The sequence below is a fragment of the Canis lupus genome, chromosome 7, assembly GCF_011100685.1.
Source record: "Canis lupus familiaris isolate Mischka breed German Shepherd chromosome 7, alternate assembly UU_Cfam_GSD_1.0, whole genome shotgun sequence".
In the NCBI taxonomy this organism is placed as follows: domain Eukaryota; kingdom Metazoa; phylum Chordata; class Mammalia; order Carnivora; family Canidae; genus Canis; species Canis lupus.
Window position 1 is genome coordinate 35153542 of NC_049228.1, and position 142271 is coordinate 35295812.

A 142271-nucleotide genomic window follows, 5' to 3' on the forward strand; every position below is an offset into this window, starting at 1 on the left:
TGTGATACATCCAGCTTTATTCTTCTTTTTCAAGATTGCTTTGGCTTTTCATACAAATTTTAGGATTATTTGTTCTGGTATGGAAACAAAAGCAAAATGAAAGCATTGGGACTACATCAAAATAAAAAGCTTCTGCACAGTGAAGGAAACTATGAACAAAACAAAAAGGCAACCTACTGAATGGGAAAAGATATTTGCAAGTGATATATATGATAAAGGGCTAATATCCAAAATATGTAAAGAATTTACTCAGCACTAGAAGAAATAATAAAAGAAATAATCCAATTGAAAAATGAATAGAGGACTTGGATGGACGTTTTTCCAAAGAAGACATCCAGATGGTCAACAGATACATGAAAAGATGCTCAACATCACTCTGTTATCAGGGAAATGCAAATCAAAACCACAATGAGATATCACCTTACACCTGTCAGAATGGGTAAAATAAAAAATACAAGAAATAAGTGTTGGCAAGGACATGGAGAAAAAGGAACTCTCATGCATGGTTGGTAGGAATGCAAACTGTACAGCCACGGTGGAAAACAGTATGGGGAGGTCCTCAAAAAATTAAAAATAAAAATACTTTATGATCCAATCATTCTTCTTCTAGGTATTTAACACCCCCTCCCCAATATATAAAGACACCCAATTTGAAAAGATGCATGCACCCTATATTTACTGCAGCACTATTTACAATAGCCAAGGTATATAAGCAACCCAAGTGTCCATCCATAGATGAATGAATAAGAGATGTGGTATATATTTACAATGGAATATTACTCTGCCCTATAGAAGCATGAGATCTTGCCATTTGCAACAACATGGTTGGATCTTGCAGCCTTTTGGAAAAAGGAGAGTGGCTTTGGCTGAGTAAGCTGTGTGTAGAAATGTCCTTCCTGGAGATTAGGAGACTGGCTTCTTAGGAGACTTTCCCCTTTCAGTTTTCTCACCGCTATCAAACACAGTGTTGATCCTTCTGTAATTTTTCTTCAGGATGTCACAAAGAGGAGATCCATTACCTCCACAATGATCTGAAAAATTCCCTAAGGGGTGAAGCCTTCTGAATCTGTAGATTTCAAGATAATCTTTCTGTTTAGCTGAGTACCAAGCTGTATTAAAAAGGCCTGCCTTTCAATGTCTTCTACCCACAAGACCCATCCACATATGGGAAAGGGTTCTCTCTACCTTTTCTCATGCATGTTTCCATGAAGAGTGTTTCTGACTCCTCCTAGGGTTTTATTAAGCAACATATCCTTTCTTGCATTGGTTTTATTTATTTATCTATGTGATTTTATGCCTAGACTATCCTCCTTCATTCCCAACCTTGATACCGTCTCCCATTGCCTATGTTTTAAGGGCTTCTCAAGACAGCCATGCTCATACTGAGGTCAACCTTTCTAATGCCTTTATCATACTTTCTTGGAGAAAATTCAGCTACTATGGTCTTATTTTCCAATGAAACCAAACCACCCTATAGAAGCCTGCCCCTCTTCCTATCTACTATCTTTAAGAGTCATCAAGAAGTTTGTGTTACTACTAAACCATCAGTTAAGCTATTGAATGCTCTTTCTACCATTTTCTTCAAATCCTCTTGAAATCAAATAATGAAAATAAAACCAACAAATAGATTAAGGAAACATAAATTCTTTTAAGCAGCACTATGGCTAAAATGTACTCTCTACTTTCCACAACCCACACAGCCTAATTTTTGTAATATTTCCATTGACTGACTTTTAAATGGTTTTTAAAATTTTGTTTTGTATTGAATTTTGATCCACAATTAGTTCTCCAGTTGAATACTTCTCTCCAAACTGTGTTAATAAAGTGGCTTGACAGGAATGGGCACCTGGGAGATTCAGTCAGTTAAGCAGACTGACTCATAATTTTGGCTCACGTCATGATCTCAGGGTCCTGGGATCAAGCCCCAAGTCAGCCTCCATGCTGGGCATGGAGCCTGCTTGGGATTCTCTCTCCTTCTGTCCCTCCCACCTCCCCTCTCTCTAGTTAAAAAAAAACGTGGCTTGATGGGAAGATGAAAATAAATTTTTGAATTTGATCTTAAAATAATTTTCAACTATTTTAAATAATTTAATACTATTTAAGGCATTAAAAATCACAGTGTAAGGGGTTATAGAAATCTTAAAGGAGGTATAAGTTTTTTAATATGCGCATGGCCACAATGAAACGTGGATGACAAAAACATGGAAACATCTGAACTGAGATGTCCTCAAACTGAGAACATTGATTAATTGAGGACCCAGGTTTAGACCATGAACAGAATCCAGGTGGTTTTAAAATTTCCATGGCTGGGTATTCTTTGGTACTCCTCCCACTGAGAGGTGGAACCCAATTCCCTTTTCCTTGAATGTGGTTTGGCCTTATTGACTAGTTTCGAAAAGAAGCTAGCAGAAGCTGCTTTTCTGACTAGCAGAAAAGAAGCTGAGAGATTTCTGAGTCTTAGTTAGAAGAGCCATCCCTTCTCCCTGGCTCTCTCTTCTGGGTTGCTCTCTCTTGCAACATAGCTGTCATAATGGGAGGAAGTCCAAGCCACATGGTGATGCCACATGTAGATGACCTGGCCAGTGGCTGAGGTCCCAGCTGGTTTTCAAATGGACCCAAGATTTAATTAGATATGGTAAGATTTACAGTCACAAAAATGAGTCATAAAGGACGACATTTTTATATTCACAGATCCCTATAAATGGAAGTCATGACATGGCACGCAGGATAACATGAAGAAGCACCAGGGTCAGTCAGGGGTTGAAGGAGAAAATATGAGCAAGAGCCCTTATTGTAGTTTCCATAAGAAGGAACAGGTGAGGCAGGGCAAGCAAGTTTAGGATTGGCTAACTGGAACTATTTCGGTGGGCTCTAGGATTAGGGGCTTTCCATAATCGTCTGGTACCTGGCCGTGGATGATTAGAGCAGAGGAATAGTGGCCTGGAGTGTGGGAGCCCAAAAAGGAAGTGGTTGGGGTGGGGGCTCTGGAAAGTCATTTGCTATCTCTTGGAATTAGCTAGCTGGGAGGGACAGTCCGGGGTTACCAAGGCCCAGATGTCAAAGTATCAGACTAAAAAGGCATGTTTGGGGTACCTGGGTGGCTCAGTTGGTTGAGCATCTTTTTTTTTTTTTAGAGAGATTTTAAAAATTTATTTATTCATGAGAGACACGGAGAGAGAGAGGCAGAGACACAGGCAGAGGGAGAAGCAGACTCCATGAAGGGAGCCGATGTGGGATTCGATCCCGCGACTCCAGGATCACGCCTTGGGCCGAAGGCAGGCGCTCAACCACAGAGCCATGAAGACCTCCCGGTTGAGCATCTTACTCTTGGTTTCGGTTCTGCTCCTGATCTCGGGGTTGTGGGATTGAGCCCCACATTGGGCTCTGTGCTCAGCACATAGGCTGCTTGGGTTTCTCTCTCTCCCTCTGCCTCTCCCCCATGTGCTCTCTCTAAAGTAAATAAATACTTTTTAAAAGCATGTTTATTTAATATACCAGTTGACAGCCAGCATCAACTACCAGACATGTGTGGAGACCTTTGAGGTGTCTCCCACCCATGTTGCTGTTGTCTGGTTACGGTAGTGTGGGAGACCCTGAGTGAGAGCATCTACCTGAGCCCACTCAGCCCCCTGACACAGGGGACATCATCATCCTCATCATTATCATTGATTGTTGTGGATGTCTTATGTGCCTAATGAGTGTTCAATAACCAGGAGACCCTTTGTTTAAGGAATTGAAACTATTTTGGGGGTTTTTTTTTGTTTTTGTTTTTAAAGATTTATTTATTTATTTATTTATTTATTTATTTATTTATTTATTTATTATAGATAGACAGAGAGGGAGAGAGAGAGAGAGAGGCAGAGGCACAGGAGGAAGGAGAAGCAGGCTCCATGCCAGGAGCCTGACGTGGGACTTGATCCCGGGACTCCAGGATCACGCCCTGGGCCAAAGGCAGGCGCCAAACTGCTGAGCCATCCAGGGATCCCCAAGGAATTGAAACTATTTCTTAAAAGATTTTATTTATTTATTTATTTATTTATTTATTTATTTATTTATGAAAGAGAGCGGGGGGAGGGGCACGTGGAGGGGATAAGCAGACTACTCGCTGAGTGTGGAACCTGACTTGGGCCTCGGTCCCACAACTCTGAGATCACAACCTGAGCAAAAAACCAAGAGTTGGATGCTTTAACTGACTGAGGCACCCAGGTGCCCCTAAGGAATTGACATTATTGCATAAATCACTTTTAGATGCTTAAACATTGAAGAGAATCATATGTACATGGCTAATGTTATACATTCTTGCATGTAAGATGGTCTCTCATATAAGAAATTCTTTGAAAAGCATAATTAGGACATTTCCTGAGCAACTTAAACACATAAATTGTCCTTTCAGTCATAGCTTCTATTTTGAAGCAAATTACTCTCATCAGTTATTATGCATATACAAATAAAGATGTTCATTTTAATTATGTTTATCTTAGCTAAGGACCATTGAACACGAGAACATGTCTGCTTGGAGATGCTAAAATTATGGAGCAGAAGCTTTGCTTGGGCTACTACCTGTAGGGCATTATTTCCCAGGTGCCCAACAGGCTACTCTAGCAACTTTGGGAAAGCAGCCCAGGAGTGCAAAATTTCTCTCTGGGTGTTGCTGAGGGATGAGTGAGGCTGTACTCTATACCTAATCTTATTGATTCACTATCACAAAGAGCAATCTCTGGGGGCTCAGCGACCCATCCAACAATCTGTTTCTGTTACTAGTGAAGCCACAAGCTGGACAAACACCTGAGTCTGGAGACAATATGGCTTGGCTCACTACCCAAGAAGGTTCATTCCTTGGGCTCATGCTCACATGTGCGATGGCTATGACCTAGCAGGTCTTCAGAGGGTATTTACCAGCTCAAAGAATGCTAAAGACGGTCAAATCACCAGAATCAGGAAGGGAAGCCCCCCCCTTGCAAAAAGGGGAGGGGAAACCGGCTGTTTCCTTCTGTCCTCCTCTCTGGATAGGAGGACCTCATGCAGGCTGAAAGCGGAGCTGCAGAGGACCCCAAGCCCCATTCCTCCTGTTCCTCTGTCTCCCTTCTTTCCCAGGTTTCTACCTTCTCACCCCCTGTGCCCCTATCCTAGTCTTGCTGTCTGATAGATTTCTCATTTAAAATGGAACTCCTGATGTCACCTCAGCCTCTGAGACGCAAAGTTGTGATGCTAAAAGATTGGTAAAAAAGACAGGTGAGAGATGGGGCTTTGGAGGGCTAAGGAGCTGTGCCTGGAACCCCTTCAAACCAGATTAGAATGGCTCTTGCCACTTCAGAGTACTTGAGGCCAACCAGCTCTGTGGGATGACCCCATGAGAAGTCCCAATTCCACCTGCAGTAGGTTTCAAAGACAATCTGGGGAAATGAAACACAAAGCATTTCAGGAAACAATTTTGAAATCAGAGAGTAAAACGATGATTTTTTTAAATCCTAGGATTCTGACATTAGCATTTTGAGAAGTTGTTGTGCACACATTTTCAAAACAAAACCTGAAATTATCAGTGAAGCCATAAAAGAAGTATCTCTGGAGGCAAAAAGTAAGATTTCACTTAAGTGCATCTAAATGGCCTTGAACAATGACTTTTTGAGGTTCTGCATCATCTTGTATGCCCAGTTCCTAGCTATATACATGTGGGTGCTCATCGTTGAGGGAGTGAGCTGGAGAGAAAAAGACATGGAATCTTTAGAAAGCAGGGAAGTAAACTTACGCACTCAACCAAACAGACCAAGGATGATTGATACTTCTTTTAACACCAAATACTGGGATGAAGAACTATTTGAGACAAGATCTATACTACTAATTAAATTGATAGCAGCAGCCAATTGTGCCTGAATCTGGCTGCTCTGTGATCAACAACCACCACTCCCATACAGCATCCTGCCAAGTGAATAATCTTCTCCTTAATTCAATTAAGCTGTTTAGAAATTGCTGTTGTTAGATGCAGGGGCTAGTTCTAGAAGGCTTCATGACTCGGTTAGATATACTCTGTGCTGATATAGGTTAGGATTTGGGCAAGCAGAGTTTTGATGACTACTTTGGTTGCTTCTTGTCTTTTAATTTATGATTTCAGCATTTGCTACCTGTACATAAATTTAGAAATTTTTCTTTCGTGCTATTACTGCTATTCATTATGAGTCTATAACTCACCACAGGCTAAAATGCAATCTTTGGAACCATGATTTGCATCTATATTAAATGCAAATATAAGCATATCTAAATGTATTCACAAAGAATTCATTTAAATAGTCAATAGCACTATTGAAAAACCTGGTCTATAAATGCAGGCAAAAATCACTGAATATAAATGTGTCCAGTCAGCTAAATAAATGCATAGTGAAACATGGGTTCAGCATAAGTGTCCTAAAACCCAACACTTTCAAGAAAAGGAAGAAACGGAATGAATAGATACAAAGACCTAAACCATACAGTGTCTCCTGGGCTCATCTATATTAGGATTTGAAATTGCTATTTGATTACTTATATACCATGAACATTTTTAAAAGATGGAAAGGTATTTCTACAACTTTTAATGAAAGCGTAGGTACGATAATGCCCCAAACCATCAACAAAGAATTGAAGGGAAAAAAAAAAACCCACATAATAGTAGTGAGAAGAAGGGGAAGATTAGGTCAAGACATCCCATCAAGAAAAAAATACACCAACCAAGGACAGAGCTTGGCTGTCACTTTCCTGGCAGGTGGGGCATACATGGTCATTTAACGATGTTGAGCTATTTCAAGTGACCAAAAGAAAAATAGCACTGCACCATTCTTTCACCAAGTATTTATCGAGCACCCAAAACTTGCTCACCAAAATGGTGAACAAGTCATTCAAAGTGTTTCTTCTCACTGATGTAGAATTTCAAAGCTTCCATCGGACTTTTCAATCAAGTATCACAGAGTCCTTCCAAGGCAGCTGAAATACACAAATAATGTGACGAAATACTTGATGCGTCCTCAGATGCTAAGAGTTGGTTTTCTACTTTAAGGGTAGAAAATCCACAGCTGGGGACCTTAAGATCTTGTAGGAAAAATAGGTATATTGGGACAGAGGTCACAGATTAAACTTAAAGCTTTGTACATGTCTTTATAATCCCTGAAATAAAATAGTATAGCCATGATTGATAGACATTAGTGATGTTTTGCATTGCTCAGACTAGTAATAATAAAGACTATAAAATTAATTTTTTAGAATATTTTATTTATTTATTTGAGAGAGAGAGAGAGACAGAGAGAGAGAGAATAGGATCAGTGGCAGAGGGAGAGGGAGAAGCAGACTCCCTGCTAAGCAGGGAACCTGAGCAATGGCAGGATCCCAGGACCCTGAGATCATGACCTGAACCTAAGGCAGATGCTTAGCTGATTCAGCCCCCCAGGTGACCCTATGAAATTAATTTTTATCTACAGTGCATTGTTTGCTAGGATTTCCTTTTCAAACATTTTAATCAGATGGTATATAGTCATGTCATAATAATGATACTGTAATTCTGTATCTGATTCTCCATTCAAATACCCAAATATTTTAAATTGTATCATTTTGATTCCCATATTCCAGGTTGTGTGGTGTTCATAGAAATTAGGATTATTAAATTGGAAAAAGCTTTATGCCGCTTGCCACAATGCACCTGGTTGTATAGGTCACAACGCTGGCCATGAAAATCTCACAGCTTCAGGAACACAGCTCTATTCTCTCATTTCCAACAAAAAAAGTCTAATTTTAAGAACCTACTTTCCTTTCCCTCTCTGTCTTTCTTTCCCTAAAATTTTCTTAGAAAAATGTTACTCTTGGATCTTTGTTTTCAATTTCTAAACTTTATTTCCTTATTTTGTAATTACCCCCTAAACAAATGACTCACAATTTTAATGTATTAGACTCGAATTCTTACAATTGTTGAAAAGCTATTCAGAGAAAAAAATATTGTGTGGTAGAACTTTTGAGTAAGAGGAATTTGCTTTGAGCATGGTGGACTCTATTAGCCAATTGTGAGAGCTCCGGAAGTTGGTGGGGATGGAATGAACATGTGTTAATCATGTATCGTGAGCCAGACACTGTCCTGAGCACTGCACCTATGCTATTTCCTATCATGAGTGCAGCTCAAATCTACATGTTATTACATCCACTGCTCAGATCAATACGCAGTAAAGCTGCAATTCGATTCTACTTTTCTCTGGTACCATGCTTCCTTAGCTTTCTTTTGGAATCTTTTTTTCTACTACATATATCACACCAAAATGGGCACACATGACAACAAAATTATTTCCAAATATTTTAATCTTTTCTCAGAGATTTACCTCAATATGTTGTTATATGGAGTATGTTGAATAAGCTGGGTAGTCATTCTAATTTATCTGACCACTTAGAAAATATAAAAGTATGGAATTGATGATTTTTGATAGACATGAAAAATTCAGTATTAGCCACCCGTGTGTTTCATTGGTCATTATTTTAGTCCCCATCCTCAGTCTGAAGGGACAGTGTGGCAGTGAGAAGTATAACTTGCCTCTGTTATTTCATAGTTGTGTGAACTTGGGCAATTTTCTTTCACTTCTCTATGACTCAGTTCTCTCTTTTGTAAAGCCTTGATAATAATGGTAGTTATCTTGGGGCACCCGGATGGCTCAGTCAATTGAGCAGCTGACTCTTGATTTCAGCTCAGGTCATGATCTCTGGGTCCTGGGATGGAGCCCTGAGTCAGACTCCTTGCTCAGCAGGAAATCTGCTTCTCCCTTTCCCTCTCCTCTCACCCCACTCACGCTCTCTCTCTCTCTCTCATAAATAAATAAATAAATAAATAAATAAATAAATAAATCTTTTTTAAAAAGTAACTATCTCAGAGTTAAGAGGATAAATGAAGTAATATGTATAAAATGCTTAGAGCAGAGCCTGGCATGTAGTAAGTTCTGTCTGGGTCTCTTTTAAATAAAAAAAAAAATTTTTTTTTTTTTTGTTCAGTGATAATATAATTCCCACAGTGAGCCTTAGGGGAAAAAATGAATCACAAAATGAAGACAAAAATCTTTTTAAACATGGATACAGGCTGATGTTAAGAAAGAGAAAATGTAGATCATTTTGGTCATGACTTTGTGAATGTGGAATAGGAACTCTTGGCCTCTTGTGAGGTTTTCATTTGACAAAATGGACATTGAAACCCATCTGTATTAGACAATCAGTTTCTTCATTTATTTCAATGCAGTAAATGTTTGTGAAAGTCACCTCCATTACTATGATGCCAATCTTTGACCTATGACAAAATGGGAGGTTGAAATGGCTTAACATAATATGAATGGATGTGAAAGAACAATGTTCATTGGAATCCAAAACAACTTTTCAACTTCCACTTTGCCGAGAATGAATGCATCTGGATGTTTGGGACACTGGGTGACTTAGGGAACGCTGTGAGAATTTCCTCTGTGTTTGCCTTCAGTTGTGAATGATGGGAAACCATCCCTCTAGATTTAACCACAACATTTCCTGGAGTTTCAGACAAAATAGAATTTTTTCCATTATTTTTTACTTTGTAGGCACAAGAATGTCAAACCGCTTAGGAGGTACAGGAATAGACTTCGTAAATGATCACCACAGACACCCCACCAAAAAAAGTGTGACAAACATTTCTTGAATGCCTCCTAAATGCCAAACCTTAAGAATATAAACATCATAAACATGAAATTCAGCATCAGTGTGTACAGGTACTGGTTTGCGAGAATTACATGCCAGTCACTGTGGCCAATACTTTACATACATACCTCTTTCAAACCCCTGGGAAGTAGGGTCCCTGCCCTGACAAGTGACCATAATGCCATGCAATGGATGGTATCCTCTGTAAGGCTCTTCCCGGCACACGTTCTCCCTCCATGGCACATCTGAACTTATGCGCAGCTGCTTCTATAGAGTCCCTGGCTACACCCAGTGCCTCTTCTCCAGAGGAAATCAGCTCCCCTGGAAGACCAAGGGCTGGTGCTTTATTGTGAGTGGGCCACACTGAACCATTGAGAAGGCAGGTGAATTAGCAAGATGGGTAAAGAATGTATAAGAAATAAATCTTTCCTTTTCCTTTTTTTTAATTATTAATTATTAATAATTAAATTAAGGAATTTAAGAAAATTTCCTTTTCCCAACTAGATCTCATTTCCCACTTTAGGCCATAAGATGTCTACAGAAAAGGATATTTAAGAAGTACAAATCTTGGGATTCCTGAGTGGTTCAGTCAACTAAGCTTCTGCCTTGGCTCAGGTCATGATCCCAGGGTCCTGAGACTGAGCCCCGCATCCTGCTCCTTGCTCAGCGGGGAGTCTGCTTCTCCCTCTCCCTCTGCCGCTGCCCCCCTCCCCGTTCATGCTCTCTCTCTCTCTCTCTCTCTCTCAGATAAATAAATAAAATCTTTTAAAAAGAAATATTAATCCTGCACATCTAGCTGCAGTGCTGAGTGAGCACAGTAATAATCCTAATTGGTTATTGTTTATGGAATGCCAGCAATGTGCTAAGAGCTCTGCCCACACCTATGGACTTCGTCGTCACAGCAACGCTCTGATGTAGGCACTACTGTCATTTCCATTTCATTAGTGGAAAAGGACAAGGTGTGGGGCAGTTAAGTCACAGCTGCATGAGACACTGGAACCTAGGTCTGTATCCTGTAAGGCCTGTGATGACCCTTGGACATCGAGCCCCTCTAACCCGGGCACGGCTTTAGTTTCTGCTTCTGTCTTTCTCTGTTTTCCCATCACCATCACTTTAGCCTGTCCTTGGCTGGGATGTCAGCCTGTCTCCGGCAGCCGGGGGCATTGCAATAAGGCCAGCGGTGCCCAAGAATGCAGAAGAAAAATGAGGTTTGTTCAGAAATGGGATGAGGCATGTATGTGGAGGATCTAAGACGACTCCAGGAGGGTTCACGTCCTGGATCTCTCCAAATCCTCTAAGGAGTAGGTGACAGCTCGGCAGGCCTCCTATCCATCAGCTCAATTGCAACATGTCACTAATCTTTATCAGCCGCACGCCTTTCCTCCCCTTTTACAGATGTGGGCACTGCCATAGGAGGAATGGTAAGAGGCCGGCCTAGGGCCACACACAGCACAGCAGGGACGAAATGCCAGAGGCTTTGAATTTCTGGCCTATTGCTTAGCCATCAATCTACCAGGCGTGCCGACACGAATGGACGACCGGGTGCCTCGGTTGGTGGAGCGTGAATATACTCAGTGTGCTGCTGGTCCACCCTTTTTCCTTCCAGAGGCAACAGTGGAGAGAGTGTGGTTTGTGTATTAACCTCCAAGGCAATGGGGAAGCCTCCCAGGAGGACACAGACTCCAGATGCTGAATGTGAGATCAGGAGACACAGCAGGCTGCATGCACTTTCTGTGCTTTGCTGAATTTTCAAAGTATCCACAGACATGCTGATTTCCTCAGGAGAATTAGAGATCCTCTGTAGGGATTCCAGCTGACCACATTCATCTCATCCATAGCCCTGCTCCCCAAATTCTGTGCCCTGCGAACAGGAGCCACACCCACCTCACTGAGGCCAGTGTTCTGACATTTTAAAACCCAACTCCTCTTTAATAGGATATCTAAACAAAGATTCTTTTTTTTTTAAATTTTTATTTATTTATGATAGTCACACAGAGAGAAAGAGAGAGAGGCAGAGACACAGGCAGAGGGAGAAGCAGGCTCCATGCACCGGGAGCCCGATGTGGGATTCGATCCCGGGTCTCCAGGATCACGCCCTGGGCCAAAGGCAGGCGCCAAACCGCTGCGCCACCCAGGGATCCCTAAACAAAGATTCTTGCATGACAGGGAATCCATGGCCTTATCTTTGGAAAGCCCACACTTCTGAGGAAATGGCAAATAGGCCCTTTTCTCCTTTGACTGCTGATGTAGTGGGTGATGGAACATCAAGAATTCTGAGCTCTGTTTGCCTTTCCACCAGGCAGGTGGGTTTGGCCATACCTTTTCATTGGCATCTAGGCCTGGAAAAAGATGTCCTCTGTGTAGAGTACATACAAGCCAGAACTTTCACATTTGGGAGGAGCTTTCCCTGGTCAGCAGTACCCCACCCCCACCACAAAATGGCTCTCATGTGGACAGTTCCAACTGGAATGGGACTAGCACTCAAAAACACCAAATTGAGGGTGACCCTGTGCACCCTGGCGCCTCCTGGTAACTCTCTCGCTTCCTGCTGCTAAAAGGAGGCTCTAAGGGGTGCTGGGTAACTCAGTTGGTTAAGCGTCCGACTCTTGCTATCAGCTCAGGTCAAGCCCCAGGTCAGCCTCCTTGCTGAACACAGAGCCTGCTTGAGATTCTGTCTCTCTCTCTCTCCCTCTTCCCCTCCCCTTGCTCACTCTGTCTCCCTCCCTTTCAAAAATAAATAAATAAAAATTTTAAAATAAATAAAAGGAGGCTCTTGGATACCAGGAGTCTCAAGGTGTGATCTGCAGATGGCTACATGTGGCTCCTGATTTCAGATTCTGATCTGGTCTTAATATCGGTAATAATGTCTGAACATGTTTCACGGAATTTAGTCATTTGCTTATATCTACTTAGTTAAAAAAATATAGCCCCTCATTACTGCCTTATGTGAAGTAATGGTACCATGTCAATAAATTCTGATGAGACCAGTTGCTTTAGAAAACCAGCGATTATTGGCAAAACAGATGTCCCATGGATTCTTTTCTGCAGTCCATAAAATTTTCAGAGGCACAAAAATACTAAAGTACAATATTAATGTGATAGTAAATAAACTTTCAAACATGATTATGATAAAGAAAACAAAACAGAATGTTGCATGGTAACTTTGCCAGTTGCTATAAATCAGAGGGCCATGAAATCTAAATCTGGCAGTAAACTTGAGAGGTCATGTTCAGTCTCAGGTAGGGGTCAGAAGTCTCTGGTGACATCAAACATGTCTACAATTTGCATTTTGAAAAATGTTTATATAAATCAGTTATCTTAAACCTGGCAATAAACTTGAGAGGCTACCTTTCATGTAGGGCTTGGAGTCAGAAATTCCCAGTGATAAAATTTTTTTTCTATAATTGTTTTTTTAAATGTAAAACCCAAAGTAGTTTTATATGCTGGATGCATGTGAAAAATGTTTACATAAGACATCAGGGTTAAATTACTCATAGGTCCTCTGTTATAATATTACTTAAAATGTTTTCCGGTGTGCTATTACTTTTCATCATTTTGTTAATATAATTCATGAAGGAATTCTTTTTCTTTTGATTGTGTTTGAGAGCTGCACACAATGCTCTAAGGGTTGCCTAGGTTCTTGGGTGTAAAGTCTGCCCTCCTCAGTCTCCTTCCTCCTATTTATAGTCCTTAAACTGACAGCCTTGCCTGCATTCTAGAAGAACACATTCTATGTGTTTTTGTATAAGGCAAAATAAAATAGAGGTGAGTACTGAATGGCTGATTTTGGAAGTATTGGCTTTGCTTAAAAATATTTTATATACAATCCTCTACTATTTGAAATAAAACCAAATACCCACACACCATACCATAATCATTCCTATTTTACATATGAGAAAATGGAAGTATTAGGAGGTTAAGTGACTTGTTTGAGATCGCCCAGCATAGGGTAAAGGCATTGGGTATTTGGTTTGTCTGACACAGCCAATGCTTTTAATCACTTTTACACCTGTCTTTCCAAGCTCCATATGTGCCTGAAAAAATCCCCAGAGCACCATTGTAAGGGACATGTTGGATTGTCTTTACAGTCAGGGGCCTGTGTTGTCTATCATTTTCATTAATTAATTAATTATTTCATTCATTCATTCATTCATTCATTCATATAGCCTCTTATTCATTCAACAAATAGTTGTTGAGATGCTGGACATCATGCTAGGGGATTTCTCAGAGAACAAAACAGACAGATACGGTCCCAGTTCTCATCCAGTGGGAGAGACATCATCCAAGCAATCACATCAGTAATTACCTAATTATAAATTTGGAAATATGATTCAAGTAAGACATAAAGAGGGCTGTGAGTGTGTGAAGGAGCACTTTTCTGAGTCCAAGAATAGGGAAGTCCCTCCTGAGAAAGGGACTGTTAAGCTAAAGCATATAAGCTTCAGAAGGAGTGACAATACGCGTCCGGCTCTTGAATGTTTATGACAAAATGACAGCCTGGTCCTCCTACTCAATACAGAAGTCATTCAGAAATTCCTTTTCTCACAAGCACCCACATAGAATAGATACGGACAGATACTTGTTTAAAAATTCAGCCCAAACTCAACTGTTTTGGAAGCTTGCTTAAGACTTCAGGTTTTGGAGAACACGGGCTCCACTTCCTACCCTCCCATCTATCCCCATCTTGCTAATTTTACCTCTTAAATCTGTATATATTTGTCCCCCTCATTTGGATATATTTTGCACTGCCTAATATCGCTCACCAGGATCTTTGCAACCACCTCCCTGCCTTCAGTCTTGTCAGATAAATGATCCCTGTTGGTACCTGTTGGTGTTCTCTCAAACATGGGTTGAACCAAAGTGTTTCCATCCTTGCTTTGCGAGCTCCTATGTATCAGGCTGGGTTAGGTATAGCAGCTCTTCATATTTCTGTCATTGCCTTTATTGTGACATGTTGCTGCCATTAGCATGGCTTTGGTTGTATGCAGAATTGGGCAGGCAAAGACTTGGGAGAAATGTAGGACCCATTAAGATAATATTCACTTTGGCGCTTGGATGGCTCAGTTGGTTAAGTGTCTGCCTTTGGTTCAGGTCATGATCCAAGGATTTTAGGTTTGAGTTCCCGCGAACAGGGAGCCTGCTTCTCCCTCTGCCTGCCACTACCCCTTCTTGTGCTCTCTCTCTCTCTGTCAAATAAATAAGTAAAATCTCTTTAAAAATTTAAATAAATATTTGAAAAAAGATAATACTCACTTATCTCAAAAGAGTCAAAGAAACACAAAGCTAATTGAGGTAGTGAAGAAAATTATTTACATCTTGGTGAGAACTGCAGATTTCAGGGAGTGAAGAAAACTAATGGCAGAATTTCAGTCTTGGGACATGGACAAGAGTACAGTCTCTTTATCAAGTTTAAGAGCACCTTTTATAGTGACAATAAAGGGATCTCATTGTGTTTCATCGTGATGGTGGCAAGAATCAAATTCCATGATCTGATGAGGGGTATCTCTAGGTCTTTAGGAAACCTCAGTGTATTTGCTTGGGTTGGGATGACAGTTTCTTTAGTGAGTAAGTTTTTTATTTGTTTGTTTTCACCCTGGGAAGATACAGAATTAAGTAGTTAAATGTTGAAATAAATCAAACAAATATGTTAAGATTTCAGCTAAATTTGGAAAATATGTGTGTATATTTGCTACATCAAATATTTAGAATATTTAGGAGAAATAGGCACATTTCAATATTTAAAGAATGTCATTCTAATTTCATATTTCAATTTAAATATGACATTAACTAGGTTGACTTAATGATTCTAAGTTAAAAAGTATAAGAGATTATTACCAAGGTTGTAAACAATATGAAAATAGCTCAAAGAACTTAGGATTCATCATGTATGCAAGTTTCCTTTTGTAAGATTCAAAGGAGCAGTGTAGGTACTTGAAAAAAAATTTGTTTATTAAGCAAACAATTGAAGCATTTAATGAGGAAATTGAGTATATTATTTTTATAAATACAGCTTAAATTATTTAAGAGAATTCAATTAAGTAGTGAAAGTTTTCTTAAAAATGATTGTAAAAATGTAGCAAACGTATAAATAGAAGAAAAAGACTTGTGAGTTGAACTTAAAAGCTTAAGGTTCAACCTTAAAATTAGGTTTTTGAACTTGTGAATTTTTAATTTTAACAAATCAACTATTAAACTCCTGAAATCTCAGCAAGGACAAGAGCGTTCAAACTGAGGAAGCAATTATAACTGGTTTATCAACTCTTTCCTTTTTGTGGTGAGTGCCTTGAAGATAAGGGTCAAGTCTCACTGAGATGCTCATTTTTTTATTAATATGACTTTTCTCTCCACCACTTCACCTTTTTATTACTGGATGACCTTTTAGTCTGTGTCTATACAGAACATGATTGGATATTAATGCCAATTATTTTATTTAGCTTTTAAGACACAAATAGTATTAAAGCTAGGTTGTTTTAAAATTTTAGTTAAAAAATTCTGGGAAGATATATTTTTTCCAGCTTTATTGAGATGCAATTAGCATATAACATTGTGTAAATTTTTAAAATTTGAAAATCTAATTGACTTTATTGAACATGAAGTCTAATTGACTTTATTGCTCAAGTGTAAAATGTAACACTTTGATATGTGTATATATTGTGAAGTGATTACTACAATAGGTTAGTCAGCACACCTATCACCTCACATAGTTGGGATTTATTTTTCTTGGTGTGGTGAGAACTTTTAAGATCTATTCTCCTGAGAGAACAACTTTTAAATATACAATGTAGTATTGTTAACTATAGTCACCATGCTGTATATCACAGCTCCAGAACTTATTCATCTTATAACTGAAAGACCCTTTGACTGTCTTCATCCCCACTGTAATCCAACCCAGGTGATACCCACTAATATGCTCTGTTTCTAGGAGTCTGGTTTGTGGTTGTTTTTGTTTTAGATTCTTATTTCAGTTAGCATAATGTCCTCAATTTCACCCCTAGTGTCAGGGATTTCAGGATTTCCTTCTTTTTATGGCTGAATAATAGTCCATTGTGTATATATACCACAATTTATTGATCCATATGCCTTGGCTACTGTAAATAATGCTGCAATGAATACAGGGATGTAGATATCTCTATTTTATTTATTTACTTACTTACTTACCTGCTTACTTATTCATTCATTGAAAGAAAGTGAGTGAGTGATGGGGAGGGACAGAAGGAGAAGGGAAGAAAGAATCTTTAGCAGGCTCCACACTGAATGTGGAGCTTGATCTCATGACCCTGAGATCAGACCTGAGCTGAAAGCAAGAGTTGGACTCTCAACCAACTGAGCCACCCAGGTGCCCCCAGATATCTTTTACAGATGATGATTTTATTTCCTTTGGATATGTCCAGAAATGAAATTATAGAATCATATGGTAGTTCTGTTTTTAACTTTTTGAGGAATCTCCATACTATTTTTCATAGTGGCTGCACCAATCTATAATCTCACCAATAGTTGTACAGGGGCTCCCTTATCTCCACATCCTCACCAACATTGTTATTCCTTGACTTTTGGTAATAGCCATTTTAACAAGTATGAGGTAATATCTCATTATGGTTTTGATTGGCATCTCCCTGATAATTAGTGATGTTGAGCGCCTTTTCATGTACTTGTGGCCATTTGATATCTTCTTTGGAATTATGTCTACTCAGCTTTTAATTTTTAATTGGACTTTTTGTTTTTTTACTATTGAGTTGTATGAGTTCTACGTATATTTTGAATATTAACTATTTACCAGATATGTGGTTTATAAATATTTTCACCCATTCTTTAGGTCACCTTCTCATTTTGTTGATTCTATCTCTTATCTATCTATCTATCTATCTATCTATCTATCTATCTATCATCTATCTATCATCTATTTATTTTACTGTGTAGAAGTTTTTCATTTGGGGTGGTTCCACCTGTTGATTTTTGCTTTTATTGTTTGTGCTTTGGGTGTCATATCCATAAAATCAATGGCAAGACTGATATCAAGGAGATTTTCCCCTATGTTTCTTCTAGAAGTTTTATGGTTTTGTTCTTACATTTAAGTCTTTAAGCTGTTTTGAGTTAATTTTTTGGAGGAGTGTAAGTTAGGAGTCTCACTTCATTCTTCTGCCTGTGACTGTTCAGTTTTTCCAACATCATTTTTTAAAGTTTTATTTGTCTATTCATGATAGACATGGGGGGAGGTGGGCAGAGACACAGGCAGAGGGAGAAGCAGGCTCCATGCTGGGAGTCCAATGCAGGACTTGACCCTGGGACCCCAGGACCACACCCTGGGCTGAAGGCAGGCACCAAACCACTGAGCCATCCAGGGATCCCCTCACTTCTGTTTTTTTTTTTTTTATGCTTATAAAATCTTGATACATAGTGCAATGAGATGGATTATATAGATATCTTTGGACAGTACAGACGTTTCTACAATATTAATTCTTCTGCTCCATGAACACATATCTTTCCATTTATTTGTGTCTTTAATTACTGTCATCAGTCTTATAATTTTCAATGTACAGATCTTTCATCTCTTTTGTTAAATTTATTCCAAAGTATTTTCTTGTTTTCAATACTATAGTGAATGAGATTATTTTCTTCATTTCTTTATCAAGTGTTTTGTGGTTTGTGTAGAAACACAACTGATTTCTGGATGTTGATTTTGCATCCTGCAACTTGATTGAATTCACTGGTTAGTTCTAGCAGTTCTTTGTATTTTTATCTTTTATAAACTCCCTTGGCTTTTGCTTATTTGGGAAAGTCTTTATCTCTCCTTTGCTTCTGAAAGACAGTTTTGCCAGCTATAGTATTCTTGGCTGATGGTGTTTTTCTCTTTCAATATTATGAATATATTTCCCCATTCTGCCTGCAAAATTTCTGTTAAGAAACCTACTAATAGTCTTCTGGGGGCACACTTGCTGATGGAAAGTTGCTTTTCTCTTGCTGCTTTCAAACTACTCTGTGTCTTTGACTTTTGACAATTTAATTACAGTATGTTTCAGTGTAACCCTTTTCGGATTCAACCTATATGAGATCCTTTGGCTTTGTGAATCTGGTTGTCCATTTCTGTCACTGATTTTGGGAAATTATCAGCTATACTTAGACTTTCTGTCCCTTTCCCTTTCTCTTCTCCTTCTGGGATTTCCATAGTGTATATATTGTTTCTCCTGATGATGTCCCATAAGTCCATAGGTTTTTTTCACTTTTTTACATTCTTTTTTACATCTCCACCTGGATTTCAAATGATCTATCCTGTAGTTCACTGATTCTTTCTTCTGTTTAGTTGAGCCTGCTGTTGAAACTCTTCATTTAAGTCTTCAGTTGTATTTTTCAGTTCTAGAATTTCTGTTTGGGATTTTTTTTCTCTTTTCCTTTTTATGATTTCTTTTTTTTTTTTTCTTTTTATGATTTCTGTTACCCGTTGAACTTCTCATTTTGTTCATGGATTGTTTTCCTGTTTTTTTTTTGTTTTGTTTTGTTTTTTTTAGTTGTCTGTCTATGTTCCTGAAGCTTACTGAACTTCCTTAAATGGATTATTCAGAATTCTTTGTCAAACATGTCATGGATCTCATTTCTTTAGGGTCAGTTATTGGAGCTTTATTCATTTCCTTTGGTGTAGTCAAGTTTATGTGATTCTTCATGATAGTTGATTCCTTGTATCAGTATCTGTACATTGTGTAAGTAGTCCCCTCTTTTACAGACTTTACATGTTCACTTTGGTATGAAAAAACCCTCACAGTAAACTCACCTTGGGTTACTGAATGGGTCAGCTAGAAGCATCCATGGGACAGCTGGATTTGCAACTTGTGTCTTTAGTTGAGAGAGGCCACTGCTTGTGATCTGAAGTTGTGTGTGTGTGTGTGTGTGTGTGTGTGTGTGGTGCCACTGAGTGGGCCACCTGTGGTTGTGTGGGCCTGCTAGCTGGGCTCCACATTTAAGCAGGGCCACTGGGTGGGCTGCCTGATTGGGCAGGGTCACTGGCTGTGTTCTGCTCTCATGTGCAATGCATCTCCTCTGGTTGGGTGAGATTGCAAGCTGTGTCTGTTGGAAGGATGGTACCACTGGCTAGACTCTGATGAAGTAGGGTTATGGACTAAGCTCTGCAATCACTCCTGGTTGGACACGGTCTCAGGCTGTGCTCCCAGACTAGTTGGCATCACTGGCTGGATTCTGTGTTCAGGCTGGGCCACAAGCAGGACTTCATCCTGATTTTCTCTGTGATTAGATGGGGCTTCAGGATGTTCCCTACAGTTGGTAGGGCCTCCAGCTGTGTCCTGCAGTTGTGTGAAGCTAGAGACTGCTCCACAGTTGGGTGTTGTCACTGTCTGAGCTCCCTACTTAGATGAGGCCACAGATTTTGTTCGGGAGTCAGAAAGGGATATAGGCTGGGCTCTGTGCTGGGCATTACTATAGGCTGGTCTCTAAGGCTTCCCAGGGTCACTTTTCAGGCACCCTGTTATGTTGGGGCCATACCAAAGACCTTATTAATAGTTGTGCTAGGCTGCTGGCTTGATTCTCTGCCTAAGTGGAGGTAAAGGGTGAGCTCTGCAGCTGCCTGGGTTCTCTGGCAAAGTTTCCTGGTCAGGTGGGACTGGAAGCTATACTCAGCAGTGGGGCTATGAATTTGCTTTGATGACTGCCCTGCCTGGGCAGAGCCATAAAATAGCTTCATAAAACAGTATGGCTCATTGGCTGGGGACCCAAATTAGGCAGAAATGACAACCATGCTCCCTGACCATATGGGGTCACTGGCTCGGCTCTGCAGATGGCCAAAACTACTGGGTGGGCCCTTTGCTAGGGGGGCCACAACAGCAAGAATGTGGTCTGTAAGATCTGAGTGCTGGTTCTGCAAATCTTCCCCTTTCTACATCTCTATCAGATCTCCAGTGGCCAAGTCCTACAGATCCTAGTGATATCCATGAGATGAGTAGGCCCCAAGTAGGCCTCCCAGGAAGCATCCTACAATGTTTAGGGAATTGGGTGTCTACTGTGGGTTTAGTTTCCCACTGGAGAAACTGTAGGCCTATGGGGGCCTATCGGTGCAGTGCTGTGCTGGCCTGAGGGAGGGGTGATAAGGTCAGACTGTAGCTATTGATCTTATTCTTCTAACGTGTTCCTTCTTAGCTTCTGGCAAGGGTATGCTTCAGCCTCACTCCCAGGTTCTAGGGTTTTCATAATGATATGGATATCTATGTCTATGAGGGGGACTAAAGTTGGTAATGACCTATATTTGTCATCTTGACAATGTCACCCTTCTGAGAAAATACCTTCAATTAAATATACTATAAATATGATTCTTAGTCCCTGAGACCATCCTGTAGGAACAGTGTATATCCCTAAAGTCTGTAATGGACATAAAGTCCATGGAGATTATTATTTTTTTAAGATTTTTAAAAATCTATTTATTCATGAGAGTCACACAGAGAGAAAGGCAGAGACATAGGCAGAGGGAGAAGCAGGTTCCATGCAGGGAGCCTGATGTAGGACTTGATCCCAGGACTCCAGGGTCACGCCCTGAGCTGAAGGCAGAGCTCAACCACTGAGCCACCCAGGTATCCCTATTTTTTTTTAAGATTTTTTAAAAATGTATTTATCATGGAGATTATTTTTATCTAATTTATAAGTTCAGCCTATTATTCTGGATTGGGCAAAAACTGAGTTAATTATCCAGTCCTCTTCAATGAAAAGTTCCACATAGCCAGTAATTTACACAAATCATATGAGATTTTTTAAATTTTTAAAATCATTTTTAAGATTTTATTTATTTATTCATGAGAAACACACAGAGAGAGGCAGAGACATAGGCAGAGGGAGAAGCAGGTTCCCTGCAGGGAGCCCGATGTGGGACTCAATCCTAGAACCCCGGGATTATGACCTGAGCCAAAGGCAGATGCTCAACCACTGAGCCACCCAAGTATCCCAAATCAAATGAGTTTTTAAATTACTAATACATTTAGGTGTGCCATCAAAAAGTTTCTAGGAGGCAGGACTTTTAATTAAAATAAGATTGCATTTATTTTTTTAAAAAGATTTTATTTGAGGGAAAGCAAGAGTGAGAGAGATCACAGAGGAAGAGGGAGAAGCAGACTCTCTGTTGAGCAGAGAGCCTGATGAGGGGCTGGATCCCAGGACCCTGAGATCATAACACAAGCCAAAGGCAGACACTTAACTGACTGAGCCACCTGGGTGCCCCAAGACAAGTTTACATTTAAAGACTGGCACCCTTAAATATACTTCTGAAAGTCAATGGTGAGGCAGTAGGGCCAAAGTGCTCCCCAGGAAATAGTGGGGCTCCTCTCACCCCACAGAGAGCAAATTCTGAGTTGTTTTTGCAGAAGGAGACACACATTTCCATCAGATCAACCATGTTTTGACCAGTCTCCCTGGTGATCAGAGACTCACATTCATGAGGTTCCTGACTAGTCGAGCTTTCTGGAGTCACAGGACAATGTGGGCAACTAAGTAGCCCACACAGACATCAGACTCGTGACCTAGGCCCAGCAGTGCTGAACAACTGGCAGAAAGGTAGCCACTGTGTTGGACATACAAGTCGGTTGCTGTAGACAGCAAGGCGTGGCTTCAGCAGCCTCCCAGGACCAAAGGGCACTCACTCGACCCGTGCTGGGCTCTGTGGGCAGGATGTGTGCAGGGGCCCAGCAGCTGCTCTGTGCCAGCACAGGTGGGACAGCTGCAATGAATGGGCCAAAGAACCACCTCAAAGGCACACTGTGCCCATCTTCAAACACATGGCCTTGCTGTGGACAGCTGAGGAACAGCAGCAACAGCGGCAGCAGCATTAGCAACAAAGACCCGCCCATCCCAGGCTGTGCTAGGGAGGGACGGAAGGACTCCCTATTGTGCAAAGCAGGCCAGCAGGCAGTGCCGCCCAAAGCTCTGTCAGCAGCAGCTGCAACCACCAGCCAAAAGTCATCTTTACATGTGAGTCACTTGGATGAGGACTTCCGGTCACACAGGACCTCTTTCTCAGCTCAACCTAGGGAGCATCTCTAAACTCCCATCACAGTGCATCTGTAATGGGTATACAGGCAATTCTGCTACACTCCTCTCCTACCCAGCTCCATTAGAATGTTCTCCACCTCCGCATGGCCCTGTTTCACTGGTAACAACCACCCGGTGGACTTCAGCTGTGGTAGTTGTTAATTTAAATATAGAGGGGCTGGTTGTCTAACCTTGCAGAGCTCCCCCACAGTGTAATTCCACCCAACTGCTTTCCCAGATCTTTCTCCAAAGCCAGCATCTCTGGGACAAGTGGACATTGTGGATAGATTCCCATTCATTGCCCCTGTTCCTATGTTGTGCAGAATGGTGGGGGTTCTCAGAACAGGGTACATGGGCACTCATCATCGAAAACTTTACTTTGGTTGAATTGTATTAGTTTTCCCTAAATGGGTGCCCACCCTACATCTTGGCTGTTGCCATATTGTGTGCATTAACATTTGGAACTGGCAGGTGTTAGCTAGAATGCTCACTATTATTCTCATAGCCCATCAATTTTCTTAGTCCTCCACATTGTGCTCCACCCTGATGCCATCTCCAAGGTCCCCATTGTTTGGCCCTATTTTTCAGACTGAAAAATGGTTTTTCTTTTCCTTTTTTTAAAAAATATTTTATTTATTTATTTAAGAGACAGCAAGCACGAGTGAGGGGAGGGGTAGAGGGAAGGGAGAAGCAGACTCCTCATTGAGCAGGGAGCCTGACACGGGACTTAATCCCATGACCCTGGAATCATGACGTGAGCCAGAGGAATATGCTTAACCACTGAGCCACCCAGGCACTCCTGAAGAATTGTTTTTTAAAGTAATTTCAATTTTGTTCAACCAACATGGTGGTTTTGAGCAGTTCAGTAGCAATGTCTCTCAAGTTTAGAGAGTTCATCTATGACACACTTTCTGGGGAAATGGGTTTGGCTCCCTTTATACATGATCTGAATCACTATAAGTAAATGTTTAAGATAGGCTAATATCCTAAATAGATCTAGGGGTATTTTTTAAAAAAATAGCATCAATGTTTAAAAAGGAAAAAAAATTTCAATCTCTCCCCAGGGGATTAAGAAAAAAAAATGTATGAGCAAGAAGCTTCTAGTACCACCTCTGGAACTTCTAATATTATTCCACAGCTAGTTCCTCATTCATATTTTGTCACTGTTCTCTCACTGCTGGTCCTTTTCTCTTTTAAAATTCTGATATTTTTTGCTGTCTTTATTTTAAACCTTTCCATCCCCTTCTTTTCTTCTTCAACCATAACATACAAGAATTTGAATGTTTCAGAAACATCTTTATCTCTGTGTCTGTACCTTGTTTGGTCTTTAGGAAACCTGATCCCATTTTGTGAGGAATAGCCTAGTGGTATCTTGTTAGAACATAGAGACACAAAGCAAACTTCTGTTCTTCACAGATGCAAAGAACAGGTCCCAAATAGTGAGAACAAAGCAATGCTTTTCTGGCTTGTCAGTATATTTCTCTTGAATTGTAGCAAACTACACATCACATAAAATTGACCATTTTTGCCACTTTTAAGTGTATGATTTGCATCAAGGACTTTCATTAATATGTGGCCATCATGAATATCTATTTCTAGAACGTTTTCATCATCTGAAACAGAGACTCTACAACCACAAAACAACTCCCCTCCTCCCAGTCCTAGTAATCTCTGTTCATTTTATCTATAAATTCACCTACGTTAGGTATTTCGTATCAGTGAAATTACACAATACTTGTCTCCTTGTGATGTGCCTATTTCACTTAGCATAATGTTTTCCAGGTCCATCCAAGTTGTGGCATGTGCCAGAATTTCATCCCTTTTAATGGCTGAATAATATTCTACTATATATTCATATATATATATATATATATATATATATATATATATATACCACATTCTATTTATCTATTTATCTGTTGATGGGTTGATGGACGCATGGGTTATTTCTGCCTTTCAGCTCTTGTGAATAATGCTGCTGTGTCTGGTTGTTTTTATTTTTTTTCTAAGATTTTATTTATCTATTTATTAAGAGAGAAAGAGAATGCGTGTGAGTGGGGGGAGGGGCAAAGGTAGAGGGAGAGAGAGAACGCCACACTGAGCATGGAGCCTGATGCGGGGCTCAATCTCACCACCCTGAGATCATGACTTGAGCTGAAATCAAGAGTCAGACACTCAACTGACTAAGTCACCCAGGTGCCCCTGTCTCATTGCTTTTTGAGGATAATCAGCTTAGATTTAACTGGAAACAGAGATATCTATTTAGGATATTGAAGATTTTCTGAGAAATTTTGAACCTAACTCAAAGCCCTAAGAGTCTTTGGGTGATGCAATAGTCTACTGACTCAGTTCTCTAAGAATTTAAATTTCAAAAGCTAGTAAAAAAAATCAGAGACCATCATAAAGTTTATATCAAGAATTATTAGTTATAATATCATAATCTCATGACCTTTTGATGCTCCTAATATTGTAACAAGTAACACCCGGACACTAACCTAGTGTCCCTGGTGGGTACCAGGGAATCATTGTTTTGGAACAAATCTCCTATTTTTTGCATAAATTACAATTTGTCATACTGTAGTAGTGGTAATGCCCCATCAGAGATGAAATTCATATTCACCTTTGGAAATCATACAAGTAAAAAATAACCAAATTTACCCAATAAAAATTATTCCTCTTTCAATTAGAGTCATTGGATAAGAAAAGTTGATATTTCTGAATTCAGAGATTTCCTTCCCTAAAGCCACATCAGGTCCCACCTGAAATACGCATGCAGGTGATTTTGTCATATTCCTGTCTGTCTTTCTTCCCTGCCTCCTTGCCTGCCTCCCTCCCATCTTGTATATTTGCCAGGATTCCCTTACTTACCTGTCACTCTCCTTGTCTGTGAGATGTAGACACACCTGAGGCTCATTCGTAGTCAGCACTATGATCCAGGGAGCTTTTTGCTGGGCTCCAGCCAAAGAAATGATCCTCTTAGTAAGAAAATGGAGCTTTCTTAGCAGTTTACAAGCTCAGGCCCTTTGGCTCTTGCTAAGAGTACAGCATATTTTGTGCCACAAACATTTGCTGAAAGTGGTGAAATCAGGGTATTTGGTTCTCAGGTATGTACTTCTCTTGTTCCTTTGAGGGGCTGAAGATACAATGTGTTACGGATTGTCTCCAGGGTTGTGACAAGGGCCTGATGCCATTCTGGGAACTCTGGTGCCCTGGGATTAGCAATAAAATGAGTGACTGGTGTGTGCAGAAAGGAGTAAGGGTGGGAAATGAACTAGACCAGGATATCCAGAATAGGTGCCTTATTCCAAAGCTATGCCTAGTTTGGAAGCCACAGCTCTGATGAAAAGTCAGCATCAGAAAGCATGCATTCCCTACTCTGTGCCTAAACCGGGACCATCACCTGTCCACACTCCTGGCTGTGGCCCTGATACTGCTCTCATCATATACTAATAGCTTAGTTCGTTATTGGACTCTGATGTGCCAGGCACTACTTCACATCACTTCACAATAATTCCAGGAGAAAGCGAAACTATTTTCATACCCAAATTTACTGATGAGAAAACTGAGGCTGGACAAGATTGACGTATCTGTGGTCACACGAGTCCTGAGAAGCAAAGGTAAAATCCCAGCCAGGTGCGGATCACTCCAGAGCGAGTAAGCCACTCAACTGGCATGAGTCACTGTGGTTGCACCCTGTCTCTGTGGCTTGTTAGGGTTCCAGGAGTGTTAACAAGGGCTCTGTGGTGTCTTCCAAACTTCAGGTTTCCCTGCACCTTTCCCTGATGTCTTCATCCCTTGTGCAGACACCCCCAAGTCCTGATGAAGCCACTAAGTTACCTGGCCAAGATCGCTAAGTTTTCTTTTACTCCATCACATTTCTGGCCTCAGTTCTTGTCAGATGGCTGTCTGTCTCGGCAAGCTTTCTTGGTCCTAAAGACTTCCTCTCAGGCAGGCAGTCCTAGTGGAATTTATGCTTTGTGGAGCAAGCCTGGTAGGTGCTGTGAAGGGGAGCCACACCGTCAGGCCTCACTCACTTTGGTGCTTGGCATGCAGGTCATGTCTTCAATGAATGAATCCCTCATTCTAGAAGTCACCTAGGGGGAAAAAAATAAAAGAGCCGGATGTGCCACTGAATGGGGCACTTGGAATGAGAGAAACCACACTTCTTAGAGAAGAAAACCCATAAGCCTCCTTGACCCCAGAGTCCTTTTCTTTGGCCCACCCCCAAGACTGCTAAAACCCCAACTGACCGCTTCCTTCCCACCACTGTCTGCCTTCCTGCCAGTCTATCCGGACCACTGAATTGAGAAACCAGTAGGAAGGCCTTGAAAACAAACAGCCTGGCCTCACCACCATCCAGGATGCTCATGCACCAAGGAATAGAGACAAGAACTATTTCCCCATGATCACGCTCCAGAGCATAAATGGCGGGAGCATGTTGCATGCGTGCGTGTGTGTATGTGTACTTGTTCACGTGTGTGTTTCTAAGCAGGGACTGTGAAGTCACGATTATCCAGTATTTGCACTCCACACACTAAAGCAATGATTGGCCTCTTCTTAGAGTTGGAGAAAGAGCCTGGCCTGAGGATACAGGGCAGTCCTTTGACCTGTAGAGCTTTGTGGGTGGCCTGAGAAGGAATGTGACCCAAGTTCTGCCAGAAGACAAGAGAACAAGCAGGAAGGTAGAGGGGCCTGTGCTAAACTTAAGCTCAGAGCCTTCCAAAAAGGGGCCTCTGAAGCATATTTCTTCCTCGGCTAATTAAGCACGGACAGAGAATAGGGGGAAAATTGTGTGGCAACCAAGCACACGTTTCCCACTTTTTCTTACCTATGGCCATGGCACAAGAATGTGGTGGGAGCCAGGATGTCCATAAATAGTCTGGCTCCAGTCTAACAGAGACAATTCTTGTCACAACAACAGCTTTAGCATGTGCTAGAAATGACAATGCCATCCAGTGTCAATAGTTCCAGGGGGACCCTTCATTCTGAGTTACAGCAATGAAACCGCTGGTGGGTGGTCCCTGACGCTGGTTGTCTTCATTATCATTTCATTGTGCTTTGGGGAGCCCAGCGCACTTTGGAACTCTCCGGCATTCTGAAAGCCTTTCATGCATTGGAGTGGCTTGACATTCATATTTATATATCTCGCTTGCATGGCCGCAGAATCTCTATTCGTAGAAGCCTCGTCCTTTGTGCATTCAAGGTCACACCCCATTTAAGTGGGAATTGTAATATACCCTGAGAACATCAAGCCATCATAACTCAACTCTGCAATCCAGATTCCTCTCAGTGCTTCAAGCTCTCTCTGCCTCTTGATTCAAAGTTAAAGGGAAACCTAGAATAAAGTTGTAGAACTAAGATATTTGAATCTACCTCAGAAACTTTGAAATGTTTGCTTTGGAAACTTGCAAAGTTTCAGCTGCTTTAAAAAATATCCCTTCAACATTGTGGCTATAAGCAAAAGTGGGTTTGTCTCAGTCAGAGACCTGGGCATCATTCCCAGCGCCTCTCTTCAGGCAGTGGGGGATCACTTCTGGTCGATTCTATTTATGGAGTATCTTTCAGCTCTGCACCTCCATCCTCCTCCTAAACCTCTAGAGTCCTTCCTATCTGTTCTGTGCCTTTATGGCCACCGGGATAATTTTCTAAAATATAAGCCTGATCACATCAGGTTCCCACAGCTTTCAGAGTAAATGTCGGCATCCTTAGTATAGCCTAGAAGGATCTTTGTTGCTTGGTCCCCGCCTACCTGGCTTCGAGGGTGCCCATAGCCACCCTCCCATCCAGTCAGTCTTGGCAGAAGCCGTGTCCCCTCACACAGTCATGCCTTGGTCCATGGTTCATTTCCATCCCCCTCTTCTCTTGGCTGACTTGTATTTCTCCTTGAACACTCAGCTTGAGCATGTTTATCAGACCCATGACACGTTCTGCACACGTCAGAGACAACATGGCCCTCAGAGTTGTCATGTATTTGCTGGTCTATGTTTCACAGTGACCATAATGAGCTCCTCTGGAACAGGTCCCAAATCCCTTTTCCCTCTGGATCCCCAGGGATTTCTCAAGGCTGACCCATGGAGAATGAGCAGGTGATTATTGAATAAATATCAGATAAATTTTGCTAAATCCCACCTGAAATAATCTTTCAAGGTGATATCATACAGTGAGAGCCTGCATCCATCAAGGTAATAAGAAGCTTTCTGTCATCCCTTGACATTATGTGGGGAACAGTCGACCTTCTAAGCAGGAAGGAAGCTGTGGGAGATGGGCATGGGAGGACCTTGGAAGGCCATTGTGATGTGAGGCAGAGCAGCGTATTGCCGCTTCTCATCTACGGCTCATCAGGCACTGTTTGCCCAGGCACATGTTGGTTTGTTTGCTTACTTTTATAGTTAGTTTGCAGTTTCCTCATAAGGAGATGAGCGATGGCATCAGGATCCCTCTCTCCTCCAAGGCCACCAATGTTACACACAAGAATTTCATACCAAATGGCAGAATGAGTCACAACAAGACCCTCCACGGCCAGGAGGAAATGGGATATTCAGAGTTTATCCTTTAAATAGAACTCCCCAGCATTCACAGAGGTATTTTAGTTGATTACTTTGTGAAAATGAAAAGGGGTTCTTCCCCAGTTTCTCAGAGAGAGTTTGGGATTGGATAAAATATGCTGAGAAAAAGGAACAGAACCGATGGAGTCTATGGAAAGCCCAGACGGGCATCTCCCCCCTGCATGTCCCTCACATCTCCCTAGGGCTTCCTAGATAAACTGCACACCATTCCCTGGCAGCTTCCCTCGTCTTTAGGTGGCCTTTGTTTAAGCATTAGATGGATGTTTGCAAGATTATTTAAGTGATTTCCCACTATTTATTTCAAGCATTTACTGCAAGTGGCTTCAGGAATTTTAAGTATGGAGTAAACTACAGATCACCTCCCTAAATGTACCATATCCAGCATTAGTTTTATACAGTATTCTAAAAAATGGGATAAGGCCCAGTTCTCGAACAGCTTCTAACTCCCCAGAAGGGCCCCGAGTACACCAGAAATGCCTAGCACTTCTCAGAGTGCCGTCCTTCTGAGTGTGGCCCCAGACCTTCCCGAGGCAGATTCTCCTAAAGACCCTCCCCAAGATGCCTTTTCTAGGATTCAACCATGGAACATGAAAAAATCCAAGAATTTGAAGCCCAAGGATATAAACTAAGTGTCTTACAAATATGATTGTTCTTCTCCAGTGCTGTAAGCAAACTCTGACTCACTTCCCCTGCTAGATAGGATTTCCTCCTGTGTGTACTCCCAGTGCAAAGGGATTCTTTGAATGCCTTTGCTATTACCCTGTATCTTTAGTATCTCTTTATATTCTTAGGCCTTGCTGAAGGCATTCTTAGCCATCTCTATGGCTTTTGGCCTTATCCATACTGGCCTGGCCTCTGGGGTGGTTCCTGGAGATTAGTCACCCAGCACTTTCCATTAGTGCTTAGAAGGGTTGTCTTGTACCTAAGGAAGCTCCATGCCAGAACTCCCCTAGTCCTCAGGCAGGCCTGGAACAACCCCAAAATACACCAAAAGTTCTCATGTCTTCAGGAGGTGTCAATTCGATTTAGGGTCAGCCTGAACAAAAGCTACCCTATGGAAAGTGAACAAACCAAACTTACACGAGTTCACAGGAACAGACCTGTCCTAACCTTGTACTCTAAGTATTCTCATGTGACCAATGCTGAACTATAGGCCAAAGCTTCTCAAAGAAGTAGTCACTACTCTCCAAACACCCATTCTTGTCAATTAATCATCATGAAATACAAGATATCAATTATTTTTTTTAAAGATTTTATTTATTTATTTATTTATTCATGAAAGACACAGAGAGAAAGAGAAGCAGAGACATAGGCAGGGGGAGAAGCAGGCTCCATGCAGCAAGCCCAATGTGGGACTTGATCCCGGGACGCTGTGATCATGCCCTGAGCCAAAGGTAGACTCTCAACCACTGACCCACCTAGGTGTCCTAAGATATCAATTATATATCTACAGATATGTCTATGATTATTCACATTTCACCCTGAGCACACTGGGTGGGTTGTTTTTTTGTTTGTGTGTTTGTTTTGATGTTATCATTGGAGTGAGCACTGCTGATGAGAGTGATCACATTAAAAAGATAATGTTCATTTATTAAGCCTTACAACATTTTTCTATGATGGATGGAAAGAAACATAACCATATCTTTCAGTCTGTCAGATATCTTATGTTCTGATTGAGGAAGAAAAGAACTAAAATAAAAGTAAACAAATGTGATTATTTCAGATACTTTCACATGCCCTGAGGTAAAACAGGGAGGCCGGCACACAAGGAGTGCCCAAACTGTCAGGATAACACATTCAATGGTCTTGAGAAGAGAGTGAGGGTGGCCCAAAGGACAGAGAGGCTAGAGTATAGACAGCACCAGGGAAAGGGACTTGAGGTGGAGCTTGAGAGTGAACATGGATCCAGTCATGGTGGCCACTTTCAATTTCATTTTAAACAGAATTGAAAGGCATAAGAGAGCTTTACTTTAGCATGGGGTGACACAGATCTGAATTATGCTTTAGGAAAATTACTGTATCTGCCCTGTGCAAGATAGGCAATAGAGAGCAAGAAGGGAGTCAGGAGGACAATACAGATGGGAGATAATGGGACCTTGGACCATGGCTGTAACCACTGAGACGGTGAGATGTGGTCAGTCTGAAGATATATTTTAGAAGTAGCACCAGTGGGATTTAGTTTATGGAATGGATGTAAAGTTGGAGGGGGCAGAGAAGAAGCAATGACCCCAAGATGTTTATTCTGAGCCACTGGCTGGATGGTGATGCCATACGCTGAAAGAGGGAGAGCTCAGTTGATGAGGTGGAAGTGATCCAAAGAGATAAAAAAAGTCAAGAGTTCAGTGTTGACACTGCTGATTGTGAGGTGCCTGTTAGTCATCGGAGTAAGGATGATGAGTAGGCAGATGAGTATTTGAATCTGGAGCTCAAAGGAAAGTCAAAGCTGGATAAATAATGTAATGGTCAACAGCATAAAGACAGGTCTTAAATCTGTGAGACTGAATAGGGTCACCTTACTTTGACAGAACATAAATTAATTAGAAAGCTAAGAACAGAGTCCTGGGGCTCACCAACCCTGAGAGAGAAGTGAAGAGCAGGAGCCATCAGAGGAACACAACACAGAAGCTGTCAGATAGGAGGTCAAGGCTAATGTGGTGTCCTGGAGGCTCAGAAAAGAAAGTCTTTCCAGAAGGAGGGGTAGTGACCCATAACAAATGCTGCCAGGAGTCTAGCAGGAAGAGAGCAGAGAGTGATACCTGGCTTTGGTGTTGGTAGTCTTAGTCAAAGTGCAGTGGAGGGGACAGAAGTGTGAGTGGACTGGTTTCAGGAGCAATGAGAGGTGAAGGAATGGAAATGATGAGTCATAACCATCATTTCAAAGATTCCCCAATGAAGGAAAGCCCAGAAATGAGGCGGGGCCGAGAATAGGCCCAGGGGTTCAGGGACAGTTTTTAACGTGGATATCATTGGTTCTTATTTGTTTGCTGATGGAAATTAAGGCAAGACTTAGAGAGAAATTAAGGATGATGGAGGGAGAGCGAGTAATGGCAGAAGCAAAATCCCTGAGAAGAGCACAGGGGCTGAGATCCAGATCATAAATGGAGAAGTCAACCTTCGAAAGAAACAGGTGTCCTTCTATTTTGAGGGAGACAAAGTGACTTCAGCTCAGCAACTTTCAGCTTGTGAGTCTCCACAAAGAGTGAGTGGATAGATAGATGAGCAAGTATTGGACTCTTATTAAGCATCCCTGATTGAGGAAGACAGAAGCACTGCATTTGCAAAGGGGCATTGATGCTGTCAGGCCAGGAATCTAAGCTAAGAAGGAAAGTGAGAATATGTGTGTGGGGGTGGTAGTGGTGGTGAATAGTGAAAAAGTGGATGTGGGCTGATGGATTGTCAGTCATGCTACTGCATGCTCAACTGGAGAAAGGGATGCTAGAGATTACCAGGAAAGATAGGAGTCAGCAGTCAAAGAGATGTTTAAACTTGAGATCTTAGAGGTTGTGCAGTTGTCATTGATGACAAGGTCTACAGTAAGCCATGGAAGTGTATAGCTGAGCTCTAGAGGAAAAGATCTTCAGAACAAAAGAGAACTCAAGGAACTGAGAGACAAGGATGTTAGCTGGATCATCAGCATGAAGGATGAGGTCACCACGAATGATGATGTGGGAGAGGGGTCAATGAGCAAGGTGCCAAGTCATCTCTGAATGACTGAGAAACCAGGAGGTCATCAGGTTCAAGAAATGAGTTGTGAAGTCTGATGCTATTTATTCCAAAGAAGGGTTTTAAAGAAGGAAAGGGAAACAGCAAAGGGAACACAGACACTCATTGCACTTCCAGGGCTTGTGGTATGTAGGGTGTAGAATGAAAATAGCTTGCTCGTAAGAGCTTTTGAAGAAAGCAAGGTGCTCAGCACAGCACCAGGTGTTAACAAAGGCTGGATGTTGATGGGAACTTCTGGACAGGGAAAAATGAGAGGGAACTTAACGTTTACTAAGACCATTTCAGCAGGATAGCTAGGATCTATTCTGACCCTCTGCACCTGTCTCATTGGAATGTTTTGCCTGGGAGCCCCCAAATTTCCCAACATTCCGCAGACTGGAGGGGTGATGTGGTGGGGAGATCCAATGGCTCTGAAAGATTTATAATTTCAAACTGAGGAAAAGGCTGCCTACAATGAAGGGAAATGCTGTATGGTGTTGGGGTCCCTGACAGCCACCTCTCCAACCAGACCCTTCTAATCACCTTAACTCAAATATCATGTTTTCAAAGAACTCCATATATATAAGAAGAAACCCAGAAGCTATTGGTTTTGAAGCCCAGAAGGTTGAATGTTCTAGAAAGGTTCTGAGCCATTTAATGAGGATCCATTTGGTCTTTGGGACCATCCTCCCTTTTTAATTTTGTAGGTATTTTTATTAGTATCATGGCTCATGCCTGAATGAGGAACCTCAATGTCATGATGCCTGGATCCTACTGGCTGTGATAATAAAGCTGTGAAATCAGGTACATTTTAAAAGTAAGTTGTAGTAAAGATTTCTTAGTATTTGAAACTGACATAATATTTTATAGTAACAGAAAGCAAGTGGTGGAATTTTGAGGAAGTATTTGCTCTTAGGTGTAGTAGACAGAGTTTTCGTATAGAGGCAAATATTTTGTTCAAAGGTATTAGTAAAAGAAGGGGGCTTCAAATGAAAGTGATTTTAATATTGTGAGTGAGCATATCCACACAATTCGTTCTGTTTTCTTAACTGAATTAACATATATTCAGGCAACTGATCAGTCAATTCAGTCAAATATATGACAAAAAGAAAGCAAGAAATTTCTGATTGTTTGGGTCAGAGGACTTGGTAGAGTCCAAATGGATACATCTCCTTGGAAGTGGCGGGGGGGGCATTGCTTGCTCAATAGAGATAAAAAACTATAGTTTACATTAATTAGATTTGACTTATTTTTCTAAGTAGGCTCCACACCAAGTGTGGAGTCCAACGTGGAGCTTGAATTCACAACCCTGAGATCAAGACCTGAGCTATCAAGAGGTAGACGCTTAATTGATTGAGACACTCAGGCACCTCAGATTTGACTTATTTAGACTAATGGGGGGGGGGGGTTAGTGATGTTTAATATTAAGTTCACGAGAACAAAGTTCTACTATTATAGGAAGTGTAACATGCCAGAAGTGGGAACCAATATAAAAGTAATGGGCAATTGACATTTGTAATGATTAAACAAAGAAGAAAAAGAAAGGGTTGGTGAAGTTAATGAAGTGGTGATGATTCGAGAACAGTGGTTTTTTGGGGGGCAAGGGTACTGTAGATCTGGAATGTGGTAGAGGATTCCACTGCATGGTGCACTAACGAGGCACTGTACACCTGCCCCATTTAGCCAGTTGTGTCTCTGTGGTGGCGATGCTCTTACAGCTTTTTTTGTGGGCTGTATGACAATAGACAAGAGTAAATACAGGCATGCCTCACTTTATCGCGTTTTGCAAATGCTGTGTCTTTTTCCAATTTGAAGGCTCAAGGCTTCAGGGGAGGAAGTCACTGCAGATGTGGTGGAAAGAGCAGGAGAAATAGAACCAGAAGTAGAGCCTGAAAATGGGTCCGAATTGATGAAATCTCATGGCAAAACCTGAACGGATGAGCAACACAAGTGGTTTCTTGAGATAGAATAGACTCCTAGTGAGGGTACCGTGGAGAAAGATCACTGAAATGCCAAGAAAGGATTTAGAATATCCCATCAAATGAGTTGATAAAGCAGCAGCAGGCTTCGAGAGGACAGACTCCAATCTGAAAGTTCTCCTGTGGGTGAAATACTATCAAACAGCATTGCATGCTACAAAGAAATCCTTCATGAAGAAAAGAGTCCATCAATGTCATAAACATCATTGTTGTCTTATTTTAAGAAAGTGTGATGGCTGCCCCAGGCTTCAGCACCCACCACCCTGACAGCCACCAACACAGAGGCAAGACCCTCCAGCAGCAAAAAGAATATGACTCGCTGAAAGCTCAGCGTACGGTCAGCATTTTTTAACAAGATATTTTCTAATTAAAGTATGTATATATTTTTTAGACATAATGCTACTGCACACCTAATAGATGACAGTATTGTGTAAACATAACTTTTATATGCTCCAGGAAGCCAAATGATGGGACTCTCTTTATTGCAATATTCACGTTATTGTGGTGGTTGGTCTGGAACTGAACCTGCCAACTCTGAGGAGTACCTGCACCTGTATTTGCTGACAGAGCCCCTTTCTCCCTCTTGGTGTATTAGAACTTAATTTTCTCAATCTCTCCAGAAGCTTTCAACTCAAGCAAGTAGATGACGCTGGTGGCTGCAAGAGACATGAAGTTACTACCTGATAAATTCTGGGGAAGGGATTCTTTCCCAAGCTCCATGGGCATGCTCAGGGGTGCTCAAGGAGCCACAAGAATTTAGGGGTGAAGGGAAAGCCTGTGTGAGAGGTTCTGGGGAAACCCAGTTTTTCTGTATTTGAAACATTTCATTGACAATTCCTAAATTGCACAAAAAGGTATTCTAAGCCTCGATTAACTGCTCTGTGTGAATTCTTCGTGTTTTCTAAGAGCCATGTAAGGCTTTGATATAGGAGCATATCCTTTTTAACTTCATATTTTATTTGAAGGCATACAGGGAAAAAAATAAAGTAATGGTTTTCTGTTCTGGTTCAGTTTCATAGCATGAGGAGGCAGCATGCCTCCCTGAAATAGACCAGCACAGGTTGAAATCCTATGGGTTTTTTTCACTTATTAAACAGAGAAGGTAACCCCTAAGTCAGGAGTTCTTGTGAGGATCATCTAATACAAAGGATGCCCAGTCCCTAAAACACAGCAAGCACTCAGTAAACGTAGGTATTGTTGGCATTACAATCTGAGACCGTCTGTTTCAACAACCTTCAACTGGCTCACTGCCTAACTCTTACTCTTGTATGGAGTAGCCAGAGTGACTTTTCTTGAACATAAAAATTAGATCCTGTCATTCCCCTACTAAAAACCACTAGCATTTTCCCTATTCTTAGAATAAACTCGCCATGACCCACAGTGATGTAGGCCCCTGTCTACTTCTCCAGTAGAGGCTCACACCACTCTTCTCCCTACTTGCTGACACAACATCCAATGTCTTCCCGCTCCTCAGAGATACCCAGGTTAGCTCCATGGTAGTGCCTCTGCCCCTGCTCCTTCCTCTTCCAGGGGCACTGCTCTCCCATATTGGTTGGCTCCTTTTCATCATTTGGGTCTTTAATGAGACATTGCTTCCTTGAATAACCCATGGCAGTCAGCCTTAAGTAGCACCCCTCTTACCCACCAACACTCTTCACCAAATGACTCGGTTTTGTTTACACCATAGCACTGTCTCTATCTGAAATGTTCTTGCCAATTGATCTGGTACTTACTTCCCATCTTCCTCCCCCCCCCCCCGCCCCATAGAGGGCCAACTCCATGAGAGAAGGACTTCCTGTTAGACAAAGGCTAGGTGCTCAATGCATAGCTGCTAAGAAAGGAATTGATGGGGGAGTGGATGTACTCAAGAAATACCATGATGCTTTTGTAAAAATCATTAAAATAAAAATAAATTATATTTTCATTAAGGTATGGGTGTGTGTGTGTGTGTGTGTGTGTGTGTGCAGGACATGGAATTTTTTAGCAGCTCTGAGTAATCAAAACATAACAAAAGCAAACAATGACAGCATTTCACAATGCTAAGAAAATCGGATCACCTTTCCCCAGGGGCCAGAGTCTCAGGGAACACCAATGGACGTGATCTGGCTCCGATACGTGCACTGAGTCCAGACTGAATGAAGACTTGCTGTTCACCCTTTTCTAGAAGCAGCCAGGGTACAATTCCCTACTCACCCGGGCAATCACATGGAAGAGGAGAGAAGACGAGAGGGCTCCGTTGTGTATTCATTCTCTCGTGGTCTGATCCACTGCAAAAACAAAAGGAAGGGGACATGGCATTGATCAGAGGAAGTCGGAGCTCTCCCCGTGTTTCTGTCCTTCCAGGTAACCACACAGTCTCGTCCTGGGGGGAAGGAAAGATGGCAACACATAAGTGGCCTCTCTCCAAACTCCTTAGAACAGAAGTTGCTAAAAGACATGTGGACACACATAGGCCTACCTTCTGATAGCCAGGCCCCTGTCCAAAGACACCACTGACCTCTGCCTTTTTAAAGGCAAAATTTGATCCGTTAATGTTCTCCAGGGTTGGTTTCGTAAAGCATTTGGATGGGCCCTTCTTCACAAATGAATAAAAATGAGTAAAGTCCTCAGAATCAAAGGAAAGCCAGGACTGGCTTCCAGAAGCACGAGGCAACCCAGAGAGTCCATCTGCAGCCAAACCATGCAACAGACCCAGACACAGCTTAGAGGCTGGCAACAAGTCTACCCGCAGGCTCTGCCAAGGAGCCAGATGCTGTTGCTTCCAAAGCTTGGCATCAGCGCCCCTGACTGCCATCCAACCAAGAGGAAAAATAGGAATGATATAATGTGCTGGGATAAAACACATCCCACCTCAACCTTTTTTATTACTCACTGAAAAAAAAATATGGAAGATATTTATGGGAAAGTACCAATGTTTTTGGAAATATTGTACATACATTAGCTACAACACCATTTTTGCCAAATGGGAAGGATATTTAAAATATGCAGTCTGCGTCTGTCTAAAAATAAATTGTCATCTTTTCTGATCAATGTATATGTCCAGGATATGGAAATGACTCTGCTAATTGAGGATGCTGTCAACCAGCGCACTTGTAAGTTACCAAGAAGTAAACTTGTGAAGAAGTCTGTCTGTGTCTGTGCATAAAATAGCAATTAATGTTGTTGTCATGTGAAGTGAGTTTGAGAAAGATCGGGCTTTGACAAAGGACTATCCAATGAAGGTGGCGTGTTGAATTTCATGGTTATATAAAGTATTAGGAGTTATGCTAGGCTGGATGAGCTAAGATGTTTATGAAAAGTAGAATGTGGTGGAGAATGGTATTGGCAAAGGCTCTGGGGTGGTATTAATAACCCACTATATATGACAAAGTACTGGTATGTAGTGAAAATTCATTGTCATTCCACTTCATCTGGGTTTTAAATTAGCAAATTAATGTCACTTTTGAGAACGCTTGTGAAATTTCTATTGTTTTGAGTGACTCAGAATTCTACATCTAAAAATTAGAAAAATAAGGCAGAGAGGAGACGGTATGTTCTTTGTTGGGTGAGATGAGGGGTGTCACCAACACCAGTGTGCTTCCACTTTTGCCTGGACTCACCACCCCCCCGGAAATCCCGCCCCTGAAGTCAGGGCAGGCTCAGGCCGCTCAGGCAGAGTGGGTTCCAGGAGCCGTCAGCTAAAATGCCTATCACTTCAGCACATTAACACAGGCAAATTTGTCATCTCAGCTCGTTGACAGGCATTTGAAAACAGGGGACGATCTGTGGGGGAGCAAGGACACCATGAGGGGGTCAGGTGAGGCACGCCTGGAGTCCCTCACTCACCGGGGGGAGGGGCCAGTGGTGCTCTAACCCAGGTGGAACCTGGGACAAATTCACCCTCTGCACTGCTTCACTATGTTGGAGCATTATTTCATTTTCGGTCTGAAGAGTGAGAATCTAGGACAAATACCTAAAAAAGGAAAAAGTTTTGAGTCTAAAATGCAGCTGTTTCCTTCCTGAGTTATCCATTTTAAATGTGAATAATTGCACCTCAAATATTAAAATACTATCTCTTGACCCAAGACCCTTGGATTCCTCATATGAATGAAAAAAAGGCAATCAATTCAAATAAAATCTGAGCTATCATTCCAGACAGGAAGGATGAGATTTTCTTTTTTTTCTTTTTTCTTGTTTCCTTTTTTTCATTTCCTACTGCTCCCACACTTCACAGAAAAGAATGCAATCCAAAGAAATATACCATTTTCATGTAGAACTTCCCAAAGACCTTGTTGCAGGTCTCTGAACCCCATCACAGAGAAAACTGCTGCAGGAAAGGACACCCTGAAAAAGCCTGGGTTCAACTGCCTGCCCCACTCGTGGAACCAGTGTATATATACACACAGACACAAACACTTGTCCACAAAAGCCCACACATACTTCAAATAAAGACCCAGGGAGAGATTAGCAGACTCTCCTTGGTTTTTAGATTTTGAAAGATCAAACTGCCAAGGCTCTCTTCTACTCAATAAGGATGCTGATTGCTGGAACAAGGCGGGTCTGTACTGATCTCTTACTCACTACACTATTTATGCAAAAAGAATAACAGGTAAGAAAAAATTGAGAAAATGTTTTTATCTCAGTTTTGACCTTCTCATGATCTGCATCGTTTCTCATTGCCCCCACTTCCACCCCCAGGAAGTGGAAAAGAGGGTCTTATTATAATGCTGGCAAAACCAAAGAGATTTTTCAAAAATTTATGTTCAATACATCTCCAAATTGGAGCAAGAGGTCAGGCTTAGCTCAGGTGAAAAATGTGATGATATAAACATAAATTCATCACTGTTACAGTCAGCAGATCATATGTACATTCCAGAGTGTCAGGCGAGGACCATGATTTGTGTCACTGCAGAGAAAGATAAATCTCCGTAGAAGACATAACAACCAGAATCACAGCCACCAAGTAATAGATCATGATGCACCCCGATCTTTTCCAAACGTTATTTACAGTTATCAGGGCTTGAGGATGGCAAAGCACAAATGGATATTAATCTTTACTCTCCCAGGCCTCGGCCGACTCAGGGTTGCTGTCTCTTCGAGTCGGCCCATGATTTCCAGCAATGTGATAAGCTCTGGCTATGCACAGTCTGTCCAAAAGGGATCAAATATAAATATTTCCAAAAAGAAAGAGTGTTTCCAATCCCATCAATCAAAGCCTTTGAGAACTCTGTCACTGTAGCATTCTGGAAAGGATTGCTATGTGAGAATTTGTTCCAGAAAAGAGCTACTGAAGGAAATGAATGAGGCCACGTTATGGAAAGAAGAGGGGGGTAGAGGTGAGCGTTGGGGGTTGGGCAGAATCAGAGCACAGGACGAGGCAGCAAGGAGGCTTGCCTCAAGCAGAACACTGGCGCCTGAGCTGGAAATCTGTTCTCTAAAGCTAATTGCTATTTTATCTCTATATCCCTTGGCTTCCCAAGTATGCAGATGAAATGGGTCCTTGTCCGCCCGCCATCCACCACAGGACCTCGGATCCAGGCTTTGTTCACACCTTCTTAGCCCCTAGAATTACTTTTGGAAGTCCCAACCCCACTCCACATCACAGGTATTATAATGTACCCACATCCCTGGGGCGCCTGGGTGGCACAGCTGGATGAGCAACTGATTCTTGGTTTTGGCTCAAGTCATGATCTCAGGGTTGTGAGATCGAGCGCTGTGTCAGGCTATGTGCTAGTAGGGAGTCTGCTTGAGATTCTCTTCCTCTCACCCTCCCCCCACCATGACCCTCCACTCACACACACACTCTCTCCCTCAAATAAATAATCTTTTAAAAATAATATACCCACATCTCACATTAGAAGGCATTTTTAACCTTTCTTTCTTTTTCTTTCTTTCTTTCTTTCTTTCTTTCTTTCTTTCTTTCTTTCTTTCTTTCTTTCACTACAAATTTTAAAATTATAATGTTGCTTTTGAAATTATTTGGCTACGTGTAATTTGAATCAGGATAGACGTTGGTTTCCTGGCAGCTCTTGCGTCTATGTAGGAATTCTTGTAAAGACAAAATACACCATCCATACATTGTATTTAAATGCAGTGTTAACACTAAATTTAGCAATGAAAGATGTGCTCATCATGTCATGTTCTGCAAATTAAATATTTATCAATTTTAATTTTATAGCTTTATTTTGGGTTGATATATCTTTCAGTTCTCAGATATTTTCTTGGGGCCCTAGATTCCTTGTCTAAGAGCCTGATGGGTGAAACGAGCTGTCCCAGGTCCTTAAGAGTAAAAGCGTGGTTGAAGTGGATTCCATCCATTAAAGTGTGTTCCTATGACCTAAACTCCTCCCAGCTCTGTGGTTTCTCTAGTTCTTTCCCACGAGAGCACACAAAATTCATTTCAGTGCGGAGAAAGCCGTCCTGTGGTAGAGGGGAGATCAGGGCAGTATACAGTCCACCATGGAGAAATGCCACAAATATGGACCCTAAAACTCAAAGGACAAGACATCCCCTTATGTGCTCCCTATTATTTGGTGTCCTTTTTAATAGACCTTTAACACTTGAGGTAGTGGTTTCTTCTGACAAAGTCTCTGTCCTTTGTCTTTCTAGATACAAGGCATCCCTTTTAAGAAAACTTTTATTTATTTATTCATGAGAGACACACATAGAGAGGCAGAGACATAGGCAGAGGGAAAAGCACACTCCCTATGGGGAGACCGATGTGGGACTCAATCCCAGGACCCCGGGATAACGACCTGAACCAAAGGCAAACACTCAACCACTGAGCCTCTCAGGTGCCCCAAGGCATACTTTTATAATTTACATCTTGTCTGTTGGCTCAGCGTGAGTTTCCTTAGGATTTAGGCCCTGGGCACAATATTTCTAATGTCTAGTCATGGTAGAAACTAAGAGAATGTGTAAACACTTCCTTCTCAGCACAGTTTGGGGGAGTGTACCTGATTTCTCTCCCTGATTTACTCTGCTTGCACTCTCAGTGCAGATAAATGCTGCCTGAGATGCATATTTTACCCAATTTCTATATATTTACTTATTTTATCCATTTACTTCTTAGTAGAAATAGATGGAACTAGGAATTCTTCCTTCTGTCTTTTTCTCGTCTGTGGTCACACGGGTGGCCCCACTCTCCTCTTCTGTACTGTTGTGGCTCCATCTTGGATCAGATCCATCCTTCTTACCCTAGGCTCATCACTTGGGTGGGACTCTGACCATACAGATTCACCTGTCGGATTCTCCAGAGCTTTACAATAAAACCAATTGCCTTTGTGTCACTCCACCCTTGGGATCTCACCACACTGGGCACAGCAGATATAAACATCTCACTTCTCCCACCTGGTCAAGCAGACCTACACACCCAAGATGAGACCTCCTTTCTTAGCTACTAGTCACAAGGTCCAAATAACAACAGCATTCTAACAGTAGCTCATGAATTTGAAGTACTTTAGCTAACATTTTTATGTTTTGCTTTCTCTTGGTTTTTTCCCTACTTCCCTGGTCATCCCAGTAAGTGTCCTCGTCTGTCATATCTCAGGAGCTCCACCTTGACACCCTACCTACAACTGCCACCTTCACCTCTCCCTCACAGTGTTCCTGCCCCTAACCTCATTCTGTTCTTTATTTGTTGAAGCACCTGCCTCTTTTGAACCTACAATGAAATTTACTTGTTTATTTTGATGATCTATTGCTCATTTTTTAAAAAGATTATTTATTTATTTATTTATGAGAGACCCAGAGAGAGAGAGAGAGAGGGAGAGAGGCAGAGACACAGGCAGAGGGAGAAGCAGGCTCCACACAGAGAGCCCAATGTGGGACTTCATCCCGGGTCTCCAGGATCACGCCATAGGCTGAAGGCAGCACTAAACTGCTGAGCCACCCGGGCTGCCCATCTATTGCTCATTTTTAAATCCCCTCCTTGGTTTGTAAGCCTTATAGGGCCAAGGATTGTTGTCTGTTCGTTCTGTGATGTGACATAGACATCTAGAACATTGCCTGGCACATAATAGATACTCAACAAATATTTATTGAATAAATACATAAACAATACTTCCTCCATTCCCCAAAGGGTGGGGGTGGGGAAGCTTTGATAAAAATTTCTCCTAACAGGTGCTGTCATCTCTTGATGATAAGTGCTGACGTCTATAAATATATGTGAGATATCTTATCCAAAAGTCTTATAGGACTGTCCTTTACTTTCTGGTCAAACTAAGAATACAATCATCTCATTAGGTGTGTGAACATTACAGATGGCAGAGAAGCCACCATCTAGGCAGGATTTGGTAACATGTGGTACAGGAACTGGGTTACCTGTGTCTCAGAAGCCTAACATATTGAACAAGCACAACCAAATTTTTCTCTCTCCATTGGAACATGTTTTGTTTATTTATTTAACTGAGAGCTCACTGATAACTGGAATGACCACAGCAAATGTCACAACACATTCACTTTTTCTCTAAGCGCTCTTCTATGGTACGTCTGAAACCACTTACACATATGCTCGTAAGACAGAAGTCAGGTGGAAGAGTTGAAATTCCATCTGATTTGCTTTGCTTCAAAGGGCAGAACTAAACCCAACAGGTAGGTATCATCGGAATGTGTCTGAGTAGAAGAAAGGAGGTTCTAACAATTAGACCTATTTGTAAATGAAATGGATGTCTTGAAAAGGGAGGACTCCAGTCCATGAATTGTGTCAAGGATGCTGTGAAAAGCATCCCTGCAATGAGTGAAGAGCTGGACAGAGCAAACTTCCTGGGCTGAGATTCTGTGAGATCCTGGGTTTTAATGGTCAGTTCCATAACTCATTCTTCTTAAGGGGACAAAGAATGTTACCTTAGCTGGTCGGTAAGTAAATTGAGGTGAAAAAAGCTGAACAGATGACCCACATTTTCAGAGTGAAAATTCATGAAGAGAACACCCATATTTCTGAATTCCATTTTGCCTTCACATCAGATATAATTAGCTTTCAAAGTGAAAAGTATCAATCAAATGTGAAGGGCACGGCAGAAATGTTTCCATATTCTTTCTTCTTGGATAAAAAGGAATCAGCTCCCAGCAATCAAAATTCACTTCACAGAGTCCAAAAGTAAGTTGAGATCACCTAATGGGGATGATCAGCAATTTTTTAAAAGATTTTTTTCTTACAATTATTTGAGAGAAAGAAGGACAATGAGCACTAGCAGTGGAGAGGAGCAGAGAGAGAGAGAGAGGGAGAAGCAGACTCCCCCTGAGCAGGGAGTCCAGTGCAAGGCTCGATCCCAGGACCCTGAGATCATGACCTAAGCCGAAGGCAGATGCTTAACTGAAAAGCCACTCAGGTACCCCAAGATTAGCAATTTCTAACCGCCTATCAGGGTAGTCAAAAGCACCCTGATTGGAGAAGACACGGAGCCAATGAAGTGAGTGTCAGAGAGGTACTCATATGAGTAGTATAGACTCATAGACTTAAAGCCCAAGAGATCACTGACTTTGGGCATAAGAAGAGTTGGTTGAGAATCTTGAAGACATAGCCAATACCACTACATGATCCTTCCCAGGTGCTTGTAATAGTAGTTATCATCTGAACTTCTCCTCTGAGCTCTTGAAGGGGTCATGAAAAATTATTTGTTTTGAACCAATATATAAGCTATACTAGTTTTGCATTAAATGGTGCATCTAAGAGGTCTTATAATCGACTTTAAAATTCCCGATGCCATAGTTGCTGCTGCCACTTGCCTCCCTGGCCAATGGATGTGATGACTAAGGCTGGAAGGTTCAAGGGGATCTGTGTATCTTCCAAGCTGCAAGAACTCTTATTAATTTCCACAATGGAAAACAGGCAGTTGGGAGAGGCTGTAGTTACATACACTTTACTCTCAGAACTGGAAGAGGGCAATAAAATATAGCTCTATGACTCTTTACATTCAAGATATTTTCAAGTTAGCAAATGCCACAGAACGGTGAGCCCCTTTGGAGTCTTTTCTTTGAAAAATCCTGAATCTTAAAAGGTTTGCAAGTCATTCCTCTTATCAAGTGGAGATAATATTGATCTACCAGAAAGATTTAAATTCCAAAGACAAAAAGATGCCATTAAAGAAAGTTATTGCTTTGGATATTTAACCTATAAAGGATCCTAAGATTCCAAGTTTGAAATATAAACCCTTCCCTGCAAAGTCTTAAGGAAAGAAGTTCTCCTATTTAATATAAAACTGCGTAAAGAACTTCTCAACTTTTCACTACTTCTCCCTCCATCTTTGCCCCCTGAATGCTCTCCCTTACCTACATCCCTTTCCTTGGACGTTCTTCCCCACAAGAGCTGAATTATAATATGGCAAGATACCTTCCAGCCATTGAATGAATTTTTTTGAACCCATTTGCCCTTGAGAGTGTAAGAAGAATGGTTCTGGGGGATAATTATCTACCTGTTTTGGTTCTCCAATCAACAATAATCTGAACCCATTCTAACATTAAGAAGATGCTGGCTGGAGGTAAATTGGGAAATTGACATGCATTACCTCTGCCTTATAATTGGACATCACTCCTCATTAGTGATTCTTTTTGAGCTAGAAAGTACTAATTATCAGGGTTGTCTCTCTTCACTCCTTTTTTCCTTCAAATGATCTCTTTTTGTTCAAGTTCACAGAGCTGGCATCCTATTTCTTTTTGCTGTTTTAAGGATGCAGCATAGAGCCTTGGCTTCTTTCAGTGCCCTGAATTTTGGAAGGTGAAGATGTGTCCTCCAAACTACCAATCACTGGCTCTAAACTGTGACCATCTCCTTACTATGGAATTTGAAGAAGGAAAATATCCAGAGCAGGGGTCAGCAAACTATGGCTTGCAACCCTAATCCAGCCTGCCACCTGATTTTTTAAAAATTTATTAGAGAGAGAGAGAGAGAGAGAATGTAAGGGAAAGGGGAGAGAGAAACTCAAGCAGACTCCATGCTGAGTGAGGAAATTGATGCAGGACTCGATTCCACGACCCTGAGATCAGATATGAGCTGAAACCAAGAGTCAGCACTCAACTGACTGTGCCACCCAGGTGTCCCTGCCCCTTGCTTTTTGAAAATAAAGTTTTATTGGAACACGTCTCACCCTTCTATCTACGTGTTGCCAGTGTCTGCTTCAGGGCCATAGCAGCAGTTGAGTAGAAGCCACAGAGGCTGCATGGTTCAGAAAGTCCAAAATATTTACTGATTGGCCCTTTATTGAAAGAGTTTGCTGACCTGTGGTCTAAAGCATGGTACAATAGAAATAGCACATGATAGGGAGTTGAAAAATCGGCAACAGAGACTCAGCTGTATTTCTAACTACTTTCTAATAGGAAAAGTCACTTTACCTTCCAGTTTCTTCTTCTGGAAAATAAGACAGATAGTTTATATAATCTCAAAGCTTCGCTCAAAGACTAAAACTCTGTAATCTGTGAGTGAGGCTTGCCCTGCCATCTCCTTCCCTCCAGGCCAGCTCTAAGCAAAGAATGAAGCTGCTGCTTTCAGCATCATCCTTCACCTTATGTCAGGAACATCCTTTACCCCATTGGGTAACCCAAGCCCTCCCACCTCCCCCTGCTCTAAGCCCTGAGGCCCCTGCTATGGGATGTGCACTCCCCAGCAGACCCCTCCTCTGCCTCATCATCATTCACATGTCCTTTATCAGGTACTTGCTCTGTGACTCATCAGGTAAATCTAATAAACCATCAGGTAAATCTAAAATAATTCCAGCTATAGCTACTAACACAGTTTCAAGTTATTTCCCCCTCCAAGAATGTAGGGCAGAGCACTGGTTCTCTACCCCCTCTCCTTAAATCAATGAACAAAACCCAGAAGCCCCCAAAAAAAACCCAAAAACTCAAAATCATTCTTTCATCAAGAATCACACAGTTCAGGGGTGCCTGGGTGGCTCAGACTGTTAAGTGTTTACCTTCAGCTCAGGTCATGATCCCAGGGTCCTTGGATCGAGCTCCATGTTGGGCTCCCTGCTTGGGGTGAGAGGGTCTGCTTCTCCCTCTCCCTCTGCCCCTGCTAATGCTCTCTCTCTCTCTCTCATGAATAAGTAAAAAATATATATTTTTAAAAGAATCACAGTTCAGCCGACTGATCTCTCCATGGAAATTCTTGGGTCAATCTTTTTGTCCAAGCCTGGGTGGCCCAGTTACACAGTCATCTGTGAAACAACTGACCAGAGCCTTCTATTTGGGGGGAATCCCCACTACATGAGTTCAAACACCTGCTAGGTCCTTATCCAGCCATGAGAGCTGGAATGGGTTATTTAACCTCTTTGGGCTTCAGATTGCTGTGTGTGCAAGTAGAGGTAACAGTGTCCATCTTGCAGCCTTGTTCCAAGATGGCAGACAATAGATATGAAATCCCCAGAATGTAGCAGACACTCACAAAAGCATTCTCCATAATGAGATTTCTTTTTTAAAAATGCTTGCTCCCAGGAATTTGTCCCCACTCCTATACACTGAATTTTTGCCCCCACTGGTGGAAGACCTGGGTATGCTGGCCTTCCTTGTCATGCTCTGTCTGAGGCCCTCAGTGGGCCAGGAAAGCTGGAAAAGCCTCAGGTGGAAGCCACTAGGAAACCAGGGACCTGGAATCCAATCCATTCCCAGGCAACTGCTTCCATCTCTCTGAAGACATGGAGGTATGTATGTCTGAAGTATAAGGTATGGGACATCACAGGACAGCAACCAGGAACAATTTTCTGAGGGACTATTAAATAATTAGAATCAACCCTGCCTTCCTGACTCTATTACAGCGACTCACAGATTCTTGCTTAATTATTCTCTTGCTGAAACCGATTTTTGCTTTTGACTTCCCAGATTAGGTCTAGAAACTCCTCGAGGGAAGCACAGTGTCTTCCTCCTATTTATGCTGCATATATGGTGCCTGGCACAGGGCTCGGCATATAGTCAAGGGCTAGTAAATGATGGAATGATTAATCATGACTGATTAATGGATGAATTAATAAATGAATGAGTTAATTGACTGGATATTGGGGAGGGGGATGCTTGAACATTTAGTCTCATCCTTTGTGTAGGCCCAGGATGGAAACAGAAGGACAGATAAGAGGACCTTGAATGGAGAGGATTCTGAAAAAGAAACATAGCATCCAGCAAAAGCCGGAACTAGTAGCAGCCCAAAGTGGCCCAACTGTGAACAGTCCGATTGTCCAATTCTGCAGCTCTCGGCGCCAACCCCCAGTCTCCGAGCCGCCAGGCCTCCCGGGCCCGGTGTCAGAACCCACGCTGTCGCGGGAGCAGTCATGCGTGTTACCCCAGCAGCCGGGCCTCACGGAGCTGTGCCAATTTACCTTCCGCTACCAGGGCCAAATCACTTCATCCAGTAACTCTCCAGACCCCTGTCCCTCTCTGACATTTGGGGGATGGCAGCTCCCAGCCCACAGTGAGCAATTTCAAAGAAAAATGCAAAAGCCATTCCTTTTCTGTTGGCTAAGGGAGCCCCAACTGTGTCAGGGCTACTAGCTGACTCTTGATGCATCTGAGTTATTAACAGTTTCTGTTTGCATTTCTGTGTTTTCTGCGGCTGTCTCCCAGCCCGAGCACCTGCCCTCACAGTCTGAGGACACCCCGTAATGCCAAGCCACGGTGCACAATTCTGGGGTGCTGCTCCAGCTGCTCCTCACCCTCGAGCACCTCTGATTATCATGGGGCTGAGCAGGGACCACCTGCAATCATTCTCATTATTTTGGTTCAGCTTTAAACACTCTTCTCCTTCCTCTCCTGGGGAGTCCAGGACTTGAGGTCACAGAGGCTTCTGGTATGCGGGGCCAGTTTCTGGATCGGCCCACTCTGCCTCGATGAGGGAGCAGTCCCCCTGCTTTTCGGGGCCAACCTGACTCCCTTACAGAAGCAAGGAGACCCTCCAGGAGGCATGTGGTAAGCGTGGTCACACACATCATCACCTCCTTTTGCAGACGTGTGGTTAGTGGTTAAGATCCAAAGTCAGACCATCTGGATTTAAATCCTGCCTCTGCAACTTACCAGCTGGGTGACCTTAACCAGGTTATTTTCTCCGTATCTCAATTTTCTCATCTGAAAAATGGAATTGGGGATGTGCCCACTTCATAGGGTTGCGGTGACAATCAAGTGAGCTAACTTCGGGCATACCAGTGCTTCAGCAAATGAGCTGTTACAACGATCCCCGGGCCATTACAGGGTTAGGGACCTGGCCCTAATCTTTGCTGTTGGCTGCTTATGTGAAATACTGTATATTCTGATATCGGCTTGGCCTCTTACTGTGTGTGATCTTGCTGTGTGATCTTAGAGAGAACAAGCCTGAGTTGCATCCCATTCTCTTCATATTCCTGAACGCAACAGCGATACCTCTATCTACAAAGTGGTTTTGAAACTCCAGTGAGGTAAGGGAAATTATAATGCTCTATGAAAATGCTCTAGAGGCTACACAATGCTACGTGGCACTTGGTGATTGAGTGACACCATCTAGAACAGATGATCGGTCTGTTTCTTCTTTAAAAGTCCCCCCTGCGAAAGAGATTCCAGAACTTGACTCTGACGTCTGATGCCATGCTACCCGGAAGGAGGATAAGTTCTTTTTTTTAATCGAAGTATAACTGATGTATAGCACTCTCTTAGCTGCAGGCATACAACAAAGATTCAGTGTTTGTGTATATTGTGGAATCATCACAGTGGTACATCTATTTACATTCATCGCCACACAGAGTTACAAATTCTAAGTTCTTCCTTATGTGGTTTTAATTCCTTAAAAACTTTGTAAAGATTTATTTATTAGAGGTGGAAAGGGGCAGAAGGAGAGGAAGAGAAATCCTCAAGCAGATTCCCTGCTAAGCGTGGAGCCTGATGCAGGGCTCAATCACAACCTGAGCTAAAATCAAGAGTCTACGGCTTAACCAACTGAGCCACCCAGGTGCCTCTTTAATTTCTCAAATTTGGTCCAATAAAAGCATGATGTGTCACCACCACTTCATAAGACAAGCAAAGAAGAAAGAGCCCAGTGAGGAGGTACGAGGCCTGACTGAGTTCCAGGTGTCTGGTTAACCACCCCCAGCCCTGGTGCCGGTAGGTGAAATTGTCCTTGACCTAAGTCCCCTAAAGTGAGGACAATAAGCACGTCTTTATTTGTGTTCTCCACACCTGTTTATAGCAGCCTCTCCTACCGTCTGCCCTGCATGAGGCACAGAGTGTGGGAGGAGATGCTCCCAGGGGATGCTCCAGCTGACCCTTGGCAGGGCCTGTCAATGTGACTTACTTGATCTACTTTAGAAGACTCAGTTGCCTTTTCGTGATGCTCCTACAAATTAAATTGTTCAGACAGCACATTTATGAACATCGTAAACTAGCAATTATAGACAGATCCAAACAATATGTGGGTACCAGAGGGTGCCAAGGACCCTTATGATGCCATTTCTATGGAATTTTTGTTGTTATTGTTTTACATTTTATCAGTGACTATTTGTTGGTTAAACCCCAAACTGATCACCTCTGCTCATGAGGGACTGAGCGTATCCCCAGTGGATCTAGAGTCCTGAGAAGTCACCATATTGCAAGAAATCTCTGGTTTGCATGCTTGTTTCAAGGCCCTAATCCTCCCCTCCCCAAGAAGAGGAACAGCCTGTCCGCATTTGTCTCTTGGAAGCAGTGTGCCTACATCTTAGGTGAAGGGGAAGGATAGCCATGTGCAGGGTGATCTGATCACCAGCATCTTTTCTGAGTGGTAAAATCCTTCTGGAAATCCTATCATTCCTGCTCCTTGCCTTCCCATATCCAAAAAGCTGAACCAGGGGCCATGGCCAGTGCCTTACCTCCTGCCCTACCAAGCCACCCACCACGCCCTAAAGGTGAGTTGGGAAAACACCCAAGGTCAGCACAGAGCAGAAGTGAGGAGACCTTCATGCCCAGAAATTCTGCAGCTGGAGGACAAACCTCACAAGTGGCCTAACGGGCCAGCAGCAAGCCCCTCTCTGGGCCAGTCTGTTGGCAGCTGGAGGTCAGGGGAGGTAGGAGGCAGTCGTTTGCCAACTGTACTATGTGCTAGATGCTTCCCTAGGTGACAAATCATGAGGAGAGGAAACAGGATCTGCATGAGGGTGGCTGGAAAAAATGAGCACCAGAGGAAAGGGCAACGAGGGCAAAAGAGACATGGAAGAAGGCCGTCTTCCCAAAAGTAAGTGAAAAATGATAAATATCTGCATTGGCTTTGATGAAAGGAAATTCCCTCACCTGCTGCCGACACTGCCCATCAGGGTTTGGTCTGTGTTCTCGGAGAGCCAAGTGGTAGCAAGCAGTAAGGCTTATGAAAGATTTACATTTTCTGTCCTGGTGGACAAACCTCTAGGAATATAACCCAGAGAAGTGATAGAAAGGGAAAAAAGAGAAAGACTGACCCTATCACAGGAAGAGATTTTTAAAAAATACATAGATAAAAACACGTATGTATATATAAATACATATAGATAAATGTTATCTGGGGAAGAAATTATAGCTACAGATATATAGATGCAGTTATCCAACCCAAACATCCAGAAATAGTGGAATGACCAAGGCCCTAACATATCACTAAAAGCAACCTAGTCAATGGCCACTCAGAGAGAGAAGAAGGGGGTCTGTGCTAATAATACAGGGGAATGTGCATATAAGTCACATTATGTAGATAAAACAGAACACAGCATAGCAGGTGCATAGCAGGTTCACTGATGAGAAAATGTGCCCATGTACAATGTCAAGGCTCAGTGATAAATTCGGAACCATGGTAATGGTTGAAACTTTAGCTTCATTTTTTCCTTTGCTGTCGAATATTTCAGGGGACAATATAAATACTCTTTAAAAAGAGAAACAAAGATGTGGTAACTGAATGAGAACTTGCAGGACCCGGAAAAGGGATGAAGAGGAACAGAATGGAAACTCAGATTGCGATGGAGTAAGGAGGATCTCTATATTCTCACACCATGCCCTTTGCCCTGCCCTGCCTTTTCACCTCTCCGCACACACTAGCAGGCCACCACCCCGACCTCCTCTTCTTTTTAAAGGTTTGTCTTTCGAATTCATGGTTCTTTTTCTCCAAAGTGGGTGAGACTGAACGCCAATGGGGCATTTCTGGCTCCTCTCTGGGTCTGTCCCAGGTCCCCTCTTCGAAGGCCAGTCACCTACCATGGGGGCTCTAGACTTTCCAAGAGGTCGGACCCCATGTTTCACGGCCCAAGCTCTATCAGAGCAAGTGTGCATTGAAAGAGAAGGCACACTCCACTCCAAATTTGCCACTGGCAGCAGGTCTCAGAGCTCCAGATCCAACAATGGACTCCCCTGGTCCAGCCACAAAACATTTATAACCTCTCCAAGCAGTCCTCTGGCAGAGAAAAGCAAACTGTGAGCTCAGGAAGCTAATGACCTTGAAACTATCCATTTATCTTGGCCTTTCCCCTCCGTGTGAGATGCCACAAAAAGTGCCAGTCTCTCTCTTTCTCTCTGAAGAAGAATGGATAGAGCCAGACAGCCATGCATGCTTCACCTTTGCTTTTCCTCCCGGGCCAGGCCCAGGGTTGGAATACCAATGGGAACCAGAAGGGAAAGGAAATCATTCTTGATCATCCAAACCACCTTCCTGAATCCTCCGCGTAGGGGCAAGAGCTCACCTGAGTTCTGCTTCAAAGCCTAATCTTTGTCAGCTTCTCCATAAATCTTCATAAATAGACAATGCAGATTCCTAACAAACCTCCAGCCTGGAGCCAGGGGCTGGTGACACCTCTCCCAACTCGAGCTGTGTTGGCAGCCCGTGGTGGACAGCACGGCTCCCAGCTACCTCCGCCTGCCCTGCCGAGAGGAGGAGGAGGGCAGCCACCCTGAGGAATTTGAGTGTTTGAAATCAATATTCTTCTCAGTTGCCCACTATCTGCTTCGGTGGCTGCCCTCACCCTGGCACAGGGACATCGGCTTCCCGCTGGGCCCAGCTGAAGCCAAGAGCTGGCACAGCGAGACTCCTCTTTGTTTATGGTGTAGCCACTTGGGTGTGAGATGTTTCCTCTTCTCTTCCCTGCGACACTCAATTGGATTTGAGTTAAACAACAAATCCGTGGACTGTGGCTGGGCCGAGAAGGCAACTCACTTGTCTCAAGCCCGGAACGGAGGCAAGCCAACAAGCCAACAAGACCAAAATCAACAAAGACAAATACAATTCCTGTGCATTTGAAAAACGCGAAGCTGGTTTTAGACTCAGAAAGCCCCTTCCCCTAATACCTGCTTCCTTCGTTTTGTGTGATCTCCATTTCCTTGATGACTTTTCTCTTTCTTTTTCGCCTGCCCAAGCTGTGTCTCCTTTAGCTGAATCACGCCAGGGCCAGGTATGCTTTTCCCCGACCACAGCATGCCAAGTCTTCCTCATCAGCCATCTCCTGGGTGCTCATATCCAGAGCCTTCCAGAGGGCCATGGGAAAGAAGGGCATTTGGGGAAAACACCTGGAAGAGGAAAGGAGAGAACTAGGGACCAATGCCATGGTCTCCATTACAGTTGCCAGTTAGAGGCTCGCTCTCTCTCTCAAGTTGCTTTGTTGTGTTTTTTTCCCCCAAAATCTGGCTTTCAGGTTGAAAATATATTATTCTCAGGTAAATCCACAGTTGCTTTTAAAATTCCCAGGCTGCCTTGGATACATGAAAAGGTAGTTTAGTTGGTGTGCTACTGCATTAATGTGTGAAATGGTGAAATTAATCCTTCCATATGATGTCTGAATAGGTTATTATAAGGTGCTTAGAGATTTGGCAAGCTAAGCCCCATCTTTCTTTCAAGATGTTAAGAAAATAAATGTAAATGCAGGAAACACTGCATGCGAGGCATCTGCTGTCCAACTTTGCGATTTGAATGTCAGTGCAATATTTAGGAAAAGTTAACCACAGAGCAAGGTCACAAGATGCCCGCTGGGTTGAATCTTTTGAAGAACCCAAAGGTACTTGAGACCGGACCACCTCCCAGTTGCCCAACCCCGCTGTCTCAGTTAAGACTCTTTTGTCTTCTAACAAAAACCAACTTGACCTAGTTTGAACCAAGATGGGAACATGTTAAAAAGTTACGGGGTGTCTCACAGAATCCAGAGGCAGTGGGCTGTCTCAAGGAGCACAGAAATAGGAACTGGGAGGATATTGGGAATCCAGGCTGTACTATTTATTGCTCGCTCTGTTTTTCTCTGTGTTCACTGTTCACGCTGCTCTTCTGCTCTTCTCTGAAGGTTGCTTCCTCTGTTGCCGCCTTCACGGCAGGGAAGGTAGTCAACCCACCTCCTGAGCTTTGAAATGCCCCCTAATGCCATCCCATACAGAGGAAATGGCCACCTCTGCATCTGAATTTTACTCTGACGACCCCCAGGGGTAGCACACCTGTGCTCACTCTTGTCCCATTTGCAACGCTTGTCTCCTCTCTGTGTTCTTTTCTCAAAGCATCCTGTTCTTGTCATGTGAGTTCCACTCTTTTTGTATCTTACTTAGGATATTAATAAGATGTTTGTATTGTATATTTCTTTGATTTTCAGTCTTGTATTCCCTTAATTATCTTCTTTTTCAGGACCAGCTTATTGTGTTTCTTTCTGTTCTGTCTTGTTTTTATGCTACTTATTTTATGCCAAGATCTAGTTAACTTAGCTTGTCTACTTAGAATTGTGGATAAGAGAGTGACTTGATTTGTTTCTAGGTTGCTAGGTGGGTTTGCTCAGCAATGAATATACACGTCTGTTTCTCTGCTTTTTCATAAACAGAATAATTGGAGCATTTGGAGACACAAGCAAGCCTCTACATGGGCAGGCTTCCCTTTAGAATAAGCAAAGGAGGAGTTGGCAAGGTGGGGTGCTGGGTTTGGGGGCTAAAATGGCCTCCAGATGTAACAGAGAAGTCTTTACCCAGGAGTATGGCATCCTCCTCAGCAGCCCTAATTCTCTTTAGGCAGGGCCTCCTTTCATCTTGCCAGTGAGTAAAGCACAGGGCCACCTTCCTAGGGATAGCGGAGAGGAGAGGGGAGGGAAGCATGGAGAAGCAATTGGCACGGTCATCTAGTAAATAGAATTTTGTACCTATTAACTGGGTTTGGAGTGTTCCTGGGCTTCTGCAGTAGCTGCCTGGGCTATCAGGGTTGATGCTTCCTCACTTCCTCAAAATCTTTGCTTCCAAACCTCCTCCATGCCCCAGACATTTGCTGAAATATCTTGTCTGCTGATGATTCTTCTGCACTTATCCCTGTACATTTTATTGGAGTCTCAGAAGGGAGTAGAAATAAATACTTTGCTCATTCTGTCATCTTGAACTGGAATTACTGAATCTGAATTTCCCATTCCAAAAGAGAAAATCCAATTGGTCCACCTAGATGATGGGTTCAACGCTGTTCCTATAAATGGTCTGGGAAGATCTCACAGTTGCTAAGGGCAACCATGTGGTGGGGTAGAATGACTCCCCTAAGGCAGTCACTACATCCTTAATTTTAAGAATTTAGCTTTTTGTTGTTAAGCTTTTAGGCTCTTTATTCCCTGCCTTATTCCAACAGAGCCCAGTCTCGTGTAACTCCCTTGTCATAGACTTAGGCACTCCTAGGTCTACTGGTAGACCTACTGGAGCTGGTAAGTGTTCAGCAAGTGGATCTCGTGGGAGAAAACTCCTGATTTATAGCATTTTCTGATTTCTGTGGTGGACCTGCTCCCAATATGGCTGATTTCAAGCCTTCTGACATTACTGAACATGGAGAGTTGGGAGAAATGAACAAAACTGACTCTTGAGAGTGTGTGCAAGCCATTTCTGGCATTCCTTTGACTGGGTTAGAATCTGTTGTATTGTCCTAACCAAAGCATGGCCAGCCAGCGAAGTTGGTTGTGTTCATCAAGATACTTTGGTTGCAAGGAACAGAATCCAAACACAGTTAGATGAAGCAAAAAGAGAAATTTATCAGAAAGAGCCCAGAATAAGTCATGGAATCCAAGGAAGAGTTGAATGTCCAGAACTAGGAATAGCCTATGTTGCTTTGATGACCTCAAAAGCAGTTTTGCTGGACTTCTCTCAGAGCTCTGCCATTTTAGGACTTGATTTCTATTCCCACTTTCTGACTGTCATTGAAATTCCTTAGAGAGACCCTGATTTCCCTCAAGTTAGGTGTCCTTACCTGGTAAAATGTAGCTCTAATCTGACTTCAGTGTCATTTACTGAATACATGACTTCTAGGAAGCAGGACTTGCTTACATAATGTGTAGGATTCAGTGCAGAGTGAAAATATGTTCGAAAATTATTAAGAATTTCAAGATGGCACATTAGAGCATTAAACCAAGTGTAGGGCCCTTTTAAACACAGGGACCTGTATGCTTGCCCAGGTCACATGCCCTTGAATCTGGCTCTGTTGAGGGGCTCACCCTGTGATCCGATTATGATGTCTGTCTTGAGTTCTTTTGAATTGCTCACTTGGGAATACTGTAAGGCAAGTCTATGGAGAGGCAATGTGGCAGGAGATTGAGGCTTGCCAGCCACTACATGACTGAACTTGGAAGCAGGTAACACACTTACCCCACCCCTTCCCCCCAACCCAGCAAGGCTTCAGATGACACTGCAGACCTGAATTATACTTTCTACTTCATGAGAGACTTTCAGGCAAAGGCACCTAGTTAATCCATGCTTGGATTTCTAACATATGGAAAGTATGAAATAATAATTGTTTGTTGTTTTAAGCCACCAAGTTTTGTAGGCTACTTTGTTACCCTGCAAAAGATGATGACTATAGTGTTATTCATTACTTTTGACCTATTGAAATGTATTATAATTTACACGTGGGTGGTTGAGTGAGTTTATATATTATGTCATCTAACTTTAACTTGCAAAAAAAAATGGATGAGTGATTTAAAAACAATTCTGCAAAGAAACTGAAGTTTGGAACTAATGCTGATAATGCAAAGAAATTAACCCCAAGGAAATGACTTTTTATCAGACACAGTTTATGGAGAAAAATAACAGGACCAATCAAATCTGTCAGGATCACAACCAAAAAAGTCAACATTCTGAAATGTAGATTTATACCCCCTTGAAATGTTAGCTAATTATGGCAGTACATGTATAAAAATTATAAATAAGTAAATATTCCTATGTTTGTGCATGCTCAAAAAAACTGATGGGTTGCATGATCAAAATAGATGGATGATGGTTGTGTCTGTGCTTGGAATGGGATTAGGAAATAGCACCAGTCTCTCGTTCTGAGGCACCTGATTATGATACCATCAGTGCAAGGGAGGACAGTGGTCAGGTCGCCCAGGTACAGCCTAGGGCAGCAGTTCAGAGTAAAAGATCACTTAAAATAATCAGGAGACTGAAAAGCATTCCGTGATGATAGGGACTAGATTCAGTCATGCTAGATCACATGACACATGGTGGAGACTCATTACTCTTATTTGGATATTAGAGAAAAGAATAATTCCAGAAGACTGGAAATCCATGGGAACATCAAACTACACATGCAATTTAGAAAATAATTTTGGTTGTGATATATAATATTCATTCAGAAAAATATTTTGAACACATATGTAGTTTAACAAATTGAACCTATTGTAACCGCCACCTGGGTCAAGAATTAGAATACTGCCAGCATTCTGGAAGCTCCCCAGGTATCTTCTCCAATTATATCCCTCTCCCTGTATCCCAGAAGCCACTCCTGTTCTGACTTCTGTGATCATTTGTTTTGGCTTTTCTTGATAGTTTTACCACTTTGGCATGTCTCCATAAACAATATGGTTTGATTTTACCTGTCCTTGTGAAGGACAAATGGAAATCATTCTGCATTGTATCCTTTTGCCTTTTATCTTTGGTTCAACACTCTTAGAGAGTCATTTGTGCTGCAGATTGCTACATTTATCTTTATTGTTATATGGTCCTCATTTTATGAATATCCTAATTATTTATCCGTTCTTTGTAGGAGAACATTTGGCTTATTTCCAGTTTATGGTTATCATAATCAATTCTGCCTTAAACATTCTGGTACACATATCCTTGTGTACACATACATGAGTTTCTTTAGAACACATATAGTATGGAAGTACAGAATTATAAGCTGTGTATATCTTCAAATGTAGTGGATAATGCCAAATTGTTTTCTAAAGCAGTTATACGAATTTATACCACTCCACGATGTTTGAGATTTCTCATTATTACATAAACATCTTTGCCAATACTTGGTATTGTCAAACTTCAAATTCTTGCCAAGCTGGTGGGCTTGTAGTGTTTTCTCTTTGTGGCTTTAATTTGCATTTCCCTCATTACCAATAAAATGCTTTTACATTTACATATTGGCCACTTGTATTTCTTCTTTGGTGATTTGTTGAGTTTTGTCCATTTTTCTATTGAGTTGAGTTTCTCTTACTAATATGGAATAGTTTTTAAAATATATTTTCAATTTATTGTCACTCATATATTACAAATTCTGTAATAGATTTACATCTTCCAACTACAGTTTGACCTTTTATTATTTTCATAGAATCCTTTGATGGGGGATGCCTGGGTGGCTCAGGGGTTGAGCTTCTGCCTTCGGTTCAGGGCATGATCCTGGGGTCAGGGATCAAATCCTGCATTGGGCTCCTTGTGGGGAACTTGCTTCTCCCTCTGCTTATGTTTCTGCTTCTCTCTGTGTGTCTCTCATGAATAAATAAATAAAATCTTTTTAAAAATCCTTTGATGAATACAAGCTCTTAATTTTAATGTAGCCAAATTCATGTATCTTTCATTTTTGAATCTTATTTAAGAAGACTTTGTATCTATCTATTTCTTACATGAAAATATTCTGGGGGTACTTGGGTGCTCAGTAGTTGAGCATCTGCCTTTGGCTCAGGCCGTGATCCTGGGGTCCTGGGATCAAGTCCTACATCAGGCTTCCTTAATGGAGCCTGCTACTCCCTCTTCCTCTCTCTCATGAATAAATAAATAAAAATCTTTTAAAAATATTCCATATTATCATCTAAAAGTTTATAGTCTAACCTTTTGCATTTGGATCACTAGTCTACCTGGAATTCATCATTGGAAATGTATTTCTCTGCTCACTGATCTGCCATATACCTCTTTCATATATCAAGTGTTCACATATATGCATATACTTTTTCTCTCTATTCTACTCCATCAGGCCATCTGTCCCTCTCCGTGCCAATACCACACTGCCTCCACTATAATTTTAAACAAACCTAGTGTCTGGGAGAGCAAGTCTTTCTACTTCATTGTTTTCTTCAGGAGGGTCAGATATATTTTTGTGTTGACATCTAAGTTTTAGGATCAACTTCGCAAATTCTACCAAAACCTTGCTAGAATTTTGGCTAGGATTAAGATTACATGGAATCCATTAATCAACTTAGGGAAAATTAGTTTCCTTCCATTATTGGGTCTTGGATACTATCCATGAATATGGTATATTTCATATTTACCATTTGTTTAGGTTTTCTTTAATCTCTCTCAATACAGTTTTAACTTTTGTCTATGCAGGTCTTTCATATGTTAAAAATACATATTAATTGCTTCATATATTTTATATATTTTGTGGTTGATTTATAGGAATACAACTGAGTTTTGTATATTGCTATTGTATCCATTTACCTTGGTAAATTCCCCTATCAATTCTAATGATTTATCTGTAGGGTATTTTAGATTTCCTATGAGCACATTCTTAATTTTTTTTCTTGTCCTTGCCTTAGTGCACTGTCTAGGGTCTCCACTATAACATTCAATATTACAATTTTTATGCATGTATCTTATACCTTTGTGATACTGTGAGTTCAAGGAGGATAGATAATCCATCATCCAGGTGGCTAATCATAGCAGAAACTATAGGTGGTCATGGAGGGCAGGGGACAAGTTGAAAAACTGAGTTCAGAATCAAAATCAGAACCAATAGGACAGAATACTGAGATGAAGGTGCAGAGTGCATGGATTAGCCTAGTCAAGGACCTGAGCTGAATACAGAAAGGACAATAGCTGATTTTCTTAACTTCTAGTACAGTGTTAGGCACTTTTAAACTCATAATTCTCTTCCCTAAACAAATCATGGGTTGCTCCCCCCCCCCTCCCCGGGTGTGTCATTGTGTTTCTACTGCTCTTAACTTAAAACTCAAATTTTATATGATCTTGCTTCTGCCCACCTCTCCAACCCAACCCTGGTCTGACCCTCCCCCTTTCCCCCACCATCCCTTGTTGTGCTCCAATCACTCTGATTTCTTTCTAGTTTCTAGAAAACCCCAAGCTTCTTCTCCTATTTATGCTTTGCCTATCTATTCCTTCTGCCTGGAACACTCTTTCCACCATCCCTCCTCTGGGTGACTGGGCCTGCTTCTTGTCAGGTCTCTGCTCCGATGTAACTTTCTTAAGCAGGCCTATGCTCTATTGCACCATGTAGCTTGGCTCCCCATGAAGTCTATCCTAAAGCCCCTGTACTTTTCCTTAAAGGCTCTCACCAAAATAGCAACTTCATTCCTGTGTTATTATTTGACTAACATCTCCCAATTAGATTGTAAATTCCAAAAGAGAGGCAGCCTGTGTCAAGCTTCCTCAGTGCTGGCTCCCCCAGCACCTGGCTAGTGTCTGACACACACAAGGCAGGTAATAATCACTCCCTAAACTAAAACCTATAGATCGTCACTCTTGACTTTCCTTGATGTCTCTGCCCCTGTGTCCTCCCCCTTTTTCTCTGGTGCCCTCAGGTGCTCCTTCCTTGCTCCCACAGTCCTATACCCTTGATTCTGTGCTGCTGCATAACCAACCACATGGAACCCTGTGTACCTCCATCTCTATACTGGTCTTATTAAGTTTACCTTGTATTCTCAGGTGCACCTGCACAGGTGCCAGGCACATAATAGGCACCAATGTATCCTAGCTTGAGGAAATGAACAAATGCAAATGAATAACAAATGTTGAATGGCTTGTGTCTGTGGATACAACAAGTATTAGAGAGTTGCTTACCATGGGGCAATCTCTGAAACAAAGATAACTAATTGCATGTTCCTTATTATAATTTAGTAGTTAATCTCCCTTTGAGAGAATCCAAGATAGAAATACTTTACATTGAATTGCAGTCAGTAGTGAATCCTGTTGCAGAGAGGATCTGGGTAGCGTATGCATGTGTGGATGTGTATGTAATATAATATATATATTTTTTTCTTTCTAAAAAAACTTACAAAAATAAAGAAAATGTCAAAGCCTTTTAAAGGGCGCGATCACGCTGAGTAATACAACCCTTCCTTGATTTTTACATTATTTCAGTATGAGATGTTTTTATGGCTCTTGCTAAAAATAAAAGACATTTCAGAGTTTCTCAGTAAATGAAGCACTGCAGACTTTTCAGTTTTGTTGTTTCCCCTAAAATTAATATAATTAATTAAAACGCAATGTTAGTCTGATTTACAATCTGTGAGTCAATGAGTCACAGGATCTTATGCTAATAGGGCAGTTCAGCTTTCTGAGCTCTTTACAGAAAAAGGCCCCAGCGAAAGGCCAAGAACAGGGATGATGTGACAGAGAGGCCGTGAAAGAAGGACTTTCCTAACCAGGCTATGGTATATTTATATTGTGTTTGGAATGGAGGAGTCTGAGAATAATTTGGAAAGACAACTGCTTTTATCAAGTGTAAGAAATTAGTTTAACTGAATTTAAATGTAATTACAGGAGCAGCTGGTGAAGGCTAATTTCTGTTCAGTCTGGTTTCTCAAGAACCGCACCCCCATTCTGTTCCCTGGGAAAGGATCAAGTTTCAAGCTTTACATCACTAACACCAACCTTCATAGGCTGGTCTTGGCCTAGGTCAGCACTAGGAGCCACAGAAGAGGGAGATTACCGCTCTCCCAGTGTTTACCTGTACTTGCTCCTTCCCTTCCTTTGAAAAGAGTCCCAGCCAGGTGTGAGTATCATGTTGACGTTACTTTAAAAGACTGATTCCACTAGGGTCGGTTCTGATGGGATCTCGTCTAGATGGCACCTGGGCTAGCATCCAGGCTTTTTAGCAGCTTCTCCCAGTCCAGGATGATGAATCCCACGTGACGAGGAAAACTGTTGCCTTCAAGAACTGGAAAGTTCTTAAATGTCATCTACTTGGGACAAATCACTCACTTTTATAGATTGAGAACAGAGAGCCTGAGACAGGTATTCTGCCTGCCAGTCCAACCTTACCACCACCACCCCACACAGCATAACCACACCTCAAAAATGTAGGCCCCATTCCTTCCACATAGGATCAAAAACTCTCCTACCCAAACGCAGGTCAAAACACACATCTGTAAGGATCCTCTCAAATGTGCTAAAGTGTACACAGCGTTCAGACCTGAATTTCTTACCTTTGTGCTGTTCTTAAAACATGGAATGTGTAGAGGTGCCTGGGTGGTTCAGTAGGTTAGGCATCTGACTTTGATTTTGGCTCAGGTCGTGATCTCAGAGTCATGAGATTGAGCTTTGCACACTCAGCTGGGAGTCAACCTGAGATTCTCTCCCTCCCCCTCTGCCCCTACCCTTTCTCTCTAAAAATGAATAAATAAATAAAGTATTTTTAAAAAAATATGGAATGTGTAAACCTTTTCGGTCATTTACACCCCAGTGTAAAGGAAATTATGAGATTATTAGTAGGAGAAGGGATTGTCACAGAAGAAAGAGATAAGGGAACTGGTAAAGGTTGCTCTGTGGAAGCTGAACAAAGGAAGTGGGGAGGGACTCCAGGTAAACATTACTGGGGTCACCCGGCTGGTCCTGCTCCTGCACTCAGATCAAGTTATTCTCTAGGTGCCAGGAGGCCTGTGAAGTCATGCTTCCCAAGGGGTCACCTGGCTCCAGTTCTGAATTCATGGCCCTAGGAGCTGGGCCTGGGGTTTCCTGTCTCATAGGCAACCTCCCTTGGAGCCTCCACATACTAGAAATGTCACTTGTGGCTTGTGGGCTTCCCTCTCAAGGGTCACCAGATGAGCATCAGCCAAAGGCCAGGAGCTACCCATTGCTCAGAGTTTGTCCATCCAACCAGTGGCACTCACCCCACAGTTCCTGACACTTGTCAGATGACTGGGTGCCTTCAGGCCAAAGCTAAAGGGCCTCTGGGCCCGGCTCTGAGCTCAGACAACACTCGCCAAGGCCATCATCCCACTGGCCCCTTCTTCACCGTCATCCTGCATTATCTGTGTGTTGCTTCTTCTTCAGCTTGGATACAGGGCAGCTCCAGTGGCTCCCTCACCTTCCTGAGCACCTCTCAGCAGCTCCCGCGTGAGCACACTAAGACCTGGCACACAGGGCCTGGGCCCAAGGGGGTGCTGCAGGGACCCCTAGCCCCTGCCTCCTTGGAAATCTCCTCAGGGTTCCCACACCATCCCCCTCACCGTGTGTTTGCAAAAGACAAAGGGCTGATCCCACCAGACTGTTATCAAAGTTAGCACACCCAGTCTCATTCCTGAAGGTCTGTTGCCTACAACCTGGGATTTATACCAGATGAAATTCATAATTCCTTTTTATGGGGACTCGACCCATCCTTTTTCTCTGCCATGATTTGCACATCATGGAGGCTTTCTCAAATTATTGCCAGGGTTTGGAGAAGAACAAGGGACCCCAAATAGCCTGTGGTCATCAGTATGTGTTAGGAAGATCTGGGCAGGGGGAGATCCCATCCTGCACACGTGGCACCCACCGCATGCCTCCTGAAGGCTCCTCCTCCAGTTCTTGGGGCTCAGGCTGCTTAGGGCAAGGCTCCCCGGGGGAGTGGCAATAGGGCTGTGGCCCTGCATCCTGGAGAGTGGCTTGGCTTAGCTATAAGGCAGCTTAGTGAAATCCTTATTTTCCTGGTTCAAACCAGCCAGCCTGACGCCCCAGCTTCTGTCAGCCTGCTCCTTTCCAGGCTATGACTTTTATGAAAGACTGCATCCCCGATCATCTCCTCTTGTTCTACCCTGGCTAACTGTCTTACGACTCCCAGCCTTTGGTGAGCCACACCGAGAAGGCAAGAGGATGGCGCCAGGGAGCATGGGGCAGGCTGGAGTTACCGCCTGCAGTCCCACAGCAAGGCACAGGGGTCAGCGGCAGCTATGGCTGATGCATGATCCTCAAGCTCAGCCCTTGAAGATGTGCAGGCAACCAAGCTCCTGCACAGGACTGGACAGGAGGAGCCCTTTAGGACCAGACAAGAAAGAGTTTTGTTTTCTGAGCATTCACTCATGGCTCAGCCCATGTGAGGGCTGTTCACTGAGGTGTCTCGGCCAGGTGGTAGATTTCTCCTGTTGTCCTGTAACTTGGCTTGAAGCGGAAGATGACCCATGTCACCTGGCGCCCTGATAACAGAGAACAAATTCCAGCAAAAAGTGCCCATGCCTGGGCTGGCCATTCCCGTGCCCAGCAGGCAGCTCCCTGCCATCTGGCTACCTTAGAGAGACCACAGCCGCTCTGCTCCTCGCCCACCTGGCTTCAGCTGCTGCCCAACCCCAGTGACAGGGACAGCGTGGCCAACACTGGGCACAGACCTGCCTCTGATTTACCTGTTCTCCTGCTCTGGGGACTGGGAACCAGATCCCCTAATGCTGTTGTGCCCTAGTTTTGCACAGAGTTGATGCCCTGTCCCTTGAGGTAAGCAAGCTTCTAACCTTATTTGCAAATATTGAAAACTACAAAGCTGAAATGCATTTGTGGCATTCAGAACACTAACATTTTTCAGGGGACTTCAGTAAAGATTTCCTATGGCATTAAGAGTAAAATACAAGTACTGGATAGATGAGAATTTCAGGGGAAAATGTATATACATGTTCATTATTAGAATATTCTTATTAGAATAAGAGACCATCATGATGGTTATGAAGAGGTGTTCCAGAAAAGGATCACGCATAGGACCCGGCAGCAAGTGACCTGTCACAATTTCACCATGTTTCTCAAAAGGGGATTTTAAAAGTGTAGTAGCTTGGGATACTCCTACACATCTGAGCACTTTATTTGTTGGTTTATTTACACAATGACTTATTTCCAGTGTGTGATCCGAGGATACATGTGATACGATGTAAAAGTATAGAGAAGTACATGGGAAGTCAGAGACTGCACATTTAGAATGGGAGGGAAAATCTGGCAAGCAGATATATGGATCATAGGGTTACTTGGATAATAGATGTGAGCCACTAATTAAGAATGGATGATTGCTAAACCTTCTCCTCATCACTGGTGTTGGTGATATTAATCGACACATGCATAAACAAGGTGCTGGCTTCATGTAGGGTAAGACATGCTCCTGCCTTCAAGATGCTCAGGGGCTTGGGACAAGCAAAAAGGATTTCTCCTTTGGGTCCTTGTCCAAATTGAATTCTGTCACAGGTTATTGGAGAAAAGAAGGCTGGGATCAGCAATGTGAGTCCACATAAGAATCCTAGTGGGGACTCACAGTCTACCTGCTGATCCGTGCACATTGACGTCTGTTGGACCAGTAGCCCCATTTCTCCCTGGCTCAGGTCTGGCTGTGCAGTCCCTCTTGGGGAGGACCTGACCAGGTCTCCACAGAGCAGCACCCCTAAACTGCCCCTAACCAATGTGCCCTCATTTGTAAAATGCTCAGCATGGGCAGCATATCTCATGGTTGGAGCGGTGCCTACTGTAATGTCTAAGAGCAACGTACTAGTATATCTGCATGGATTTATCTGATGAATTACCTTAAAAACTAACCCGGAAGAAAGGTTCAGTGTCTAAGGAGGGAAGAAGCTTGAAACAAGGGCCAGATCTTCACACACCGAGGTTTTGGGATTTCCAGCAGCAGTCCCTGCTTGGCACCTCAGTGAAGGAAACACCGAAGACCAGGAAGGGGGTTGGGGAACTGCAGGAAATTTTCACAGCTCACCATTTGGCTAACGTTGGTGCACTGATGGCTAGGCTCTCTGTCTACATCAATTTTTGTGCTCACTTAAGCAAAGTTAATACTAGCCCATTTTGAATTCATGCGTTTGACTTGCTTTTCCCAAGTAAAGAACCCTGGATTGGGTTTGGCCCCATCTCTAGGCAATTTTGGAAAGAAACAAATTGAATTTCAGCACTAGAGCCTCATCCTGGATTTCCCTGGGGGGCTTCTCACCCAGAAATACCCAGAGATCTCATATTGTCCACAGGATAGTCAGTCTTTGCCCATAATAGACCTCAATGGGGTTCACTTATCTTTTAGCCTATCTCAATACTAATCAATTAGCTAAATGTGACTGCCAATCTTTATTTACAAAATAATACAAGGGTGGTGGCTAGTCATTTAATCATCTGCCTTTGGCTCAGGTCATGCTCCAGGGTCCTGGGATTGAGTCCCACATTAGGTTCCCTGTTCCTTGGGACAGGGATGGAGGGTGCCCCTCTTCCCTGTCCCTCTGCTTTCCGCTCCCCCCGACTCAGGCATGTGCTCCTGCTCTCTCTCTCTCTCAAATAAATAAATAAACAAAATCTTAAATAATAATAATACAAAAATTAAATTAAATACTACAGAAAACAAAATTTAAATTTAAAAATTAAAATACAGAAAAAATTATGCCTAGAGCCAACTCCCTACTTTTCTAGCTAATATTATTTTAGACAGAATTTAATGTTACTCTTTTCTAGTATCAAATTCCTCAATTCTTTTTCTCTTCTATTCTTTTTATTTGGGGGGGGGGAGTCAAATTTTGATGGAGAACGAGTTCTAATGCCAGCTCTGTTCCCAGAGTCTGTTGCCTCAAGGCCTCTTGACACCAGGCTCTTGTCGGGAATGTTTGTTTGTCTTTGGGTCTCACTCCAACAGACCAGGGGGCAGTGAGCATAGAGCCAGAAACCAGGCTTTCTCATCAGAAAGAACTAGCTCAAATTCCAGCACAACTACCCAGTTACTGTCTCGATGCTCTCATTTGCAAAAAGAGGTTCATACACCTGCTCCATATGCATTTTATAAGGATTAAATAAAATAATAAATGTGAGAAGCTTGGTGGGGTGCCGACATACAGCAACGAAGATGGTCATCCTCACCACCAACCTCACATTGTCCTCCTTATCATCATTTTGTGATCATCACTAATTCCCACAACTCATTCAAGAACAAGCCACATATTTCCTTTAAATCTCTGCTCACCAGTGGAGGGCTGGCCCTGTGGAAGGGCAGTGGGACCTGGATCCATTCCGGCTCTCGGCCCTGGTTCTGCCATCTTGGATGGCCTGCTTGACCTCTCCAGGCCCCATTACCTTGTCTGTCCAGTGGGATGACAGCCACTTCCTCACGGGGCTGCTGGGAGGGCTAGCATTAGGGTGTGTACAATGGGTCTAAGTTCATTAAAGATTGGTTTATCCCAGCCTTCATCATTTCTTCTTTCCCTGTGACACAATATTAGAAGAAATCACATCAAAATGAGATATCACACATAAACCTAAAAACCTTGTAATGGCGTAGGCAAAATATTTAGTCTCATTTCATCAGGCCCTATTCTCTTTAGGCTCTGCTAGCTCACAATGGGTATTAATCACTTAATCATACGAGCTAATTTATACTCATCTGTTAATCAGTTAATGGCACTTCCATAAGCATTTACATAATGTTTTTAGCTAGAATAAATGTAATCTCCCTCAGGCTTTTAGGAAGTGCCTCTGTGGTAAACCTATCCTGCCCGGTGATGGGGACCACCTTTGTATGGCTCTTCTTTCAGGATCACCCAACAGCAGCCTACCTTGCCTGTGCCCGAGCCTGCCACTGAGTCTGCTGGACTTGACAAGATCCCCCATGTCTTTGCACAGATCTGTCTAAAGGCTTACCCCTCTGATGGCTGGGTTTCTTCACACCCCCAGGTACACAGTACAATCCACGCCTCTCCTGCCGAGGTTAATGCACAGCTGGACTTGTGTTCTATTAGTGAGCTGGGGCTGGATAAGGAGACAGCAAGAAGGAAGGACACTGGTATCTGGAAACCTGGCCACTTCTGTACCTAATAAATGCAAACTGGAACAGGGTGACACTGGGACCATTGGCATAAACCAGGATAGATGGTCACTCTTGCAAGGAGTCTGTGTTCCTTGTAGAACAACCCTGACAATCAAAGTTGAATGATTTATTGCCACTGCACATTACGACTGAAACATTAGAGAAAATGTCTCCCCAGGATCCAGGGTGCCCACCATTGCACTGTGTGATTGTAGAGATAAGTCACTATACCTGCAACTCGGTGGCAGCTCAACTGTGGTCAGTCACTGGGGAAGCAATATTAACCCTTTCAATGAAAGAGGCTGGCTCAGCTCATTATCCAACCACCTCAGTTTCTAGACAACAGTTTTGGAAACAAGCCATCTCATGTTTTGAAGGTGGAGAGTGAATGGAATTTAAAGGAAGGCAGGTCAAAGACTGACAGGGAGGGCAGAGAGTGATTGACAAGGACTAGGGGTGAACCTTGAAGAGGTCAAGTGATTTTGCTTCTATTAAAACATAAACTACATATTAGTTGGAATTAGGCATTTGGCTACAGCCCACATTTGGAAAAAGCATCAGCCCGAGCAGCACAGCACCCAAAGCACATCTCTGTGAGTGAAGTTCATGTGAGGTGACTCAGCAAATGCTGTAAAATGGGTTGGATTGGGAAAACCAAGGACTTCTGCTTCTAGGTCAGCTCCTGAAGGCTTAATCCAGTTTCATTTCATCCTTAGATTTGCTGCTGCTGCTGCCACTGGGGCCACCAGTGATCCAAGGGCCTGGGATGGTCTCCAGTTGTCTCCTAGCACACTGGCTTGGGGAGTAGGCTCTGAGTCCAAGGATGGACATCTCTGCGGCTAGCCATCTGGTTAATGTTCATCACGCTAGTGTGGGATGCAGACAGGGAACAGACTTAGGACAGAATCAATAATCTGGCAAAGAGGAGGAAGTTCACAGTTTCACAGATGAGTTCCTTAGCATTAATTAATTTATTCATTAATTCAGTAATAATTTATTAAGGGCACATTACATGGCAAGCAATGTGAAAGGCTTGGTTGGAAGACAGCGAGGGAACGTACTATTATCAAGATGTATAAAGATATACCTCAGTATGAGGCCCATACTGAAGGAGCAAGACAACCACATAGACATAATTACAATGCAACCTTAATAAATAACTGTTTTTGTAGATGTGTACAGAGTATTATAGGACTATAAAGGAATATGCAATTATCTGAGGAATTCCATTAAGGCTTCACAGAGGAAACAGTATCAGGGCTGAGCTTGAGAGGCGACAGAGTTTCTAAAGGAATGGGGTAAAAGAGAAGGTAACAGACTTTAAAATTAGGCAGACCTACACTCTAGCCCTCCATCTAATTGTGTAACACTGGCTTTATTATTCAGCCTTAGAAGGCCTCTGTTTCTCCATCTGCAAGATGGAAATAATCAGCCTAGCTGGCAGTATTTTATAAGAATTAGAACTCATCTACATTAAAAGAAGTGGTGGCTTTATTACATTCACCAGCTGGGTCTGTGAAGGAGGGCATTTTAGATAGAGATGCCCTGTGCATAAAAACAGAGGTTCGTGGCAAGAAACAGTAGGTTTTGCAGACAAAAAAGTAGTCTACCACATTGGGAAAGTAGGCCATGAGAGGAGGGAGTATTAGATGAGGCTGGACAGTGATTGGGGTTAGTTCATAACAGGTCAGTACTGTCCCCGGTGAAGGGGAGCCAGCGCCATTCGGGCTTACCCACGATCGTTCTGCCCAAGGGCTCTCTGCAAGTCTGCTTCATGAGTGGTTTCAGCCCAGCCTTCTTGGTTCTTCCTCCTCCCGGGGCCTTCTCTGCCCGTCATCCTCTGACGGTCCCCACACCGTTCCCACGGTTCTATCCTCAGCGTCACCATATGCCATCCCTCCTGATTCTTTAGCAGCCACGTCTGTTTAGAGCTATATTGAAAGTCACTTCTATCATTCCTCCTGCAGGTGCATTCTGTGCTAAGAATACCCAGCAACAAAAATCCAAACATGCAAACAAAGAAATGGCAGAGAGAACTGGATGACACAGAGACTTCATTGCCCTCTAGACTTTGCTTTCTTCAAGAGTTAGAAAGAGTAATGTTACCAGCTTCATAGGATTAAATGAGATAATTTCATGAAGTGCAAAGTAAATGCGTGTTAGGTAGCTGCTATTACTATGATTGCTATTAATTTCATAAAATAGGTTACCATTCAACACATTTGAGAGCTGACTATGTGCAGAGAATCAAAAAATTCCTTTACAGACACATAATCCGCCTACAACTTTTTGGGCAGACATGTTCTGCAGAGAAGAAAGCACAAGCATATGGGAGCAGTGCAATTTAATCATCACCTAATTAGCCAAACTATTTAAAATAGGCCTCACAATGATGATGAAAACATTCTCACTTCTGAATCCCGGAAGCTGTGTCTTCCCGTGATTCTTTCCCTGGAAAACTGTGAGTGGAGAGACTCTTGGCTCTGTGTGGACGCTTCCTCTCCATCACATTCAGACCTCGCTGATTCCAGTCATTTCCTTTCTTTGTCATTAGAGGAGGCCAGGATGGTTTCTGCCATCTTTCCTCATTTTCTTCATTTCCCCTAGTGGTGATTGTGCTTTGTATGGACGGATGTGCCTGACAGAGCAATAACGAGAGCTAATATTTGTTAAGACTTACTACATGGCAGAGGTCATTTGAGCATTTCACCTTCAATCTTTTCATAGCCCTAAGAGATGAACACCGTCGGTACCTCTACTTGCTTGGAGAAGCTGAAGCTCTGAAGGGCTAAATAACCTGCCCAAAGTCTCTCAGCTGGTAGGTAGTACAGCCAAGATCCACCTCCAGGCAGTCTGCTTCCAGCTTCCCTAAGAGTTGAAAAGCTGGAGAAATCTTGGGGCTGAGAAGAGGCAGTTGCTATGAGCGAACCCAGTTCTTAACTCTTGTCTCCAAGTGAACCCAAAGCTTCTCTTATAGAGTCTAGTGCAGCCGTATTTTCAGATCATCCAATAATACAATCATGGACACCCATGACAGGTAAATAAATGTTCAATAAAAGGTTTCTCTGAACAGCTAATTATAAAAATTTGGTATGATAGAAAAGCCCAGAGAAAGTTCAAACAGAGTAAGAGGCCACAATCTCCCAAGGAGAATCAATCAGAAAGGAAAACTACTGTAAATACGAAGAAACCCCACAAACCGAGGCCAAAGCATGAGACACACGGCAGGCAAGTTCTAGAGAGGATTAAAGCATTTGACAGACGATTGGACTAGATGATTTTTAAAGATCCTTCTAAACCCAGAGATGTCATTATCTGATCTGTAACGTAATTGTATAAGTTCCTAGTGTTCATGTTTTCAGTTGCATGGACTAATTCACAGCAGATCAGCACGGTATTTTGCTTCCATTTGTCTCCAAACATCCAAATTCCACAGGACATCCTAAACCCCACGTGTTGGCGCCACTGACCCCTTCTTTCCATGTGTCTTATCTCTGTTAATGGTTTCACCATTACCAGTGACCTCGACCTGGTGCTCAGAGTCCTCCGCAGCTGCTCCTATACCCTCAGACTCCACACCCAACTGGTCAACAAGCATGGTGAGCAACTAGCCCTCCTCTCCAACCCCACTGCTGCCCTGTTGGTGAAAGTAAATCGTACTACAGTACCTACTGTGGGCTAAAGACACAAAGATGAAAATCACAGTCCTCCTCTTCCAAGAGCAAGTAGGCACATAAACATAACTCAAGATCCTGCCAAGAGGCATACAGGGAACAAACGATGCCCGGATCTATATGGATTGAGCATCTCGTTACCTCACCTGGTCACAAAAGCCTCCTAATCTACATGCCTTCTCTATTGTACCTTCATCCCGTTCATTACCCACACTGCCACCCAAACAGTCCCCTCTTTCTGTGTCACTTAGTGCCCCGAAACGTTGAGTGGCCACACTTGTCCATGGGGAGGTCCACGTGAAGAGCAGATTTCTGTGTCATGGCATAGACAACCTGTGGTACGAGTGACAGGTACTTATAAGCTCGTTCAGAGCCTTCTCCAGAGTAAGAAGAGAAACATGGAAATGGGACCCCGGGGTAATGGTGGTATGATACGATTGGCCAAAGGCCTAATATGAAGATACCAGGAAAGAGAAAGAAGATAGGGAAGACAGTGTAACAAGAAGTTGGAAACAGTCAGTGTCAACGAAATTTAAGGGAGAAGAGAACAGAAGACCAGCTACTGATTGCTTACTGGTTTTTGAAAGCTAAACTTTTCTGATGATTGGATTAGGAATCGGGCTTCGTTAGTTTGCAATTTGAATATGAGGTGTAAGAAGGACAGCAAGGATCCTTGTATTCCCTTTTAACAAGGTTGGGAGTGAAAAGGATGCATTTAAAGCATTCTGTCTTATAGCCAATTTATTCAAGCCCAACACCCTGGTTCTAAATGTTGAGAGCAGACACCGTCTTGTTTCTCTTTATGTCCTAATGCCATAGTAACCAGCAGAGTGTTCAATGCATGTTTGTTTGTTTAGGACAATGGTAATTTTTCTGTAATTAATTCTTCTAAAATATTTGAGGGTGCTTGGAAACGGTTGCTTCCACCAATGATCTCAAATACTGTTCATCAGGGTTTTTTTTGTTCTGTTGCTTTGCATTCTCTCTAGAGAAACAGCTAGCTGAGTAGGCAAAGATAAACTTTCAGAGATCACATTTGAGTAATCACAAATTCTGAACTTATAAGGGCCCCAAATAAGATTTATGTTTGTAATTTTGGCAGTCTCTGAACTTGCCATATAAGTCAACAAGGAAACAGGATTTGCATTGCTGCCGCTGCCACAAAACAATTTATAAACTTCTTACATGTAAAGCAAATTTCCACCAGTATGCTGCATTGGGTCAGATAGTAGAACACACTTTACATTTCATCCTGTTTCCTAGATGAACAGTGCCTCATATGAATTGTTCTCTTTTTATCTTTTAATTTTTTATTTTATAGATTTTACTTATTTATTTGACACAAAGAGAGAAAGAGCACGAGCACAAGCAGAAGGAACAGCAGAGGGAGAGGGAGAAGCAGACTCCCTGATGAACAGGGAGCCCTACCCGGGGCTCGATCCCTGGACCCTGGGATCATGATCTGAGCCAAAAGGCAGATGCTTAACAGACCAAGCCATCCAGGCACCCCTAATTTTTCTCTTTTTAAAAACTGTCTTGACATACGGGTACTATGGTTCTGGTTCTTCTGAACACACTAGATCCTGAGCCACCCCATTGGCTCTGCACTCAAAGCCATTTACAACCTGTAGTGGTAACCTGATAGCATATGTGGTTTTTACACAGAAGGAAATAAATCATTTCTTATGAAATTATCAAAAGCTCCCCTCCAGTCATCCTGAGAGCAACTCTTCAGCTATGCTCTCTGAGGTTAGCCCCAGAATATTCTGGAAGTCTATTTATTTATATTCCTGGCACTGGCCTCCTATGTCTGTGAAGTCTTTACCAAATCCAAGCGGGTGGAGCAGCACCAATTCTTCGTAGCTGGCCTGAACCTTGCCAAATTCTCCCAACACCTCCTAAGCCTTTTGCAAACGGAGGGCTCACCCAGCCTGCCCAGAGCCAAGGTCAATCAACCCTTATCTGCTCTGTTGAGAGCTGGCATCCCACGGCTCCTGGCTGAGCCTGCAGTGCCAGCCTGTTTAGCCATGGCCTGAGACACCAGGAGCGTGTGTGCGCAGACCCTTGGCACTGGTGTGCCTGCATCTCTCTGGGGCCTGGGGAAGTAGACAGAAAGCCCTCACTGAAACACTGGCTCAGCAGTCCCCATTATTCATGGGTGGAGAGAAAACAATGGCCCTGAAAGTAGGCATCACATGTCTTGATGGCAAACATGGAGAATAAGTGGGTTCCAACCTTTAGCGCCCTCCACCTTCTCCAGGCATTGGAGCTGGTCCTCAAACACCTCTGTGCCCCGATGATGTGGGATCTGAATACCTGGCCCAGAGTGTCAGCTTCCATGAAAGTTATGTTAACACAAATCTTTTATGTTACAAATATTGCCATCAAAAAATGAGTTAGCCACCCACCAAAAGCACCTCAGCACTCACACTCACAAGGCTAATTAAGTCAAACTCCTTCCTGAACCAAATAGCCTTGAGAAGTGTAAAGAGTGATATGATCCATGTTAATAGCCTCTTTTTTAAGGGGGTGCTGGATTTTTAATTGACATATTAAAAAGATAATTGCTTGAATCCACTATTTACCTAGAGAAGCTTAATCCTGCTTCTTCCCAGCCAAAGGCAATTTCTTCTCTTGTCCATCACAACAGGTACTGCGTCCAAGACATTGCCCAACTCAAATCCGGTAATGCCCTCCAAGTCCATCATAACCTTCCAAAATAAGCTTGTTCGTTTAAAATAGCCTTGTAAATAGCACTCACCAGCTCACACAGAGCAAACAATGATTTATACCTGAAAAAAGGGAAAACTGTCAGCATCTGGCTCATCCCAGTGGAAAGAGTGTTGTATTTACAGGCTACCGTTTTAGTAATCTTTAAAACATAAATTTGATCTTCTTTTTTGTTACAAGGATGACACATGAGACCTGGGGAAACTTAGAAATACTGCTAAGCAAAAAAATAAGTAAATAAAGCCAATAAATTAAGTGAACTATAATCCCATGGTGGAGACACAATCTCTGACATTTTGGTTTATACTCTCCCAGGTCTCTCTCTCTCTCTTTCTCAAGTGCATTGGCACAATGGGACCTTAATGCTCACAATCTTGATTTGTGAGGCCTTCATAGAAGATGAAATCCTGTGTCAAGAAATAACTACGGACACACTGGACACTTTTAGCCCCAGAGACCCAACAAGGCTCATGGAACACCAGGTCATGCTCCGTAGGTTCACACAAGAGCTTCATTGGGTTCTCGGCCACATTTTAATTCCATGTAGTAGCTCTCCTCTCTGGGCGGGAGCTGGGACCTGGGGAGCCAAGAGGACTTACTGTAAGTCAACATGTTTGTTGATCCTGGACCAGTGGCTAAGTCAGAGGCCAAGAAGCGCCTTGCAGGGCAGACAGACAAAGAGCAGGGAGATGGAGCTGGACCAGGGAAGGGCAGGCACCGTCTGCTTTCTTCATCCTCAGAGAGCACAGTGGTCAGCGTCCCCATGCTCCGCAGGGCTGGCTCTGGGTCTGTCAGAAGAGGCTACTCTCCCAGCAGGAGCGTTGTTTGTTTGGCATTTGACCAAAGGAATTAGGGCTCCTTTCAGAAACGTTTCATTGGGGCCCAGAATTTTAGCATACATTGTAGAGAAAGGAGGTCAATTTAAAGAAAGTTTAGATAAAACATCAACAGCACCAACAAAGCAGCCTCTTTAAGGGGCAGAGACGGGGGTGCGATGTTTCTAGGTCAGGGACACTGACCCCATTCCCATTCTAGGAAAGGGACACTGACCCCATTGAAATAGACAAAAAAAGCTCATCAAAGAAGCTCACCAAACCCAGCCAGTCACAAGCATGAAAGAGGTCCTCATGCCTCTGCAGTCTGGCTAAGAATCAAGGGCTCCATCAGCCTGGACACAATCAGTTCTGTTAATATGGGGGGGAGGGGGCGCTTAGGATTGCAGCAAATTCTTCTAAGCAGCCAACTTGCCTTAAATGATCTGCCAAAGCCTATCCAAGTGCTGTTTGCATCAGAGCTGGAAAATGTCAATAGGTTGGGGTGGGGGTGGAGGAGCGAGGAGGAGGGTGGAAATGGGACTCATGTCCCTGAGTCCTTGTGAATAGCAGAGTACGCTGTGTTTATCGCCCTGAGATGCTCAGTGTTACTGTTCCCACTTCACGGATGAGTCCAAGGGCAGAAGGAAAGTGGAAAGGGGTGGCCAAGGAGAGTTGCACAGAGAATCACATCACGTGCTGAGAAAACTGAGGTCCAGATCATATGACGGATTTGCCCAGGGTCCCACATGAAAGTGACAGAGCTGGTATTGGGAAGCCCTGCACGCAGGTGCCAGGACTCGGGTCCTTAACCTCCACGCGGTTCCGCTCTCAGTCCCCTTCATCGTGTTTCTTCTGCTATGCCTTTGCTTTTCCCCTTTTGAGAAGAAGAATAGAGTGTTATTATAGGTGATTATAATGAATGTGAAAGCTTGGCTTTTCATAGACTTAGACCTCATGCGGGAAGGAGTCAGAAGTCGGCACGGCGGTAAGGTTTTGTATTCCTCTGCTGTAGCTTAATTAAGGGAGCGCGTTGCACCATGATTACTTTAATACATTTAACATTTAATAATTATCCAACACTTAGCCAGCACTCCAAGAGACAGACGCATCCGGAGAACCAAGAGCGAAAAGGCAGGGAAGGGAAAGTGAGGAGTAGATAAGGCGTGAAGGACTTGCGGGGGAAGATGAGGCGGTGCGTTCCTCGTGAGGTTGCAAGTGCCCAAGCTCTGCAAGGAACGTAGGTCCCTTTCAAGCAAAAGAGCAGCACCCCCCTGGGCAGGCTGCCGGCCTCCGAGCACCCTGGGGGAGCCCTGTCCGCAGGACACAGATTCCGCTTGCGGTTTTCCAAGGGTGGGACCCATGGCCCTGGGCCATCTGTGCTCTCCGCTGGACCCCAGCGGGTTTGACGGTGACAGCTGAGGGGGGCTAGGATTGCAGCCCTGGGCTCGCTGGAACAAAGCAGCTGCTGCGGCTCCTTTGCTCGCTGGCCTGCTCTCCACTAGCCAGTGGGACATTACGGTCTTTGTTATTCACGCAGCAGTTGGAATCTCTGTCCTTGTAAGGAAGGAAGCCGCAGGGTAATCCAGCCCTGGCTGTGCCACTGACGAGTGACTCACTCATTTCTGCCACGTGAACTGTGGATGAACCCGGGCCGCGGTGGCTCGGGCCCTTCCTCGGACGTGGTCTACAGCCTGCACTTGATTAAACTTAATGGATTCCTGAGGAATATGTGCACTCTATATATTAAGTCAAATTAAGCCCTATGCACCATAAACCATGCTTTTTGTTTGTTTTGATAACATCAGAGAGTAGGAAGGAAAGAAAAAGTGCAGGTTTAGGAAAAAGAGCAAGAGCTCAGCCACATTATTTTGCCCCAAAGGGAATCCAAGCCAGTGCTTGTCCCCGGGGTGGGGGTGGGGTCTGAAAGGGGGGGTCAATCCTGTGGGCCTCTTGGCCCGGGAAAGGCTGAGGGCTCACATGGAGTGGGGCACGGTGCTTGCATGGGGGAAGCGCTGGATTCCATCCCTGCTCTACTGCTAACCAGCCACGTGACCCTGGGCAGCCAACTGATGCCTCCTGCTCGCAGCTTCTTCCTTTGAGGAGTGGCCCGTCCCTGCTTCAGAGTTGGCGTGAGGATAGCCTAAGGGAAGGGTTTAGCGCAGCGCCACAGTGCACTGCAAACATCGATACACGTATATATACATGCACGTAGGTCTGTGTATGTATACCTCTGCGTGCATACATGTGAGCATGTACATGCATGTATCTGGCTACTTAGATATATATACCTACATGTGGCCTGTATAGATATAGACCCAGATATGTACAATGTATATATGGGCCATATAGCTAGAGCTATGCACTTACACATACCTAAAGTATGCATATGCTGATTTGGGCCAGGAGGTAGCAGGGAGCCTAGGCAGGGTCGGCAGATGGGACGATGTGCAGGGGGCGGGGGAGCTGCTGTTGGTAGAGGAGGGGTGTGACCCCAAGCCCCACACCTACCTGGACCATGAATAGAGACCCTCATCACCGCTATAGTGGTAAGAAGCCGACGTTTATCAGGTGGCCCCTTATCAGAGAAGTGATGTCCTTTCATGTTGTTTTTGCTGTTTCTAAAAACAGAAAGCAGAGGCCAGAACCGTTGCCAAGATCATTCAGGGAGACTCCTTTGGGAACCAGTAGCTAACGCACCATAGATGATGCCCTCTGGCAGGAGGGGAGAAGAAAGGCTCAAAGGACGTAGGTGCAGCATCTGAGAGAGAGGGTGGTCGGTGGTCTTGGGGGCCCAGGGCCAGTGGTCAGCTGAGGACAGATGCCTACCCACCTGGGCCTTGCATCCCTGGCTCCAGAGTGACGTTCCCAGACCCTCGGGAGGGAAGCAACTCGAGCCTAAGCTGGTAAAGGAAGGAAGAGCAAGTTTTTCCCAGCAAATCATCACTCTGTCCCCACTGAGCCACCAGCAGCCTCGTCCCACAACCCAGCATGTGGTATGATTCTGTGTGCAACTCCCTTTGTCCACCACTTTCCACTTTCCTTCTGCCCTTATCTTGGTTTGCCACCTGGAAAGGAGGCTCCAGAAGCACAGTGCCTGGTAAGGAGGGATACAAGGAGCTCTGGTGGCTCCTCTGCTCTAGCTTTGGAAGTGACTGAGGATCCCCTAGCTCCCTCGAACCTCAGTGTCCTCATTTGAGCTTGAGGACAAGTACCAGCTCTGTGAGGATCCAGGGAGGTCATGTGGTGGTGGGGAGCGGGGGGCATGGTGTTTGGAAACTAATATAACATTGCACATGGATAGCTTCCTCTGAGATTTGCACACCACAGGACTTTGGCAGGTTGGCTTATATGTTTGCCACCACTGCTAGAGCCACATCAAAACACACACACTACCTGGGGTGTCTAGGTGGTGCAGTTGGTTGTGCACCCAAGTCTTGGTTTTGGTTCTGGTCATGATCTCAGGCTCATGGGATCGAGCCCTAAGTCGGGCTCTATACTCAGAGTGGGTCTGCTTAAGACTCTCTCTCTCCCTCCCTATCCCTCCTGCTTGTGCTCTCTCTCTCTCTCTCTGTGTGTGTGTCTCTAAAAGAAATAAATCTTAAAACACACACACATAAAACCTGCATCCTATGGACTGAATTGTGCCTCCCCAGAATTTATATCTTGAAGTCTTAATCCCCAAAATGATGTTTTTGAACAATGGGACTTTGGGAGGTGACTAGGTTTCCATGGAGTCGTGAGGGTGGGGCCCTCATGATGGAATTAGTGTCCTTCCATGAAGAGAACCCAGAGTCTGTTTCTCTCTCTCCACTAGGTGAGGATACAGGGAGAAGGCTGCTATCTGTAAGCAAGGAAGAGGGTTCTCACCAGATCCCGACTGTGTTCCCAGTTTGACCTTGGACTTCCAGCTTCTGGAACTGTGAGAATACATACTTGCACTGTGTCAACCACCCAGTCTGTGGCATTTTACTATACTTTCCCGAGCTGTCTGGGACCTGCCATATCTCATGCCTGTCACACTAACAGGTAAGGCCTGTCACTGCTCTCCCAAAAGACGGATGCCCAGGCTTGGGGCCATGACACCAGGGGATGAGGGGACCTAGTTAACACTCGATGAATGCTGAGCTTTTCAAAAAGTTTTCAAAAGCAATATGGTTTCACCTTGGTTTTTTAATTTGAATGATTCCAAAAAAGATGTTGGGTTTAAATGTGGGATGAATATTGGTGGAAAGAATGTACAATAATACATGTTCTTACATAATGTAAAAGTGCCTGCCACACAGTTCTCAGAGCATGTGGGCAGGTACAGGTGGGAGAGAAGTGTGGGGAGCAGCACAGAACGTCACAGCAGGAAACGGGAAACGATGGGCACACGGAGCCATAGATACATTCACATGCAGCCTCCTTCACATCCAGTTAACAGACATTTCACAGCAAAGACATTCATCTCCTTCTGGTCAATAGTTCTTAGCCAAATGATCAAAATAAAACAAATCACTCATCACAAGAAAAAAAAATGTAACTATGTGTGGCAATGGAGGTTAACTAGACTTCTTGTGGTGATCATTTCAGAATATATGCAAATACCAAATTATTACGCTGTGCACCAGACACTGAAATAATGTCATATGCCAATGACACCTCAACACACGAACACATACATACACACATGCACATGCATGCATACTTACACATACATACACACGTATGCATACATACACACATGCATATAAACCCATGCATGCATACACGAACACACATGCATACTTAAATCAAAGCCCTATTTCACATCCATAAGCTTTTCCTCCTTTTCTTTGCTTTCCAATCACAAAGTCTGGGACAACAGAGGAGGGTTAGAAGTCAGCCATCAACTCTTTCGGCTCCTTTTGCCAGCACCATGGCACTGAAATTCCTCCCGTGCCCCTCCCCGCCCATGGGCGGCCTTGACCTTGACCCTGCAGGAGAAACCTTTGGCAGGGGCAGTGGGGAGGCTCCAGGGTGGCTGGAATGAACCAAGGCACCCATCTCAGGAGACTGTGTAGCTATTGATTCTACCTGCCAAGTGTTTGGAGGGAGAGTGACCGCCTTCCCTGGGAGCCACACAAAGTGGTAACTGTAAGAGGTGCCTATCGGGCCACACCGATCGGCTCGGGGACTACAGTGTGAGCCTTTGTGAGCTGAGACAGAGTGCAGCACGGGTAGGGAGGAGCTGAGACACCGAGTCTTCCCAGCCTCAGGCTGGTGGGGAGAGCTCACTATAATAAGTGCTGTCTCTTTTCTCTTTATCTGTCCCACATTAGGTAATCTGCTGCGTTGAGATTCCTTGTCAATTAAAGAGAGGCCAGAGGGAGGATGCGAGAGGCAGAGTTGCGGTAGACAACACGTGAGATGTGGCGTCCCTTCACCGGTGCACTTGTCAGGCAGAGAAGGACGATCCCACCAAAAAACGAACAAGAGGAAGCACTTATTTCTTAACTTGTTCATCTCTCATTGTCAAGGGTTTCTGCCTTCTGAGGGGCATTCCCGGGTGAAACAGATGCTCTGAGTGAAGTATTCCCGACCAATCCAGCTTTGAGGAAGAAAGCCTGAGTTTCCATCTCTGATCTGGAACTTACGCCCTGGGCTCCCCAGGCAGACCTGATGCCCATCCTGTTGTTTTAGGCGGTGATGCACAGGAACAGGTCGGGAGGTGGGGTGGGGGCTGGATTGAGGGATTGTAGAATTAAAGGACCCCGAATGCTCAGTCTTGACAGAACACTCCCACGGGAGAGAGTGGCCCCAGCTAGCACACCTGAGCTGTCCTGACCTGTGGCTTCTGCAGAATCTCTTCTTGGCCCCACAGCCATGGCTCTCCACTTAGGTTGCCTCCGGGTCTCCTTCCCAGAGTGGGAACTCACTCTCCATGATCACTTACACTGGTCTGCCTTGCCTGGGGGTCCTAGTGTGATTTATCAGCCCCTCCAAATGTAGAACTCCTAGAAAGCAGGGACTATATCTTACACATTTTGGGGTTCCCCTGAAGTTCTGAGCTCAGTGCTCCGTATGTGGCTGACATTTGAAACATGCATTCCGTTGCACCTTTGCAATGGAGATATATTATACAGAGAGCTTCCCGCTGGTCTCCTGCCATCTTACACAAAACCACTGCACAGTGTAGTAAGACAGAGAACACTGAGGATTAGCTGACACGGGGTCTGGATTCCCCTAACTAGAGCCCAAGGGAAACAAGATCTTGGGCTTACTCCCAGCTTACGGTGCTAATGCTACAGTCGTAACACGCACAGTTAGGTGGAAGGAGCAAAGGGGGCAGGCCCAGTGCTGGGGAGCTGGGTTTGCCCTAAGGACCAGGAAGCAGAAGGCAAGGGGAAGGCGGCAACTCCAGGGTAGAGGCACATCTCTCCCTGGGGATGGGGATAGGACTGGGCCCAGGGAAGCATCCTTTCCATGAAAGGTAACTGCTGGTGCCCAGGTTGGGAGAAGGAGCCCGCCAGGAGGAGAAGCTCCAGCCCTGCTGGGGTCTGGAGCTCCCTGTGCCTTAACAAGGAAGGAAAGAGGCAGTGAGAGATGCTGACTCTGGGAAACATCATTCCTGCTGGAAATCTGCTAGTGCTGATGGTTTCCTGCCCCAGAGACAGGGAGGACCCCAACCAGCTATGCCTTGTCTGTGGGCCTTGGCGGTGAGGGCCTCAAGTTTGTGCAGGGCACAGGGACACAGGTCTCTGTGATTTCTTGTACCCCATGATGTCTCTGGGAGAGCAGGAAAACACCTGTCTCTCTGGCACAGCACAGCCCCCTCCTCCCCCTGCGCTGTGGAAGGGTTTCTGGGCAGCCTGGCATAGCACACAGAGGGCAGTGCCACCTGCCTGGAGGCCACAGTGAGAGTGACCACATGCAGCAGGAGGGCTCTCTTCCCAGCTCGAGGCAGAAATGCCTCCCCGGTGACCCCTCTGCCAGGGGAGGAATGCCGCCCTCCTGGAGATGATCTTGTTTCTTCTAACACCACACAAAGAGAAAGGGAAGGTATTTAAAGGGAAGGAGAAGGAGCAGGGATGCATTTTTGAGTGTCATTGATGGAAATTGGTTCTTGCGACCCTAATGGTTAGTCCTCATCCTGCATGTCCCCTTCCCGCGGCCACCCCCACTCACTGTCACTTCATTGCAAAGCAAAGTGTCTTCCCTCAGACTCATCAAGAACCTGAACAGCCAGGAACAGCTGAGGACCTGAAGTCTCATTAAAACTTTATGCTGCAGGGGATGCAATAATTTTCATCGAGTCTCTTAAAATCTAAAACTTGTGGGTGTGGTTTCCCTGTAAGGGGCAGGAGCCCTTCGGTGGGAGGTGTCGGTCCAGCCGTTAGATGCCAAAAAAAATAATGCCATGCACACCCGCCAGTCAGCTAACCTGGGAGAGCTCAGATAATGTGGGGAATCATTGGAATACTGAAGCAGGCCTGCAAGGAAAGGAAACAAATATTCCCGCATTCCCATTCCCCCTAAGTGTCACGCTCTCCCACAAAGAGCCTCTTGTAAACAGGGAGGTGGTGGCCAGAGGTTCTGTGGCCCTTGGTCCAGTTAAGCTAAATTCACGCAAGAGGACAGACGGTGTGGAGTGGAGCTGTTTGCTCGGAGTGGTGGCAGGAAGATGAGAGAAGGACTGCAAGGCTCACCTGCTGCCCAGGAGGCAGACCCTCTGCTGCACCCCTGTACCCCTGTACCCCTGCACCCCAGTGGGCTCCCACAGCCAGCCTACCTGTCCCCACCTCTGTCCCCAGGCACAAGTGTATCTGCCCGACCATGGCTGGGGAGGTCAGAGACACTGCCTTGTCCTGGCCTCCAAAGTAACGAACTTCGCACACAGAAATGGTTTCTCTTCTCCAAACTCCACTGCTGGATCCTCTCACCTTGCCCCCAGCACCACTGGGACAGCTGCTACTGCTCAGGCTGCTATGAGAGCTCAGGGCAGGGGGACAATGGCAAGTGTCTATGGACCAGGGACCGCAGAGCTTTATAGACAGAGAAAAGATGTAACGTTGCTAAAGATTAAGTGGAATCCCAAGCACTGAGTATGAGTGTGAAATCAGTAGCCTGCATCAAAAATGCATAAAGCCCCATGGCCCAAGCTTCTGAGCTTCCTAGGGTAGCCCTGACCTCAAGTATTCTGTCCCCATTAGTTACTAAAACATTCCAGGTGTTTGGATATTGAGGGGCACATAAACAGCATCTCTCAGGTTGACACTTGCTTCTGGAAGCCGCACAAAATCCTCTTTCAGACGGCATCCATTCTAATTCGAAACTGTGGCCTCATCACCAAGGGCAGGAAGAATGAACTTATATCTGGGGTGACCAAGCAAGTTCCCGAGAGGAAGAGGGAAATGGGATTGCCTGAGCCAGGGGTTGCAAATGATGGGCTTTCTCATGTGAGGCCAAGTCTGAGACACACAAGCCGAGAGCAGGCTTCCGAGGCCCTGTGGATGCCGAGGGGGTGGAGTGAAGGTGCTGGGGAGCTGGGCTGCCGGCAGGTAAAGGTGGGATGCAGGCTCCTAGCTGAAGGGTGGAGACTGGATGTTGTAGCATTAGCCAGATGGTGGTCTGGAAAACAATGTTCTACAGATGTGAGCAGATGGTCCGGGCTGGGGAAGGTGTGCTGGATGTCTCTCTTCTTCTCTGGCTCCCTCTGTCCCCTGGAAGGCTGAACTCTATGAACTGTATGGTTGACTCCTGGGCCCCTTGGCTTTGGGCTGGGTTCGGGTGATGTCAGGATTGACAGGTGACTGGAAGGCAGGAGGAGAGAGAGGCCCAGGTATTAACCTCCCTGGCTCCTCCCCTGCAGCAGCCAGTCGCCCTGGGGCGGTCTCAGCTCCTGTCAGGCAGTGCCTCCCCAACCCATACCTATGCCCACGTTCTCTGTCTCTTACCTCATCCCGTTTCCTCCGTTGCTAGTCCCTGGGTGCTCCATCATCCCCTTGTTGGTTTCCTTAATCTGTTCACACTTTTGCTAATAGTCTCCGCAATTACTCCTTTGAATGAGCCATCTGTTTCCTGCCAGGATCCCAGTCAAGTAAATTTGGGGGAAATGCTTGAAAATTTGCAATGCTTATTAACATCTTAAGGCTCCGAAAAGTCCTGCTGTAAAGAAACTCTTTAATTTTGTTTTTATCTGCAGAATCTTTTTTCCCCCATGGAATTCTTACTAATCCCTCCTCACAGAGGTTAAGAAAATGCTGCTATCAATGAATGGTCATTCGAGGGAGGGAGCAACATACACAAAGCAATGCTTCAAGAAAATTTGTTTGAGCCTTCAGAAGGGTGTATTGGGAAGAATGGAAACAGGGTGATCTGGAAGGAGCATTAGTAATACTCTCCACACGGTTTAGATCGTGAGAGTGGGAAGAAGGGAACACAAAAGCTGAGGTGTCCACAGTGTCCCTTACCTCCAGGCCCCTGAGCTGGGCTGCCACTCTCACCTTCAGTACGAAGAGCGCCTCTGTGAATGGTGAGCTCCCTGAGTCAGGGGCCTCATCCTCTTTGAGAATTCTTCTTGGGAACACCCGGAAAATACGATCTGCTGCCCCAAAAGTTGACAAAACCCAGGAGTAGAATGAAATCTGACCCTTAAACCTGGGCAGACCTTTTCCCTTGTGGTGTACAGGTCAAAAGTGGAAACTGTTTCAGTGAGAAATCTGTGGGTTTATATCATCATGATGACCTAATCAAAGTGACCAGAGTCAGGATGTTGAATTAGATGATTTGAAGGATAATTCAGAGGCCAGATGTGAGCCTGCTCTTTTCTCAAGAATCTCCATGATTGGGACTCCTGAGTGGCTCAGTGGTTGAGCGTCTGCCTTTGGCTCAGGGCCTGAGCCTGGGGTCCTGGGATCGAGTCCCACATTGGGCTCCCCATAGGGAGCCTGCTTCTCCCTCTGCCTATGTCTCTGCCTCTCTCTGTGTGTCTCTTATGAGTAAGCAAATAAAATCTTAAAAAAAAAAAAAAAAAAAAAAAGAATCGCCTTGGTCCAGGTCCTCAGTTTGTGAGGTTTTGTGTCAATAAAACTTTCACTGCATCCCCCAACGAAATTATTCAAAGAAGAAGAAACACTGCTCCATTCTCCTGACTTTCTATGAACTCTTAAACCAAGGTCAGCACAGAGGTCTCTCCTTCCCTCAGGGAGGCTGGATTGTGGCCTGTGAAGGTCCACACCCACTTCCATCACCCTGCATTCACATCGCTGCTGAATACTTTTACCCCAGTTGAATGCTTCCATGGGGGTCCAGAGAGGGAGTTGAGGACCCAGCTGTATACACAGGCCCGTTGTGAAGGTAGTAGAATCAATTCTCGGTCTTTTGCAGTGAGGTACAGAAGAACCTCAGGGAGGTCAGCAAAGATTCCCTGTCCAGATGCACAGCCTGCCTTCACAGAGAGTCCTTGATCAGGCTCAACGTGGAAGGAGCCCTTTCTAAGCCGCTTGGATTCAGTGGATGACAGCCTTCCTGGAGGAGAGAACATGGTTTTTCAAGAAATCTGATGACTGTCTCCAACACCCAGGGACCTCGGAGGGGAGGACTGGGGGAGCCAATTCCCTGTAGCTACAGTGAGCCTAGAACAAATAATCAAAATGATAGCCTTGGGTTCAATTTTGATTGAACCAAAGGAAATTCCTGGTATTTGTGGCAACATTCAGAGAGATTAATAATAATAATAATAATAATAATAGAAATAATAATGCAGATCTATCACTGGCAGTTGATTATAAGTCTATTTTGCCTATATTTCAATAGACAGCAGATCTTCTTAACTTTCCCATCAAGAAAGAAAATAGAAATCCCCAGTGATCTCCAGAATGGCTAAAATGAACAACTCAGGAAACAACAGATGTTGATGAGGATGTGGAGAAAGGGGACCCCTCTTGCACCATTGGTGGAAATGTAAACTGGTGTAGCCACCCTGAAAAACAATGTGGAGGTTCCTCGAAAAGTTAAAAATAGCACTACAGTAATTGCACTACTAGGTATTTATCCAAAGGATACAAGTGGTGATTTGAAGGGGCACCTGCACCCCAATGTTTATAGTAGCAATTTCCACAATAGACAAACTACAGAAAGAGGCAGATGCCCATCAACGAATGAATGGATAAAGAAGATGTGGTATTTATACAATAGAATATTACTCAGCCATCAAAAAGAATGAAGTCTTGCCGTTTTAACACTGTGGTTGGGACTAGAGGGTGTTATGTTAAGCAAAATAAGTCAGTCAGAGAAAGACAATTTATCATATGATCTCACTCATATGTGGAATTTAAGAAACAAAACAGATAGACATAGGAGAAGGGAAGGAAAAATAAAATAAGATGAAAACAGAGAGGGATGCAAACCATAAGAGACTCTTAACTTTAGGAAACAAATGGAGGTTTGCAAGAGGGGAGAGGGGTAAGAGGATGGAGTAACTAACTGGGTGATGGGCATTAAGGAGGGCATGTGATATAATGCACACCGGGTGTTGTATGCAACTGATGAATCAATAAATTCTACCCCAGAAACTAAAAAAAGAGAGAGAGAGAGAGAGAGAGAGAGAGAAAAGAAAGGAAATCTCCAGTGACCTCAAACACACAATACAGAATATGCTAGAATGGAAAACAAGACACACCAAACCAGCCTGTCTTGAGAAAAGCCTGAATGTGTTCGGTATATTTCCTTGATGTGGAACATACAGAGTGGTCCCTTCTGGTTTTCTCAAGAAATGGATGGGTCAGTTCTCAAATTCTAATCTTTGCATTCAAAGAAGCTGGGTGAAACCAAAACTCTGGACCTCAGAGAGTCTTTCTCACTGGGAGCTAGAAAGTACCCAGGCATGGGAGGCCCCCTGAGTCAGTTCAAGAGTTTCATGTTGTTTGTTGCTTGGAATCTCCAATTGTCCCGCTAGTAACTTAGTCAAATGTATGTGTACACACACACATGTATACACACATACACATGTGTACACATATACAAAACACATGCATGCATGCACACACATACACACTACATACATACACATATGCACACATATACGCATACACATAGACAGAGACACCTAAACACACATGCACATATGCACACACACATACCCACACACATGCATACCCTCTCTCAAAGAAGAAAGGATCTTAAACAGACTTCCAGAGCTCTTCCCAGCTGCTTGCAGACTACAAAGACTGTATTGGCTAGGTGTGGAAGGTAAAGGAAAATGGGCGGATTAAGTTCTCTTTCCATAACAAAGCAATTTCTTGCAAGTCTCTGCACCAGGAAGGCAGAGAAGACACATCAGATGGTTTCATGAACTTGGGCTGATCTCAGAGTACACAGGAGCCTGGATTAGATCACCTGCCATCAACCCTTCCTGTCTTAAACATGAGATCCCCCCTATCCCACCCTCATCCCCATCGGTGAAGTCACTAAGAGGAAAGTAGCCCCCCTGAGTTATGGAAAAACTGTAGGCAGCATTGATGAAAGTGCTGAGACAGGTGACCTAGTGTGATGTTTCAGGAAGTTCATTTGTCCCATTTATAGATGTGGACATTAAGGCTTATAGGGTAGAGATATTGCTACCCTTCCTGGTGCCAAGCCAGGAGGAAGAAAAAAGTGCCTGACTAAAGTTGTGTCTTAAGAGCCAAAACAGCCATGCAGAGGCGTGGGAAACAAAATAATTCAACCAGTTGTTTGCATCCTGTGGGCGCAACCAGCTAGTGGGGTAACCTTTCATTTTGTGACCAGGTACAGAAGCATTCGGTGGGGCAGCCTAGGTCAGCTAAGCTCACCACAAGGTCCCCCATCTCCTACCTTCTCTCCTCTCCTTCCCAGAGCCCAGCTGTAATTCAGCCCAAGGGCTGGCTGCTTGGAAGTCAAGACTCTATAAACCCAGCCTCTTTCTGTGAAGGAGCGCTCTGGTGTCTCTGGGTCCTCGTGGTCCCTGAGTGGTGTGGGACAACATGTGTCTGCCCACGGGTGCAAGGTCTGGCTGCACATCCCCCGAGAAGGACAGGACTGGAAACTACTGCTCCTTTTGGGGGTCCTGCAGGAAATGCCACACTGTCTTGTTTTATGTCGCCCACGGTGCCCCAAATACTCACTAATAGGAAACGTGGGTGAGCATCTCGCATGTCCCCCTTGCTAGCTCATATCTTGGAAAGAACAGAAATCAATAGTGACCTGTTATCCACCTGTCCAAAATAACTCTGGGGAAATTTCAGAATGAGGCAGGAAAGGACTCTATGCAGCCTCTCTTGGATGGCGATGAGGAGGGACCTGAGGACGCCTTGTCCTACCCCATCAGAGACCAGTTTTTAGGGGTTTGACAATCAGGCTGGGGTTGTCCCCCCACCTGCCCCTCCTCTGTGTTTCGTCATGTCACCGAAGAGGCTCTGCAGCCTATGGCACAGAGAGATCCTACCTGGATTAAGTCAAGGGTTTACGGGAGCTGGTCTGTGTGTTTTCGAGAGCAACGCAAAAATGTACTAGAAAACCCTGATAATGTGTCTCCTACACAGAATCAGAGCCAGGGCAAGAGGAGGGAGAGGGAGACGGACTGTCTGTCGTGCCGAGGATTTATATGCTCTGTCTACATTTTCAACAAGTGATTTTTCCATTCCTGGTGGAGTGTCGTGTGAGGGTCACTGAGCCAGTCCTCAGGCACCGGGAAAAACACAGACCCAAACAGAAAGAGCGTCTGGGCTCGGGCCACTGGCCGGCCGATGCCAAGACAGGACTGAGTCGGCTCCGTGCGTGTTTTTCCCTCCTTCCTATGTTGTGTTTGCTTCTCCACAGAGTTACAAGCTCCTTGTGGGGGACACTCTGTCAGCCCAGCTTCCCACTGTGTCTCCAGCTATGAGAGCCAGGCCTGGTACGCAGCAGGTGCTAGGTGCCTGAGTGAGTGAGTGGTTATTTCATCCCAAGAGGACACGGTTGCCCAGAGAGAAAGAACGTAGGCCCACGGCCTCATGGCCATTAGATCATCTGCACAGATGAGCCTGTGAGGTTGTTTAGTGATGCTGAACCATACGGAGAGATCGGAGGTGGAGGCGGCATCCCTACAGACCAGAATTCAAACCCCTGCTCTGCCATCTACCAACTGCATGATGTTGGGAGAGTTTTAAAATCTCTGTTCCTGGGGCACCTGGGGAGGGGGGGCTCTGTCGGTTAAGCATCTGCCTTTGGCTCAGGTCATGATCTCAGGGTCCTGGGGTCGAGCCCTGAGTCAGGCTCCTTGATCAGCGGGAGTCTGCTTCTCCCTCTCATTCACACACTTTCTCTCTCTCAAATCAATCAATCAATTAATCAATCAATCTCTGTTCCTCAGTTTTCTTGTCTGTAAAGTGGGGAGAGGAATCGCACTGAACTCAGTGGTGTGCTGATTATAAAGTGCTTAGCACAGCAATTGGCACGCACAGCTGCTGAATGAGCATCCGTTCCCTTTACTCACACTTTCCTCCCTCGCCAGCAGGAAAATAAGCTGAACACAGGCCATTGACTGTAGAAGGGTAGTTGAGAGGGGTAGCTAGCAGGGGAGGTCCTTCTGGGGTGATGCCCAGTGGAGGGACGGCCTGTGGCAAGGCCATCCCACCTGCCCAGCCTAGCTCAGGGAGAAACAAACTCTAAAAGAGATGTGGCTGTGGTGATTTTTTTTTTTTTAACAGGCATGAGAGGGATATAGAACAAGGGATGCTCACTGCAACCTCCAAAAAGCAAACTCAGAAAGGCAGCCATTATCCCCATGTCCAAAGCACAGAGCTTGCATGACGCCTACTCTGGGACCCCATCACTCTCCTTCTCCTGCAACTGTGTCCTGACCAGGACAGTCCCACCTCCCAGCCTCAGGAGAGATGGGCAGGGTGGATGGAGGTGTGAGTAGAGAAGGGAAGTAGGAGGAGAAGGCAGGGAAGAGGCATGAAGCTGGAAGCAGGTGGCCAGGAGTGGAGGAGAGGTAAGGAGAAATTTGAGAGAGAATGGGGAGAGAGATCTAGGGCCACCATCCATCCTTTGAGCATGCACGTTTCCATCCTCAAATCAGGGACAGGCAAGGCAGAGGCAGTGAGGACACCCTCCCCTCCATCCACCCTCTGATACCTCCCATTCACTCCTGTGCAGATGTTTATCATGCCTTCCTGAGTGCAGAGAAGGTGCTGGAGACAGGATGGCGGGCAAAGCGGACACAGTCCATGGCTACTGGAGAAACACCTCACCTGTCACAGAAGTGCAGAATCTCAAGGTAGGAGATGATGGGAAGGGAAAGAAGAGGGCATGACCCAGCAAGCTGGGGGCCGGACGGGGGGCACATCCAAACTCCCTCGATTTGCTTCTCCATGACTTTCATTTTCTGAATGGCCAGCCCTTTTCCTCTGGAAAGAGGGGAAAAGAGCTATGTTGGACACTGGTGGTACCGGGGCCTGATCATCCGCCCTGAGGTAAAGAACTGCCTGGCCACGACTGCATGGCAGCGTCCCTGGGTCCCTGGGAAACTGAGGCCTGAAACTTGACTGGGACCTCACAACAAGTCCAAGGTGATGGTGAGACCTGAACTTGGGTCTTCCTGACTCAGGCGCTCAGGGACCTACTCTTTGGGGCTTTCTTTCCCCTACCAACCTTCCTGGGGGCCCTGGCCAGCTCGCTGGAGGGTTCCCGCTTCCCCAGCTCCACCTGCCATCCAGCCACAGCCCCTGTCCCAGGTGAGCACATGAGCAGGGGCCTAGGGAGCCTCAGAGATCCCCCACCCCTAGCCTGGTGGCAAGGGATTCCGGGCCCCCTCCTGGCCTTTGGCAGCAACAGGGAGGCAGGTTTCTTCCTCCTCCGCCCCCTCCAGAGAAGCAGGGCACTGCAGAGCGGCTGGCAAGCACAGAACCCACACCTGTGTGCCAGGTAGCACAGCTGCTTGTGTGAAACGTGATCTGTCCGCAGCACGCCAGGTCCAGTGTTGGACTCTGCAGGTTGGAGGAGGACTCCTTGAAGACAGCTCCCACCGCAGAGGCATCCTGCCCTCCCTACCCTCCCAGCCCAGCATCCGTTTGCTCCTCTTCTTTGCACTTTGCATTTCTGGCTGAGTTTGCCTTCCATGGCCTCCCGAGCAGTGAGAGTACGGGGCGGGGGTGGGGGTGGGGGGTTGACACCTCTGGTGGCTGCACCCAGCACCCGCAGTAATAAAGCTGCTTAGTGTGCCCTGGGCACTTTTCATCTTCAAAGCAGTGGTTGCCTCCTCATTCCAAGGCCTGCACATCTGGCTGAAACGCTTGTAGATGCTGGCGCGGACAGGGGACTACCTTTGCAGCCAGGGTGCCCGGGAGACCCCTAGAGGCATCCTGCGGATTGGCTCAGTATGCCCTGCCTCGGGTGGCCTCTCGTGCCTGGGGGGCTGGAGCAGCCTGAATCCCGAGTCCCGGGCTCCTCTCCTTGGGCACCGCAGAGACCGCCTGTTTCCTGCCAGAATTGCTTTCTGAGCCAGCCGTGGTCGACATGAACAATTAGCCTGCATATGGAAAAGGGAAAAGATAGGACATGGTGCAGGTGCTCCAGAGGGTGGGAGGGTAGGAGGAGGCAAAGAAGAAAAGAACAAATTGCTTCTGGAAATGAGCATCTTTTGCCAGAGGGCAATTTTGTGGGGGGATAACCCACAACCAATGATGAGGCATTTACCCTAATGGAACAGAAAAAAGGAGCTAAACTACCAAATGGCAGTGGATATCACAGGTGTGTCCACCGGCACCCAGCGCCCTAAGACCTTTGATGCATCAAACCCCTTTGGTGTGTGTGGGGGGGAGCCCCGCTAGGAAGTGAGAGGTCACTTCACACGACAGACCCAAATGCTTCCCATGGGTCACCTTGTTAATTCATTCAGTCTGTCCTCACTGCAACCTCACGCAGTCGTTTTAATTATTATCCCCAACTCACAGATAAGCAAACCGAGGCTCAGGGGATTCCTGAGGGCATCCAGGTAGTAGGTGGCAGAGCGAGATCTGAGCCCCGAACACACTGGGCCTCAAAGTGAATGAATGAACCAGAAGTCAGGTTGGCTCTCCTCACAGTCCCCAAAGTGACAGGCTTGCAGGGAGGGGCTGAGGGTGGGCTCGACCTCTGTGCCCCGACCAAGCGGAAGGGGACACTGGAGACTCCCCATGTCCAAAGCTCTTTCTTCACAACAGGTCTCTTCCTTCAACTCTCCTTTCAACAGAAAACAAAGTAAGATGGAATTTTACTTCCCGAAGTCATTTTACGTGGATCTAAAGGTCGTTGCTGCTTTGCCACTCTGAGACATGACACAGAGATAGCATCCGTGTGCCCCCTCGCGCGCCTGCCCTCACGTCACGCCAGCGTCACTTCTGTCACCGCTCAAGGTGGCACTTTCTTGGTCCTGTACAGAATGTAATTTTCACTTGCCCCTGAAAAATCAATATGGAAAGGCTCTAATTCCCCAGATTTCGATTTTTCAATAAAAAAGTGAAAATGAAACTCTGCGGGATTGCAGCCAAAATGGTGCCCCTGAGCCAACTGCAGTCTGGAGGGAGGCTCACCAAGAGTTTTCGAGAAAAACACCAACTTTTGACATCGTTCTCCTCAGATGACATGTCAGCCGGAAAAGGAAGCAAATGGTGCTGATGAGTCCACATGGGACTTAGCAGTAATCCTTGGCGGGAAGACGTCTCCATCCAAAGAGATTTATTGCAAAATCAGGCTGTCCTGGGGGGCCACTGATGGCAATGAGGTAAGGGGAAAGAGCTTAACTCTGAAATCAAGATACAGATGAATTAAAGCCCATCTCATCAGATCATAGCGACTTTCCACCTAGCAGTTCTCATCATCCTATTTCCTCCACGCGAAGGAGGAGGAGGAGAGCCAGGGTTGCTGGCACAGGCGGTAAATGAAACAGCAAATGTGAACGTGCCCGCACAGGCCTGGCCAAGAGTGGACTTGCAGAAGGGCTAGTTTCCTCCCTGCCCACCCCTGCCTCTCTTTCCCTATCATTTGATTACTTGCGCTGAACAGCTGATACCTTTCAGTACCCGGTGTTGGCAGAAACAGCCACCGTGAAATATCAGTTACCTGCCCGAGGACCTCTTAATCCATCCATGCTGGGGACAGTCCTAAGGAATATGTCACTGCCCATCTCCAGACTCTGCAAAACTAGACCTCCACGATTCCTCATGGAATTCTGGGCTCTTTTGGCAATGAATGGAGAAGCAGAAGAGCAGCCCTCCCCCTAGATGTGACCTAGTTCTGTAACCTGAGCCCCCTCCCCTGCTGCCTTGTGCCCGCTGACAGCTTCCACCAGGCCAGAGCCGAGGGCAGCGCCCACCATCAGAAACTTAAGTCCTAGTAGCTTCCAGACTTGTGACCTGGAGGCTGGGGGTGGGGAGGAGCAAAGGAAGGAGGGCAAAAGGAAGGAGTGGAAGTAGAAGCCAGCTGTTTCAGGGAACCACACACAGGGTTTTGGTGACACTCAGGTCCATTAGGACTGTATCCAGCAGGAGAGGGATGATTTTCCATAAACTGGTGTTACCCAAAAGTGAGGGGATGGATTCCAGAGAGGCAGAAACAATTCATGCCAAGTACAATATAAAAGCATCTTTGAATTTTTCTAGGAAATCAAAAAAATGTAAGCGAGTCCTCCTCCATATATTAGGATCTGGGTATTTGGGGGGCCTTTAAGACAGTGTTTTCTGGGTTGGGGCATGGGAAGGGCGATCGTTGGCCAATGACAGATTTCCAGAGTAATGATGCCATCAGTGACTGAAGCATCCACCGTGACAAGAGCTGCCTGGAATATGCCCATGGAGTGCCCTGTATATTTAATTTCATCTAACAGGAAAGAGTTGGGAAAACCTAAGTATGTATCAGCAGGAAACCGGCTACACACAGTATTCCATGAAAAACTATTGAAGGTGATGTCAAATATTTACATATCTTGACACAGAAAAGTGTCCTCAAAATATAGTATTGGACCTCTATAAAGTGTGGGATATGAGCCCCTTTAGGTAAAAAGGAATCCATGCGTCTACGTTGTACACATGGCACCGAGAGGTGTCCTAAAAGATGATCACCTCCACGTTGTCTGTGTTGTTTGTCAGAGGATGAGCTCTCCAGTGATCATTTTTCCTTCTTCTGTGTTCTCTTATGTATTAATTGATTTTTCTTTCTGTTACAAAAAGAACTTACTTTTTGTAAAAAAAAAAAAAAAAAATCCATCTCTGTAAGAAGTTAAATATCATCTTGTTATCTTAGTGAAAATTTGTGATTTAGCAGCAAAAAGAGCATTAAACATTTTTCTGATCTTCCCAGACATACGATTATAAAGAGATGATAAAGCCCTGATTTCCTAACCTCATATAAAATACCAGGGAAAAAGGATATCACTTGAGAGCCATCAAAAGGATCTCTCTTGACTCGAAAAACATCCTCCTTCTAACTCTCTTGTAAGGAAAACTTACACAAATCTCATGGTTTTACATAATCATTTCTTCCCCCTTTTACCTTTGGAACTTTTCATTCAAACATGTATTGAGCACACATAGCACCTAGGACCTGCTATGGGAAGCTCATCCCCTCATCTGCTGGCTGTTCTTTGTTTTAGGCTCATCACTTAAAATAGTCAGTAGGAAGAGGCACCCACTCATCCTGAGTCTTCTTGTCCATGGTGTGAGTGAGCACTGACCACAGGCACCTGTAGACTCTCATAATGAAGTGTTTTTACAGAAGAAGTCCCTTCCCCAAGCTTAGGAGACATTAGTCATCATTCACTATTCATTCACTCAGTTTTTCCTGATGGCCACTGTGTCAGGATGGTGTGAAGTTTGGGTCTACAGCAGTAAACAAAATACAAATCTGGGATCCCTGGGTGGCGCAGCGGTTTAGCGCCTGCCTTTGGCCCAGGGCGCGATCCTGGAGAGCCGGGATCGAATCCCACGTCGGGCTCCCGGTGCATGGAGCCTGCTTCTCCCTCTGCCTGTGTCTCTACCTCTCTCTCTCTCTGTGACTATCATAAATAAATAAAAAAATTTAAAAAAAAATACAAATCTTTGTCCTCCAAGGAGCTTATATTCTAGTGGGAGAATCTGGACAATCAAACACACACATTTCAGGAGGTAACAAGTGCTATACAAAGAGACAAACAGAGTCAAGGGGACAGAGTGACAGGGGGCCAGTGTTATTTTAGATGAGATTGTCAGTGAAGTCCTTTCTGGTAAGATGACTTCTGAGCATAAGCCTGAGAGAAATGAGAGAAGGAGCCAGGAGGACCCATGAGGGAAAAGCATTCCAGGCAAGGGAACAGTATGTGCAAGTGTCCTGCCTGAGAGTTTGCTCAGCATATTCAAGCAAGACAGCTGGCTGAGACTGAGCAAATAGGAGGAATGGGAGGGAAGGAAGTAAGGAAGGGTCAGAGGCCAAGTCCTTCAGGGCTTTATGGGTGACTGCAAGGACCTGGGGTTCCATCTGGGTGGGTTGGGAAACCTTGCAAGAATTCAGAGTTACATGATCTAATGTGGAGGATGCTTTAGAAATAAATAAAGCAAGAGAAAATAAAAGTAAATAAAGTAGAGAAAAGAAGAGAGGATACTAAAGAGATAAAAATTAAAAGACATAATTTTAAAAGATAAAGAGAAACAAATTCTTATGCCTTCCAGAAGGACTCTGAGCAGTGCTGTGGTTTCCCTCAATGTCTTGCCCTGGAAGACCATTCATCGTCAGTAGTCAGCCAATGGTCATGGAAAGGAGAACTCACTACAGGCAACAATGGGAGCTTTGAGCAAAGTGGCAAGTCCCTATGAGTAATGGGTGACTTGTCACTCCTTTGTTAGAGTTGATGGCATTTCTCTCCTTACTCTGTACCCTTCTTAAGATAAGAACAAGCCCAAGTCACACCCCAGACATGTGCAAAGGATAATATGCTACAGCTCTCTTGTGTGTGGGTCAAAAATCATCAATCCAGTCATGTTTAATTTTTAGCACTACATTTGTTAAAAATACATTAGTAACACAAGTGTTAATAAAATGCTAACATTTATTAGGTGTTTACAAATATTACAAACTTAATTCTTAGAAGAACACTTAACATGTTAATACTCCCATCTTACTCTTTCAGGAAGATCCAAGAAGCCTTGAAAAACCTTGCATAGATTTGCACAGGTGGCTGGTGGCACAGCTGGGGTTCAGCCTCATTTCTGTCTGAATTAAACGCCTGGGTTTCATAGCCAGTTAGCTATACTCCTGGTACAGAGCTGTCCACTAATGTGTGCACAGTGCTGGACTCAAACAGGGATCTACAAGTATAAATCCTGGTTGCTTGAAAGTTTAAAGGTATCAGGGATCCAAGACCAACACAGAGAACAAAGGGGTGAGGAAGTGTGGGTGTGTGGCCCCCCAAATGTGAGTGTGGGCTGAGTGCAGGCATGGCCTAAGAGGAAGGCCGTGGGCAGTGGGTGGGTGGAGCATGGACCAAGGGCTTCAAGTCTTAGTCCTTATTTACCTGAGTTCCCTGCTCCAAGAAGTCTGGGACTTGGTGAGGTCAGCCCTTACAGAGATTTTTCTAGCCTACAGCCACCTACTGCGCAGTTACTACAAGCCAGGCACCCTGGCAGGACTTGTTATTAGTAGGACAATAATAACTATTTGTATGCTAGGTGCTTGGGTACCTTAGTGACCCCAAACATCCATACCCTCTGGATACTTTCCCATTTTACAGACAAGCTAAGTGAGGTGGCCAAAGTCTTATGACTCATAGATGGAAGGACTACGACCCTATCTAGATTGATTCAAAAGCCAGTGTCTTAACCGTGATACATACATCATAAGTTCTGGGCACCTGGAGTTCAGAGTTTCTGCCTTTCTCCCCAGGATCCAGTTTTATGGGTTACTCTTAAGGACATCATCATTTATACATACACTAGCTCAAAGGACAGCTGGCACCTGACATTCCTGCTCATGAACCCCAGGATAGGATACACACTGTGTGAGTGTGTGTGTGTGTGTGTGTGTCTGAGAGAGAGAGAGAGAGAGAAGGGGAGGGAGTGGCAGGGAGGGAAGCGCTGAGGCAGATACTGAAAGTCAGGGCCAAACCTGCCGCTCCAGCCTCCATCCTCTAGCACATCACACAGAACGCAGAGAGAGGTTTGGGGCTGCTGTCCCCATTTGAAGTTCTGCCACTATTAATAGAATAGGCTTGTAAAGTCACCCTGGGAACAAAAGTTGTGCTCAAAGCAGCCCATGCACTCAGGCGGGGCAGGTGTGTCCTAGAGGCTGGGTTTCCCGCAGGGCCCTGCTGGCAGAGCTGTATCTAGGATCTCCGCGGAGGGTCTCTTCCGCCTCCCTGCCCCACTGCATTCACTTGGGCCTCCTGATGGTGGCCACTTTTGGCACATGTCCACCTCAGCAGGCTCGTGTCACATTGGGAAGTGTCACTATGAGCAGATGGGCTCAGCTTTCTAGGTTCATCCTCAGGGGTCTCATCCCACCGCTGGAGGCTCACTGGAGGCCATCAGTGATGGTAGAATCAGGCAAGCTGCTGGCAAGTGATGCCCTGCTAGTTCAGACCTTGCAACCAGGAAGATTCGAGTGCCTTTCACCTGTGCACTTTCCTTCTGACTCTGGAGGATGATGGTGCCTTAATTTCCAGCCTTGGAAATACATCCAACAACCTCATATTGAACACCTCCAAGCCCTCCTTTTGTCATTGCTATTGTGGTTTGGAAGAGAAAGAGAGAGATGAGATTTCTTACCTCTTGGTAAGTGTAATAGGCTCTCTATTCACATGGGGATGTGAGCTTGTTTGCTAGGAGTGGGTGTCTGGAGATGTTAATTTGTTTGAGTCAACTAAAGTCAAACTGATCTGAATATTTTAAGGGATTCCTGGCCATGATAGAAGCACAAAGACAAACATGATCAATTCTTACATAAAGGGGGATCCATGCATCTATATTCTATGTATGCCTCAAGAGGTATCCCCAAAAGATGGTCACCAAAATGTCATCGTAGTTTTCTTCAGAGCATGAGGTCTTCATTAACTTTCTCCCATTGTTCTTGTTCTCCTCTGTGTTATTTGGGAAGAGACTAGAGATAGAGAGAGATAAACATTGGACATGATCTCGTCCTCAAGATGATGCTCATCCGCAGATAACACTCGTACAGAGCTGTGCACCTTCCAAAGCATTGTCACTTACCTATTGCTTTCAGAACTTCACCAGAGCACTCCCACTGGCATGGAGACGAGTGACTCTGAGTGCCTAACATAACCCACCAACAATGCAGATTTCTTTGAAGGCAATGTTTCTCCTTAAAATTCATACAAAATTTGCATTATACTCTGCTACATGCTATTTAGGCATAGAAATTTTCTTGGTTATTTATCATCAAGCACAACTAATGTTCCAGGAAAATGCCCCTGGTTTATCCTATGACTTGGCTGTATCCCTAGGGAATTCTAGGACAGGGGTCTCTCAGAGCAACTGGGAGGTGACAATGGCTCCAAATCAAGGCTCTGTAGACTTTTAGATTCTCTGCTAGTCTCCTCTTGTTGAAGGTTCCCTGGCAAGGGATACAGGGCTCTTTAAATCTGGAAGTGCCACTCAGGTAAGCTTAAAATAGATTTACTTAAAATGTATCAGAATTCTTCAACTAGGATTGCTCTGAGAAACAACTTTACAGGCTCTAGAAAATTCTGCTGCATTTATAATTCTACTCCAATCCTTGATGGAATGATATCCTATAGGTATCTTGGATATGCCGTTGACCCCTTAGACTAAGGATTTATATATACTTCTTGGCTTTTGTTCTATTTTCTGGCTTTTTCAGGACCTGTAAAACCTGTTTGACCAGTCCTGTGATCACAGTCCTTAAGCCCTTCTGACCCAAATGAGCCACCTTGAGTCCAACAGCTAACATCACAGGCAGCCAAGACAGCACAGGTGGCTGCGGACCACAGTCTTTGTCAGGCCATGGATAAAGCATAGCATGGTACCATATGCTTCCAGAAGGACTTCAAGAATAGTCAACTGCGCTCCATCTTCAGGTGATACTTGTCCCACCCTGAGGTTATTCTTAAAGTTAATGAAGATAAAACCTGGTCTACCTTCCAGCCTCATCTTATAGCTGACAACACAGTTCAATCAATCATTTAGGTTAAAAGAGACTGGCTTGGCCCACTGGGGAAGGAGTTGGGCAAGTCATCATGGATTTTGGCACAAATAATCATTCTGGTGGAGTGTCACTCAATGTGTGGTTGAGCATCTCGGGACAAGCAAAACTTCTCTGTGAATAGCAAAGCATCTGTGGAAACTACAAAATGTGCATGGGGATACTGTTGCTGCTCTTCATGCTCTTCCTCTACCTGATGCATGGCAAGATCATTCCATGTAAATTAAAGTAGATCATTTCCCTGGGTGCCCAGTATGGAGGACTTCAGCAGCACTGGGGGAGCAAAGACACTAAGCAGAAATATTGCAGTCAATTTGCTTTTTTTTTTTTTTTCGTTAAAATGATGACAACAGAAGGATGAAGTAATGGTGTCAAAGGCACAGAACTGTTGCTCCTCACACACTTGAAATACTATTGATATCTGGAGATGCCTGGTCTGAAAAGAAAAAAGAAACACTAAACGTGCTCTTTAAAGTGGATTTTTAGGACTGCGAATATACTGTTTTCTGGAAGCAGCAGCTAATAAATTGCTAAGCGACCTCGGCTAAGGTTTTCTGGAAGAATCTTCTTTTGGATCGGTATCATTTGTGAATGCATTTGGCTATAAATAGCAAACATTGCTATTGTGACTTAAATAAATGGGGCTTGATTTCTCTTACTCAACAAGAAATGTAGAGGTGTAGAGGCTATAGTCGAGAGCAGGTGGGGTAACTCAAAGATGCTCTCAGGGACCCGGAGGCTTTCCATCCTTCTGCTTGTCACTCCGTTCTTAACATGGTCCCTTCCTAACATGATCAGGCTTCCGTTCTCATTTGCAGACTGTTGCCTGTGTCTCTGACATCTGCATCCCAGAGGGGAAAGGACAAAAGGTAAAAAGAGGCTTTCTCTTGGTAAAACTTGGCCTTTTTATTGGAGAAGCACATGAACTTCTTCCCACAGCTCACTGGCCAGACTGCTCGGTGGATTCCACCAGCGGTGATGAAGGCTAGGAAAGGAGTATTAGCCATATTGCTATCCCATATAAAGCTGAAGCTCTCTAAGGAAGGGAGTCTGAGGAAAACAGATGGTGGGTGAATAATCAGCAGTACGTGCCACAGTGGTGGGGACCTGGCAAGGAGTCGTGATACCTGCATATAAGTCGGGACCCATCCTACCAAACACGGTTTCAGTGGTTGTCACCTAGGTTCTCAGCCAATCCCAGGCTCACATGACATGACCTCTGAACAAAGGTAACAAAGCCCCAAGTATATGATGTCTGTGGCCTTGAATGAGAAAGAATGAGATCCAGCTGTCCTCCCTAATTCCATTCTAATGGTGCTGAATGAAGTCATTAGCATGCATCACCCACGAGGTGGCCCATCCATATGGCTCCTGTTTGCGTACGTAGCTGTCGCTTATGGCTAAGTAGACAAAGAGATGCCTTTTCTTTATTATTTACTTTTCTTTTTTGCATGCTGAATGTTACACAAGGCTACTTAGATCCTCTTCTTCCAGTGATGTCAACAACTGACCGCACCTCTCAGCACTTTCTCTCGGTTCTCCTGGGAAAGTCTGCATTCTGCTGACCTACTAAAGAACCATCTAGAACAAATTGTGCCCTGGTTTCGCCTGTCATCCTTCTGTGTGAGGAGATTTCTTCCAGGACCTGTAGACTTCTGCACAAGGCCGGTTGCAAGGTTCAATTCTTCCATCTTTCAAAACCATGATTGGAATCTACAAATACCATTTTACAAATTATTCAAAGCTCATGACTGACTAATAACTCTCGGTATTATTTTAAATTTATGGAATGCTGAACAGTATTAGTTATAAATGCAAGTAGTAGAATTTATAAGTGTTGGGTTACCTTTTCAATTTTAATATTTGTGCTGCCGAAGCGAGCACTAGGTTACCTTTTCAATAATTGTATTTAGCTTATGTTTGTTTATGACCTGGATATCACATAAGGATGCTCCTCCACATAACCAGCCCCATTTTTTATCTTGAATCTGGAATACTGTAGGCTTTTATTCTAAGTACACAAAATCCTCAGGCAGGAAAAAATATGTCTATTAAAAGAAGAGGATATGAAAGTTGAGTTCCTTCTACTAAAACTAAATAAGCCAGGCAGCTAAGAACACCTAGTGGAATGTTATGGTGATTTTGCGTTAACACTCACCCCCAGTTTGTAGTTGTGCTGTTTCTCCATTATTTGAGAAAGTCATGAACGCATTGGTGGGGAAGAGTCTTTTCCAGAACAAATGAAAATGCCTTCACAAAGGTGTAAATATTAAAGACTGGCATATTTGGAAGTGTGGGTCCTCTCCACCCTTGAGCAAAGGGGAATGGGCAGTGAGTGGTATAAGCAGGTTCTGAGTCTCAGTAGGCTGAGTGCAGAGCCCATGCGCTTAGCCACCCTGCACTGTGGATTTCCCAACTTGCCCCATTGCAGGCAAACACTAAGACCCACGGGGACCCTGCCTATCTCACAGACTAATTAGGAAGGGCCTCAGCTCTGCTCTTGGGAGAAGGGGGACGAGCTACTAGAACGGGAAAGCTTGGGGAACTCAAGCTAGGGCAGCGGAGCATAGACCCCATCCAGCACCACATGGAACCGAAGGAGAAACAGGAACAGCAGCAGCATGAAAGCTACGTGCAAAAAGGCCAATCAATGAAATTGCTCTCTCATGTGTGAGCCACAGAGCTATAAAAAGAACTTTAAGCAGCTTTTCAGTCAAACCTTTGCAGTCTCTCCACCCAAGAAACAGTCTCAAAACTAAACTCTCAACTCCTTATTCAGGGCCGATTTTCATCTACTGTGTCCTCATTTTACCTCCTCTCAGGTCCGAGTGAGCCCACCCGAGCCACCAGCCACATTCAGCGGGGCAGCCGGACATCCACTCAGAGCTCAAGAAACCTGTTTTAAAAGGGAAGCTCCATCACAAGGCTGTATTTCAGAAGTAGCAATCACATATCCAGCCAAAGTGAAATTAAGAAATTTGCATGTCATTTATTAATATCCTTCTTGTCTGTCAAGCAGCCTTCAAAAACATGTTTTCCTCCCTTGGAAAGAAGCAAATTGTAATGAGCACATTCACACAAAGGATCTCAGACCAGGCTATGTTTTTCATAGGTGTATGGAGGGTCTACAAGAGGGACATTGGCCAATCAGTACATTCCCCTCTTTATGCCAACATCCAGAACATTCTTTCCCACATACAGCAAGTCATGTCTTGTCTTCAAAATGGTCTTCTTCCCAGCATAATCTATCTTGAAATCAAAAGGGTCACTTAAAATACTCTAAGGTGCCTGGGTGTTAGATCAGGGAATTGCTAATTCATTAGATGGGATAATAAGATTATGGTTCTGGGAAAAAAAAAATGTCTATACATTTTGGAGGTGTACAGCAAAGCATTTAGGGATCAAATGTGATTGTGATGACATTTATTTATTTATTTATTTATTTATTTATTTATTTATTCATGAGAGACACAGAGAGAGTGGCAGAGACATAGGCAGAGGGAGAAGCCGTCTCCCCTCAAGGAGCCCGATGTGGGACTCGATCCCAGGACCCCAGGATCACAACCTGAGCTGAAGGCAGACACTCAACCACTGAGCCACCCAGGCATCCCTGTGATGACATTTCTAATTTATTTTAAAATACTACTTCTGTGAAATTAAAAAAAAATAGATCAGTTAAATTATGGTAACATGTTCATCACTGTTGTATCCAGGAAATGGGTTGATAAGTATCCATTACACATTTCTTTCTACCATGTGGTGGATTTGAATATCTCATAATGAAAGAACAGAACTGCTGAGATGGTGCTTGCTTGCAATCTCCTTGATGTCCAGCATTAGAGCATCTTTATCCCCTATGCTGCCCACAGCCTTCCTTGCTGCCAGCTCCCCTCACTGAAGGTCTGGGCCTGGGACTGGACATTTGCAGCCAGGAAGAAGTTAATAGTATTCATGTCGCTTTCTCTACATGGCAGGCACAATGCTAAACACTTTCCATGGATTCTATCTCTGAGTCCTCAGAGCAGGCCAATTCAGCAGCCAAAGTAACTACTATTATATCCTCGTCTCAGTGTCATGGAAACTGAGACCCCAAAGTGCTAATGTGGCCAAGGCCCCTCAGCAAGTAAGTGGTACAGCCCAAATTTCAACCCAGGCAGTTAATCATCAGCGCAAAGTCCCTCAGCCAGCAGTTATCCGAGATCATAGTGCCTCTCTTCTGTGTTGCATGGTGTCATAAGATATATACTTCACCGCATTATGTAAAACTGACTAAATTCTAGCAGCTTTCTTTCTACATGAATAAAGGTAAGTTTTGGTTGTTTCTTTGCCTTTTTTTGTGTTTCTCTCAGAGGCCAAGTCAAAGTCTGGTACCTAAGAGACACTTGATAAACGTTTATTCATTAATTTGCTCTCTGGCAATCACCTGGAAGAGAAGGTCAAGGACAGCACTAGCCTGAGAACAACCCTTGAAGCCTTAGCCTTAGGCTTGGCTCCTGTGCCCCCATCAGTCAAGTCTGAGCAGGTATAGCTCTCGGCAGGTGGTAATCCTCCTTGGAAGAATTCTGACTCCAGTTCTGATGCTGATCTTGGCTCCTTCCTGCCTGACTGAATTCCTACTAGAAATGACAATGAAAATCTTGGTGCACATTTATATGTGTACCTGTGGAACCTTGCAGAAACTGTATCTATCTATCTATCTATCTATCTATCTATCTATCTATCTATCATCTATCTATCAACATGTATATAATTTTGACCATTAGAAGCCAGGAAAAAGGCAACATCTGTCATGGTAAACTGGCTTATTTAGACATAAGGAAGTCTGAACTCATCTTTGCTCCATCACGTTTTGAAAATACACTTCATTGGGCCTTTTTGCCAGACAAAGGTATAGCAAAGATCCAATTCCAGACTAGGAGGGTCAAATTACTGTGTGCAATCATGTAAAAGGTTGTTTTTGACCGGCACATTCTGTTCTTGCTTCTCTAAAAATGAGTTTAGATTATATGGTCTCCAAAAATTACTTTCTCTCCTTAGTTGGCCTCTTTATAAATTTATTTTTCAAGTGCCGGCTCATAGTAGATTGGGAGCAGAGGATGAGAGGATATAGGGAAGCTCATCAACACTTCAGGCAGGCAAATCTCCCCCAAAAAGACCAGACAAGGAATGGCGATGCCCTTTCTGACCTTCAACAAAATCCCCCACTAGCAAGATTATGGAAAACTAGATGGCCTGGTGATTGAATAGCCTTTGAAGAATGTTCTGGGGAAAGCCCAGACTCTTCTAGCAGCAAGTAGAGCCCCTCAGTGGGACAGTGTATTTGTACTCACTGTCATTGTGGGAAGAAGTCTGTCCTGATGCAAGAGTGAGCATCTGGTAAGGACAGAGGGAAGGAGGTCACTCATTCCCTGGATCTTGAAGACTTAAGCCCTGACTCTGGGCAAGAGAGATACCTTGAAGTGTTCTCTCATAGAGTCCAGGAAAAGAGCCCCATGAACTTGGCCATGGGCCCTGGGCTCAGAAGAGAGCTCTGAGGAAGGAGTCTCTGTGGATCTGGGGCTACCAACAAAGGACAGATAGATAGTAGGGTTCCTGAGGCTGGCCCAGGTACTGGCCCTGCTGAAAGACTGGTCTCCTAAGGGCCACTCAGTGTGCCTACTGCAGCCCATGTGGCCTTGCAACCTGGAAGTCTCAGGAATTTGACTGTGTTAGCCTGCATGCCCAGCCTTTCTAGGCCTTGTGCCTGGTGTCTCCCAGAAGTACTCAGCAGCCTTCAAATGGTTTGCGACGCATATTTCTGCTGCTTTTTCACAAGCGCATAAAACCACCGGTAATCAGAGAAATGCGAATCAAAACAATAATGGGATAGCCTTCTCCTTCCATCAGGTTTGCAGAAGTTGGAAAGAATAACAGCCAGTGTTGACATAGGTTGAATTACTTTTGTCCTCCCTGAAGCTCAAAACAATGCTTGAGAGTGAGAATTAGGAGAAAGAGCCCGCAGTTTCGGTCGTCTTTTACGTAATGATCATGTCATCAGCATCCACGGAGACAAACATCAACAGGACTGTGAGCACTCTGTAATAGAAAGCCATCTGATTTATGTGTTTATTAATTTGCTTGTTCATTCAGGAAATGCAGAGTGGACAGCTGGAAACAGAGTGAGGAAGGAAAGTAAAAATGTATCAGATGCCAAGTATATGCGGGGCATTGAGCCAGGACGTTAGATGGATTCTTCTGTGAAGTTGGGGAGAAGGAGCCCCTATGCACAGGGGAAGAGAGGGCGAGTTGCACATCTACAGTCATCCAGCAAATGGAACCAGAGTTTCCCGTTTGTGGAGGGCACTGAACAAGTTCAGGGAACCCTGACACGAATGCTCAGAGTCCTGAACCTGGGGTCACTGGAGCCGAGCACACCCCAGAGTTCAAGAAGGAGGGAATATTCCGGTGCAGACAGGGCTGTGCTATAAAGGCCTCTCAGAGGAATGGTTAAACAGAGCCTTTTAGGATAGGTCACATTAATAAACAGATGAGGGCAGAGAAACAAGAGAAGCAGAATGTTCTGGAGGAGAGACTTGCTTGGGCAAGTCAGTGAAGAGGAAGGGCCAAGGCATGCCCAGGAAAAACTGCCAATAAAAAAACAAATAGACAAAAAGACCCAAACCTAGATCAGCATAGCCCTTCAGAAATTCTAGGGGGTGGACCGAAGGCAGTCAAGAGTGACACCAAAGGCCCCTGAGATGGGGGCTCAGGCCACAGCCACCATGTTTGTCCATCAGACTTGAAAATCTGAGTCCTGGGTTTGGAAAGGAGTCCAGGACAAAACTACAGGGTGTGGACTTGCTGGCTTTCCAGTGGCCAGGGACACCTGGAAAGGAGGGGATCATGCAGACCAAAGGGCACATGGACAGGGAGCCCTGTGGGCCGGTCCCCAAGGATGGCCCAGGCAGTGGTGGAGGCAGAGACAGAGGGGAGAGAGTGATTATCTCCCTCCAGTGCATGGCACCCTGACTTTCATAGCTGGGGAAAATGAAAAGGAAAAACTCACCCAAGCAGGAACCCAGATATTCCTTGTGCCTGAGTACAGGCCTGGTACCAAAAATAACCAAAGAGAATAAAAGTGATCTTTCTCGAAGAATCACTAACTCAAGCCTCCTGAGTCCTGTTTGGTTGTGTACGGGAAGAGGTTATTTATGAGAGGAGCCACAGGGACCTGCAAGAATGAGGCAGGAATGCCAGAACCTTCTAACTAATGGGATCAAGACCAATAACTGCATTTGCGAATTCTAAATTCTTTCAGGGCCCCACATTTCTCTAAAACCTCAGAGTGTCTCCAATTATCTCAAGAAGGGGTTGTCATAAAATTCTCAAGACCAAGTTAATGTTAACTCATATTCATCATATGTGAATGGCATGTGGGTACTCACCACACAGCATCTTGAGGCAAGATATCATGCAAAATTGAACAAAGGTTAGGGAATAATAACAGCTACTATTGATTAAGTGCTTAGCATTCTCTGAGCATGGAGCTAAGTGCTTTAACAACCAGTTAAAGTTGAATACCTCCTCTGTGCCAAATGCACAGAATGTGCCGCCACCCTCCTTCATACACATTTTCTCACTGGATCTTTGCAACAAGACCATCACTAACCCTATTTTTTAGTCGAAGGGATCAAAGTTATGTAATTCGCCCAATAGCATGCGTTTGAGAAATGGCAGAGAAAGGACTCGAACCAGTGGCATGTGATTCTGGTACTCGTGCCTTTCGGTACCCCTTTCACCCTCGTCCAGGACTTGGTAATGTGGTGGAAGCAAAAGCACCTCCCAAGCTCGCAGGACTGTGAGGCAGCCCTAAAAGATGTGCCCATGTGAAGAACACCATGTGTGAGACCTGTTCATGAAAGGACGGAGTAGCCTGGAGACACAGGGAAATCTGCTCCCCATCACTTTGGATTATAGCCCGTGTTGCATTCCAGTGCTGTGCTCGCCTTGAGACAGCAGCAGGAAGCAATTTCAATCCTGTGTCCAGACCACGAGACCTCTAAACCTTTCTATCTAATTACAGTTCCATTGGCTTTCATTTCTGCAGCCCTTCTTACAGGAATACTCTATTTAAAATAAGTAAATAAAAGAGAGGGGAATTGGAGGGGTTGACGGAGAATTTATCTAATTTCCACATCTAACTCCTAGGACTGATCCTCTTGGGAACGGGCACGGTCTGTGTAGGTCTGAGTGTATTTTGCATAAACTATTCTGCATGAAGTGGTTGTTTACAAGTAGACAGGATCCAAATTTCAGACTCATTAGAGTATGACACTGCAGTAAATGTTCATCTTAAAAAATGAGAAGTCATGTCACCTTTGCCTGCATTATTATAGCCGTGGGAATAGGCTCTCGTGGCCATGAAGCTTTCTTCACTACTCTGTGCAAGCCACTGAAGGCACCTACTGCAGATTCAGCAATCCCCCCACCCCGCCCCGCCCTGGCTGCAGAACCTTCTCCAGGGCACTCACAGAGCTCAAGGAACACCTTGCTGGGAGGATGAGCAGAACCAGCATCATCATCTTGGTTTAGCCCAGCTCTGACCTTGGGTCCCCGTTTGGTGTCTGTGTCCCCAACTGGGGCATCCACGTGGCACTGAGGCCTGCTGCTTTTCTTGTGACATTAGCCTGGGCAGACTGGTCATGTATTCCAATTACACTGCCTTTCACAGAACCTTCTCACACTCCTCTTTGGAAAGTTCCTTTGGAGACATTGCTCCATCCTTCTTCCTTTAGCCCAGAGGTTCCCAAACTCTGGTGTCTCTGAGAATCACCTGAGGATCTTCTTAAATTGCAGACTCTGATTGGTAGGGCTGGGATGGGATTTGAGAGTCTGCATTTCTAACAAGCTCCTAGAATAAGTTTTGGAAACAGTTGATGGCTAATCAGGGGCAAGGATGATGATCAAAGCAGATGAGGTAGGCACAGCCCACTACTATTTTTGTCTTTCCAGAACATGTGCTTTGCCTTATTATTATTATTTTTTAGTTAAAACTACCCCTACCCCCCAGCCATAGCAATGGACAAATGGTTCAGTCTGGGACAATCAGAATCCTGTCTGGAAATGATCTGAGAACAGCTTAGGAGTGGATAGGATAAGGTTAAGCCACGTTCTTAAACCATCTTGTCACAGGCAGCAGAGATCAAGGTAGAAGAGCACACTGACAGGGAAGCCACAGTAAGGTTGTGGAGGGATGTCTGGGTGGCTCAGTGGTCAAACGTCTGCCTTCAACTCAGGGTCCTGGGATCCAGTCCCACATCAGGCTCCTTGAGGGGAGCCTGCTTCTCCCTCTTCCTATGTCTCTGCCTCTCTCTATGTCTCTCATGAATAAATAAACAAAATCTTGGAAAAAATGTGGTCAAATATGGAGCCCTGACGGCCTGACCTCCAAGGACAAATAATGCTGTAAAAAAAGGATCTTGAGCTCCTTTACCAGGCAGTGTTTGGATTATCCCTTCCGTGATGGTGTTAACACATTGTGTGGAAGCTCCATATGTGCAGCCATTTCTCCCTGGGAGTAGTTAGATACGCAAGCTTAGTCAACATAGGATTTTGACTGAAGATCGGGTTCATAAATGGCCTCATTTCCACTTCTAGCCCTTGATGTCATCTCTGTCAAAATAGACCGAGACTGTGCATACGTGAATCGCTGGGAGATGAGCCAGTGTCTGGAGAGTAAAGAAGGAACAGGAGGTTCCTGCTTTTCGTTGAGACTTCCCCATTTCAGGTACCAGCAGCCCTGCCCTGCTGAGCACCCAGGTTCAAAACCTCAGCACCTCCTGACTCTTCTTTCCCCTTTTTGTCTCCTTCCTCCTTGCCTGCAGGAGACCGATCAGTCCCAATGCCAACTCTCTCCTCTGTTCCCTCCATGTTCTCCGTCATTGTTATTTCCACCTGAATTCCTGTGGTCGTGACCTTGTAGTGCTTCTGCTAGAACCCGCCTTTCACACTCCTGCCGGATCCAGCCAAAAATCTCAGGGACTTCTTACTGACTCACCCCGAGGCACCCTGTAATTTTCCAAAGATGCCACAACTATGGTCCCCATTCCCCGTGCACTTTCTCACAATGTCATTTTGACATTCTTGCCATCAAGAGATGGAGTCTCTGCTTCCTCATCTTGAACCTAGAGGGGCTTCGGATCCAGCAGAAGTGACATTATGGGACTCCCAAGGGGCCCGGAAAGACTTTGTGCCTGGATCTCTTGAGCCACTTGCCATCACACCCTTAGGAGCTGTACAAAAAGTAAATGCCTCTATGTTGTGAGCAAGTCCAAGCCACGTGGAAATGCCACGTGGTGTTCCCAGTGTGAGGGCCTCACTGACTGCTGGCCATGTGAGTGAACCCAGAAGATTTCCTCCCCAGCAGGTGGTCTCTGTGTTCTCCCAACTGAGGCCACGGACACCATGGAGCTGTGCTTTTTTTGAATTTCTGACCTACAGAATTATGTGAATGTAGTAAAATGGTTGTTTTAGGCTGCTAAGCTTTGAAGTAATTTGTTATGCAGCCCACGGACAACTGATATTTTAGTTTAAAACTCCTTAATTTTTTACAAAAAGCGTGAATCGATCTTTGACTCCCAACCTGCAAGAGCTACTTACAAAGGGGATGAGGTTTTAGGAACCATCAGAGAGGAAGAGAGGAGCTGACCTGAGAAGGGTAATCTGGGCACCCCTATGCATGTTTTCATTACTTACTATGACTGGGTGCATCACAGGCTTTATCATACAAACTTTGACCAACATGGCCATGAGCTAGGTGTTAATTATCTTCTCGGAGAGATGCAGATATTGAAGCTCAGAGTGGAAACAGAAGTCTCCCAAGCCCCCTGGATATGAAAGTTGTAAAATGGGAATCCAAACCCAGGATCTGATAGCACGAAGGCCTTTTCAATCCTCCCACACCCTTGAAGAGCTGCACCTAAGAAAGAGAACACAGATGAGCACTTGGCACAACTTTGCTGCTCTTACCTTTCCTAGGACATTACTAGTAACTTCTCTCGTTGCAACAAAGAAAAACAAAGCAGTCTGGGTTAGCCAGAGAAAGCCCCCGGCAGCAATGTCGAACAAGCCAGGAGTAATTTGTTTCTATTCTTTTCCATGTGACTGCCGGAGGTTATCCTGGTTTTTATTAGCCCAAACTTCCCCCTTTCAAAAGATAATTCTTTGAAATCTTCTGGGAAATTAACATGGCTCAATCTGGCTCTGGGCTGGCCACCACATGCTCTCAGAATTAAGAGAACCTGAGATTTTTTTTTTAACCCCTTGCAGTCATGCACATGCACCCAGAACTGAATATGGGTCTTTATTGTGTTAACCAGCTAGGAGGACACAACCAACACTGAACCAACCATTATATTTATCTTTATCCTGGAATAAAATTGGTCTAGATTCTTTCCAATTCAAGAGTTCTACATAATATACAGATTTAGGTATATTCAAACTAACTAGAATTGTTTTATTTAAGAAATATTGGGATCTGAGGTGTCTGGGTGTCTCAGTCAGTAGAGCATCTGACTCTTGTTTTCAGCTCAGGTCACAATCTCAGGGTTGTGAGATGGAGCCTCATGTTGTGCTCCATGCTGGGCATGGAGTCTGCTTAAGACTCACCAACTTCACCCTTGAAAGAAAGAAAGAAAGAAAGAAAGAAAGAAAGAAAGAAAGAAAGAAAGAACCAATTATTATACAAAGTTAGATACTTTAAATATACCTGTTTTCCCCACCTAATATTCCTTAAGGAAAATTCATTAGGAACAAGTAACATAAAAGAACTACATCAGAAACTTTAAATTCTAATTCTACTCCATATCCTCATCAAATACATCGAAAGTGTTCATAATTTTTCTTCACTTTTATTTCTTGTCTACTTGGGAATTTTTGAGATTTATATAGTGTAAGAAATACTAAAAAAGTGACACAATTTAGGCAACTAATTTCTTTTCTTGTAACATTTCCTTATCAAGTTTTCTGGCAGTTGAAAATTTGTTTTTCTCTGGAAAGTTAGATGGAGCAGAGTAGTGTAGAACACAAGGCTGCCCCCTTGGCCTCCATCCCTCCTCACCTCCAGCAGTACCTCTCCAGTGAAGATCTTTGCAGCTGATACCTCTTCTACTCCTTTGTTCCTGGCCTGGGCAATGGTGTCTGACCTGTAACACAGGATACCCTTTGGAAGCTGAGAGTAGGAGCCCTCCATTTCATCTGGATGAAGACTACATCCAGAGCTACCTGACTGCAAGGGTTCCTAGTCAATGGAGGAAGAAGGAGAAGGAGATCTTTAAGAATAGGCATAGAATCCTGGTCAAACCAGCGTATTGAGTTCACACTGTATCTCACACCTCTTTGCTGTAAAGACATAGCAATGATGGGTAAGAAACCAAAGCAAAATAACTTGGCTCAAGATAATCACTTCTGTAATCGAAACAAAAAGTTGTGATCAGCTGAAACCACAGGTCTGCAGGTAGTCATGGTCTAGAATTTGACTTTCCACCGAGTGAGGGGATTGCTAATGCTCATGGGCAAGAGGGGCTAGAGTCACTTTCACAGATAAAGGCGGGGGCTAGAATGAGTCTTCTTCATGAGAGAGATCTGAGAAATTAAGCTGCTGACGAGATAGTGCTTGGGGCTTCAGCTTCATAGCCTAGGGAGACAGAAGGATAAGGAAAAAGCATTGTGACAAAGAACCTAAGTCAACATTAGTGACTATGAATATGATATCCTCAATGTTACCATGGGAGGAAAGCCCTGAAATAGTAGAAATGACTCAGGATTAAAGGCCTAGATGACAACAGCTTCCAACAACTGTAAAATCCCTGATAGGGAAAGAAAAATATGGGGAGGAGGTTTTGGGCTTTTTCCCACCCCATAGAGGGAGAGAAAAAAACATAAACAAAAATCACCCTCTCACCTTTGTTTTGGTGCACAAACCAAAATCTCAAAACATGAAGAAATCCAATGAGAATAAAATCTAAAATCTAAAATGTGAATTTATTTCTGATTAAAGCAATTTTATGGAACAGTCCAGAATATACTTTTTTGGATTCACTATACTTCCTAGATCAGTTTTATGGAACATGCTTTTTTGTAATCCACAAAAACATAAATGAAATGATAATTCTCATTTTAAGATATCAAAAAACTGGAGTGGGAAGAAATGAAAGAAAAACAGGAATATATGAAAAAAGAATCAACTAGAGAACTTAGGAAAGAAGGACTCAGTTTTGAAAACTCAGTATATGAGATCAGTTCTAGACTAAATGCTGTAAAAGAATATACTAGTTGTAAGGGAATACTGAAGAATTCACTCAGAACACATTAAACAGATAGTTTTTAGTTTTTATATATATATAAACATGCAGTAAAGAGATAGGCTAGATCAAGAAACTCCTAAATTCACTGAACAAGATTTCAAAAATAAGTGAATATTGGAAATGGCAGAGAACTAATATTTGTAATGCTAATAATTGAGAATTTCCCATAACTGAAGAAAGACATGAAATCTTAGAGGAAAGTGTCCTCCAACTCCCTAGTATAAATGCACATCAAGACTCAATATAGTGAAACTATAGAACCACACAGATAAAGAGAAAATCTGAAAACCCACAAGAGAAATGTGACAAATTATTTGAAAATGAATAACAATTAGACACTCAGGAAATTTCATATCAGCCCCTATTGAGGTCAGAAGACAATGAAAGTATATCTTCAAGTGCTAAGAAAAACTAAATATCAACTTAGAATCTTATATGAGCTCAACTACCCTTTAACAGTGAAAATGATATATTTTCAGATATGCAAAGATTGCACTCCCACAAACTCTCACTGTAAGATGTTCCTTAGACAGAAAAAAAATTATACCCAAAGATAAACTGTGGTATACAAGCATGAAAAGAAAAGTGAGTATGGAAATTGATAAAATATCAATTGTAATTAACAATGAAGAATTTAAAAACACAAATAAAATATAATTTTTATTCAAAAACAAAGCTAAAGTTTTCACATTTGTAACAAAGAAAGAAAGGAGAAAATGGTAGGTATGATTATAATCAATGGATTTCTGAAGAATTTCAAGCCACCAGAGGAATAAAGTAGGGGGGTGGAGTGGGGGAGTCAAATTCCCAGAAGAAATCAGGAGAAATGATACTTACTTGAAGAAAAATATAACAATATATTACAAAAATGAAATCTGATCATACTCAACAAAAAACAAAGATTATCAGATTGGATTTTTTTAGCTATATATAAAAAGTTCAATTAATCAGGAAGATATAATAATTTTAAATATGCATGTAGTTTATAACATAGTCCAAAAATATATAAAGCAAAAATTGACATAACTAAAGGAAAAACAAATCTAAAATCATAGAGAGAGATATTAACACACTTCTCTCATTAGCTGTTATATTAAGAAGACAAAAAAATTGGCAAACTATGAAAGAATTGAACAACATGATTAACAAACTTGCACTAATACACAGATTTAGAATGTTGCATTTAAGAACTAAAGAATACACATTCTTTCAAGTACCCCTGCAGCCTTTACCAATACTGACCATAAAGTAAGCCTCAAAAAATTTGAAGTAGAGAAAGCATATAAAGTTTATCTTACTACATTAAAATTAAAGTAGAAATCAATTACATAAAAAATAGAGAGCCCCATCTGTATTTAGAAATTTAAGGGCAGCCTGGGTGGCTCAGCAGTTTAGCACCGCCTTCCGCCCAGGGCATGATCCTGGAGACCCGGGATTGAGTCCCACATTGGGCTCCCTGCATGGGGCCTGCTTCTGCCTCTGCCTGTGTCTCTGCCTCTCTCTCTGTTTCTCATGAATAAATAAATAAAATCTTTAAAAAAAAAAAAAAAGAAAGAAAAAGAAAAGAAATTAATAAATTGCCACACTATCTGAGAATCAAAGGATAAATCACAGTAGAAATTTAAAAGTATTTTGAAATTATGATGAATACTATATATCAAAACTTATGTAAAGCTGTCAAAGCTGTGCTTAAAGGAAATTTATAGCCTTAAAAGTGTATATTAGGAAAGAAGAAAGGCACCTATCTGAAGAAGTTCAGAAAAGAAAGGCAAATTAAACCCAAAGAAAGTGAAAAGAAGAAAATGAAAACATCAGAATATAAGTTAGTAAAATGGAAAGTAATATATAAAAGAGAATCAGTAAAGTCAGAAGTAGGTTATTTAAAGATTAATAAAATTAATAAATATATAGTAATGCTAATCAAGGGAAAAAAAGAAAAGTAAAATACCAGGAATGCAAAAGGAGACATGACTATAAGTCCCCATATATTTAAAAGATAATAGGTTAGCATTATGGCAATTTTATGACAACTAATTAAACAAGGAGATTAAATGACAGTTTTTTTAAATATTTACCAAATGGACACAAAAAGAGAAAAAATCTAGTCTTTTTTCTATTATATTGAATCCCAAATTAGAAATTTCCCACACTTTCAGAGGTAAATTCTTCACAACATTTAATGAAAAAATTGTACCAATTGTTCACAACTCTTCCAGGGAATAGAACAAAATAGTATATACTTCCCAACTTTTTAAGATTGGGCAAAGTCATTCCCAGTAAGAGTATGATAGAGCCAAACTTTCCCATAAACACATTCTTAAAAACCAATCAAATCCAATGATATAATGAGGATAGAATGTCATGTTATAGTCAAGTTTATTTTAAGAATGCAACTTTGGGTCAACATTCACACATAGGATAGTAATAGAGCAATGTTTCATTTCCTGACTTGTTACCAAAGTCAGGTTATATAAGAAAATATAATTTGTTCTTAGTAAGTAAACACTGACACATTTAAGTGTAAAAGGACATAATATGTCCAATCGAGTCTAAAACATTTTAGAAAAAAAAAGTATGTGTACGCAGAAAGAATGACAAAAAAAAATGAGGCAAAACAAAGGCAAGTGGTAAATATGGGTGGATGGTTATTAGAGTTTCTTATACAAATCAACTTTTACATGTTTTAAGTTACATCAAAATTAAAAGTTACCAAAAACTCAGCGTCATTCATCAGTAAACCGAATAAAGGAAAAAAATCGTATGATTATTTTAATAAATGCTGAAAATAATTTGATAAAATTCAACATCTATTCATGACAAAAACTGTTTACAATCTAGAGATAGAAGGACGACATGGCTTTGGGAAGCCTGGGTGGCTCAGTCGGTTAAGTGTCTGCCTTCAGCTCAGGTCATGATCTCAGGGTCCTCGGATCAAGTCCCGCATCTGGCTCCTGCTCATAGGAAAGCCTGCTTCTCCTTCTCCCTCTGCCTGCTGCTCCCCCCGCTAGTGGGCTCTCTCTCTCTGTCAAGTAAATATATAAAATCTTAAAAAAAAAAAAAAAAAAAAAAAAAAGGACATGGATTTAAACTGACGAAGGCTATCTACAAAGACCCGCAAGGGGTACCATATCTAAGGAAAGAAACGTTGAAATTCCTCCTCCGAGGTCAACAATAAGAGAAAGATGCTGCTGTCAAGACTTATTTCAATAGAACTTCCAGCAAAAAAACAAGCCTACCTTAGAGAAAGAGAGAAAAGCCTGCTCATATAGGCTGCTTATTCCCCAAAAGGAAAAGGATGGAGCTACCCTGAGTCGGTCTTTATTTGCATGAGCCATTCTGTCTCATCTCTCCCAGGATACAATGAGTGAAGGAACAGAAGGTGTTTTAGGGAAAACCCTTCTTCATGGAAATAAAGACCCTTTGAAAAAAGTTCCAGGGACAGCTGGGCGGCTCAGTGGGTAAGCATCTGCCTTCGGCTCAAGGAGTGGTCCTGAAGACCCAGGATAGAGTCCCATATCGGGCTCCCTGCATGGAGCCTGCTTCTCCCTCTGCCTATGTCTCTGCCTCTCTCTCTCTGTGTGTCTCTCATGAATAAATAAATACAATCTTTTTTTTAAAAAAGTTCCAGAATAGTATCAAAAGGAATAAAAAAAATCTTGAATAAATGGAGACTTAGACCACATTCATAGATGAGAAGACTACATATCATAAATATGTCAGTTTCCCACAAATCGTCCCCAATTCTCTGTATCTAGTGGATTTAGATAAAACTTGACACACTAATCCAAAAAGTGCATATGAAAGAACAAAAGGCCAAGAATAGCTAATGTCAATTTTGAGGACAAAGGACAAGGAAAGGCAACAGGCCTATCAAATATCAAAAATGTGTATTAGCCTTCTGTACCTAAGAGTATATGGCATCAGCACAAGGAAAAACAAAACAGAGGCTGAGAAAAAGACCCAGGCATGTCTGTGAACTTGGCATATGACACAAATGGCATTTTGCATCTGTGGGGACAAAATAAACTGTGCAATAAATGATGCTGGGGTAATAGATTATCTCGTGTGGAAAAACAAAATAAAAGTAGATCCTTAGCCATACATCAAAAACAAAGTAATTATATTTGGATTAAATACTTAAATTTAAAAAAAATATATCAAAACTTTACAATATGTAGAAGAAAGTAGAAGAGAATATTTTTACCTTTTCAGAGTGAGTAGGGAAAGATTTTTAAACTAGATACACAAGAACACACTGTACAGACAAAGACTGATAAATTTGACTAACATATTGTTAATATCAAATGTTTTTTTAAGATTTTATTTATTTATTTGAGAGAGAGCAAGAAAGCAAGGGAAAGAGTAGAGGGAGAGAGAGAATCCCAAGCATACTGTGGGCTGAACACAGAGCCCGACATAGGACTCAATCTCTCAACCCTGAGAGCATGACCTGAATGGAAACCAAGAGTTGGACGCTCAACCAATGCAGCCACCCAGGCACCCCTGTTGTTAATAACTTTTATTCAAAAAAGAACAGCTTAGGTAAAGTTAAAAGACAAATTACAAACTACAAGAAGATATTTGTGATCCATATAAATGATAAAGGATAAAAATCCAGACTATATGAAGGGGTGAGCAGAAACAGAATGTGAAAGAATTCAAAGAGGGTTTTACCTGTTTTTAGTTTTCCTTAGGAAAAAAAAAAAGTGGGGCAGTCCCGGTGGCTCAGCGGTTTAGTGCCGCCTTCAGCCTAGGGCGTGACCCCGGAGTCTCCCGATGGAGTCTCACATCGGGCTCCCGGGTGTGTGGAGCCTGCTTCTCCTTCTGCCTGTGTCTCTGCCTCTCTCTCTGTGTCTCTCATGAATAAATAAATAAATTCTTTAAAAAAAAAAAGTGACCTGAAACAAATGTTAAGGTTTGATAAGTCCCTATTCTCTCATACTATTGTCTGTCCTTTCTGACTGTTGAAATATTTCATAAAAGAAAGGTCAATTATAATTCTTTTAAGTCAATGTTAAAATCATAAGTGCTTTGATCAAATCTGTGTATTCTCATGATATATATTTATTGCTTCCCTCCCCCCCCAAAAAAAATCAGTAAAATTTTTAAGAAGGAATAACCTAGCTTGTACAAAGAACTCTCAGAACTCAATAGGTAAGTGGTGCCTACGTGGCTCTGTCAGTTGAGCATCCAACTCTTGGTTTCCACTCAGGTCATGATCTCAGGGTCGTGAGATTGAGCTCCACATCAGTCTCTCCAATCAGTGGAAGTCTGTTTCAGATTCTCTTTCTCTCTACCTCCTTCTCTCTCTCACCCTGCTCGTGCACATATTCTCTTTTTCTTTCTCTCTAAAATAAAATGAATAAATAAAAAATCTTTTAAAAAACCCAACTCAACAGTAAAAGGACAGACAATCCAATTAAATAATGAAAAAAAGACAGGAACAGACATTTCACAGGTGAGAATACACAGAGGGCATGTGAGCATGTGAAGGGATGTTCAGCATCATTGGGGAAATGCGCACTGGAGCACATGGGATTGTACCCATGAGGGTGGCTAATGTCACACTTGCCCATGAGGGTGTGCAGTAGTAACTGGGACTCTCATCCACTGTCGTGAGCACCGGCTCCTGGTCTCTACCTGCTGTGTTGTTCATGTCCCATGGGTTGTGCTGGTATCCTGTTGTGATTTTGTACATTCCCCTGATGACTAGTGAAGTTTGGTGTCCCTTACAATGGCTTTCCTCTTCTGCAAAATGTCTTTTGTGTATTTTCTTGTTGGTGCACCTTACTGGGTGGTCTGCCTCTCCTTGATTTGTAGGATTATTGTTTGTTTTTAATAAAGGCTGGATGAGTCCTTATTATCTCCCACTCCATGTATTGCCTTTTTGTTCCTATGTGTGTGTTTCAAACAAAGAAGCTCATACACAAGCAGAATACCTCCAGAAGGGTCCTAGGGCTACTCCTGAGGGGGGAAAGTAAAGCACTATGAGAAAGCATGTGTGAGAGATAGCCTTTTCTCCATATGCTTGTGTACTCTTTTTTTTTTAATCATGATTTGCATGTATTTTCAATTTTAAGACAAAGGAAAGGCATCAAATAGTCTACTCTAACCAAGCAAGTGTTAACTTCCCTCTAGTCCATTTCCAAAGGAAAAAGTGAAGATGACTGCCCAGCTGGACCTTTGGCCTGATATCCTATGTCCCTTCTCCCCTTCCTCCAGGGGTCTACACTCCACAGCAAGGTCATAATGAGAGCAAATCCTATAGCCAGGCCGCCTGGATTGTCACTCAGCTCCTCTGCTGCCCTTGGATAATGTTAGTGAGCTTACATGTCCACTCCAGGCCTCACCCACAGAGTGGTAGTTCCTAGGAAGGTCATGGTCAGCCGTCAGTGCTCTCCTACTCCTGTGGCAGACGTGATGGGATTTCACGTCCAGGATGAGCAGCCAAAGGACCGCAGCATCCATCTAGGCACACCTTCTCTCGCTCACTTGCTGAGAAGGAAGTCAGTCCCAAGGTATAGCCCAGGCAGTGAGCTGCCCTGTGGAAAAGCTCTCAGAGCAAGGACTCAAGAGTTTCCAGCCAACAGCCAGCATGGACTTGAATCCTGCCAGCCACTCCCGCCAACAGCCAGCAAGGGAGCCCAGAAGCCAGTCCCCCCACAGGCGAGTCTTGACATTGACCCCCGATGCCCAAGCCCCCTTGTGCCTGTGACTGCAGCCTGCTGAGATTCCTTGAACCATAGGAGCCCAGCTGGCAAATTGTGAAATGATAAATGTTTGTTGTTTGAAACCTTTTTAAAAAAGGAATAAGAGACTAGGCAATGTCTCTCCTGAAAACTTGATCAGTTACCTGTCTGTGGCAAAGACCAGATGGAACAACCTTCCAGGGCCGAGATGCCATGAGGTTTTCAAGATGAAATAGAACATCCTGGATTTTAAACAAAATGCTCAAGGAAACTGGTGATTTGCTGAATTTGATTTTCTGGCGTTAATCAGAAGAACTTTTTTATTTTTTTAAAATAGAATCTCCAAGTTTAAATGTACCCCATAGAGGAGGAATCTGAAGCTGAGAATAATTAACTTACCTCTGAAAGTTCTGGAGCTTTTTTACAGCATACTCTAGCACAGCACCCTTCACACAGTAGAAGCTCAATAAATAATTGTTGAAAGAAGGAAGGAAGAGCAGCACGTAGCGGTGGGGAAGGCATTGGCTCTCTCCCTCTTCACTGCTTCACATTGCAGGAACTCCCTGAGGTCACGCCCAGCCCATGCACAGGGAAAGCTTGGATTTGGAAGTCAGGAGACTTAGTTGTGTGACACTGGGCAGCCCCCTGACCCCGAACCTCACACCTTACACCTCACTTGCTCAGGCGTAAAGCAGAAAAAGAATACTTCGCATGGCACAGAGTCACAGTGAGATTCAAACAAGATCCCGTATGGAATCCACTTTCTGACTGTAGCATGGCCAACACGTTCTGCTCTTCCTATTTCTAAAACGTGCTGTCCACTGCGCTGACTTAGAAAGCAGACTATAAAATAAAACATTACCCAGTGAGCACACGGGGAAAGGTTGCTGATAGGAAAACTGGTTGTCTGGGGAAGGAAATCCTTGTGGATTCTCAAGGCACATCATTCACTGACACAAATTTTAAGTGAGCTTAAAAGTCAAGTGTAAATTATAGAACATGTGTCTGGACTCTCATGCAATGTAAAAGAATAAGGTACAGCTATTTGTACCGGCTTGGAAAGATCTCCCAGAGCTGGTGTTATAAGAAAGCCAAGCTGCAGAATGGTATTGTATACATATGTATGTGTGCGCATTTTACTTATGTAAAATAAATGCCACATACACGTGCGTGCACACATATGCCACAAATTCAGAAAACGCCTGAAGAATTCACACGTCAATTGTTAACAGTAGTTGCCTCTGGGGAAGGTAATGGAATTGGGTGTGAATGTGGCATTTTAATTTTTCATGAAACTTTTATATATATATATATATATATACACACACATACACACATATATACACACATACAGATATATGCATGCTAGGTGAATTTTTTAAATGGGTAGGTACTACTTCTAAATTTTAAAAACGATAGGTAATATTTCAAAAGTTACATGTAAAGAAGAAAACCATTAAGAATTATGAATAAATACCTGGTCCTAGCATGAAAAAATGAAACAATTTTGAAAGCATAAAAACGATGTAGAAAAGTCATAAAAGTATATCTAGAATTAACAGCATTAAATGTTCTCTGTCTAAAAAGGTAAGTAAAAGGTAAATGAAAAACTTGATAATTTGGCACCAAATATGCAAACGAATCATTCCCTTCTGTTATAAAGTGTTCAACACTGATGAAAGATTTGGGGTGCCTGGGTGGGCAGTCGTTTAAGCGGTCAACTCTTGGCTTCTGCTCAGGCCCTGATCTCACAGTCCAGAGATGGGACACCACATGGGGCTCAGTTTAGAATCGGCTTGAGATTCTTTCTCCTTCTCCCTCTGCCCTTCCCACTCATGCCCACTCTCTTTCAAATAAATAAATAAATACATATTTTTAAAAAACTGATTAAAACTTTAAGAATAAGATTGCTACCCTACCCCTGCAAAAGCCCTGACCCTCCCAGCATTCAGGCCCAGGCTTCCTGGCATGCCCTATACATTTGTAATTGTCATCTCGGGTCCTTATTTTGCAGACTGGACACTGATACAGTCATGGTGAGTCACATGGTCAACGTAAGCAAGCTGCCGTGTGGGGCAGTGCCCCAGGCCACTGAGCGCTGTCACAGCCTGCTACCGGGAGGGGTGAGGTCAGCAATATGCCCCACCTACCCTCTCACTTCCCTTGGCGAAATTTCAGAACAGCCCATCTTGTCTTCCCGGGATCTTGTCAGACCCAGACTCCCTCCATCTCTGCTCTTTAGACTCCTCTTAGAGGGTGATTTGAGGTCTGCTCCAAAAAAGGAGAAGTGCAGGTGGGAAGCAGTCGCCCCCCACCCCCGGGGTGGCCTCTGGATCGGCGGGAAAGCCCAGGCCTCACTGTGGATGCAGCGCGTCACCGTGTCATCTGCAGACGATTTCACTACCCCCGGGCCTTCCCACGGGCAGCAGGCTGGCTGCTCTCTCTTCCTCTAAGTGGACGGGCCTCCGGGGAATTGCCTGAGCCGGTCCCAGCAAGGAACTGGAACTGAGAGCCCAGAACTCGGTTCTCCAAAGTCACATGTCCAGGGCCGCAGGGCCCAGCCCCGCGGAGTCTCCCAGAGACCCCCGGTCATCAGAGAAAGGCTGTGTCCGCCACACCTCGGGACAAAGAATGCGTCTTTGAGGTTCCAGATGGTGCTTTTTGTTGCCCTCAGTGACTTTGCTCTGCCGGCTCAGAGGGCAAGCTGGGACTCCGAGCTGGTCCCCAGAGAGCCCTGCACCCCCGGGCGCTCACTCCCGCCCCCTCCATGCTGGGGCTGGGTGCCACCACCGTCCCTCCTGACATTCATTCGGAGTTAAAGGGAAATCCTGCACCCAGTGGCTCCAGTCTGGGAGGTCGAGCCGAAGTGGGACAGGAGCAGACAGTGCTTCCTAAAGAGAACGTTGAATGAAAATTTGCAATTAAAAATTCAGAGCATTGGGACCCCTGGGTGGCTCAGAGGTTGAGCGTCTGCCTTCGGCCCACGGTGTTATCCTGGAGTCCTGGGATCAAGTCCCACATCGGGCTCCCTATGTGGAGCCTGCTTCTCCCTCTGCCTGTGTCTCTGCCTCTCTCTCTCCCTGTGTCTCTCATGAATAAATAAAATCTTAAAAAAAAAGAAATTCAGAGCATCCCATCAAATACTTAACATCCTGCAACCCTGCATGGAGCAGTGGCACATGCGCAGGCGGGGAGCACCCAGGGATTCTGAGCGTGGCCTCCTTGCCCCGGGACAGGTGATAATTCCTAGGAATTAAGCATTCAGTGTGGTGCAGGGGACACGGTGGCTTCCGGATAAGACTTGAGCCCGTTACTTAATCTTCCTGAGTATGTATCTATAAAATTGCCATAATAATAAAAATCTCCCAGGATCTTATGAGGATTAACTGAGATAAGGTAGCCCAGCGCCCCGGCAGGACACAGTCTCAGGCCCGCATTAGACAAAGAAGGTGTCAGATTCCACTCCTTGCCCTGCAGTCTTCTTGTCTCTAGGGTCTGTTAGCTTCCTTATTCCCCAGGCTCACATGGTGCCACACGTAAACAAAAGAGCATTGCACAAATAAGTCACCTCATTAGGACTACCAAGCCCCTGATCAAAAAATTAATCCTATTTGTTAAGGTGGGTGGAGACAGCTGAACCTCCTACACTCTGAAAACCTGAGTAACATCTCTTTGCTTAGGTCTGGAATGTGTCAGAGACCAAGTCTTCCACCGCACAGGTCAGCAAACTCTGGCCCAAGGGCCCAGTGAGGTTCCCCTCCTGCCTGCTTTTGTAAGGACAGTTTTATTGGCTGCAGCCATGCTCATTCCTGGTGCATTCTATAGGGCTGCTTGCTCGGACAACCAGCAAACCAAGCTGTGTTGATCTCCGTATGGCCCACAAAGCCTAAAATACTTCCTTGTCTGGAACTTTACAGGAAAAAATTTGTCAACCTCTGCTCCACTGAATACTGTCTATTCCTCTATCATGAATATCCACAAAGCTGAGCCTAAATGCTAGGAATTAAACTGTGTAGCCCAAGAGTCATTTGAGGTTTACAAGCCCAGTGGTTGGGGATGGAGACTCAAAGGGATCTGAAGTTTGGAAAGAAGAGGCCTCTTTTTGGGTTGTGTCTGGCTTATTACTGCATAGCCCTGAAGGAAACATAGACCAAAATAAGACTTTCAAATAAACCTGAGGGTTTTAAGATTTGAGGTGGCTCAGTGGTTGAGCATCTGCCTTGGGCTCAGGCCATGACCCCAGGTTCCTGGGATTGAGTCCCGCATCAGGCTCCCCATAGGGAGCCTGCTTCTCCTTCTGCTTATGTCTCTGCTTCCCTGTGTCTCTCATGAATAAATACATAAAACCTTTAAAAAAAATAAAATGTGAGGAAGCAAAGTGGAGTAGAAGCAGTGCTATCCTGCGGGTTCCAGTCCCTGGTTGGCCACCAATTATGATCATGGGCAATCGCTTCACGTTCCTGGAGCAGTTACTCTACATGTAAATAAGGTAACATTCGCCGAACACCTGTTGAACTCCTTCTATAGGGAACCCACCCACCTGGACATGGAAGTTTGGGGCCAGATCATGACAGTCCCAACACAGGCCCTTCAGCTTGGTTATGTAATAGGATCTGGGACCGGCAGATGGGCCTTCTGGATCATGCCTTTTACACTGGCGTGAGCACCAGTTTACCACCCTAAGCACTCACCAGCCGACACTGCAAGCACGGCTTTATCTCTAGAACCACTAGTCCATGTGGCAAAAGGACCCTAAAGGTGCTGCCAACAGTCTCGGGATAATTGGGACCTGGCAGCAAATAAACCCTGCAGAATCAGGACCATGTTTGTTATCCCAGAGCCCCAAAGTGAGGATCACCTTCCAAAAGCTCAGAATCCAAGCCTCCTGATCCCATCTGCAGAGAGCCCATCATCCTGGACTGCGTGCCCCTCTCTCCTCTCCCGGAAGACCCATTCGGGGTGGTGACCCCGGTTGGCAAGGCAGAGGCTCACGGACGGTGGGCACATCACACCCAGATGAGACCCACAGCTGACAGCCCGGCATTGGGGTCAGTGGCTGCTGGGCGCAGCTCTTTCCCTGCCTCCTGAAGTTCAAATGCCAGCCTGATTTCTATCTGGAAGCATCCCAGCCCAAACATGGAACAAAAGTTCCCTCTGACAAGCCCATTCCGGGTTCCAAAGTATGTTTTTATGTTTGTTGGCAAATAGAACTGTCACCAGCAACAATAACAACACTGTTTCCCCTCTACTGAAGCTACTTCATTTCTTCACATTTGTTCCAGGGCTGGCGCTGGACAGATGAATAATGTAGGCTCGGCGGCTGGCCCAAGGCCTGACCTCGTGCCTCCGAAAGCAAACAGGGTGGTGCAAACGGGGAGACTTGTTTGTTTGAACTCTCCCTGCCTGATTTTAAAAAGAAAAGGAAAAAAGAGAAAAAGAAAAACAAACCTCCCACCACCCCATTTCATCATGGTAGACACTGAGGTTTTATTGTTTTGTTTTGTTTTTCTTTTTTGTTTTCATTTCTCACTTTTTGCAACGAGGAACTACAGCCCTCTACTGGTGCGGGGGACTGGCGCCAAGTCCTCGGTCGTCGGGGCGACCCTGCCATCTTGTGGCTGCGCGGGGGATGTGCACCTGCCCGAGCATCTCAGCATCTCCGCTTGCTGGAAGGGTTCTTCCCAGGGCCCAGACGGCCTTTCACTCAAGAATTCAAGACATCGCAGGGAAGTAAGTGGATCCCAGTCTGTGGGGGGAAACGTACACGAATCTGAAGTCATGATGTTGGTTCTTGATCTCAGTGTAGTCAACTATCTGTGACCTCACGCTTGAGCGCATGATCTCATGTTTATGAACCTGTTTTCGCCATCTGTAAATTGGAGCTCATGATACACGTTTGAATCGTAGAGTTTGGTGAAGCTTTGATGAGGTAGCACATATAAAGAGTGGCTTGTCAACTTTATACATGAATACACGAAAATATATTAAACATCCATAAAGAAGTGGATTCTCTCATCGTACCTGGTAAAACTGTTTCAGAGACTCAAAACCTGTTTGGCCACTAAGCCCTCCTATAGTATAAAGCCCACGGCTTAAGATGAAAGAAAAGGACTTCACGCTGACTTCCGCCCTCCTACATGCACAGACTGTCAATTTCTCTTCTTTTTCGCTTTTTGGGTTTAAGTAAAACCAGGCTCTTTGGCCTTTCTGCGTAGGGCCAGCAAGGAATGTAGATGGGCCTGTGGAGGTTAAACTTTGCTTACCTGGAATCATAAAGTGCCCATTAGCGTTGAGGCTTGGGTATTTGGCTACCTCATATCCTCTTAAAAGCCAGAACCAGACACAGCAGCGAAAGAAGCACTCATACAATGTCTGTGCCACACGATGCAGACACAAGATGACTCATCAAACACAAGATAGGTTTGGCCACTGCTTCTCTGCAGTTGTTTGGAGGAAGCCAAGAATTTCTGGTGTCTAGCTCCGGGCTTGCTGAACAAACCCAAATATTGCGGTCCTCACCTTGCGCTAAGTTTCAGTTCTGCTTAGGCTGGCAGGCCAGCCTGTGCTCAGTCCACGGATAAAATTTCCAAGGCACTGGTCTGAGTCCAGAGGTCTCCTACTCACAGCTGGCCCTTTCTGGGTCTTCCAGTTACATAGTTTGTCACTCATCTCACTGACACGCGAGGCAGGCTTAGGGTAGTTTTGGCAGCGGGATAGATAGTTTTGCAAAGAGAAAATAGCATACCAGTCAGGGGACAGCAAATCCTTGGGCAAGTAGTGAAGAACTATGACTCAGATTTCCAGGCCATCTGCACCCCCAGGCTAGGCCCTGTTACCTCCGTGCTCACCTTCTTCTAAGTTGGGTTCGCCTAGGCCTGTTGTGAGGAAGCCACCTTTAGAGTCATGCATGTCACCAAGGAGCCTGTGTTACAGTTGGAGAGGAATAGAAGACTGAGACAGGCTGTGTCTCTGGGAAGGTCCTATGGCAGATCAGGGGTGGGGTGGAGGTGAGGGATGGAAAGGCAAGGTAATGCCCTGCCCTGCAGATTGAGTGTGTCCCTCCCAACCCTCAGAGATGACATGCCGGAACTCTAAACCCAGAGAAGCCGCAGGAAGACACAAGGGGGGAAGGCTTTTCTTCAGAGATTTCCCATATCTGATCAACTATTTACATTAACCAGATGAGAGTAGGAATTCAGGGTGTGGTGGCCAGACTTTTGGAACTGAAATACAGTATGACCACACAAGGCAAAGGTGATTGTGGGCATGATAAGACTGCAGATGAAAGTATTAGCCGCCTGTGGTGTGTCCTAAAGGAGAAGTTCGGGCATCAGAGTTTGAGTGCTAGCCACATGGCCAGGAGATTGCAGAAAGCCAGAGGGTGGAGGATGTCTCAGAACGTACTATTGCACCCAACACTTTCACATCCACATATGCAACTGGAATTGGCAAACAGACACAATGGGTGACCAGACAGCACCAACTTTAAGTATAAACCAATGAATTCATTTATTTGGATGAATATAGTTATTTTTAGGATAATTTTTTAGATTTATTTGGGATAAACTTATTAATATCACCCAGTAGTTAAAATACCTATTCTGTGTACCAGATCTCGCAAAAGTTTAAGGAGGAGTAGAGAAAATATTTTCAGAGTTGGCTTAAAGGGGCGCTTGAGTGGCTCAGTCGGTTAAGCTTCCAACTCTTGATTTCAGCCTGGGTCATGATCTCAGGGTCATAAGATCAAGCACCGCATGGGTCTCCATGCCCAGCGCAGAGTCTATTTGAGTTTCTCTCTCCCTCTCCCTCTGCTCCTCCTCCCCATGCTCTCCTTTTCTCTCTCTCTAAAATAAATAAAGAAATATTTTTTAAAATGTGGCTGTGGTATATGTTACACAACACATTTGAAGATTTTGACTGGCCTTTGCCCCTGATTGCTGGGAGGAGCCTCTCCACCCTTGGAGTAGGAGTGTCTTGTTATTCATGGTGGGCCCCACAGATCACACTTGACTTTATGCTAACCAGGGGCTTCAGGGTGGATTCCTAAACAGTTTCAGGGATGGGGACTGGCCATGATGGAAAGACTAGCCATGTGATTGGAGAATGGAAGATTTGAGCCACATGATGTCAAGCCCAATCTCTGGGGAATGGAGATTCAGTGACTCTGGCCAATGATTCAATTAATCATGCTTACATAACTGAACCCCAATAAAAACTCTGGACACCAAAACTTAAGTGAGCTTCCCTGGTTGGTAATCATACACTGACATGCTGACACAGTAACTCATGCTGAGGACACCAGAGCTACATGTTCAGGACCCGCCCTGGTTCCCACTCTGGCATCCATTTCTTCATCTGGCTGGTCCTGATATGTATCCTTTACAAGAAAACTATATTGTACATATAGCACTTTCCTGAGTTCTGGGAGTCACTCCAGCAAATTATGGAACCTGAGTGAGTAATGGGAACCAAATTTCTAGCCAGTTGGTGAGAAGTGCAGGGAATCCCCAAGCCTGCGGCTGGTATCTGGAGGGAGGGAAGTCTTGTGGACGAGTGTGCCTTAATCTGATATGTGATCCAACTCGGATAGTTGGTGTCAGAATTGCATAGCACTATGAGGATGCAGAGTCCCTGGGGAAATTCACAAAGCGCTGTGTTTAATGGGAATTATGTCTGTTCACATATTCACCTCCCATATACATGAGACGCATCCAGAAATATTGGTTGAACGAATGAGTTAATGATGTAAAAGTGGGTTCTCTGCCCACTTCTCTGCCTGGGTTGTGGATCATGCCTCATGTGACCCGCCCAAATCAAGCCCCATCCCCACCTATACCCCACTAAGTGTCCTTGGTGTGGTGGAACTTTATGAGTGTCCTGGGGAGAATCTGTCTGGCTGTCTCCCCTCACCTTGATACTCAGATCCCTCCTACAAGAACGCTCATTTGCTTACTTTCACCCACAATATGGGCGAGAAAAAAAAAATCTAGTGGTATTTTATCCCATAGTCCAAAACTAATAGCAACACAAAACTAGAAAACTTATTCTTTTCCCTGGAAAGGAAAGGGAACTACTGGAAGAAGAATCTGGCAGGCATGTTTGAAGAGACTTCATTGGAACTGGAAGGGCTTTCTAATTGAGCCATAATCAACATGTAACACTATATTAGTTTTAGGCATATACACGAAATGATGACCAGAATTAGTTTAGTCAGCACTTGCCACCACACATGGTGGCAAATTTTTTCTTGTGGTGAGAAATTTAATGACCTACTCTCTTAGCAACTTTCAAATGTCCAATACGATGTTATTAACTGTGGTCACCATGCTGTACATTACAGCCCCAGACCTTACTCTTCTCATACAGGAAGTTTGTACCTTTGACCCCCTCTATCCACCCCTACCCCATGTGTCTGGCAACCACCTATGTGTTCTTGGTATCTATGAGTTTCACTCTGTTTAAGATTCCACATACAAGAGAGATCATACAGTATTTATCTTTCTCTGTCTGTTTTATTTTACTCAGCATAATGCTCTCAAGGTCTATCTATAATGTCAAAAATAGCAGAATTTCCTTCTTTTTTGTGGCTGGATAATACTCTATCCTGTGTGTGTGTGTGTGTGTGTGTGTGTGTGTGTTTGTGTGTGTGTGTGTACCACATTTTCTTTATCCATTCATCCACTGATGAACCATTAGGTTGTTTCTAGGTCTTGGCTATTGTGAATAAAGCTGCAGTGAACATGGGGGTGCAGAGAGCTTTTCAAGATAGTGATTTCATTTCCTTCAGATAAATACCCAGCAGTGGGATTACTGGATCATATGACAATTCTATTTTTAGAATAGTTTTCTGTTTTCCACAGTGGCTGCACCGATTTACATTCCTACCAACACTGCATGTAGGTTCCTTTTTCTCCACATCCTCACCAGCGCTTGTTATTTCTTGTCTTTTTGATACTAGCCATTCTGACAGGTGTGAGGCGGTATCTCACATTGGTTTCAACTTGCATTTCCCTGATGACTGGCAATGTTGAGCACCTGTTCATGTGAACTGGAAGTTTAGACTGTATGACCAGGAGACTTGTTCATGGTAGTCACCCAGAACACATGCCTCACCTCCCCTCCCGCTCACAAATCCCTAAGCATTATAGAAAAGACAGTCTTAAAAATCATAAGAGCACAGGAAACCTAGAAGAGGTGCTCTTAATGATCCAGACATGTTGTCAAATCCTCAGAGCCCAGAAGGCAGGCAGGGATGGGGCTCGAGAAGGAAGCCACAGCGCCAGACACCATCAAGAGATGACTGTTGCTAGTGATGGTGCCTCAGGCCAGGGGACAGAGATGCGAGGACGGAGAGGAGGCTGGGGCGCTATTGCTGAGGCTGGTTTGGGACAGCCTTGGTGAGCTGATGAGGGATTATTTAGGTTTAAGAAGCAGATTCCCTGAAACAACAGGGAGTCCTTCAAGCTGACGTGACCCCTCCTTCCACTTTCCCCTCCCTGCTACTCACAGGAGGGGGCTACAGCCTTCACAGGGAGGCCAAGAGAAGATCTTGAGTACAGCTACGTGCCCACCACCAGGAAACAGCAACTGCTTGAGGAAAAACCAATCCCATGAAAGACAGACACCAAACTCCACAGACAGAACATTCTCAGGGACTCCAGGGCAACAGAATGAAGTGAGGCAGCCTGCAGAGGAGTCTCACAGGCTGGGTGACTTGGTGGCATAGCTGTTGGAGGCTGGAAAAGCCTAGGTCCAGGCAAGGAGGCCTGGCTGCACTCTGACCAGTATCCCCGTGTTTGCACAGAACCTGTCCTGCCCTCCCCAGATGGGTTCCATTTCCAGTCCCTATGTGAAGCACAGAATGCTCCCATCTTCAGAGCCTGCAGGCTCCACACTTTCATCTGGGATGGAGTCCCCATCTTGTGTTTCTTTCCCCTGGGATTTGGGCTGTGATTTATTGGACCTTAACCTCTCTGTGTTTTTTTCTCTTCAGAAACTTTTGCTGTTCTCATAGGGCCTCTCATGTCTGGAACACATTTGAACCTGAGAAATACTTGCTGAACCGACAGACTTACCAAAGGCACAGAAGTGCCCCTGGGCTCTGCCCCTGCTCATAGAACCTCTGGAAGTTGCATGTTGTCAGCCCCCACCATTTGGGAGCTGAATGACTGAATTCATACTTTTCTAGATATTCATTTTTAATTGTTAAGCTAATATGATGAAATATATATCCATTCCATATTTCATATCCACTTTAATACATACATCAGTCATAGAATTAGCAATATTTCTAGAAGCATATGAACAAGGTTTTAGGGCTGGATTAATGAGTGGTTCTTCTAGAGGCAGGAGTTCACAGGCACCAGGCACACACAATATCATTAGATCCCCTGGCAACGCAGGGTGGGAGGGGTGGGTGGGGGGATGTGAGGCAAACACCAGATTCTCTTCTGACTTTCAGGGGTTTTTTAGGTTTTGGGTTTTTTGTTTGTTTGTTTGTTTTTTGTTTTTTTAGGTTTTGTTTTTTGTGGGTTTTTTTTTTTTTGAAGATTTTATTTATTTATTCACGAGAGATACAGAGAGAGAGAGAAGCAGAGACATAGGCAGAGGGAGAAGCAAGTTCCCTGCAGGGAGCCTGATGAAGGACTCAATCCCAGGACCCCGGGATCATGACCTGAGCCGAAGGCAGATGCTCAACAACTGAGCCACCCAAGTGCCCCTGACTTTCAGTTTTCTAGATCATTCTAATGAATGATTCTCAGGTTGTTAGAAAATGTAACTCCCAGGCCTAGACTGTAGGGCTAAGTCAACAATTCACATTAAAATGGTTACTCTAGAGTCTGGCAATATAAATAAATAACTGTGCCACCATGTGTATTCTTATCTCATGTCTAATTCTTGGCTTTGAACACCTTTCAATGTCTAGTGTTCATATTGTTCAAACCAATAATTCCCCCTACACTACCATCTCTTCTAAGTGTGAGAATTAATTGCTGGCACCAGGATTCCTCCTAGGACGGGAGCTGTCTTTGCTGAGAAAAGATGCCTTGATTAGTGTTTGAGTAGAAGATGAGCCTTATTCTTAGGGGCCTGGGTATCAGATGGCCTCATACCTGCCAAGGATAAGGCCAAAGTGCTACATAACCAAGGGACAGAGATGAGCAAAAAGGGGATGGAGGGAGGGCCCCAAGTGGCCATCCTAGGACCCTCAAAATCTTGAGCAGCATCTAAACACATGACTGTTCTGTGTGAGTGATTTTCTATTGTGAAAGCCACAGAAGTAGCTGAGTCGTTTGTGAAGGTAAACATGATCCTGGGCTAAGACAGGCTAGGGGAAGGCTAGACCCAGGGCAGAGGAGGCTGGGGGACCCACATCCCCATCACTTAGCAACCTCTACGACATCTGTGGCTTCCATCAGTTTCAGGATTGGGAGTTTTGAGGCATCTCATATGGACAATCTCAGTTGATACCTGGATTAATCAGAGATGCGGACAGGAATTTGTGTACAAGGATATAAATCACAGAATTACATATAATGTTGCAAACTGGGAAACCTAATGGTATGATGATAGGGATCTGGTTAAATAAACCAAGAGAGAGCCATTTAGTAACGTGAGAAAGTTTCCACTATAAACATCAATAAAAAAAACAATCGGAATATTACTGGTATTATCGATACTTGGTATTTGTTTGTTTTATATTTTAAATAAGTGACCTTTTCTCAAAGAAAAGAGAAAGACTAAAATTTCAACAGATCATTCCAGAGCTTGCAGGATTATGATGACTTGTCTTTTCTTTGGTTTACTTCTACATGATTTTCAGATTCTCCATAATGAGCAAAGTAAGGTTATAATCAGGAGAATCAACATCACTCTTGCAGCGTGGGAGTGAAGTTTGTTTGTGTTAGTTGGCTTACTTGGCAGACATAGGAGAAATGAGCAAGGATGGTTGCCCTTAAGTGATGTTTGGTCATCACTTATTTATACCATTTAGGTAGAGACAACATTTGTTTAGCAGAGATGGGAAGGGTTCAGAAACATTTTTTGGAAATCTCCATCCAGTCTTGTCAGGAAAAAAAAAAAAAGGAAAGAAGAAAAAACAGAGAAGGAAGATAGGAAATGGAGGGAAAAAATACATTTAGACTCTCTTCCGAAATGGGCTCTGAACTGGCAGGTGGTTTTTGTTTCACTTTTGCATGTCATTAGTTCTCTTTTACCAAGTCAAAAAGAGTGACAGTTGGATTATGGATGAGTCGGCAGTCACGCAGAACTTGCGTGTGTATGCACGTGTGTGTGTGTGTGTGTGTATCTATGTGTACAGAGGGAGGCAACAACTCCTTTCCATGTCCTATGTAAATTATCTGCTATAAAGAAAGACAGAGCCTCCATGAAGCTTTGACTCCTGCCCCCCTCTCCCACCAACCCCCGCAAAACTGAGGAAACCTTAATCATTTTCAAGCTGTAATCATTCTCAAATCTGCTGCCAGATTGAGTTGCAAGAGGTCAGGCTTGACATATTATGATCTCAAAGATATTTGAGGAAGAAATTATATCAGATGTTCTGGGTCAGCCAGATAATGCCTGAGCCTGGTGTCCCATCCCCAGCCCTGACATTAAAGAGACACAGTTCCTCCTCTTGACATCGGCCACCAAAGAACAGCATCATATTGGCAAAATTTTGGAGACCATACCATGACTTCGAATTAAGTACAGGCTATGGCACCTGTGCCTGCGCAACCCTAGTCAAGCCACCTCATGTCTTGGGACCTGCCACCTCCTCTGTAGCATGAGCACTTAACTTGGGGCATTTTTAAGGTGTCTTTAAGCACTGGTAGTCTATCATTCTTTAATTGTAGAATTTACGTACAAGAGTATGCATATGTCTGTGTCTGTGTGATATTTATTTGCCCAAATGGAAGACAAGTAAGGGCATAGGTGACAATTTCAATGATATTTAACACTAAGGGGGAAAAGGAAGGGAATAATCATTGATTGAACTACTCCTGAGAGTCTAGACGGCATAGAGTAACTTTACAGTTTTGGAAACTGAGGCTCAGTTGGAAAGTGACTTGCTCAAGATCATCCAGTCTTTAGGAGCCACAGGTGAGAAACAGCATCCAGACTAACTCCAAACTGTGGATTGGCAAATCATTATGGCTTGGGACCCCTCCCCTTCATGAGGCTCTTTTGGTGTTGAGGTGGGGTTAGGTACCACCTGGACCTTACCACTCTCGTCACTCGTGGCACTGAGACAACGCTGCCAAGCTCTCACACCTTCTGCCACTAGGCTGGCCACCACCACTCCAGACAACACCCATCCGTACTACAGCAGCTGCCAATGGGGACTTGCAGTTGGAAGAAGAGTGGTTACAGCCCACAAGCTCCATGGAAGGTCATCTTGCTTATGAGCTGTGCGTTCCAGGCTCTGGGCTGAAGGGTAGTTAACTGAGAGGTAACACCTCAAGACTATTAACCACGGCCCTCAGCATGCCTGACAGCTCTAGGACTACTGGTCGACACACCTTCCCACTCAGGGTGAGTTTTCTGCCTCCCCAGGCGAGGTGCACCTCCCATCTCTCACCCCTCAGGGGTTGGGAAAGATGTGACTAAGCCAAGCTCCTCATTACTGCGCTGACTGCCATTCCTGGAACATCTGCTCATATAGGAGCAGAGCATGGGCAAGGACCCAAAAGGTTCCATCGCCTTGTTCTAGCCACCATGCCACCTTTGCCTCTTTCAGCAACCTGTTTTCAGGAGAAAGTGAATTCCAAAAGTTCAACATATGCCATACCATTTCAGGAGGCTGAGTTATATTGAAAAGAGTAAAAGACCAGGAAATTACTAGTTGTCCTGTCGCTGTTTAGCTATGAGACTCTGGGCAAGCCACCACCACTCTTCAGGCCTGAGTTCCCACTTCCATACAGTAAAGACATTAGGGAAGGCAATCCCTTGCACCTTCTCTGTCTCTGGGGTCCACCCTGTTCCCCAGCCCGGCCACTTTCCCAGGGTGCGGGCAGCATCCTTCTAGAAGCTGGATTTTGTGGAGTCACTTGGCGTTCACCTTTCTTGACTTTTCTGAGTTTACTTCCTCCCGGCATGGTGGAGCGCTAGCCTCCTTCTGTTGACGCGTGTGGCTCTCCGAGTGCCGCAGAGACAGAGCAGAGCCGGATGCCAGCCACCGCCCCCGAGAGGCACCGTTGCCCGCCACCGGGGCTGCCTGCTGACCTCTCCCCATGGCCGCGGCCATCTTGCAGGCCCTGCCTGGCAGCCTCCCACGGCGGGCAGGTGCGGCCTCCCCAGCTCCCCCAGACACCCCCTGAGGCGTCAGCTGGCCCCGGCGCCTTTGCCACCGGGAATACTGGCACCGACCCTTCGGAGCACAAGGAGCTCTTGCGCCCTGGGGCCTTCCCAGGCGTCTCACACAGACGAGTCCCCACAGGGCCAATAATCTCACCCCATTTCACAGACGGGGAACTGTGGCCACAGAAGCTCCTCGTCTTCCAGGAAGGAACAAAGGCGAGGCATCAGCCAGGGCAGCAGCCAGAGCCCAGGCACTCTCCCAGAGCCATGCAAGCTTTCGTAATCGGTCATGCGTCTTTTTACCTTTTGAAACTTTGTGGGATTTATATATAGCCTCCATCTTGTCCCTCTGAACTCGGCAGGGCTCACCATCAGTCACTGGGCTGAACACCTGGAACTCTGTGGGGACTGTCATTAGAAGGATGCGAGGCCAGGTGTGGTTTTGGACCAGAGACCTATTGGAATAGGGAGGATTTCTCACTTTCCAAGTTTACTCTGCTCAAGTTAAAACAATTAACCTCCTTTCCCCTTCAAACAACTGTTCTCCGCAGCTTTCTACTAGCTATAGCCAACCCGGAGACACAATGTCAAAAGTGGACTCTCTCTACCCTTGAAGCCTCCCAGGGAAGAGGACAGTAGACCCTCCCCCTGGGCTTCCTTCTGCCCTCGCTGCCCCCTTCCCCACCAGCGTCACCCACCACCCTCTGGATGCCAGACCTCCTGAGAGTGGGGATTTTCTCCTCTGCTGGGGTCATGACGAGATGGCAGTGAAGGGGGGCTTATAGGCCCCCACGTTGGGCCCCAGACTCATCTCTCGAGGGTTTGCCAGGCAAGCCAGCAGGGAGGGAAGGACAGATGGCAAGGTTATTCCCAACCACTTGGGGTCTTAGCTCTCTTAACTGATGTAGCTGTCAGCACGTTCCCCTTCTCGGGCTGCAGCCTCCCCCAGGACACACTCACACACACACACGCGCACACACACTCAAAAACTCTTGATGGTATTAATATTTTTAGGAAATCACCTGCCTCCTTCTTGTATAACACAGTAGCTAGCATGAATTGAATGCTGATCCCACTCTGGGTACAGTGCTGGGTGATTTTCATGCACTGATGACTGCATTCAATGCTCACAACAATCCTATGACGATGCACATGTGATGGATCTAAGGCTCAAGAACTGGGGTAAATGACCTGGGTCCCCCAGCCAGTACGTGGCAAAGCCAGGACTTGAGACCCAGTTTTATCTGACAGGTGAGTTCACTGGCCACCATCTGATGGGGCACCTGGTGGCTCAGTCTATTAGGCATCTCTCTCTCTCTCTCTCTCTTTTTTTAAGATTTTATTTATTTATTCAGAAGAGACACAGAGAGAGGCAGAGACACAGGCAGAGGGAGAATCAGGCTCCATGCAGGGAGCCCGATGCAGGACTCAACCTTGGAACCCCAGGATCACGCCCTGAGCCAAAGGCAGATGCCCAACCACTGAGCCACCCAGACATCCTGGCGTCTGACTCTTGATTTCAGCTCCAGTAATGATCTTAGGGTTGTGAGATCGAGGACCCTGTCAGGCTCTGCGCTCAGCACAGAGTTTGCTTGAGACTCTCTTTCCCTCTCCCTCTGCCCCTGCCCGCCACTTGCACTCTCTTCCTAAAAAAGAAAAAAAAAATTAGTTAATTAAAAAAAATTTTTTAAGTAAAAAAATACTGGCCATCATCTGAGATCTTCTCCATGATGTAGGGGTGAGCTGCAGGTATAAGACATTGCTGGTCTGTATGAGGCAGTCCCAGGCAGCCCTTGGTACCCTTGTGCCTGAGAGGGAAGGTCACCCTCATCCATTGCACATAGGCTGGCCTTTTCCTCAGGTGACAGGGAGGGGCCAGGATGGCCTGCCCCCCTTCAAAAACACTGCCCAATGCAGGCTTTTCAGATGGTTGGAAGTAATTCAGCATTGAGATGAATTGATCATCTTGCAGAAATGACCTAAAGCAGTGGTTTTCAGACATGGTTGCACACTAGACAGCAGGAGAGACTTTTTAAATCTGGATGACCAGACTACACCCCATGCCACTTAAATCAACACATAATTGGAAATCAACCATCAGAAATTTTCAAAAATATTTAAAAATTTTCCAACAATCACAAATTTGTAGAAAGTTTCCAAATTGCTGTGGATGGACTGTGTGCCCTCCAAAACTCTTATGTTAAAACTCAAGTGTGGGAGCACCAGGGTGGCTCAGTCAGTTAAGCATCTGCCTTCAGCTCAGGTCATGATTCCAGAGTTCTGAGACAGAGCCCTGTGTTGGGCTCTCTGCTCAGTGGGGAGTCTGCTTCTCCCTCTCCCTTGCCTGTCACTCCCCCTGCTTGTGTTCTCTCTTTATATATATCAAATAAATAAATAAAATCTTAAAAAAAATAAAACTCTAATGTGATGGTGTCAGGTGGCCTTGGGGATGATTAGGTCCTGAGGGTGGAGCCCTGGTGAATGGAATCAGTGCCCTCATGAGAAGAGACAGGGAAGTTTGCTACTTCTCTCTGCTTTCCACCCTGCGAGAATATGGCCATCTACAGCCAGGAAGAATGTCTTCATCAAGAAACCTGGTGTCCTGGCACCCTGATCTTAGACTCCAGCCTCCAGAAATGTGAGAAATACACTTCTGGTGCCTAACTAAGCTGCCCTGATCATGGCATCTTGTTATAGCAGCCCAAATTGATTAAGATACACGTAAAATACAAAAAACTTTTTTTCTGAACTGATTGAGTGTAATTTGCCAACTTAGCATACCACTTCTTCAAACATATTTGGGTCTGTTCCCTATAAACATAGACATTCTCCTACATAACCACAATAAAAATCCCCAAATCAGGAAATTAACATTGTTACGTCTCTACCAACTAATCCACAGACTCTGTTTGGGTTTCACCAATACGGTTGAATAATAAAAAAAAATATTATTATTATTGCCCTGACAACATTTTTAACAGCAAGAGGGTGTACTTCAGAAATCACAAGGAGTGGTCATTGGTCAAGTGTCTTCAGTCTCCTTCAGCCTGGAAAGTTCCTCAGTCTTCCCTTGACTTTTAGGACCTTGATACATTTCAAGAATATTTGGGAGAACATCCCTCCACTTGGGTTCACCCAACATCCCCTTATGAGGAGGTTCAATTTATTCATTCTTGGCAAGAATATGACAGAGAGGATGCTCTGTTCTCCTTGCATCCTGTTGGGTGGCTCACAATTTTTATTTATCCCATTACTGATGGCATCCAATTTGATCTCTTGATTTAAGGTGGTGTCTGCCAGCCCTCCCCACTGTAAAGTCGCTCCTTTTCCCTTTGTAAAGTCATTTGTATTTCATGATGAGAGGCAAGTGGTGAGTTGCATCCTGGGAGACTGGATGGTTATTTTTACTTCTTGCCAGGTGATCCCAGAGTGCAATCAACTTTGGGAATCAGCGGCCTAATTCCTCCCTGTGAAATAAGTGTCAGCAAACACATAGGGGCCTTTGTGACATGAGTTAATAATAACAGTAAATCTTACATGTACTAGCTAACATTTATCACGGTCTTGTGTGCCATCTACTGAGCTAGTTATTCTGTGTGCATTGTCACCATCATCTAACAGCTCACAGTTATAATTCATGCATTCAGCAGATTCTTATTATACACCAACTATGGGCCAAATACTTCTAGGTGCTGGGGATACAGCTTTGCATGACAGAGACCCAAATCCTCTTTCTCGTGGTGGCTACACTCTAGAGGAACGCCATGTATCAAATACCATACTAATTACTCTATGTTCATAGTAATGATGACAATAATATTCATGACTTGTCTTCATCAAGCACTATGGGCCAGACCCTTAGATCACCACCACAACAACACGAGGAGGCAGGTGCTTTTATTATGTACTTAAGAATTCATGTCAGGGAAAGAAAGGCTCTAAGGCATATAGAAATGCAGCCAGCACAGCATTTGATACATTAATTACACTCTCGTCAGTGTTAGCAAAGATGATTGTGGACGCTGGGATTTTTGGAGAATCACACCAAACTAACAAATACATTACATGCATCAAGTTGGTAGAAATAGAAAGATGGACAATATCAAGTTCTGACAAGGATGTGGGGCAATGTGACCTTTACGCAATGTTGGTTCAAATGTTAGCTAGTGCAGACATTTTGAAGAGCATACTCTATATGTATTCCCAAGAACCCTGGAAAACCATCCTTAGGTAGATTCACTGGAGAAATCACCATGCAAGTTCACAAAGAGGCATATGCATAGAAGTTCATGCAGAGTTGTGTGTACCACTGAGTTGAAGGCAAGCAAGGGACCCTTACTGGGGAGATAGACAAGCAAAATCTGTTATGTGTATTTGGTGAAATACTTTGCAGGAGACAGAAGAAATCATCTGGATTACATAAAACGTGTAAATCTCAAAATCATAATGTTAATCCAAAAATGTAAGAAACAGAATATGTATAACATAATAACATTTATAAGAGTTTAAAAACAACCTTCAGGGGCACTTGGGTGGCTCAGTGGTTGAGTGTCTGCCTTTGGCTCAGTTGTGATCCTGGGGTCCCAAAATCGAGTCTTGCATCAGGCTCCCCAGGAAGCCTGCTTCTCCCTCTGCCTATGTCTCTGCTTCTCTCTATGTCTCTCATGAACAAATACATAAAATCTGTTAAAAGAAATAAAATTAAAAAGAAAACAACCTACAGAACAACATTGTGTATTGTGGAAGATGTATATGTACATATGTGTGGTGGAAGGCGGATTGGAAGAAGATGCATTAAATATATGTCTGGATGTGCAGTGGGGATGGGGATGGGGGGTGGTAATGGGACTGTAGCTGGAGGACCAAGGGAAACAATAATAATTTAAAAATAGAAGAAAGGGCATCTGGTTGGCTTAGTTGGTTAAGTATCTGACTCTCGATTTTTGGCTTAGGTCACGATCTCAGGGTCATGAAATTGAGCGCTGGATGTGGAGCGGTTAGGATTCTCTCTGCCCCTCCCCCACTCACTCTCTCTCTCTCTAAAAAAAAAAAAAAAAAGGAAGAATAGAAGAAGAATCTTGTAAGGACAATTCCTTACATGCTATGGATTAGTGAATATGACCAACTTGATCTTGCACCTGATTTGATACTGCCTGGGAACGGAATAAAAATGAATGAATGAATAAAAATGGAATGAAAGTCTGTCAAAAAAGGTAAATGAAGGGTACCTGGGTGGCTCAGTTGGTTAAGCATCTGACTCTTGATCTCAGCTCAGATCTTGATCTCAAAGTTGTGAGTTCAAGCCCCATGTTCAGCTCCATTCTGAGTGTGGAGCCTACTTGAAAAAAAAAAAAAAAAGACATATGAATAATCCAGAAAGAGCTTCTTTACACTCAACTCTCTTCAAGCCATTCCTCATAGAAGGAGTATGGTCTCTGGATCACATGAACACCCTTTTGCTTCAAATTGACCTAATGAAAACAGGCCCACACTGACATTCACTCCCACCCCTACCAGAACAACCCTGTGTCCTCTGAACTTTTCTTATACCTGTTCTCCATAATACTCTTGTCCAGTGACAGAGTCGCCCAGGAGGAAGACAGAGTGGCCCTGATCAAGAAACCAAAGCATGGGTCCTGGCTTTGCAACTCACTAGCTGTGTGACTCTGACCAAGATGTACAGCTTCTTCAAGCATTTCCTCTTCTTTCAAAGTAGGGATCATGCTAGCTGCCCGGAAGGGCTGTTTGGAGAAATAAATCAGACTTTGCATGAAGGAGCATGGCTATATAGATGCTACCTTCTCCCTCCCTCTAGAGAACCTCAAAGGTACCTCAAGCCTCTTTGTCTATAATGCCAAACGTCCCCCAACAATGGCACAAGCCCTGGACACTGTTGGTGAGTGAGGGCTACACACATGGCTGGACTGTTCTCCCTCAGACCTCCATGTCCAGACCTGCCAACGGGGGAGACACTGGTGGTCCTGGCCCTGTACCCAAGGAAGGCAAATGTGTGGGCAGGAAGTGCCTGGAGGAGAGCAAGAGTGGTGGCTCCCTGGCAGCCAGCCTACTTGTCTCCACTAAGTGGCCCAGTATGTTCCAGAGTATCCCAAATGATGTCATTGTCTTTGTTGCACTTCCCTCAAAGTAGATGGCACTGTCTCCCAACCAGCCTTTAAAGTCCCCTGCCCATGACCAGAGTCTAATCCCCAGCCAGGTCTTGTGGGTCCTGCCACCAGCGAGTCTCTCACAGCTTCCCTGGCTGTCTGGGGACTGTCCAGGCCCTCAGCACACCTTTTCTCCGGGAAGGCAGCCATGGTCATGGGGCCCCTTTCCACCACCTGTGCCAATACAGAACTCACAGAGATTCAGTCTCACGGGGCAAGGTTGTTAAACCAACATCAGAACCCTAGAATCACAAGTGGTGGTCAACCGTAGGAGGTGGTGGAAGGATGCCAGGAGAAAAGGTAAAACTGTGTTTAATCCAGAGAGTGGGAGGGGCGAGGGAAGGCACCTCTGAGGAGAGCCCATTGATCCCTCAGGGTCCTCTCAGCCGGGCTCAGAGGTCTTAGTTATCATCCTCAGTATAGGAAGGCCCTTGAGGGCTGGTCAGCCGAGAAGAGGGAGAAACACTGTCCGGCTGATATTTCATAAAGGTGGTAGAGGAGGGGAGAGCAGGGTGGTGGGGGGTGGTCGGGAACCAAAGGTCCCCACAAGGATGGAAGGTGTCTTTAGGGCTGCATTTGAGAGTTCTGTGCCTTCATTTGTCTTCATCCTGCTTCACAATAGTGTTGAAAATCGCTCTGTCTCTTCTGAGGGTAAAAAAAAAAAATGCAGGGACAGATGCATGAGTCTACTTCCCACTAATGGTCTGAACAGCTGCTGGAACACCTCTGAGTACAATAAAGATTCCAACCAGGGTGGGAACAGGTGCGGTCATCTTTTCTATCCCAGTGAGTGGTGATTTCGGTGCATTGGCACCAACCTGTCTACTTGGAAAGAGCACGGTTGGAGTCTTCTGCTCAATGAACAACAGGTCGAAGGACCGACAGCTCCAGGAGGGGAGCTCAGGGCAGCTGCGAGTGTGTATCCAGAGACTTCACTGGTGCCTTCCCACCTCAAGCTGGGTTTACACAAGGGAGGCTTTAAACTCCACATCAGGTTTATTTTTATTATTTTTTTAAAGATCATCCATCTGAGAGAGAGAGAGCACGAGCAGGGGAGCAGCAGAGGGAGAGGGAGAAGCAGACTCCCCGCTGGGCAGGGAGCCCAAGGTGGGGCTCGATCCCAGGACCCCAGGATCATGACCTGAGCCAAAGGCAGATGCTTAACTGACTGAGCCACCCAGGCGTCCCCATCATGTTGAGGTTTTAGAAGGACTGATTCACCTTTCTCTAGGGCTTACCAGTGACCTTCCAGCCCCCTTTTCAAAGACACTAGACTGAGATGTCCCTTCAGCCTGGGGCTCTGTGTGCTCATCCCTACACCCTCTGCCTTCCTTCTCTCCTGAGGCCTGGGCAGTAGCACACCTCACCAGCTCCTCTGGTGCAACAGCTAACCTCACTGCAAAACGGGTGAAAACCAGAGGTACAGACTCTTTTCTCATCAGTGAGTCAGGCCACAGACACGGTGCTGTTGGAGACTGGCCCTGCCAGAGACTCTTCTGTGCCACCCATGTGTGCCATGGAGCCCAGCAGGGTCTTAATGAGCATCTAATGGTTATTAATCATGGCTGCACATAGAGCTTTAAAATTATCCATGATATGACATTCTGGAAAAGGCAAGACTATGGAGACAGAAA

The 142271-nt window shown here is 44.2% G+C and overlaps 2 long non-coding RNA genes across 2 annotated transcripts; one reads left to right on the forward strand and one right to left on the reverse strand.

Moving 5' to 3' along the window:
- Positions 1 to 25514: 25514 nt before the first annotated feature.
- Positions 25515 to 67815, reverse strand: LOC119872677. Its single transcript, XR_005361663.1, has 4 exons — positions 67613 to 67815; positions 66939 to 67177; positions 37112 to 37185; positions 25515 to 26765 (listed from the first exon to the last, which is right to left on the reverse strand). It is a non-coding gene; the product is annotated as an uncharacterized LOC119872677 (long non-coding RNA).
- An 8010-nt stretch (positions 67816 to 75825) lies between these two features.
- Positions 75826 to 82212, forward strand: LOC111096699. Its single transcript, XR_005361664.1, has 3 exons — positions 75826 to 75982; positions 78812 to 79023; positions 80298 to 82212. It is a non-coding gene; the product is annotated as an uncharacterized LOC111096699 (long non-coding RNA).
- Positions 82213 to 142271: the final 60059 nt, after the last annotated feature.